The following is a 144,179-nucleotide window of genomic DNA, read 5'->3' on the forward strand; positions in this document are numbered from 1 at the left end:
ATTTACTAAGAGCTTACTTTGTGCCAGTGACTGTGTTGGTCAAGAATGCTGCAAAAGGGGAGGAGGTGCAAAAGAAGGCATGAAGATGGAAGATACAATTGTTACTCATCTTTCATTTTCAAAGAGCACCAATGACATCATGAGTGATGTCTTGACTCATGTGTGAAGTGACTAAAGTGAGACAAAGTTGCTCAAAGTCAACAGTCTTAGTCTCTCTTCCTGAGTTATAAAAGTCAGAATGACTGTTGGTAGCCCAGGATGTAGTAGATGACCTTAGGGTCTTCAATATTTGACCAACTCTAAGCACTCCACGGCTTCATGGTCATAGGAACAAACAGTTTTCATCTCCTTATTCTACCAGGGGAAGTCTTCATGTGCTTGGGGTAGATATCCCCCTGCTTCAGAAATGGGTTTGAGATCTGTTGGTTATCTTCAACCTGGTTTAGTCCACCTGCTGACATACTATACCAGAGTATGGCTGCTGGGCATACGGTAGCTTCTTGGAGCACAGGTGAGAGTTAGGGGAAGGTGGACTCCAAAGGTGAATGAGCAGCCCTGAAAACAGCTCAGAGTTCTCTCTGAATACTCATAAATCCTGGAAGATGGGAAACAGATATAAAAAACAAAAAGTAGACCACCTTAGCTGGATTATAGAAAGGGGAGAGTAACATATAATGATAAACCTGCAAAGATAGGCTGGCTGGAGCCAGACCTTGAAGGGCTTTGTTAGCCAAACAAAGATCTTCATATTTTATCCCAGATGTGGGAAATCCAATTAGAAGGCTACTGAAATAGTCTAGGGGAGGGGTAAAGAGAGTCTGGCCCAGCTGAGATGTTGTAGAAGTAGAAATCTTTGAGCTATGGATAATCTGGAGGGAGGGAGGTACCCTCAACCTTTTCCTTTAATTGTTACTATGATTAATGAAAACTTAATTGGATCTGTATGACTTTGGGCAAATCATTGAACTTCTCTAAAGCCTATTTCCTCATCTACAAAATTAGAGTAATACCTGTATCTGCCTCACATGTTTGTCTAGAGGTTCAATTACTGATTATTATAAATTGTCAAAATCTTATCTCTATTAAAGAATCCTTTCATCATCATCAAGATCAGTAAGGACATTCAGAAATAACCAATTATTGAGTACTAAATGGGGAAAAGCTTTTAGGTTCCCTACTAGTTCTGAACTGGGCAGGCATCAGATTGATAAGGTCCTGAGTAACTGGGTGAGGCTGACAGACTGACTGGATATTAATGGAATTGCTCCCTGGGGCAGGCAGGGAAGGGCACTGATGGGGATCAGTTTAGCCTCCTAGTCCCACCCTCCGTGGAGGTTGGGAGCAGCCCCACCTAGCTATGTTCCCTCAGAAATCAGTTATGTCAAACCCCTGAGATTAAATTTCCCCTATAAATCTGTCCATGGCTCATGCCATCTTTGCTGAACCCTTTTGGGTCCAAAGGCAACATTCTTCTTGGTAGGAAGCAAAATAAAAAATACATCATAGAATATCTATCTTCAAGTATTTGAAGGTTTGTCAAGTGAAAAATCATTCTGCTGGGTTGCAGAGAGTGGAACTGGGAGCAATGCATGAGATTTACAGGGATTTAAGCTCAATGGAAGAAATAAGTCCTTCCTAACAAATAAGGCACAATCAAAGGGCAGCCCTTCTTCTTCACTGGAGGGGTTTCAAGCAAAATGACTTAATGGTGATGATTTATCAAGTATGGACATAGAGAAGATGCTTGTTCAGGTGGGGTTGTAGCAAGACAATCTACAGAATACCAATAAAATCCCCAAAGGATGAAAAATGAGGAACAAAAACAAATTAAGGATATTAAAATAAAATTAATCTAGGATGGAGATTATTCTTAACTTTTTTTGTGTGTGCTGATGGGATCTTCAGCAATATGGTGGTCTATGAACCCCTTCACAGAATAATGTTATTGCCTACATTAATTATTGAAGGAAATGTTACATTTCAGTTAAAGGTTAGAGAAAACTTTAAAAGTTGTTTATTTTTTCTAAGTTCACAGACTATCTCCTTTCCCCCCAAAAAAAAAATCTAATCAATGACCATAGGTTAAGAATCCCTGTTCAAGGAGAAAGAATGCTAATTGATGAACAACACAACTATAGTCAAGGATAGTAAGTTAGTAAAATGAATGTACTTTTTCCAAAGATAGAATTGAAAAAATGAACTGAAACTGCAGTTGTAGAGAATCAGCTACACACACACACACACACACACACACACACACACACACACACACACACACAATCAGCCAAGATCAATCTTTTTATCTATTCCAAATTCTCTTTCCTCAATTCAGATGTGAAAAAAAAAAAACCCTTTAGAAACATATATTCAATCAAAATTAATTTCTGTATTGCCATGTCCAAAAAGTATTTCTCTCTCATAGGACATTATGTTGATAAAGATCTCAGTACAATATTCCATCATCTTTATATACTATAACTTGTTCATCCATTCCCCAATTTATGAGCACTTTTCCACATTCCTATTCTTTGTCACCTCAAAAAGAGTTATATTTTTATTCAAGCTGAGAGTTTACTTAGGACAAATCCCTCCCTTAAGCTACTCAACCCCTTCTTTCCTATTGTCTTTCTGAGTGAAATGGATTTTTTACTTTACTCTGAGTCAAGGTTAAATTCATTTTGAAAGTAAGATTCTCTCCCTTGTGAAGTCAGTTAATTTTTATAAGATACCAATTAGCAACATAAACCTCTATTGAGCAAAATTGATTTTTGCATCTAATTCTGTATTTCTTTTCTAGAGACTAATCTTCCAGCACTTCTCCCTCCTCTCAGTGTCTCCTATTTTCATTCCTTACTTAAGATCAGAACAACTCAGATCTTGATTAGCTGGATTCCTACTATGAACCCTGATGATAGAGTACAGAAGGGACAATTATATCATGTCCCCATATTTTTATTTTAACTAGTTTATTATTTAGTCCTTTATCATTGTTCACTCATATTTACCTTTGGATGCTTCTCTTCTCTCCTGTCTTTAAGCTTTAAAATTCCCCACAAATCTGTTTTTCTCATCAGAAATGCATAGAAGTCTTCTATTTCATTACAGATCCATTTCCCTTCTGTAATGTAATATTCAACTTTGCTAGGTAAGTTATTCTTGGTTATAAGCCCATATCCTCTGTCTTCCAGAATATTGTGTTCCAACTGCTATGCTCCTTTATTCTGGTGGCTGCTACTTTGTGTGATCCAGATTGTGGTTCCTCAGTACTTGACTTTTTCTTCTTGGCTGCTTACATTATTTTTTCTTTGAAAAAACAAAGCTCTGAATTTTGACTAAGGTTCCTGGAAGTTTTCATTTTTTGTTTCTATCGGAAAGTGCCTAGTAGTTTCTATTTCTACCTTGTTCTTTGGTTCTAAGAGATTTGGACAGTTTTAGGATTTTTTGAAATACAATGGTATGGCTCTTTTTTGGTTACAATATTCAAATAGTCCAATAATTCTTTAAAAAAATTTTTATTGCATTTAAAGTTCTTAATAGTCCTTTATTCTGCATAAGGCTGCAATTACACACACACACACACACACTCATAAAACTATACTATGCATACCTCTATCAGTTCTTTCTCTAGAAGAGGAAAGCACCTTCTTTTACAGGTCCTTTGTAGTTGATTCGAGTAGTTTTATCTGGGAATAGTTTCAAATTGCTCTCCACCAATCTGATAGGTATGAGATCCCTCAAAGTTGTTTTAATTTACATTTCTCTAATTAATGACTTAGAATATTTTTTTTTCATATAACCATGTAAGTTCCAAAGGATTTAATCTGGTGGAGTTGTGGACAGGCACTCTGGTGTATAGCTTTCTTCCACTGTTATTTTGGCTCCCCAAACCCCCTCCCTTGGAGAATCATATTACATGAAAAGTCCTTTTCATTACCAGGAAGCTAATACTGAAATAGACTCATTTCTAGAAAGAAGATAGAAAATATTTGATGACAGTCTGTTGGAGAGGGTCCTGCACTAGATCCCTTAACATTCCTTCTAGCCCTTAGATTTTATGAAGTTTGCCCAGCTGTGTAAATCTCTATATAAGGCATAGACTGTTACCAAAAAAGGTGCTGTCTTTCATATAGGAAGATGACGCCATATTACATACTCCAGAAGGTCCTGCAATCTGTGTTGGCTTTCCAGGCCAAAACAGGCTTACTGGGGAAAAAAACTGCAATTCTAGAAATTTGGGCCTTTAATCTGCAATGAACCATGAAGGGCAAAACATTCTCAACAAATAGGTTAATTAGCTGGATCATTAAGAAATTCACTCTTGCAATGCAGGAGAAAAAGAATGAAGGTATTCCTATATTTATGTGATTAATTGGTATTTTATAAAAATTGTCTTCAAAGGAAGAGCATCTTACTTTCATCGCCTAGCCATTAGACCAGTCCTAGTAGAATAGATGAAAAAGGAAAATTTAAAAAAAACCAACTTAGTAAAGCTAAATTGTATCTCATCTACAAAGAGCTCAGATGGGGAGGGATGCAGTGGAGTGGGAGTAACACTAGCTCTGGAGTTAGTGGCTCTGACAGGACCTATTAGATATACACATGACCTTTGGCATCTTGAGCCAGTCCCATGATCTCACTGGGCTTCAATTCCTCCTCTGTAAATGGCTTTGGATTAGAAAGGTGAGAGATTCCATCCAGCTCTTAATATGAAATCTTAAATTATCCTGCTGTATTATACAGATTAAGTTTTCTTTTATTAGGGATTTTTAAGCTAAATAATTTAAAACAATTACAATTTAATGTTTTTAAAATAAAAAAAGATGATTTTTATTTCAAAAAGCACAAGAAACTATTTACAAATAAACTGCCAGAGCTTACATGAAGTGTACATTATTTCTCTTTAATTTAAAATTATCTAAAATCAGGTTCTTTGCAAAATAAACAGGTATATCAATCTACTTCAGGTAATTAGTAGATCTGTATCACGATGGTGGTGGGAAGGAGGTATATGGAATCTCTGACGAGCCTGTTGGGCATGCTTGTGGCGAAGGTTCCTTATTTCTGACATTAGTTCATGTTCTTTCTTTTCCAACTCTTCTCGTTTTCGATCTAAAAAAACTTGCAAAAAGAAGTTTAAAAAAAATAATGCTAATTTACACATATAAGAAACCTTCATTTTCACAGATCAATGTATTATAAAATCAATAAGATAAAGAACACTTTTTAAAAAGCACCTTTTACTAAAAAGTGATAAAAGAGCATTCTTGTCTTATACCTCTCCCTATGCCTGACCCCACTTGAAGATATCAGCCACCTAACCCGTTCCTTTGTAAAAATAAATATGATTGCTTCAATCTTCAGTTTGCACACCAGCTCTCCAGATGAACACTACAAAGTGCTTTGCTAGCTAGCTATGTCTGCTTTTGTGTTTGTGCTTTTTTTTTCCCCTGGGATAATTGGGGCTAATGACTTGCTTAGAGGTTATATAGCGAGGCTGGATTTGAACCAAGGGCCTGACTCCAGGGAAGGATGTTCTATTCACTGTACCATTTAGCTGCCCCATCTGTACTTCTTAAAAATTCCAAATAACTCAGTGGGAAGCAGGGCATGAATATGCAAAGTAGTGGGGGGCAGCACTCTAAGTTGAGAATTACTGAAATTCATCCCCTCATAGCCTCTTCTCCATGTAGTCAACCACGCCAGACTCATCAGAGCCTTGGGGTACCATGGGCCAATCTCTCCTTGCCTGTTTTCTGCTTCTGAGAAGACCCAATGGCTGCGTGATTCTACCTGGGAGGACAACTGTGACCTTGACTTAGGTCACTAAGGACTTAGCTCTAGCTCTGTCCCAAGCGCTGGGGTGAGTGCCTCCAATTCCTCCCAGCGTGGGCCCTCCTTTGAGCTATCACATCTCCTGTCTAACCTTGTGTCCAGGTTGCATTCTGGGGCAGTTGGAGCTACAATGGAAAGAGCTCTGGGCCTGGCATCGGGACCTGTGTTCAGATCCTGACAAATCACTTCACCCTCTTTACCTCTTCATCTGCAAAATGGAGACACAATGGAGAAGGAAAGAGCTGGAATCCAAGCTGAGTCCTGAAAGACAGGCAGGATTCTGAGAGGCCAGGAGAGAGTATTCGAGGCCTGGAGAATGGGGGCCGCCCCAGAGGCAACAGAGAGGGAGAGCACATTGTGTGGGCCACGTGTGCTCAGGAAGAGTGGTCTGTCACCAGACTGAAAATCAGGGGTCATGAGGAAAGAGCTTCCCTGGCACCCGAGGCATTAGGGAGCCACCGAGGGTGTAAGGGATGACACGGTCAGGTCTGAGCCTGGTAGCTGAGTGCAGGAGGCACTGGGGAGACAAAAGGCCCAGGGGATTCCTGGGAGAGGCTAAGAGTTTTCAGGAATCAGCTTGGATTCCAGCACTATTTGCCAAACTAATTGTTCCCTTGTCATCCAACCTCATCCATCCCCCAAATTACTCATGTCTTTCCCTCAGTTTCTACAACTCTGCTCTGTATGTGTCTGATCCTCGCCCATACATGCATCTCCCCATTCCAATATGGGTCCTTGAAGGCAAAGTCTGTTTTTGTTTTTTCTATTTCCAGCACTTAGTACAACTTCTGGCACATAATAAGCACTTAATATATGACATGCCCTCTCCCATTTGGACTCTTGCACAGGCTTTCTTCTCTACCTAGAATGTCTTCCTCTTCTTTCCCACTCTTTAAATCCTTTTTCTCTTCAAAATCCAGTTAAAATAACACACTCTTCTATGACTCCCCTCCTGATCTTCCCAGTTACTAGGGCTCCTCTCTCCAAAGAACCTTGTTATTCCATATGAACATGTCATCTCCAATAGGATGCAAGTTCCTCAAGGAAGTGATTATTAATTTTTGCCCTTGTCACAGTATACACAGTGGCATAATAAGACACACACTTTATTAAGTGGGTGTTTAATAAAAGCTCTAACATTATAATAGAGCAAAAAGTTAAAAATGTCTTTAAACATATCTCCCCCCATGTCTGACTCTGGCCAATGGCTTACTCATAAGATTATCCAGCTTCCTGGCAGTGAATCCCTAAGTAAAACTGAAATATTTCTACTTGATTGATCAATAACCAATTGTAAAGGCTGTAAAGGGGCTGATTCCATGCCTGAAATGTATTTCCTCCTCCCTTTGCCTAGCATTACCTTTGAAAAGAAACATTATATGTTAACCATATTAATATTGTTTTAGATATATGTATATATATGCGTATATTGAATGTGCACACACACACAGATATATCTGTGCTTAATTATAGACTGCTTGGAGGATGTGGCAGGGAGGAAACAGGAAAAAAAATAAAGTAAAAAATTCACAGGCAAGAATAAAAGAATACTTACAAGGAAGCAAAGATGCACAATTATGAACACAACATTTTCTGTTATTATATGCTTTCTTAACATGGAAATTATTGTTATATAGTCTGAATCCTCTCTGATGTTCTTCTGTGCACATGACAATGTTTTTTTCTTTTTCTATTTACATTTTTCCTATTTTGTTTTCAAATTTTACAGAAATAAATACATAATAAAAAAAAAAAAAAGAAGAAAGGAAGGTTGTCTTGATCCCTAAACATTTTGTTGTACATATATCTCATGGTTTCTCCCAACAGCAAATAAGATCCTTGCAAGGAGTACCCCCTTCCCTGCTTTAACCCTTCTGCCACGCACACATCCTGGCACAGGTAGGCCCCCCAAAATACTGCTCATTCATGTGTCACTTAGGTCCATGGAGTATATTAAGAGGAAACATCTCCAGAAAAATTTGAGGTGTTTTGCCTGCAAGAAGTATTTCAGTTAGAAAGCAGCGGGGCAGAAGACTGGCAGAAGACCAATCACCTCTTTCTTGGACTCCTACTTTTCCCCTCCACAACCACATAAAGCTGCTTCCTCCATTCAACAACAATAACAACCACAAAGAAACAAATAGAAATCCTTCTCCCCAGGGAATAAAGTCTGTGGTTCCAATGTTGACCAATCAGCAGGAAGCTGCTGTCCTCTCAGGTGGCCTTCCTCCTCTACTCTTTGCAGTCCCAGCAGTCCAGCAAAGAGCTCAGAGCAAATAAATGGATTGGAGAGTGCCCAGTGCAGACAGATCGAAAAAACAAAAGTAAAGAAAGAAGAAACCAATCATAGATCTGAAAAACAATGCTAATACTGTTTTCCACCAAGTGATCAAAACACTTTCATTAAAATCCAACAAAAACATTGATAAACTGCAAATTGTGATAAACTGACACTTGGCTGGTCAGAGGAACAGAAAGTGAGGCTGAGGAATAATGTAATTGCCATTTGGCAGTCTCCCTTTCAGCTTTTAAAACTCTAACAAGTTTCAGAACATTTCAGAGAATACCACTGTCTCCATCTTAAAGATTTCTGCCCTTCAGATCTGTAGCTGATATGAGAGAAATTCAAAGTAAAGTCTTGCTGAAACACCAATCCATTAATGATACTTACACTGAGTACTAAAAAATTAAAACTTATGATAAAAGGACTCGTCTCCATGTTTCAACTTACAGCGTGTTTCGAGTTCGATCCTAGGAATATAACTGAGATGGCCTTCAGACAGAATTGCTGAAGAAACAGGCTTCAGTGGACTTTTGGCCTTTATCTCCTGAAGTCTCTCTGTTAATAAAAAGGAGGGGGGGAAAAAGGGTGTGTGTCTGTGTGAGTACAAACCAAATATTAACACAAGAATCACAAAATACTGTCACGTGGATTTCAAGGAAAAGACTGACACTTTCCTGGAGACAAGAAAAGGATAGTTCAAGGACACTTAAGTTTTAATAACTGGAAAGATACAGACAGATTTCATTCCCTTTAAACTGATGGCCCACACAATCAAGCCATAAGCTTCAGAAGTTGTTTTATGGGTTCTATTGCTGTTTGCTTCTACTTTGAAGATGTGATCTGAGCTCCAATACTATCAATTGCAATTGATTGGCCTTCAATGCTCCATGTACCAGATGATGTAATACATTAAGTCCCAGTTCCTGGAGGAGGGGGGTTGGAAGGACTCAGAGTATACAGGCTTTGAAAAGGAGAATAAAAGGAAAACAATGTCTTAAAGTGAGGGGAAGACTTTTCTAGATACAGAGCTGGCTTAAGGTAAAATCTTAAAATAGATTTTTGGTTTGTAGAAGCATTTCAGCTCCCTTTCTTTATTTTCCACTATCTGATAACTCTTGCTCCAGGTCTTAGAGAGACTCCCTGCTGCCCACAAAGCATCCCTACTCTGAAAAATTAGACTATAGGACTGGGGAAAAAAAATGCTGAATTTATTATATACTTGAAAAGAAAATCATTTGCGTTAGAGCTTTGCTAGTTCTCATGACTCTTTTTCTGTTCCACTTTGCTCATTTTATTTGTTGATAAATGCAGAATAAAACTAAATTAGGAAAAAAAGAAGTCAGGCTTGTCTGATGCCTCAAAGGACAACATGAATTAATGAATTTCCTATTCACCCCAAACTCCCCTTGGGGTAGAGCAAGAGAGGGAAGGAAGTAGGAAAAGGGGCATTTGGAGAGAAGAAAAAAATCAGGCTGGGAATAAGGTCATACTTGGTCCATTTCCCCAGAAAAAATAGGACACCTTGGCAGATACAGTCAACAATTGGTGAATTTCAAAGGAATACACCAGATATATATATATATATATATATATATATATATATATATATATATATATATATATATAGGCTTACTTTCTTTTCTTCTTTTTTTTTTTTGCTGAGGCAATTGGGGTTAAATGATTTGCCCAGAGTCACACAGCTAGGAAGTGTTAAGTGGCTGAGGCCAGATTTGAATTCAGTTCCTTCTGACTCTAGCATTGGTGCTCTATGCACTGGCCCATCTAACTGTTCCTAATAGGTTACTCTTGAAAGATGCCCTAGGTTAGTTAGTGCAAGGGGTTTTCTTACCCTAGATTGGTACATGAGTAAAGGGCACCAGCTACTTATTTACATCTGACTATAAAAACAGCACAAGTTTCAGAGTTCAAAGGTCATTCAAGGTTGATGTGCAAGTCTTGACAGGACTGACCAACTCCAGACTGGACTCTGTATGGGCTGTTGCAAAAAAAAAAAAAAAAAAAAAAAAAAAAAAAAAAAAAAAAAAAAAAAGACTTTTCTTCACAGTCCCCACAAAACTATGACAGGTTGAGACAAGGGCCTCTCTGCAGACCGTGTTTTCATCCCATAAAATGGAAATAGGAAATCTGCCTAGAAGCGTGAGCAGCTTCTCTCTCCTGGGAAGCAGAACTGAATGGCCAGCCAGAAGTTCTGGCCCTGCTCACTCCCCAAAGTTGTTTCAGCGCTTTAGCTTCTCCCCTTCCTCCCCTGCTGAGCAGGGCAGTGCTGCTTGATAGGCAGAAAGGGCTTTTAATATTCAACTGATACAATCTATCATGGAGCCTGCACTGTTTTTGTTTCATTTATTATTGGAATGGTAGTATAAATAAGCATGGCCCATGCAGTTCAGATGCTGCTGGGAACCAGCCACCTCCTGAAAGAACACTGGGCCACCAGGACGCTATGAGGGGCTGCACAATCAAAAGCAAGCCCCTTAATCTAATAGGAGAGCAGCATGGATGGGCTTGGCAAGGGACACATAGGAAAGGGACTGCCCTCACCAAAGCAGTCATCCTGGTGTGGAGGGCAATCATCTATATCAATATCAATACGCTCCCTTCTCTTGCGATTACATGAAGCAGCGACTGAATATGATGTCTGCAAAGGATCTTCATCTTCTTTCCCCTGAAGACAAATGACAAGATCAAAGAGAACACAAGGTGAGTAGACGATATGATCGGTGCCCAACTGAGTATAAAACAAACTAATGATACTTGCTCCCATGGCCATCGTAAGTTCTCTACCCCTAATTTAAGATATGTTTCATAAAAAGCTTATACTTTGTTACCCAGGAACACTGTAGAAATGATAGGTAGTATTTTGGAACTGAAAGGGACCTTTGGGGCTATCTGTTTCAGCCTCTTCATTTTCTAAATAAGGAATCTGAAAACCTGAGCACTGAAGTGATGGAAAGGTCACATGACTGAGATTCAAATCCAGGTCCTATGATTCTGAAATCCAGTGTATTTTTAAGATAAACACATATTTTTAGAGTTAAGCAACAGTACCACCATCACCATAAAAAATAATATTCTCAAATATATGAAAAAACATGACACCACAGACTTGACTGATTGTTTTGTGAAGACAAATTATTTTTAAAAATGTATGCCTGGCTAAGGTAAAAACCTTTCTACAAATACTCAAGGATGGACCTCTGATTTTATTGACTTTTAAATAAATTCTAAGCAGAGGAAACTGTTTCTAGCAACAGCAGGTTAGCACTTTTTCAGCAATCTGCAGTCTGAAAGTTGGCTGGGGCCCCGAAAGGTTAAGGAACTTGCTTTAACTATTGCCAAAATCTGTCAAAGGTAGTCCTATCTCCATGGCTGATTCTACCCATAATCCCTCATTGCCCCTGGGCAAGCATTCTATGTAAAATTTGGATCAAGGCTTTTAAGAAGAAATTTCTCCATAATAAGCATTTTAAGTACTTAATAAATCTCTAGTATGGTATACTTTCAACATACTTTATTGTCATGTACAAAATGGAAATAATTTGTACTGGATTAAGAGTTGATATTTATTTTTTTGGATTACTATACATAGAGAAAATTAAAAAGATATTAAGAAAATGTCTTAGTTTAACCAATATGCCAAAGTAGTTATGAACTGGGGCTATATATAAACTATACTTTCCCCAAAGACCTCCCAAAATAATAATCAAAAAATATGAATCACATAGAAGAAAGTCAAATGTTAAAAAAAAAAAAAAGCATGTGTTGCATGTGAAATTTAACAAAAAGATAAACTGAGGCAATTCTTTGAGGAAGATATCATTTATTAACAGGGGCATGTGACCTGATATTAAAGGATGAGTGAAATGGCACTGCTTCTGGCCTGAAGATGCATGCCATTTTTATAATCACAGAAATGATATTATTGGTTACAGGACTGGCAACAACATGGGGCTAGAAATCATGACTAGCTACATACAAAGAAAGCAGATATAGACCCTATGCAAAATGAAGACCACCTCTTTCTAAGTCCTAAGAACTGTTTTTGGGAATTAATGGGTTTTGGCAGTATTCTGAGATAATTCATAGGGACTTAGGTACATATTGGCACCTGGGGAATCAGAGTTAGATAAGACCAACTTAACTGCTGAAAATGGGACAAGGCCAGTTAGTCCTAGCTCCTCAAAGATACAACAGAGAAATATTGAAATAATGTTTTACACAAGTACTGAGAACAGAGTTTTTCTTTAACATCAATTGTGGGAAAGCTTAACCTTGTTATCTAACTTTAGTGAGGGGAAGATTGAACTTAAACACACAAAAGCTTCTTCAATTGAGGTAGAGGAATATGATTACTAAATAAAACCACTTACAGAATAAAATCAATATAAAATATAAACAGACATTAAAAGATTCTTTAGCCACCACTTAAAGATATCTTACTCATTCTATTTTGGTTAAAGGCAGTTTTAATTGTCAGAAAATTTTTATTTGTTGCAAGCCAAGATCTTCTCCTACAAGTTGCACATTGCCCTTAATTGATCATGTACAATATATTCCACCGCATCCACACACCTGAATTTCCTCAGCCATTCTTGCCACTGATGGATATCCAATTTGCTTCTGGTTATCTGCTACAGATAATTTGGTATATATTGGTCCTTTGTGGTTTCTGACTTTCTTGGGCTACATGTCCTGGAGTGGAACTGCTAAATCAAAGGGTATGGCTAACTGAGTTACTTTTCTTATATAATTACAAAGAAAAAATCAGAAATCAGGCCATTTCACAGCTTTGCCAACAGAGCATCAAGGTACCTCCTCAAAGTTTCTCCATCATTGGTTGTTCTCATTTTCTATCATCTATGCCAAACTATATGATGTAAAGTATTAATGTGTGTCTCTTACTACTTATGATTTAGAGCACATTTTCATGCAAGTTTTTTTTTCTAGTTTTCAATTCTTTTAAACATTGTTCATATCCTTTGACCATTTATAAAAAGATTTAAAATATATATATATATATATATATATATATATATATATATATATATATATATATTAGGAGATAGAGGAGGATCAAAGAGAAGAGTGTCCTCCAAAGGGATAGTGGATAAAACATCTGAGAGAAAGTGGAACTGATTTCCTCTGGTTTTTTGTTGTTTGTTTGTTTGTTTTTTTGTGTTTTTTTTTTTTTTTATAAAGAGAATGGTTTTAGGATGGGAAAAGGCAGAACAAAAATGGCTAATTTAGAGTTGATACAGAAGACTAGTAAGTTAAAATATCACCTAGGTTCCCTGGATGAATCCAAGATGATAAACTGTATCCTCAAATACCTGAAGAATTGGCAGATGGAATTGCTGAGCCAATAACATCTGAAACACCATGACTAACAGTGAGGCTACCCCAAGGCTCTGTCCTGGGCCCTCTCCTCATGCCAGGTTCTTTTTTGATGACTTGACTGGCTCTCATGTTTCAAGGTCTGGCTCCTGAGCTCCAATCAAACACTTTAAATTACCCATTAGACATTGCATACTCAAAGTTCTTTCGGAATCTCAAAATTCAACAAGCCCCAAACAGAACTCATTATGCTTCCCCTAAGACCCACGCCCCTCCTCTAAATGTCCTTGCTTCAGTAGAGGGTATCTCCATCCTTATAGTCATTCAGGTTCATTCCTTTACTAACTCCCCTCCCCCCATATACCTAATCAATTGCCAAGTTTTTTTGTTTCTTCCATGTCTCTCATATCTGTTCCCTTCTATCCACTCATAGGAACCAGCCTAATTCAGGCCCTTTATAAGAGGTTATATCTCTAGCCTTATATGATCAAAGAGTATTGCAACAGCTTCTGAATTAGTTTCTCTACCTAAATCTTTACTTTTCGGTTTACCTCCCACACAGCTACTAAAATTGGATTCTTAAAGCCCAGAAATGACCAAGTCACCATCTATCCCCTTATCTCCAATTCTAGCTCCAATGGTTTCCTATTGCTTCTAAGATCAAATCGAAAACTCTGGCTAACATTTAAAGTCCTTTCTGACTTGGTTCTAACCTGCCCTTCCAATCTTATTACATTTTACTCTCTTTTATACTTTTTAGACCAATTCACAGTCATTCTTGCTCTTCCTCACAAAATTAACAATCCCCCTTGCATTGGCTGGGGGCAGCTAAGTGGGACAGTGGGTGCAGTACTGGGCCTCTAAATGAGAAGATTCATTTTTCTGACTTAAAAATCTGGCTTCAGACACTGATTAGGTATGTGATCCTGGGCAAGTCACCTACCTCTGTTTATCTCAATTTCTTCATTTGTAAAATGAGATGGAAGAGGAAATGGCAAACCACTCTAGTAGTTTTGTTGAGAAACCCCCAAATGGGATTGGGATCAGTTGGGCATGACTGAAAAATGAGTAAGCAACAAAACTACAAAGGCTGTCCCCTCTATCTTTTAGAATACCTAGTTTTTCCTCTATGTTTAGTTCAAGTGTCGCCCCTTATATAAAATACCAACTGCTATAAGCCTATAAAGAGCTAAAGCACTGCTTCTAAAGCAGCACATAAGTGGGAGGCAAGAATAATGTTTTTAAAAATACCTAGACAAGTTGATCAAATTGAAGAAATTGGAGAGAAAAGAACAAAAATATTACAGATTAAGAACTGGCAGGACTTAGCCACATTTTTCCCACAAGCCCACCCCCACAAGCTGCTAGGCGCTTCACTCCTGATATCTCCCCCAAACTAACTTGTATCTATTTCTTGTATATTAAGGATCACAGGACCAAAGATTTTGAGCTGGAAAATACCATATTGGTCTAAGTGGCCATATCTGGTCCAAGAACTTCATTTTACAAATTAAGACCTTAGGCCTAGAGAGGCAAAGTGATCTGACCAATGTCACATAGATTTAAAGCCCAGACCTCAGACTCCAAACTCCAATACTAAGTTGCCCATGTTGATTTTTCCCAAAGGAGTATAAACTACTTATGAGAAAGAAGCATATCATTTCTGTCTTTATATCCTCAGTTCAGCTAGGTGGGAAATGAGTAGGTCTTTAACAAATGCTTATTGATGGTCTCGGTATAAAAGTTTAGAAAGCAATTATAAGTTGTAAAGTATTGAGAATAAGCCAGTAAGAATGGTGAAGAGCCTTTACTCTATGTTATTTGAGGAATGGCTAAGGAGTTGAAAAGGTTTAGCTTGCAGAAAAGACCTGAGGAATGAGAAATAAATCTTATTACATCTGGAACTGTGGGTTGAACAAAAGATAGTAGTTGGGAGAGGGGGCATAAAGTTCAGGAAAGCTGCACAGTGTCAGGGAAGTTTCTTATTAATGAAAGCTTCTCCAAAAGTGGAATGGCTTACTACTGATGGCTGTGGTAGTCTTTAAGCAAAGACTTATATGACCACTTATTGAGTCAATTGTTTGGGGGAACAGACTGGACTACAGGGCCAATGGGGTACCTCCCAATGATAAGACCCTGTGATTCTCCAACATTACTGCCATACACAGAGTGGTCAGACAGTACTATAGATTTGGAGCTGGAAGAAAGCTCACAGACACTTAGCTCTACCTCCAGATTAGATAGGGAGGTATTGCCAAGTGGGATGTGCACTTCCTTCCCAGGGTTCCAAGGTGCATCTGCTCAATTTCATTCCCAGAATGACCCTTCATATGCCCACAAATCTACTAGGGAGCCTGAAGACACTAAAGCTAAGGAGAAAAAGTTTACATAATAAACAAGAAATACCATCTAACTTTTAAGCACCATTTCAAAAATTAAATAATTTTAGGAAAATATGTAACAACTTTCAACAAATCAAGTCCTTACCTTTTTTATTTCCAACCCCTTCAATGCACTTAATGTATCCAATTCTCTAGCTCTGTTGTTCCGAAGAAGTCTGGCCATCTCTTCATAATGTTCTTTGCGTTCTGCCTCATCAAATTTTCTTTTAAGTAAAACTTGGATTTGCCAGTCAGTATCAATGCATGCTTGTTCAGCATTTGCCAAAGTTTCTTCAACCAACTAAAAGTAGGAATTACAGAAACACAGTCAGTATTTTGAACTAAGTAGAAATCCCTAATATAAGTAGTGACAGCCAAGTTAAGCTTTTTCCAAAATATTTTATGAATAAATTATGATCAACATACAAAGAGAATTGTGAGGTGCTTTATAGAATTTAAAGCACCATATAAAAGTATTATGTAGTGTTTTATGGTTTAATTACTTGTAATTAATCACAAAGCTATTTCAGAAACACCCCAAAGTTGTCATCAATTTTGTAATTTTTCTCTTGCCATCCTGGACTAGCATTTGACCCACACACAATACGTGTACACACACATATATGTGTGTGTGTGTGTGTGTGTGTGTGTGTGTGTGTGTGTGTAAGATCACTAAACTATATGCATATTTTTATTTAGCACTTCTTTCTCTGGAGATGGATATTATATTCCTTCATAGTTTTTTTGGGTAGTTAATCTAAGTATTTATAATATGTAGAATAACTACATTGTTCATTTATTCTTTGAACAATATTGATGTTATGTATAAAATGTTATCTTTGTTATGCTCATTTCACTAGTCATTATTTTATATAAGCTTTTCCATGGTTTTATAAATTAACCTGCTTATCATTTTTTACAATTTTGTTTCAAAAAATAGAAATACATTTACACACACAACTCAGAAAATATACACACAGTGATGTCAGAGAATCATACAACAAAGATACAATACTTTTACTATGTTTGTATACACTCATGCATACCTCAGAAGCATATCTATGAAAAATAAAAGTTAATCTACTTAAGACTTCCCCTATATATTCCAAATGACATCACCTGAAAACTAAAGTCCATGCTAATTATAGATATGCTACAGACTATCTAACACAGAGCCATCTGGCTAAAAGATCTTACTTATTTAAAAAATTTCATTCCTAGATAGTCTCAAGTTAAAAATAAAATTAAAAAAAGATAAGTTTCCAAATCAAAAATGTTTTAAATTAAATGCATTTAAGCATAGCAAATGTTTTTGTTAATTAAAATACTATGGAAAGATCTGGTTGGTGTATTTATTAGTTTATGAAACAGCATAATCAGTCTTTCCAAAGTACATTTCTAAACTTGATTCTGAATATGCCAACCACAGCACAGAGGCATAAAAAATATAAAAGAAAAGAAAGTTTGGTTTCCTTTATGTTTAGAAATGCATTATAAAACTGTGTTCCAGATGTAGGCCCAAATAGACTACATACACTGTTGGGTACTAAGACAACTGGCAGATGTGACTGCTGAGCCACTGAGGGGGGATCCCTGAGAAACTGTAAAGAATGACAGAGGATTGAAGAAGGGCAAATAGTATTCTGGTCTTCAAAAAAAAAAGAAGAGTATGGAATTTGCAAACTATAGGCCCAAGTACTTGACTAAAACATAGTCATTAAAGGGATGGCTAATGGATAAGTAGAGAAGGAGTGCCCTGGTGTCATCTAGCACAAGCCATGTCAGATAAACCCATTTATTTTTGAACAGAGTTACCCAAGTTTTAGAGAGATCAGAAGAATGCTAAAGATAGTTTAGATCTTAGCAAAGCATTTTATCATGGCTTTCTTATTATTCTTATGAAGGAAAAAAAAAAAAAAAAAGATTATGAGCCAGACAACAGTATACCTAGATAGGTTCTAAGGTCGCTGAGTAGTTAACTCATAGAATAGTCATGAGCAGTTCCAGGTCTCCAGGAGTATCCTAGCACTTCTACTTGGTTTTCTGTTGTTAAATATATTTGTTTCATTAAATAAAGGAAAACAGGGCACAGATCAGATCTGCATGTAACACAAAACTAGATGAGATATATTGAGGACAATCCAGAACGTGGAGTCAAATAAGATAAAAATTTAACACAAATTCTTTTTATGGTGCCAAAGACAGAGCACAAAAACTGTCTTTCCTCCATTACGCTGTTCTTCTTCTTTTTTTCTTACTGTTATCCCCAGTGCAGTGCTTGGCAAATAATGAGTGGTTAAAAAATGTTTACTGTATTGTATTTTTTAAAAATGACAAATAATGGCCATTAAATTGGGAGGGAGCTCACAATGACTACTGGTTACACAGGGACAAGTGCCCCAAAGGGTCAAGAAATACTGTAATGGAGAACTGCAACTTTTTCTCTAAGGGCTAGAACTGTATCTCCATGATGCCATCATCTTGCCCTCAGTTTTTCCACTTATTCTATTCTTATTCCCCCTTATTCTACTTTCCACCTCTTAGCTTGGGCACAGTCATCACATCAACACAACTACTGCTGCTGGAAAAGGCACATCAACTATCATGGACCAACTTATCATCTCTGTGATTGATCTGATGAAAACTCTCTTCACTGGCCACCAAGACTTTCTCACTTGGGTGTTGCTACACCTGATGCTTACTTTAATTCTTAACACATCATTGATGCTGTTGAGTTGTTTCAATCATGTCTGATTCTCTGTGACTCCATTTGGGGTTTTCTTGGCAGAGATACTGCCATGGTTTGCCACTTCCTTCAGTGACTCATTTTACAAATGAGAAAACCAAGGCAGAGTGGGTAAAATGACTTGCCCAAAGTCACACGGCTAAAAAGTATCAAGAGGTTGAATTTGAACTCAAGTCTTCCTTCCCAATACTCTATCTACTATACCACCCAGCTGCCCCTAGTAAGCATTTAATAATTATTTAGCCATTCATTCAATTCCAAAATTCTGGGGCAAATGAAAGTAGTTACAAGTAATCTTGCTGTTCTACACTCAAGACGCTCCATTTGTCCTCTCTGCCTTTACAAAGGCCGTCCCCTCTGCCTGGCCCTTTCTCCTCACCTCCATCCCCTGTTCCTTTGAAAGCTTAGGCATTCCCTTCAGCATGAGGCCTTTCTCACTGCCTGCCCTGACCAATTACTTTGTATCTAAGGCAAGGGCTAGTTCTGTTTCTTTGTATGAGCAACAGCCAGCTTGGTGCCCAGCATGGAATTGTATGCAGTAAATGCTTTATAACTGAAAGGATGACACAGAATAGATGTGACAGCATTATTGCCCATTCTTACCTTATGCGTTTTCAGGCTATGACACTCATCCCGTTCTACAGCTTTATGAAATCTGCGTTCTTCCAGGTCAACCTTTCTTCTGTAGTTATTGAGACCTTCTTTAATTTCTTGTGAAGCAATTTTCTCATTTTTAGCAAGTTGCTGCAAATAATTTGAACAATCAATCTTTTAAAATATATTTGGTAATAAACTAATATACATGACTTTTGCTGTACTGATATGACTTCAATATAAAAAATGTGACCCAAGGTATCAACACTTATCCTTCAGTGGATCTGTGGGCTGAGTGATGCGGATAGTTTTTCCTACCTGGGATTCATATTGATTTCTCACCCTTTGTAGTTCTTGCTCATGTTCTCCCAGAGATCCTCTAATGAGGTTTTAGCCAATGTGATACAGACCTTCTATCTAGGTCTTTTTCCATTATGAGAGCCCTGGAGCACTGCTAAGCCTAACTATTGTCCTTGAAATAGCTACATGACTGGCCCGTCTCCTTATCCAATAATATATTTATTGCTGACACATTGTTAATGGGGGAAAACTCAAATGGAACTGGATCCTTGCAGGCCTCATATTGATTTAGAAATCAATATATTTTTTTTTAATTTTTGTTAAATATTTCCCAATTGCATTTTAATCTGGTTCAAGTGGCCTTCTGCAATTGGGAGTTCTGCCACTTCTTGAGAGTAGGTCATTGCTAGAAAAATGCTTCAGTGTACCTTTTCACTGCCCTTTAGGGCACCCACAAGTTCAATTACTTTGGAGTCTGTGGTATTCCAAGCATTATGGAAAGAACTTGATAAGATGATGAATTTTTCATCCCAGGGAGTTAGTGCTTAGATTAGAGCCTGGAACATGGCAGTCAATCTGTCAATAAGCATTTATTAAATGCTTCTTATGTTCCAGGCACTCAACAATGTTTACTGATTGACAAAGACTGTTGAAAAGCACTGTACAATTCTCCAAAAGCAACACAGCACCTGCAATTCCTTACTTCTATTCAATTACAAGCTCAATTTACTGTCCATGAGCAGTCGCTGTTCAAGATAAATATAAGGCTGTATTGCATAGAACCTCACACATAGTAAGTACCTAATAAATGCTTGTTTATTATTAATTCAATGGAAAGGTCATGCAATTGTATACATATCAAGTCATTTCATTCATAGGAATGAAATTTTATTCATTTAAGTTTTTTTCCCCCTTAAAATAACTGTTGGCCCAACCTCTTGAATATTCATGATCCCACTGAGAAAGCATCATTCTAAGATTCTGCAGTGAGCACAATGTTATCCATAAAAAGAATAACCTGGAGAATCATATCCTTGATAGGAAATAATTCCTGAAAGTAGTAAATATCTTCAGTGAGCATATACCTCCATCTTGTGTCTCATTTGAAGTTAATGATTAGAAAGCCACTAAAGCAGTTCTTTCTGTGATTTGTTCACCAAGTAGTACTGTGTGAACTTAATATATGCACAAGAAGCTCCTTGTTAGAAAATACTGCTTTGTAAGTAAAATGCAGCTTTGCAATAAACAAGAGTGTAAAACTCCAGGGACCTTCTATTTTTCACCTTTCAGTCAACTATCTCTCCAAAAATGTGGTTTATGGCATAAATGATGTGGGAAACTGCACTACTAACTCACCTTCATAGGATTTTGTTTACCATGACACAGAAACCACTATGGAAGCTCAGTTGGCCCTTGGACTACTTCTCACATTGTTAAGTACCCTCTGCCTTCTGATTCTTTCCAGAATGTCTAATTTAAGGAGGTATTCCCAGGGCAAATATATCTTCATTTCTCACCAGGTCACACTGTTGACTTTCTTCCTGAACTACTTCTATAACATCACTATGTCAGGTATGCTTTTCACTCTTCACCTTTCCCTTTTCAGCTTCCTTTATGTGCTATTTTCCCTCTTTAGAATATAAGCTCCCTGAGGGCAGGAGGTGATCTTTCTTTCTGGTTATATTTGTATTTTCAGCACTTAGCATACATAGTACTTGGTATATAGTATGTATCTAATGAAAACTTGTAGACTGCCTGTCCTCTTCTCTCGTCTCTCTTCACAATACCTTCAATACAAATGAGTGATTCTCAAAAGTTTTATAAAAATAAAAACATAGGCACCTCAGTGAGCAGTGGGATATTTTCAGCTACTTTTTTCTATTTTTTTAGTTTCTTTCCCTCCCTGAACTATTTTAGAAAATTATTCTTCAATTTTTTCAAGACCATATTTTCTCGAAAAAAAATAAAGCCATTTCTAGTCATGAAAAAAAAAAAATCACTACTGATTAAAGAAATGCAAATTAAGACTCATGAGATACTACAACACAACTTTCAGATTGGCTAAGATGACAGGAAAAGATAATGATAAATGTTGTAGGAAATTTGGGGAAACTGGGACATTAACGTATTTTTGGTAGAATTGTGAACTGATATAACCATTCTGGAGAGCAATCTGAAACTGTGCCCAAAGGGCTATCAAGCTGTGCACCCAACAGTGCCACTACTACATCTGCATTCCAAAGAGAAAGGGACTCATATGTGCAAAAATGTTTGTGGCAGCCCTTTTTGTAGTGGCAAGAAACCGGAAACTGAGTAGATGCCCATCAGTTGGAAAATGGTTGAATAAGTTATTGTATATGAATGTTATGGAATATTATTGTTCTATAAGAAATAATCAGCAGGATGATTTTAGAGGCCTGGAGAGACTTGCATGAATTAATGCTAAGTGAAATGAGCAGAACCAAATCATTGAACATGGCAACAAGAAGATTATGTGATGATCAGATGTGATAGACATATTTCTTTTCAGGCCTATTCCAACAGACTTGTGATGGAGAGAGCCATCTATCTGTATTCAGAAAGAGGACTATGGGGACTGAATGTAGACCACAGTATTTTTACCTTTTTTGTTGTTTGCTTGTATTTTTTTTTCTTTTTGATCTGATTTTTCTTGTGCAGCATGATAAATGTGGAAATATGTATAGAAGAATTGTACATGTTTAACATATATTGGCTTACTTGCTGTCTAAAGGAAGAGATTTGAGGGAAGGGAAGGAGAAAACTATATTTGCATATATTTTGAAAATAAAAGGCTATTATTTTAAAAAAAAAAAACATCATCATATTGTTTCCAGGACAATTTTCTCCAAGTGTACTTAGTCTGGTTTAGCCTCTTTTCCAGACTTCAGCACATCAGGGATAGACCCAGTGGTACAAATGTCATAAATAAAATAGATTTATTGTAGAAATGTTACCACATTTTTTTTCATTTTCTCTGTTTGTTGTCTTTCTGCCAGTTTTATCTTGGGAGGTTCTTGGGATGGCTCAGTTCAATCCAACAAGCATTAATAAAGACTCACTATAATACAAGGGACTGCACTAGACATCTGGTCTCATACCAAATTTTCTGTTCATAATCTTTTTGCCATCTTCCTTCACCAATCTTTATGGATGCAAAGGCAAACAAATTAGGATTGCCATATCTCTCTAACTGGCAAGGAGAACAAGTATGTAGTAGCTCTGACAGTTATAGATTCCTTTTGCCTCAGTGTCACAATTGTTTCATATTGTTTAAACTTTTGCAACAAACAGTAACAATTAAGACCTTTGTCTTGCTTTCATTTCCCATTTTCTCAGCATCTATGACTAACTGACTAAGTGAGGACTGAAACTGTTGCAATTGAATGAAGAGTTATCTTCTTATCTTACTTTCCTGTAACCTTATTTTGACTTTGGCTCTATGTAGTTATAGTTAGACTACATAGACAGTAAATGATGCATTGTGATGTTATTTGGTGTTTGCCATGTCCAGTACCTTCCTTCTCAGTCTCTTCAAAAAAAAGTTTTCGGGATATGCAGAGTGGAACCTGGATCAACCTGGATGAAACCTTTGGCCTCTTTTATTTTTTATATTTGAGTAATATCTTGAACATTTCACCATTCACCTCTTTATACACTTTCATATTACAGTCACTGAGCAATAATGTCTATATGAAATTGGTTTGAAGGATCTCTTCAAATATTTTTCAAAATTTCTTGATCCCTTTATTCTCTGTAGCAAAGTTAGTATATTAAACAGAAGCTATATTCACAAAAGGCTTTTCACTTATACAAGATTTAAAGACTAAATTTCTCATGAAATGATGGTCCAACAATAGCTCTACCAATTTTTTTGTCTTTCCAAGGAAAGCACGGAAAACATCTTTGTTTAGTTGTAATTTTCTTTGGTCTTCTAAGTGCATCTCAAAAATAAAATAATTATCATTCAGTTCTTCTAACAATTGTGCCAATTTATTGATCACAGGACAAAACTCTTATAATTAGAAAAGGACAGTTAAATAATATCTACAGACCAGTAAGAACATCTAAATTCTTCCATCCTTTGTCCCCTTTCTACCACTTTGCTGCCAATCATATAGAACTAAAAGCCAGTTTTTAGTTTTCTTTATTTTCTGGGTATTTATGAGCAAAAAATTCATTATCTTATTGTCAATTTACTGATGATAAGATTTTGTACTTAGTTCAATTGGTCCTCAAACAGAAGAAAAACTTCTATCTATCAGAAATGTACTTTAAAAACTTTTTTTCCAAAGGGAAAAATTCAGGTTAAAATTTATATCTATGAAGAAAAGAATACAATAGAATTTACAAAAGCATGCTAACTCATGTCATAGAGAAGATAAAAAGAGACATGAATAATTATGTAGACTTTTTTTTAGCTTGATTATGCTTATTTTGTTACATAAATACTCCCTTATACTTGGGGAAGGGCAAGGGTAACAAATGTTCATGATAGTGTCAAAAACAAAAGAGGAATATAAAGGGGTGACAAGCGTCTTTACAAATAGATAAAAGAGAACAAAAGAGAGTTCAGAAGAGAACAAGTTAGTACAGCTTTGAAAGTAATGTGTTAAATTTATAATATGCTTTAAAAAAGAATAAAGCAAGTTGACTGTGATGGAAATTCATGGTTTCATGTATAATCCTTTTCTTGAATTCTATATTGTATATAGAAAGTGTTATTAAAATCTTGATAAAAAAAATTTTTTTAATGAAAATACAAAAACAAAAAAGCAAACTACCCTCATCTTTCCTTCACTAATCTGAAGTAGAAAAGTTTTATGTACTAATGATTAATAGACTAGTTTGTCAACTTAATTTGCATTCATGTTAAACTCCTAAAAAACAAAGTTCTCTCAGGAATACTACTACTAATTTTCTTATAACATACTCATAAAGGTAAACTTCAGCCTTACTTCTATCACCCTTGAATTTCAAAATTTCAGCAGCCACATACACACCACTAAGCACCGATACAAATCAAAAATCTAACTTTGATCAGTGTGGATTCATCAATGGTGAACTGCTCTAGACTAATATAAGATTTCTCAAACCCAGACTTTTCTCATAGTTGCAAGAATTAATTTATACCTGTTCCAAGAATCTTCTTTGAGTTTCAATTTCTAACTTTTGTAATCCTACTTCTTTGGCTGTAGTCGCAACTTCTTCACCTCTCAAAGATACCTACAGAAGAACAATGCAGTGTTACATAACAAATTTGCTAAGTATTCTTAAAGTGATAAACACACTGTGAAAGTGGGTACAATAATAGTAAATAGGTGCCTGAATGAAATATTTAAAAAATAATGCTCCCTGATTTCAATGTAAATAATCTTTCATTTAAAGTTGTCTCTTAAATTAAGAGAAAAGACTATTACCATATGTTCATTTCTGAAACTCATAATAACAGATGGTAATTCTTAGCATTTTTGTACTCTAGTTATAAACTGGGGGAAGTGGAAAAATCTAAAATCCCAGCTGCTATAACCTAAGTTGATAATCTTACTAATTAAATGTAGTATTTAATGGTCTTGTCTGTGGAAACTTTTAAAATCAATACATTCTAATGTAGGGCAGCATATGATTCCAAGTTTGAATTCTTGTACCCATTGTGCTCATTTCACTAGTTTTTATAATATGTCTATCAAATTAACCTAAAGATCTCAGCATTGCTCATGTTACTTACACATGTCACTTGTCTCTTGAAAAGAATGTTTCAGAATTCTGAGTATAGTTTTAGGCTTCAATAACTTCAGAAGTACACGTGTCACAAACTTACCAACAACATTTGCAAATTTAATTATTTAGTTTTTGTTGTTATGCATTGTGTGTATGGCAGTTTCTGGATGACACTTTTTGAGATTGATGGGTCAGGAGAGGAGGTCTCTTATTTGGCCACCTTGGTCACCTGATTTCTTTCCACTCAATTATTTCTTGGGGGTTATTTCAAAACTCTATTCTTGGAATGATCATAAGGCTAAGATTACAAATACAATCTTTTTGGTGGGAAGTGTATGTAAGGAGTGAGAATTGGTTAGGTAGGAAGGGGCCAGGTTAGAGGAGTTTTAAAAGTCAGAGGATACTTTATTTGATCCTAAATACCCACAGAATTCACAGAAACAGGGGAAAACAAAGTTAAACTTGTTCTTTAAAAGAAAGACCAATTTGACAGATGAATGAGAATATATTGGAGAAAGACCAACCAGGTGTAACCAACCATTTGTCCAGGCATAAAGTGATGATGGCCTGCACTAGAGTGGTAGCAATGTTGTAGAAGAAAAGGGGGATTTACAGATATTATAAATGTGAAACTGACAAGATGTGGCAACACATTAGATGAAGGGGTTTAGGAGTGAGACTGAGGAGTTGAGGATGATTATCTAGATTGTGAGCTAGGATAACTGGAAGGATGGTGGAATATTAATTAATAAATAATAGGGAAGTTAGGAAGAGGAGAGGTTTTAGAAAGGGAAATAATATGTTCATTTGGACATGGGTGGGAAAAATCAAGACCCAAATTCTCAGTCTTCAGGTAATTAATATTAGAAAGAAGATACACAATATTGCACACTTCAAAGAAATGGGAAATAAGATTAATTTTAAGACTCACAAAATAATTTGAATAAATTAATAATTAATCTAATCATTTTATTGTTTATATTAAGGTAAATAACATCTGAGTGTAAGGAAAATATTCAAAGAAGTTAAAAGGTCAAAGAAAATAAGGGTTATTCTTTCACTACATAAGTTATCCTAGTAGAGAAGTATATTTTCCAAATTTGAAAAAATTATTGTCTTGTTCCAACTTTTTTGAATGTATCAGTAATATAATCCACATAATTTCTCAGGAAAAATACTTAAATAAGAATAACAAACCTTTCTTTCAATCTCATCATCTAGTCTTCTCAGTTCCATTTCACGCTGGTCCAGTTGATTCTGCAGAAAACGCTTTCTTGAAGCATTAAGAAGCTGTATTTCTTTTAATTTCAGATCTCTTTTCACTGCAACTAGTCTTTAAACCCAAAATGCAATAAGAACAAATAAAACCTTTCCTGATATAACGCTAAATCAAAAAATATTAAATTTTGCAACAACAGCTGGCCTTCACCTATTCTCATCTACTTTCTGTTTAATGGGTTCATTGTTCCACAGCTATGCTTATAACAGGGAAATGAAAGCTTCACAATGACAAAACAAGCCTGAATTCACTATGACTAGAAAAATTGCCTATGTACCATTGGCCATCTTTCTCATACTCAAGTTCCTCTGTTAAGTCTGTTACCCTAATTGTTTTAAAACAAATGAAAACCCATTTCTAACTTTTGTTCAAAAGAAGAATGTGACATTTTGTGCCAGGCTAGCTTCAGCAGCATTGGGTTGTTTTCAGTATTTATTAAAAGAAAGCCAATGGCTTGAAGGTTTTTTTTTTTTTTAAATTCATATTGCAAATAAACTTCTTAAGCCATTACTACAGAATACAAATCAAAGCATACTTCACAAGTCCAATTAACCCACTCTCAACAATTTTAATTAACAGATATTTTGAATTACAAATTTGTGAGTACAAAGACGCAGTTTACTAGAAGAAGGACTTTTTCAAAAGACAAGTTCTGAATAGTATAATAAAAGGGATTACATAGTCAGGAAAAAAATTTTAAGACACATATGTGCTATTATAAAGCAAAACTAACAAGATGGTGTTACACAGAATTTGAATGAAATAAACCAGCAAAAGCTGATTTATCTAGAATTCTATTAACCAGAACTTTTGTGATTTGTCAATAAAGCCACAGATGTTCATGATGATAGATAGTTCTGTGGCCACATAAAAAACTGCAGTGCTTTTCAAATAATCAAAGAAAAATTAATTTATATTCAGAGTAGCTCTAGTATCAAGTGTGTATTTTATTGCATCTTACTTATCTGACACTTCTCCAAATCTACATGGCATAACTGTATATGGAAATTAAATGCTTAACCAGAATGCTGTTAAGCTAAATGATACTGAATTTCTAAAGTTTAAGAGTAAAAAAAGGAAAAGATAATGAAACTGACTTCGTATAGACCAGAAGAAGCAATTTCCTATTATGTACCTATCTCTTTGTTCTACGAGCTTCTTCTCCTCTTCCAGAAGAATATCCCTCCTCTTGTCCTCAGCCTCACGCAACAACTTCTGTTTTTGGTACCAAACTTGGTCTTCATCTTTCTGTCGCATTATTTCAGCTTCCATTTCATGTACTGCCTGCCTGAGTTAAAACATTTCCAGGTATTGTTATGAAAAATAACATCAAAAGATCAATACCAATAAAAAGGTCTTTTGCTCTTTAAAGTTTTTTAAATGAATGCAAAAATTTACTAATCTGCCCAGACAGGTTTGATTTGTTTGGACACTAGAATTATGTTCAGAACAAAATAAAAATTTTAAATGCTTTCTCTAAGCATTAAGAAGCATTAAGAAGTATATTTTTTAAATTTCAAATCTTTTTTCATTACAAGTGGTCTAAAGTGAAACAAGAAACAAATGTGTTTAATATATATACTAGTGTGTGTGTGTGTGTGTGTGTGTGTGTGTGTGTATACACACACACACACATAAATACCTTTAGTGATATAGCTGTAAACTGAACAAATATTAAGATTTGCAACAGCAGAATGGCCTTTATTAGCTTTCTGATGAATGGCTGAAAAAGTGGTTAAAAAGAGTTTTAAAAAACCCACTTCTAAATATGTTCTTATGCATAACCCTTATTTACATTCATAAGATATTAAGTTTACACATGACAAATTACCATGATTTTTCACTTCAGAACAAATGAGATAACATATATAATAATGAACTTTGCAAATTTTAAAAGGGTAATCATAATGTTTCCATTATTATTATTATTATTATTTTATTATTATTACTGTTGCTATTATTATTCCATGATTACCTTTCCTTTAAGTATTCCAGTTCATCATTCCTTATCCTTTCTAGTTCTTGAGTTTGATAGTCCACGATGAATTTGGGATACTTATTAAAGACTGGATATTGGCTTTTTGTCAAAGGTATAAAGTCATCTAGCATGGTCTTTGGATGAATATCAGCTGGGGTACAAAGCATGAGGCGATAGGCTTCTCGAATTACAACAGTGATATCCATGTTATTACGATGGTGGAAAAAATACTGTAAGAAAAATTTCTTTTAAAAATAAGGATTTTTTTTTAAATTAATGCAGTTATAGAATACTACTGCTTTAAAAAAAAAATCAAACAACAAGTTTATTTTCAACAGGGAATTTTTCCAGGGAACATAATACTTTTCTTAAAATATACATGAGTCTTGGGTAGCTAGATGGTGCAGTGGATAGAAAACTGATCCTGGAATCAGGAGAACTTGAATTCAAATTTGAGCTCAGACATTTAACTCCAATTGCCTTAACAAACAAAAAACAAACACCCATAAACAAAAAAAAATATATATATATGTACATGTATTTGTGTGTATATATAGGTAAATATCTATATCTATACACACACAGCAATGATCATCCACAATTCTACATGACTGAAGAAGCAGCACATTCTCCACTTTTTGACAAAGAGGCAATAAATCTAGAATACTGAATGAGACAGATCTTTTTTGGAAATTACCAACATGGAAATCTGTTTTACTTGATTATGGGTATTTGTTACAAATGTTCTTTTTTCCCCAAGGAGGTAGGATAACAAGAAAATAAATGCTTGTTATGTGATAAAAAAAAAAAAAAAAAAAAAATTAAAGTGTTTGTAACCCAATTAAGCATAATACCGTAAAACTTTAAGACATATTAGAGAAACAGCCTCAAGAAATGTTGCTTTTTTCACTTTTAATATTCTTTTTTTTTTTAAACTTTTTTTTTCATGTAACAAGCACTTCTTTTCTTGTTCTTATACCTTTTCTCTGTTCAACCCTCATCCTAGAAAAAAAAGAAAAAGAAAAACGAACACTTGTAATAAATACCCATAATCAAGTAAAATAGATTTCCATGTTGGCCACTTCCAGAAAAGATCTATCTCATTCAATACTCTGGATCCCTAGCCTCTTTATCAAGAAGTGGAGAATGTACTTCCTCTTCAGTCTTGCAGAATTGTGGGAGATCACTGCATTGATTAGTTTTTTAGTCTTTCAGAACTGTTCATTTTTACAGTGCTGTTACATAAACTGTTCTCCTGGTACTGCTGATTTCACTCTGCATGAAGAAATGTCTTGAAACCAGTTGTGGTTGTTGTCTAAAGTTGAAGAAGTTCCTGGTTAGACTACCAATGAAATTTCCATGACAAAATGTGATCATCAGTTCTGAACATTTATGTCAGTCACATTTATGAAATTAAGCAGAAGGTTATCTGCTAGAAGAAAACCAGCAAAATGTAGAAAGAATTCTGAGACCTTTAAAGAACTATGTAAATATGTCTCATAGGCAATAAGTACTTTTACATGAGCAGGAAGTTATCAGTGCTGTTAGATTATTTATTCTCTGTGTGTACAAAAAAATTTTCATTCTAACAATTAAAATTGTTTTCTTCAAGCTCATGGTTAAAAAAAAAAAAAAGAATATTAAAAAGTGAAAAAAGAAACATTACTTGAGGCTATTTCTCTGATATGCCTTTAAGTTTTAAGATGGGTTACAAGTATTTTCTTTTTTTAAAAAATTAAATATTATATGCTTTATCTGTCAAGAAATAGGATGTTTCCCTTAGGATAACTGGTATAAATTATATTTAACAATGAAAAAGTAAAAAACATAAAATCCAATAATATTGTGGCTATTTTTTTTGGCAAGTGAAATATACATATGGAGAGTTTCAATTTACAAAATCACAGATTTGTACCTCAAAGTCATCTTTATGATTACAGTTAAGTAAAGGTGCCTTGCAGCAGATGTTGTAGGCCACAACAATCATGAGTAGGAACGAAGGATGGTTAGAAAAGACATTGTCGAAAACTTTAAGCCATTCTTCTCTTGTAAGAACCTCTGAGAATACCGTTTCTAGAAGGGGCCATGCATATAACTAAAATAAACAAGAAAGGACTTATTAGTTTGATAGGCACATTTCAAAATGAATGTCCTGATAATGCTGAGTAATTCTGGTTTGACAACAGGAGACTGTCCTGTCTTAAAAGAGGTATGTATGGAGGGAGCTAATGTATTAAGAAGATGAAAGGAAAGAGAAAGGCTGTGAAGAACAAGGAGTTTATATTTGATCCCAGAGTATTGTAATAGCACAGAAACAACAAAAACAACATTACACTAAAGTTATCAAAAATTTCTGTAATTTTTACCCTTTATTACTTATAGGTTTTGGAAACAGACAGGACTTATTTCTTAAGAGGACAAGTGTGGAAGATGCTGTGCTATTTGTGTAAGGTTTTACAAAGTTAGAGTGTGCCACAATTTGCACTAATTACTAAGCAAAGGTCAAAGGGCAGCTTTGGTGCCTAGAAGCAGAAAACATCTTACCTGGGCTGTAATTCCACAGTTCATATAGTGCTGCAGCAGTTCCTTGTCATGATGGGCCAAAAGATTTTCTATTATACTGAGGATGTTGATAGGTGGATTAGGAAAATATTCAAACCAATGTTGACACCAATTAACTGTGAAGGAAGAAGTGGATAATGATTATATTCATGTAGTGCCTTGTTTTCAGTAAGAGCACTCTGCAGTCATGCAGTCATAGTATGTGATAGTGGAGAGAGGATGGAGCCTTGAGTCAGGAAGCTATGGGTCCAAGACTAAACTATGGATTATGATCTGCTTGGTGAAAGTTGTTCCTCACACTAATGAAATCACAGGTTCTTCATGTACTACGTGATCCTTGTTGACTAAAATATGTCCATTTAAAGCACTACTATTCAAATGTACAAAAAGCAGAGGACACAGATTTCTGCATTAGAACAATGGACTAAATAAATAACCTCTCATTCTTCAGAAATTTTGCAAATTCACTAAATTTCTAAAAGGCAATGTGTAAGAAAGGAGTAAAAAATAGCATTCATAAACCTAGGCAAAACCCATAAATCTCCAAGTGCTATTTGGTTAAAAAAAAAAAAAAAAAAAAACACAAAAAACAAAAAACCCACAACCATTTTTGCTAATTTAAAAATGGAGGTGAAATTCTTATAAATTATAGCTAGAAGGTATACAAATCACCCCCTCATGCTGACACTGTTGGCCATACTTAGGCACTATTCTGAAGCCTCCTTCTGGTGGGAAAGGCGAGGAGAAGGGGATCTGGCTCCTAAAAACCTAAGCCATTGATCATATGCTCCCTTGATGGAAAGGCTCATGATGTGGACATATAATATTTTCCAAAGACCAATTTAGCAAAATCCCCAGAGGTTCATCACCAGTTTGGCTGCAAAGTAATGAACTTTTGTATTCAAATATTCTTAAGGACTACGTGCCAAGGGATAGGAGGGCTGGCAAAACAGTATCAGTGCAGAGAATATTCACAGTAAAAATAATAATAATAAAAATTAATTTTAAAAACCCAAAAGCATTAAATTAAATTAAGAAATAATCAAAATCAAAGAATCATAACATCAAAGCTGAAAGGCACTTGAGAGATTGTCTAGTCTAAGCTATACCTGAAACACAAATTTTCTCATCTATAAAATCCTTAGTTTAGTGGTTATTTAGCCTCTAATTCAAGCCTTTATGTGATGAGCAACTCTACTGGACAAAAAAAAAAAAAAAGACAAAATCTAATTATATGGAAAAATTCCCAAATATTGAACTTAAATCTAGTTCTCTGAAATTTCCACTCACTAGCCTAACTTACTGGCCTCTGGGCCCAAACAAGGTGAATCATATTTCTCTTGCACGTGACAATCCATCAAACCAATAAATTATTTGAGCAGCATCTGCTAATGCTTACTATTCATTAGGCGCTGTGCTAAACGCTGGGGACAAAAAGAGAAAAAAGGCATTATTTCCTGCCCTCAAGGAGCTTACATTCTAATGGAGATGAAAGCATGTACATAAATACAGACACATAAACAGAGTAGATACAAAGTAATCTTAGAGGAGAATTTACTAGAAAAGGCATTTTGCTTAAAGTGGCATTTAAATGGGAGTCTTAAAGAAAGCCAGGGATTCTGAAAGGGAAAGGTGAGGAGAGAGTTTATTTAAGGTAAAGGGGACAAAAGGTGAAAAGGCACAGAGACAGGAGACTGACTGTCTTATTAATTAAAAGAGCAATTATGGAGGGAGCTAATGTATTAAGAAGATGGAAGGAATATCTAGGTTACACTGTAACACGTTTAATATGTATAGGATTGCCTGTCATCTAGGGGAGGGAGGGGAAATTTTGGAAAAATGAATACAAGGGATAATGTTATGAAAAAAATTACTCATGCATATGTACTGTCAAAAAATTTTTTATAAATATAAAATTAATTAAAAAAAAAAAGATGATGATGATGATGGAAGGAAAGAGAAAGGCTGTGAAGAACAAGGAGTTTATATTTGATCCCAGAGGTAACAGCACAGAAACAACAAAAATGACCTTGGACAGATTTGAAGAGATAATAGAAGATAAAAAGTTTGCTTATGGTCCAGGGAGTCACAAAGTTGGACAGAATTGGATGACTGGAAAACAGACAGCACTAGAGTCTAATGAGTAGGACAGGTGATGTGTTTAGACCTAAATTTTAGGAAAATCACTTTGGCAACTCTGTGGAGGATGTATTAAGGGACAAGAGGGCAAAACTAGAGGCAGGGAGACCAATTAGGAGATGATTGAAATAGTCCAGCTGAGAAGTAAGAAGGCCTGAGCTAGTGTGGCTGTACAAGTGGAAAGTGTGAATCAGGAAGGATGCATCTGCATGTGTATGTGTGTTGGTGGGGCACAGAGGATTATGAGACAGAGAGGAGAAAGGGGAAGGAAGTGAGAGGGGGTAAGAGAGGGAGAGAGAGAGAGAGGGAGGGAAGGAGGGGAAAGGGAGAGAAGGGGAGAGAGCTCAGTGAGTGGGACATGGATGAAAATCAAGCAAAGAAATCTAAATAGTCAACTCAGGAAGAAAAAGTGAGATTTAGACAGGAGAAAATATTCAGGAGCAGGTAATCATGTTAAATAATGCAAGGAGGTCAAGATGAATGAGGATGAAGAAAATTTGACAATGAAGATATCCTTGTAAACTTTGGAGATAACAATTTACACTGGATAATGAGGTCTAAAGGCAAATTATAGAGAGCTTAAAAAAGAAAGGGGAGAAGCAGAGGTACTGTGTATAAGTGGATTTGTCAAGGAATTTGACTGAAAAGAGAGACATGATGACAGTTGAGAAAACAGAATCTTGTGAGGATTTTAAGGATGGGAGAGATCTGGGTATGTTTATAGGCAGCAGGGAAGGAAAAAAGACACCTATAGAAAGACTGAAGATGAGAGAAAGAGAAAGAGATAGAGGGAGAAAGGAAGGTGACAATAGTTTGGATATTCTGGTGGAGAAGATGGAATGGGATGAGATCAAAGATACATGTAAGAGCTGGCCTTAGGAAGAAGGGATACAACTTTATCAGAGGAAGTAGAGAAGAGAATGGAAAATGAATTAAAAAGAGATATGAGAGAAGGAGAAGCAGAGATGAAGGAATTGAAGTGAATAGTCTTAATATTTTCATGATACATGCATGAGAAGCCCTAAAGTAAAAGGATGGGAGAAAGTGATGTGGAGGGTTTGAGGAGAAAAGAGGAAGGAATAGGTGCTGTGGTAAGTGGGGAGGAGAGCCGATTAGAGACTAGTAGAAGGAATGACTTGCTGCAGTGAGGCCTCAAGTGAGATTAAAGAATATAGATTGTAATGGATCCTCTAAGCATGGTTGCATGGTGAGAATAAAACAGAGTTAAAGTTTGGCAAGGACTAGAAAGCTCAGGATTCAACAGGAGAGAATGGTGGAGGAGTTGAGTTAGGACTGGAGGTCACAGTAAGGTCAAAGAACATTTAAAATTAACTTTCACAACATTTCCCTCTAACACCTTAAACACCTTCTTTTACAATGTAAATATTCCCAGTTCTTCAAACAATTCTCATATGACATGATCTTGTGTCTTTCTACCATCTTGGAAGTCATTCCCCCCTCAACACACCATGTTACAGTGTCCTAATATCTAGGACACAATAATCTCAAAGCGGAAGTCTAAGATTTTAAATGAAAATAGGTTTTAAAAGCTATCTTTAGTTCTGTTATATTACTAATGATTAATAAAAAGCATCAAACATCTTCAATTAGATTTTCTTCTTTTGTTATATAAAGGGTGATACATTTAAAATAAATCCCTAATCAAAGCCTATATTAAATGGCCCTCAATTTGTCAATAAGCCTAGTAAATAACAAAATAGAAAATAATGGAACATAAAAAACCAACAACCAAACTAATAGACCCCAGGTTAAATACTCCTGATTAAATGAATGTCGTTTAATTAAAGGAGAACTCTGACACACAGAGTCAATTTCCTATGGCTTCAAATAAGCTGTATCTTATGGGGTGACCCTGAAAGTCTGGGCCAGGAGTCCCTTTCTCTATATTTATTGGAACATGTTTTTCTTTTGTTCTGATTATAATGGTTGTAATAGAAATCAGAACTCAACAGAGGGAAGACTTGTGGGCAGGTGCTGACAGGACGACAAGGGACCAGAAAACTCTGTGAAAGCCAACACCACTGCCCACCAACCCCCCGAGAAGGATGGATTTTTCCTCTTGGTAGTGATAGGTATTGTAGAGATGACTTAGGAAGGTGTCATTAAGCTGATAACCTATTTCACAGAGCCTTCTTTGTGCTTGGGTATGACTGCAAAGTAATGAGAAAAAATAAAGATCAGCACGGGGAAGAGGGCTACTGAAAGATATAAACTTAGATGGTCAAATGAGTGTTGCCCTCCAAAGCAGTCACTTTTGAGCATATATGTTAATCTCTAGGATACCAAATGTTCAAAATATCTGGGAAACTCCTTTTTGAGAACTTTCTTCTGTGTCAGTTTATGAACTACATATAAGACCATTTTACTGTGTAATAGTCAAGGGTAGCTAAGTGGTGCAGTGGAAAGAGCACCAGTTATGTTGTCAGGAAGACTTGAACTAAAATTCAGCTTCAGCCACTTACTAGCTGTGTGACCATGAAAAAAAAATCATGTAACCCTGTTTTGTTTCAGTTTCCTCTACTGTAAAATGAGTTGGAGAAGGAAATGGTAAATCAATCTAGTACCTCTGCCAAAACCCAAAAAAAGGATCACACAGAGTCAACATGACTGAATAAAATGTGACAGTAATGTCCTGCCTTTGTCTAAAAAGACTATCACATGACTTACTCATCAAACTTGGCTTTTTAAATAGCCAAAAATCAATTCCATCTTTAAAGGACAGATAATTTCCCATCAGTAAAGATTTTTCTAATTCAAAAAAGATAGGTGCCAATTTGCATGAGGGATAGTGTTTCTAATGAAGAAAATAAAATTGGCTCTTAAAGCAATTTAAAATAGGAGTTCCCAAAACATTCTGAGAAACTGTCCACATTAATGAACTAAAGGTCTAACATTCCAAAGTGAGAATGTATGACCAAACAAAAAACTCTTGTCTTAGAGAGATATATTCACAGAGGAGGTCTACTCCATGTGGAAATCACATTTTTCATTTCACCAAAAATACATTAAATCATAATCTCAAAAAAAAATTTTTTTTTTACTTCTGTAAGTAAAATCTACTATTTCCAGTGATGTGATCAGTAATATAGATGAGATTTAATTTAGCTGATGCTTTCTTACTTACTGGGAGACATATTAAATTACTTCAGGTCAAATTTGATTTCTTATTTGAAAAAGTAAGGAGCTAATGAAACTTCAAGAGGTAAGCAATAGAGGCCTATTCATTATACTCAGCTGTATGCATTCAACCAGACTATTAAGATTTGTTTTTCTCTGCAAACAGGCTTCAGTTGTCCACAGCTGAACTTTCAAAGTCATTAACTACAAACTCCTAACTACAACTAATCAGACTGAAAGTTTACAACTCTAACATCTAGAGTAGTTTTTTCCTTTTAACTTCATTATTAACTTCAATGCTGTGGGGAAAAGCACTTCAAAAAATTCATAAAAATTCACTCTTTAATTGTAATTACTTGATAAAATTTTACTTACTTATGAGAGTGGCAATAACTTCAAAACAGACGAGCTGGTTGTTCTGGAATAATTTTACGAATGGAAATGCTAACAGAGGAAGATATGGAGTGTCACCAAAGATAGCAGACCAGTGAGCTAAGGCAGACATGGTCCTGTGAATGAAATAATGCCCAAGAGGCTAGAAAATATTTACAGGAGTTTAAAAAAAAAAAAAAAAAAAAAAAAAAAAAAAAAAAAAGCATGCTCTATAGACATTGGTTAAGGGAGATTTTTGTTTTTTGGAAAAAATTTAGTCTGGAAGAATTCTCCTAAGTGATAATTATAATTTGAAGATAGATATGTATGACTTAGCACTTCCATAGGAGAAATTAAGCTTTTGCTATTTTTCCAACAGGCTGCTGAGTCCTGCATAAAGGTTAATACATTACAAAACTAACAAATTAGGAAGATGTGGATCTATCTTGCCATATTAGAATAATCTAATGATAAAACAAGTCTTAAGAAGAATAGCATTAGTCCCAAGATTCTAAGTTTTAATTCATTCACTGCTTCTTTAAAAAAATATGGCAGCACAGCAATTCAGTATTTAATCTTCCCACCAAAGTGTAAAAGTAGAGTCTAAGGGAAAACAATTTTTTAGGTTCCCTTTCAGCTCTAGAACCTCTGACACTGTATATTGGATAACACTTCTGAAAATGTAGCAATACTGCTCACTGACAAGCTTACAATTAGAGAGATTTAAAATAAATTTCAAAAAGTTTCATTAAGTTTCATAAAGTGTCAAAAAGCACAACCCAAAGAAAAGTAGAATAAGGTCTTTTGCTACAAATGTTGAACATCATTTTTTCCTGTGATTTTGTGCTTATTGCAATAGTGAGAGTGGTTACCCAACTGTAAAGTGGACCATTCTTCGTAAGAGCCCAAGGTTATGTACTGTCAAAGACTAACTGGACCTGGAACACTGTTAACAGAATGCTTCCCCAAAAGGCTGTGATTCAAGAGACCAGAAACAGAGGGTGGTGGTAAGTCTGTATACAATTAGATCGTTGTTAACTCTTGTCCCTTCCATTAAAATGGTTTCTGAGAAGTGAACAAATTTCAGTTCTATGCTGTTTGTTGGCTATATTACATTGTTCTGAAGATAGGGATAAGAATGGATCCTGAAGTTGTGATTTTCATTGATGAGGAAACACTTTCTACCAATGCAAGTTGACACCTTCTCTGCAATTTCTGGCCTTAGAGAGTAACCTAGAACACTGATAGGTTAAGTGACCTGGCTAGAGTAAAAACAGCCAAAATGTGTTAAAGGCGGGTCTTGAACTTAGGTCCATTTTAAAATAATTTTAAGCTATTAACAAAAGACAAGGAAACTAAGCAGTTTTAATAATATGTGGAGAAATAATACTCTATTTTTTCTTTTACTTCCCACATGTCCTGATATATAATTAGAACTTTTTCAAACCAAAACATTTTAATTCAAGGTATGAATAACAAATTCAGAGATAACACACAGAATAATACAAGCTGACATTCTTCCACATGGATAAAATGGGATACTTTCTCAAGTACAGAATAGAAGTAGGAAGTTTTAATCATAAGACATCATGGGGCACCTGAACAAGGTTCTAGCTCCTCCTGAATTATATCTTAAGTGTGGCCTTATTGGCTTGTTTGAAGTATCCTGGGCTCTGAGAACACTGGACATATCCACATTTTAAAATGATTATGAAAACCTTCCAATGTAAGATGCAAATTATTTCTAGAGTATTACACATACTATCCCACTGGTGTGGAGAATTGAGAACTAAGGGCATATTTTATCAATTAATCAATCAACATTTATCACAACAATGGATTTCTAAAAATACAGTATCTAAATATTGTACATACCTCTGTAAAATTCTCAGTAATTTCCTACTCTTGATGGGGTATTTTTCATGAATGTTGAGAAATGCACAGTGAGTACCCTTATCTAGTAGGCTATTAAATGCTGAATAATTTTCTGGCAATTGTAGTAGAGAACGCCAAATGAACATCCTGAAATTAAGACATAATTTTACCAAAAGTTTCTCTCCATAAACCAAGAATAATATTAAGGAATTTTTTACCTTCTTACCTGTATTTTGTTGGATATTCTCCATAGCCTCTCAATAAGGTTTGTAGGCTTTTTTTGGATAATCCTTCAGGAAGGTCATTCTACAAAGAGGATGATGGAAACTGAGTCATTTTCTATGCGATGTTACCTATTTCCTTACAACTTGACCTTCTCTTTTTTGCATAAACCTATAATCATCTTTGAAGTAACATTTGTTTCACTGGCCTTTTAACCTACTTCTAAGAATATCTTTAGAATTTTAAAAAATAATGTTTCTGTTAGGCCTTTTAATGATGTTGTTTACCATTCAAGTTTTGATTAAATCTCGGGCAAGGAAAAATTATTTGGGGAAATCATTTTCCACAGTCATCTCTTAGGAATATCTTTGGCAAAACTGAAGCAAGTCAACTAAAGGCCATTATCTTACCTCTTTATTTTCAAGGTCAGTGTCCATCATGTTTCTTAATATTCTAGTTGTAGTTTTGCAATCCTTTGCTTTCCGTGGTCGCTGTACCTTTCCTCCTATCACTCTTACTTTAAGCTGACCTGGTCCTGTCTTCTTGGACAAGTCTTCAATTACTTTCACTAAAGGAGGAGGTGGCTAAAAGATAAATAACATAGTGGTTACCTTGGAGCAAATGAGATTGCTACACTAATTCAATTTCTGGGGAAAAAAAAAACAATAAAAAATTTATTTTCCTTCCTTCTTTCTTTCCAACTTCATTCTTTTTTTCCGCCTAAGTCTTCCTATCTTTCCCAATCTCAATGGCATAAGAACTCCTATTTGCTCTCCTCCTGCCTCCCTAGGCAGTTTGGTGGACCCTTGCTTTCTGAAGGCTCACATTTTAATGTCACACACAGTATGGATACCTGACTGTTTTAGCCCACAGTAGCTCAGAACTATCAAGCACAAGAGATCTGCCAGCCTTAGCCTTCCTAGCAGCAGGGATTTCAGGCATGCTCTACCATATCCAGCCTTTTCTTTTTGAGAAACATTTCAAAATAATTCTTTGAAGAATCATCATTCAAACATATGAAATATATGAATCAGATGGCAGTTATAAATGCTGTGACAATTCATTGTCTCTTTAAAACAGGCCTTAAATCAGATAATGAGGCAAAGGTCAGTGGCATCAGTGGTAAAAATATTGGTGACTGGGCCACAGCTTGAGGTTTCCTGGACAAAGGTTTGATATGTGAGAGTCAGGTCACCTGGCTGGACAGTGATTACAAACAGCAATCAAGGTGAACAAAGCCAAGACTCCAAAGGGAAAACAAAGTTAAAGAGGATCATAAGCGTGAGAAAGAGTGTAGAGTCTTCATCTCTTAAATAGGAAATAAATTGGTCTGTGTCCTGATGACATGAGAAAGTTATCTAATTAAATAACTAAATGATAAATGTTCAAATGATAAACAAAAGATGCAAAACAGTAGAGATTTAGAACTGGAAGAGATTTTAAAGACCATAAAGTCCAATCCTTTATTTTAAAGATAATCTCTGAGGCCATCAGATTAAGTAACTGGCTCTGGATCACAATAGTTGGAGTCAAATTCAGGTTTTCTAGACTTGAAGCCTAGCACTTAACTCACTCTAATTAACAGAATAAAGTCTACTTAAATTAACCCCCAACAACTGTGTGCTGAGTGCCTGCTGTAGGTTTAGCACAAACTATTAAGTAATGTGGGATATTTAAAAGTGATAAAGAGTATATGGTCCATCTTCTAGTGTAATTGGAGAAAATGAAATCGGTATAGAACAGGGGTTCTCAAACTACAGCCCGTGGGCCAGATGCAGCCTGCTGAGGATGTTTATGTGGCCCGCCGGGTTATGTTTTTACTATACTCCGGCCCTCCAACAGTCTGAGGGACAGTTTAACTGGCCACTTAAAAGTTTGAGAACCACTGGTATAGAACAATTAACTAAATGGTGTGTTCAATAGTTCAGAGGAAGGAAGGGAAAATACATAACTTCTTAAAATCTTCAACTTCCCAGGAGTGGAAACATCCTAGGTTAAGATTCTGTATTAAATTATTAAAAGGATCATAGCAGTTCCTAAAGGTGTGTAATGCGCCTCCTTCACCTTCAACACTGTTAAAGACTGAGGTTTTTCAGTTAAAATGGAAATCGGTAAAATGGTTTCAGGTTAAAATGAAAACCAAGATGGCCCTGATTAGTGGAAACAAAACATCAGAGAAGCAATAATGTTGGAGAGGAAAAGAGGTTTCTAAGAGGCATGATGAGTACAAATAGCACGGAGTCCAGGGAGTAAATAAGACAGATAACAGTGAGAAACCTCATGGTAAAGATTGGGACACCTACTGTGGCACAGAAATCATGAAACTACTGAGGGCAGACTCATGGAATGAACGGAGCTGGAGTAAAGATGAGTAAGGTAGAGACTGTTCCCAAGGTGCTTGAAAAGTAGGAGTGAATTTCTAGCCATATGAAAAGATGCTCCAAGTCATTATTAATCAAAGAAGTGCAAATTAAGACAAGTCTGAGATACCACTACATACCTGTCAAATTGGCTAGAATGACAGGAAAAGATAATGATGAATGTTGGAGGGGATGTGGCAAAACTGGGACACTGATGCATTGTTGGTGGAGTTGGGAAAGAATCCAGCCATTCTGGAGAGCAATTTGGAACTATGCCCAAAATGTTATCAAACTGTGCATACCCTTTGATCCAGCAGTGTTACTACTGGGCTTATATCCCAAAGAGATTTTAAAGAAGGGAAAGGGACCTGTATGTGCAAGAATGTTTGTGGCAGCCCTCTTTGTAGTGGCCAGAAACTGAAAACTGAGTGGATGCTCAGTGGATGGAGAATAGCTGAATAAATTGGGGTATATGAATTTTATGGAATATTATTGTTCTATAAGTGTTAGGATTACAAGGTGAGAACTCAGGTTGTCTGAGCAATTCTCTAGCTCAGAATTCACATCTTTATTTCTGGCCTAATTTAGGGGGAGTTTACACCTTTGAACTTCTGAAAAGGAGTTTACACAACCTTTAAAAGGAGCAAGTTCATTGGTTGAAGTATTTTCTCACAAGCCCCATTGAGTTCTCACTACAATCTCTGCTAGGATAAAAGAGGAGAGCAGGAGGGCAAGGAGTAGTCTAGCCTGGGACAGAGTTGAGACGGCAGGCTGGAAGGATAACTTAGAGACAACTGGACCTTGGCATGTAAAAAATAACCAACACAATGATTTCAGAAAGGCCTGGAGAGACTTACATGAACTGATGCTGAGTGAAATGAGCAGGACAAAAAGATCATTATATACTTCAACAACAATATTATATGATGATCAATTCTGATGGACGTGGCCCTCTTCAACAATGAAATGAACCAAATCAGTTCCAACAGTGCAATAATGAACTGAACCAGCTACACCCAGCGAAAGATGACTATGAACCACTACACAGAATTCCCAACCCCTCTATTTTTGTCCGCCTGCATTTTTTATTTCCTTCACAGGCTGATAATTGTACACTATTTCAAACTCCGATTCTTTTTATACAGCAAAATAACTGTTTGGACATGTATACATAATTGTATTTAATTTATACTTTAACATATTTAACATGTATTGGTCAACCTGCCATCAGGAGGAAGGAGTGGCGAGGAGGGGAAAAGTTGGAACAAAAGGTTTTGCAATTGTCAATGCTGAAAAATTACCCATGCATATATCTTGCAAATACAAAGCTATTAAAAAAAAAAAAAAAAAAGTAGGAGTGAGAGTTAAAGACTCCTACCTAGAGATGAGGAAAAGAGAATTCCCTTTCCACAGAAGCAGCAAGTAGATAAGAGTGCTGGGCCTAAAGTCCAAGCAACCCAACTTCAAATCCAATCTCAGACATTTACTGTGTTACTCTGGGCAAAGCAATTAACCTCTGGCTGCCTGTTTCCAGCACCTACTTCTCAAAGTTGTTGTGAGATCAAATGAGATCATCTTTGTAAAGTGTTTAGTCCAGTGCCTTGCATAAAGTAAGGCATACCTGGTTTTTTTCCCTTATGCAGGGAAGAAATAGCATTGGGGAAAAGAGTGAATGAGAGTGAAGGCAGGAGATTCATAAGAACAGATCATCAGGGAGCTAACAGAAAAGAAAGAAGGATCCAAGCCCACACCCATGGTTTGGTCTAGAAATCTATTGGGATTATGTGATAATCAATTCTAATGTTCGTGGCTCTTTTCGACAATGAGGTGATTCAGGCCAATTCTAAGACTTGTGATCCAGAAACAGGACTACAAGAACTGCATATGGATTACAACGAAGTATTTTCACCTTTTTTGTTGTTTTTTGGTTTTCTCACTTTTCCCCCTTCTTTTTGACCTGATTTTTCTTGTGCTTCAGTATGATAAAGGTGGAAATATGTATAGAAAAACTACATGTTTAACATACATTGAATTATTTCCTATCTAGAGGAGGGGGTGGGAGGGAGGGAAAAAAAAATTGGAGCACAAGGTTTGCAAGGGTGAATGTTGAAAACTATCTTTGCATGTATTTTGAAAATGAAAAGCTATTATTTTAAAAAAATAAAAAGTCTATTGGGACAAAACACAAACAGTTTCAGGAATGTAGATGCCATTTAAAATTACACAATTACAGTAAGTATTAGAGACACAGATGTGGAATCAACAACCTAAAAATGAGAGGGGAAATTAGTCAAGTAGGTGAAAGAGGAAGTATAGAAAAGAGAGAAGAAGCCACAAGTACACAGAGAAATACACAAAGCTTACTTTGAATGATATAGTATTTAATAAGTCTTTGATGATTTAGTGTGCCTTCATGTCTTACCTTATTTATTTCTTGGGTTAAAACCTGAACAGAATATACATTTAGGCTCCCATTTTCCATTATTGATGTAATATATCGCCCATTTGGACTAATTACTGATGTGCTGATTCCTTCATCAAGAGTTCCAATATCAAAAAGAAGTTTACAGTTTTGTATATTGATAAATCTCATAATTCCATCTTGACCCAATACTCCAAGAATCTAAAACAAAGAGACAATGTCCAATTATAGAAATATTATTTTAAACACTTCTCTGTAAAATCTGTTAGGGTTCAAACATTTTACTGAGAATATCCTAAATATGAGCACTAATATAGGTTCTTTTTTTTTTTTTTTTAAATATAGGTTCTTAAAACAATAAATAAATAATCAAGACCAAGTTAGGGATAGGGATAGGACCTGTGATTTCATTAATCACATCTGTGAAATTCCCTCTTATCAATGCATGTTGGCACTGCTAGTCCTAAGAAAGTTACTTAGAAGCCTGAGAAATTAAATGACTTGACCAAGATCACACAGTCAGTATAAGTGAGATTCAAAACTCAGACTCAAGTATTCCTAGTTGTGAGGTTGATTCCCAATTTTTGCCTCCATGCTGCTATACAAATAAGAGTAACTATAAATTGGGCATTAACATATAGTATAAAATTTGATCTGAAAATTAGGTCAACCAATCAGTCTCTTTAGAAAATATTTTACAGCTCAGAAAACATATATATTTAAAAAACAACAACAATAACATATATTTGACTTTAAAGGGACAAAACTGACCTGATTAGAACCAGCATCAAAATTATCAGGAATAAATTCTATATAGCGAATGGATCGGATTTTTGTAGGCAACTGGATTATTCTAAATAATTGTTGAGTTTCCAAACACCACAAGTGAATATGGTTTGATTTACCTCCAGTAGCCAAGATTCGACCATCTCTACATAAGACAGAGGTGAGAAATTTTAATGATGTCATAAGTTACTATTTCTACTCAGAGAAAATAATCATGCTTATAAATATAAAACTATATGTTTACATTTATACAAATGTGATATACCTTTCTAAACATAACACACATATATAAACCTATATGATTATAAAGTAGAAAATAGCTGTCATGATACACAGAAGAAAATAGGAACAGGCTTTCAGCTCCAAGAATTCCCTCTCCTCCTACCCATTTTTGTCTTAAGGAATGGTTCACAAAAGATGATAATAAAATTTGTTAAAAAAAAAACAACAACCCACACACTCCCTTCCCACCTTCCCACTACATACCTGGTAACAGCAAAAACTTTGTACTTCAAATCTGACCCAGCTGGTGGTGGTGGAAATTGATATTTACAAACAAGTGTATCACATTCCCAGGCAAAGATGGAATTGTCTTTAAAACAGCTAAGGATGATATTGCTGAATGGAAGAAAGAACACCTGAATGGAAAGAACATATATATTTTTTTCCAGTAATAAACAAAATTCTTTAACCATATTTTGTAACAATAAACATTTTCAGTGAATGAGAATATAAGATTAACTTAATAATATTATTTCAATACACTTAACATCAGCCTTACTGGAGGGGTCTCAAACTATTTCCACCATTCTAATAATGGGCAAATGAGGGCACTAAAGGCTAAATGAACTGGTGGCAATATTAAAAATAAGATCTTAGTCACATAATTTGTTTTTTTCTACTATATAAACACTAATCAATGTTTTCACTGGAAAACACTACTAATGGTTTGAGATTATTGTAGTGAAAAAGTATATTAAGCACCCACTATATACCTGGCACTATCAATACTTGAGTACTGGATTTGAAGTCTGAGGCTGATGGGCATTTGATCCTGGCTCTTCCTCTTCTTACCTATAGAATCATGAACAGTGATATGACTCTCCTGGGGCTAAGGTTCCTTATTTATAAAATTAAGGCATTGAACCAGGTAATTAAATAGGTTCTCCTTGACTCTAAATTTATGATCTTATGATCACAATGTCATTAACAAACTCAACATATAATAAACATACACTAAAAATAAAACATGATATGTTGTACTAAGGCAGGGGTTCTCAAACTGCGGTCCCTCATTCCTAAAGATGGGCTCTGGTAAGGCTCTATATGAACTGCTCTGTTGTGTAAGAAATACTTTTAATATGAAGGTCTATAACAGGATCCCTCTGATAACACATGTTTTAAAACATATCATACTGGGGCTCATGTCAGAAAGAGAAAATCCTTGTTAAAAAGGAATTTTTTTTCCAGAAAAGTAATAAATGTTATTTCTTCTTTTTTTTTTTTTAATGTTATTTCTTCTGATGAAAGCAAAAGCTTATAAATAAATGAGCAGAAACTATTCTATAGGATTAGCTTTGATATATTAGGGACTAAGTGATTGTTCATTAGTAGGGGTAAGATTTTAATAGAGATCATTGTCAATAGCAACACCATTATCTCTTGCTTTCAAAGCTTAAGGAATCTTCAAACATGTTCACTTCCAAGTGATAACTTTTTTATAAACAGCAATGGAAAAGGGTCTGATGCTCTGTGGGAAGAGCATACAGGTCTTTAGGGGAAACTGGCCTTGCCTTAGCTACTTCAGGACTCTGGAGTTCCAGTTACTAAAAGTTAAGGGAAAATGTTCAAGAACAATTTACTGAACACCTGCTAAGGGCAGGTCAATGGCACTTCTTTCAGAATCCCTGTGGTGAAATATATTCTTTTGCATGCATCACAGTGACTTTTCAGAATACGAGAGCGATTTCCCAGGGATTCCAGTCATTAAAGGAATATAGATAGCAATGCCAAGATTGCTCCCTGAAGAGACTAGTAGGAGTTAACAATAACAATTCTACTAACATTTATCTGGTACTTGATGGATCTCTAAGTGCTTAACATATATTATCTCATTCAATTTCTACCAAATATCTGAGAGGCAAGTTCCAGAGGTGGTGTTCTCATTTTTAAGGAGGAAGAAAGCAAGGCTGAGAGAGGTTAAGTGACTTCCCCATGTTTTACTAATAGGTGAGCAGACAAGATTTAAACAAGCCTCCTCTAACTCTTGTTCTATATATTGATCTCTGCCCCATAGCTCACTGCCCTCTTCTCAATATCTCATGGAAATTGCCAGAATTATACTTCAGCAAAAGATGCCGAGTTAAAATGAAATCTTATCCTTTCCAGAAGTTAGTTGCTAGCCCTGCTGCTGCTGTTGGGCACGATGACCCCTGACTACTCATGGAGAAGGATTTGTGCTAGTGAGGCTATTTTGGAAATCATATTGTAATTCAAAGGAAATATGATTTAACTCACAATTTTTCAGAAAAGCATTAAGTTACATAAAGCAAACCTATTCAGTACATATGAGAATTAATGATAAAAGATCAGAGAACTGAACCAAAACCTCAAAGTAATCCCCTTTATTCTCTAAACTATGAGGACTCATTCTAACGCTTGTCTGTCTGTCTGTCTGTCTCTGTCTCTCTCTCTCTCTCTCTCTCTCTCTCTCTCTCTCTCTCTCTCCATACACAAGCTAGAGACAACTCCTTTATTTTCCCTTTCAATATCTTTCTTCTCTCCTCTGACACCATCCCTGCTAATGGTCCTGTCTGTCTCTAGTTTTTCCTTATTACAATCCATCCTCCATACTCTTGAATCCAGTGGTATGTGGCCTCCTGGCTATTCCACAAACAAGACACTTCATCTTTTGGCTCCAGGTACTATATCCCACTCTGCCCCATTCCTGGAATGTTCTCCCTTCACTGACTACTGATCTTCCTGGCTTCCTTTAAATCCTAACTAAAATTCCATCATTTACTGAAAGTTTTCCCCAATTCTTAATTCTAATACCTGCCTCTCTTTGTTACTGTCTACTTATCCTGTACATAGCTTGTTTGTATATATTTGTTTACATGTTGTCTCCCCATCAGATTTAAGCTCCTGGCATATAATAGGAAATTAATAAAATTATTAATTGATTGACTATAAAGAATTTAAAATGAAATGGGATTTTATTTTGTAATCTATGCAAAGAAACTCAGAAAAGGAGAAAACTGAATGAACTGATGCTAAGTGAAGTCAACAGAATTAGGAAAACAATATACAAGGACTACAACAATGCAAAAATGAGTAACTGTAATAATCATCAAAGGACAAAAAAGCACCTCCCATCCTTCTCTGCAAAGTTGACAAACCATGGGTGTACTAAACACAGATACTGTCAGATTCAGATGACATGTTGGTTAGTTTTGCTGAATTGCTAGTTTTCCCTATTCTTTCTTTAAAGGATCATAAAATCACAAGAGATGGCTCTCTGGAAAGAGGATGAAGGAAAAGATACATTTGGAAATAAAGGTGACATTCTAATTAATAAAATTTAATTTTTAAACTAGTTTAATTAATTAAAATTAATTTAATTAATTAAAAATAATACTAAGATTAATAAAAATGTTTTCAATAAAAACATCAGAGCTAGTAAGGCTGTAAAATTTATCTAATACGACCCATAAACTTTTTAGATAACAAACTGAACCCTGGAAAGATTAATTCATTAAAAGATCATCTTATATAAGGGACCCAGGACAAAAATCCCCAAGAATAGTGTCATCATAAGGGGCTCTAGTAAAATAAGTTCCCTACTAACCAAAATTACAAAGGTAATTAAAAAATAATCAATTAGAAGCCAAAATATTCACTGGGATAGTATCCTAAAATTTTAAAAGAACTAAACTTTTATTTTAAGATATGGTTACTGTAATTTCCTCTTCTGCATCCTAGAGTTATTCATTCATCTATTATAAAACTCTGCTCTCTTGATTCCAATTTACTAAAGTCACTAGAAATGTCTTTATCTAATTTTCATTCATATGCCACAGGGCCTTAGTGTATGGAATTCTCTAAGTTAGATACATCTTTTTATAATGTAAATGTCCACAAATGTTAGAACTGGCAGCTTTCCAGCACAGGCAGCACATTTTAAAATCTGGTACCTGTCCCATGGAATCTGAGTACAATCCCGTGGCAGAGAGAACAGCTGGTTTCTGTGACTTTGTTTTGTAATGTGGGATCTGTGGCAGAATTGAGTCCCAGTGGAGACAGAAACTGCTCTCTTCTCCAGGAATTAAAATTCAATTTTAAAGCTCAGGCAATTAGAGATGGAAAAGACTAGTAGGTATTTGGTTCAAATCACTAATGAATTAGCTTAGTATAATTTTTCTTTTTCTTTAATTATTTAAACTAAAGGACCCTTGGATGTCTGTTGAAATGAATTTTTATTAACATGATATAACAAAATATAAAATTAAATATAATAAAAAATATTTACTTTTAATTTAATTTAATAAAAAAAAATTACTACTATTCATGTAGATATGCAGTGATAATATGAATTTTGACTTTGCTAGGTAGATGTAAAAATAATACACAAGCTACTCTTTGAAGAATACTATTGATGGGGGGGAACCCTGAAACTGTCCTCTCTGACTCTGATAGGGGAAGCCATGGGGCAGGCCTCAGGGAATCAAGATAAAGTGACTTCATTCTGTGATCTTGGTGAGACTAGCTACACCCTCTTTTGAATAGCTGTACCCTCTATTGAGTTTAAAATTAGTTCAGGACCACTCCTACTTAGCTTGAACTTGAAGTGATCTCATTCAACTGGAAATCTAGGCTTGTGGGCAGTGACAACTCTCCCCTTACTCAGTATCATTCAATTCATCTCTTATAAAAAAGGCAATTTTAAACTCATAATTTGCAGAAACCCGAAGCAGGACCACACCTTGTCAAGGAACTTGTCCTTGGCATAGCTGCCTGCCAGGACTCCTGCCTGCTGTGAAGACATTCTCTTTTCAGCAATAACCCCTTTTTATTTCTCTGCCAGGATTTCTTTATCAGGACCTTGTCACTCAGAATTCTGTCTTTCTAGCAAAGCTAGACTTCTGCAGGGCCAACAATAAAACTTCCTTTTTTTATGCCACTAATATTTCAAGTTCATGAATTCTTTCACGTTGAACCTGTGCTGACTAGAAGGGGATTCTCACACCTCAACTCTCTGCACTGCTACTAATTGCATCATCATAGTCTCAAGGTTACAGTAAGAAAATGCACAATAAATGTAAATCTGTGGCCAGGGATGGCATCTGCAACTCCACTAATTATTTTACTTGGCTAAAGTTGGAACATCACAGATGATCCAATTCAATGGAATGATACATGCAAAGATTCATTTTTATAAACAATGGCAGACTAACATTGACCAGAAAATCTTTGAAAAATACAATAACATAAATGCCTTCATCAAGAGGATTGAAGCGAATTATTTCTTACAATGAATTCCTTTCTTTACTGACCTTTTGTATGCCCACAGACTGGCTAATATTCAGCTTTCTTTTTCTCTGAAAAGTATCCAGGTCCCAGAGCTGGGCAGTATCAGAAGATGTGGTGATGGCATACCTCCCCGATGCATGGACTGAGATGGAAAATATCGAAGATTCATGTCCACTCATCCAGCTAACCAGCTCTTTAGTGACTGTAAGACAAACTTTAAATCTTACAAGAAGAATACAGAAAGAGCTCTATTTGAAATCTACTGAATATTCAATGTATCAAGCTAGACTTTATAACAAAGAAATACCTTTACAGCAGGCCCAGAACTGTAAAGCATGAAGAGTACACTTAAGGCATAAAAACATTCTGAAACAACTCCTTCCCAGAGGAGAAATAGGAAAACTCTTTTGTTATACTTACAAAGGCAATCTGAGACTATCTAAAGCAGAATTATGTTTTTAAAAAGGTAAAAACCACAACTATGGGAAGAAGTTTTTGAGTCTGAGAAAAATATTTCATGTCATTTCTAAGTTCAGCATAAATGGGTATGTTGTAAAACTTGCTTCTTTTCTTCTTTGATAACTGAAGTTCGAAGTTTAAATAAATGTCTCCAAGTCAATCTCTCAAATCTATTGTTATGAACACAGTTACAAGGTATATTCAGTAATATTCAAATCACCAACATTCCTCAAATATCTGGCTTTGTTTATTACTAAAAGGCTTAATACCAGCAGTAGCTATGCATATGGAAATTTTTTTAAAAGTTAAAAGAAAAATAGGAAAACTTGCTTTTTGCATCTGAAGAGAATGATTATTTTTATCTCAAATGTTTGATTTAAACAGGTTACTGCTAATAACTGTTTGAATTGGCAGTGACCTGTGTTTATTTTTCCTACAACTTTTGAAAGGGTTGAGTTTTACCAGATAGGATCCATCAATTTAGAAACCAGATTCATAAGACTCATTGACCATATCTTGAAAGCAAATTGTGTCCATTAAAGTCTTAAAATAATGGCCCATAAAACCTTAAAAGCACTTAAGTGCCTCAGTGGATAGAGCATGGAACCTGTAGTCATGATGACCTCAATTCAAAGCCATCCTTAGATACACCTTAGCTGTGTGACCCAGATACTCACTTCACCCTGTTTGCCTCAGTTTCCTCAAATTTAAATTGAGGCTATTAGCCTCAGCACCAACTTTTCAGGATTATAGAAAGCATCAAATGAAATAAAGTACTTTGCAAAGCTTAGAGTATTTTATAAATATTATTATTATTCAGGTGGATAGATCTTTATTAAATAAATTTAAATAAAATGTCAAAACCTATGTATCTCAGTTAAAGGATCATAAGATTCATAACTGGAAGAGGCCATAAAGATCCTTAAGATTCCAAACTTCTCATTTTGTAATTGAGAAAACCAAGACCACACAAATAAAATGAACTGTCCTATCACATAGGGAATGAATAACAGAGTGACAAAGGAATTTGAACTCAAGTCCTCTGCATTTAAATTCATTGCTTTTCATGGTACTGTGCTGTCTCCTCCTTCCTGAAAAATAAATTACTTTCAAGGAAAAATAACCTATCTACACTCTCAAAAGTAAAACAATAAACGTTATACTGTATACTGGATAAAAATAATTTATTTGTTTACACTGGTCACTTTGCAATATGTATCAATATGTGACTATACTAAATGAGGTCTGAATTTCCCAAGACCATTTAACTCACCAAAGTCTGACGGGTGACCTTTCATCTTCTCTTTCCCAGAATCAGGTCACCACCTTACTCCTGAGCCAATTCCAATCCATGCCAACATGTACATAAGTCTTTTTCACATGTACATGCTTGGATGACCAGTAAAAAGTAAGCTTGGTTATATGTTCCTAATGACCAAAATAATATTCTGGGGTCACTAAATCAATGTCTAATTCATAGACATTTAGCTGAAAGAGGTAAAATTCTTCCAGATGAATTTTGTTATTTTTTTCCTAGATCATTAAAATAGTTTTTTGGGAGTCTGATTGGTATAGCACTAAATAGATTAGTTTATGTAGTACTGTCATCTTTATTGTATTCGCTCAACCTATCCAAGAGCACTTAATATTTTTTCAATTGTTTAGATCTCACTTTATTTGTGTGGAAAGTGTTTTATATTTTTGCTCATATAGTTCCTGACTTCCCCTTAGTAGATAGATTCCCAAATATTTTTTACTATCGGCAGTTACTTTAAATGGAATTCCTCATGTCTCTAACTGTTGGTTTGTGTTAGTGATATATAAGAATACTGATGATTTATGTGGGTTTATTTTGTATCCTGCAACTTTGCTAAAGTTGTGGATTATTTCTAATAGCTTTTTAATAGAATCTCAGGGGTTCTCTAATTATACCATCATATCATCTTCAAAGAGTAATAACTTGATTTCCTCATTACCTACTCTAATTCCTTTAATCTTTTTCTCAATTCTTATTGCTGAAGCTAGCATTTCTAATACAATATTGAATAGTAATGGTGATGGTGGGCAACCTTGTTTCACTCCTGATCTTATTGGGAATGGTTCCAGTTTATTCTCATTGCATATGATGTTTACTAATGGTTTTAAATAGATGCTACTGACTATTTTAAGGAAAAGTCCATTTATTCCTATTTTCTCAAGCGTTTTTAATAGGAATGGATGTTGGATTTTATCAAATGCTTTTTCTGCATCTATTGAGATGATCATATGGTTTTTGTTAATTTGGTTACTGATACAGTCAATTATGCTTATAGTTTGCCTAATATTGAACCAGCTCTGCATTCCTGGTATAAATCCTACTTGGTCGTGGTGTATTATCCTAGGGATGATTTTCAGTAATCTTTTTGCATCAATATTCATTAGGGAGATTGGTTTATAATTTTTTTTCTGTTTTCAACCTGCCTGGTTTAAGTATCAGGACCATGTCTGTGTCATAAAAGGAATTTGGTAGGAGTTCTTCAGTCCCTTCATTATATAGAGTAATGGAGTTAACTGTTCTTTAAATGTTTGGTAGCATTCATATGTAAATCCATCTGGTCCTGGAGATTTTTTCTTAGGGAATTGGTTAATAGCTTGCTCTATTTCTTTTTCTAAAATGGGATTAAGCAATTTACTTCCTCCCCTGTTAATCTAGGCATCCTATATTTTTGAAGGTAGTCATCCATTTCATTTAGGTTATCAAATTTATTGGCATAAAGTTGGGCAAAGTAACTCCTAATTATTGTTCTAATTTCTTCCTCATTGGTGAAAAGTTCTCCATTTTCATTTTTAAAACTAACAATTTGATTTTCCTCTTTCCTTTTTCTAATCAAATTTACCAAAGGTTTATTTATTTTGTTGTTTTTTTTCATAAGACCAGCTCTTAGTTTTATTTGTTAATTCAACAGTGTTTTTTTACTTTCAATTTTGTTAATTTATCTTTTTAATTTTAGAATTTCAAGTTTAATATTTGATTGGGGGTTTTAAATTTGCTCTTTTTTTCTATTAAGATGCAAGCCCAATTCACTGATCTTCTCTTTCTCTATTTTATTCAAATAAGACTCTAGAGATACAAAATTTCCCTTTATTACACTTTGGCTGCATCCCACAAATTTTGGTATGTCTCATTGTTGTCATTCTCTTGGGTGAAATTATTGTTGATGAGATTATTTCGTTTCCAATTACTTTTTGGTCTATTTAGCCCTAGCTTTTTGTTGAATGTAGTTTTTATTGCATCGCGATCTGAAAAGAATGCATTTACTATTTCTGCCTTTTTGCATTTAATTTTGAGGTCTTTAGGTCCTAATATATGGTCAATTTTTGTACAGTTTCCATGAACTGCTGAGAACAAAGTGTACTCCTTTCTGTCTCCATTCAGTTTTCTCCAAAGATCTACCATAAGAGGTAAAATTCTTTAACAAATATCTGTGCAGTCACCAACATAAGATTTTTATATTTGAAAATCAGCATATATCATGGCGCAGCGAGGTGGCACAGTTGACAAAGTACAAGGAAGATAGGAAGATTCACCTTCTTGAGTTCAAATCCAGCCTTGGAAATATACTAGCTGTGGGACCCTGGACCAGTCACTTAACTGTTTGCCTCAGGGTTTTTTTTTTTTTTTTTTTTTTTTTTTTTTGGGTAAAATGAGCTAAAGTAGGAAATGGCAAATCACCCCAGTATCTTTGTCAAGAAAACCCCAAAAGGAGTCATGAAGAGTCAGACATGACTGAAAAATAACTGAACAACAATGTATGTCATGGCAAAGATGAAGAGGGGAAATGACAAATTGCTACATATAGGTTTCAAACAAAACTCTTTTTCTTTTTTAAGGTCAGCATCTCTTTGTCATTACAAAAATCATGAAACATGCAGTGATCTCACAACTCTGATTTCATAAAGAATTGAATAATTACTCTTATAGTATTGCATAATTAATCTATCTAGTTATAGTCTTATATTGATTGTGGTGTGTGCTAAAGATAACATCATTGAGTCTGTCATGATGTTAAACAGCAGAGTTGAATGATATCAGAACAACAGTAAATACAAAGTTTGGTATGACTTGCTCAATTTGCTCAGCAAGATAGAAATCACAAGTGGAGAAGAATCTTATTATATAAGCCACAATCCTGGAATGAATGATAATAACATATCCACTTTATATATTATGAATTACTAAATGTTAATAGCATTTACAAAGTGCCTACCATGTATCAGATACTGTCTTCAGTGCTTGGAACACAAAGACAATTCCTACTCCACCTAAGGCTGGAGTGAAATAAGAACCAAAGAAAAGATGCACATGATGACTGCCATCACAGAAATAGAACAACAAAATGACACTAAATGCTTAAGAATTATGATGAGCAAGCTCAGCGTCAGAGAAGAGTGGAGAAAATGTGTCTGCCTCTCTTCTCTTGAAGAGGGAGGCAGATATGGGTGCATCGTACTATATTCGCCATCATTCACAGATAATATACTTGTTTGGTTTTGTTGAACTGCTACCTCCTCTCTCCCCTTTCTTTCTTGCTTTACTATTTTTGAATAATTGGGGGAGAATCAGTGAAGTAAGGGAATAAGTATTTATATATCAGCTATTATCTAACAGTCTCTCTAATAGATGCTTTCAAATAATTATTTCATTTGATCCTCATAATCACCCTGGGAGGAAGATGCATTACCCCCATTTTACAATTGAAGAAACTGAGGAAAACAGATTTGTCTAAATCAGCTAAGAAGTGTCAGGGGCTGGATTTAAAATCAGACCTTTCTGACTTCAGGTCTAGCACCCTGTCCACCTCAATGTTACCAGCTCTATCCACTGTGCCAGCAGGTGCTATGTTTGCCAGATGTAATAAGAAAAAAATATTAACAAAAATCAAAAGGGAAAAACCTCTCATGTTGTTGATCATATCTGAAGCTTCCCAATGAGTCAATTACAACTGCCTAATTCATCTTTATGACCACTTATTACCCATGGACCTGCAGTAGCCACCATGCCTCTTTTTCCATATGTGATTCTTTTGGTGGGGATAGTGAAGTAGAGACCATTCCAAAGGCAGCTGACCCAGCTCTTTCCTCATGGCCACTCAGGTTATGGGCCAAGTGATATTTGGTAGATATTTGTTTCTGTTTACACTATTCCTGGCATTCTCTCAGGAATCTTGTCAGTTAAAGAAAATAAAATTAGATGTCTCATAGAAAACACAGGGAAGCCTTCGTCTATGGCATACTATTTCTTTTGTTAGTATCCCTCATTTTTACAAAAGGTCAATTGCTGAAATGGCTTAGGGTTTTAAGAAATTTTAGTAAATTAAAATCCATTTAAATTTATTAGGAGAGCTTAATCATTAAAATATATATATACATTAAAGATATAAAGTTGAATCTTCTGCAAATAGAATAATTATGGCTGTTTATCTTTTGTATAAATCTGGATTTATAGATTTTATCACCTTAAAACAATTTCTACTACTAGGCTAAAAGGGATACAGGCCCCTGAAGAAACTCTAGAAACTCCTAGAAGTAATAGAATCTATAGTATGAAATTTATAGAGTAGAACAAAGGAGAGTATTTGCACATTTTTTTTTTAAGCTAGATTTTATTATGCTCATATGCTCAAATATATATGGTCAAGCATCAGGGAAAATCTGAATAACCATGAGGATTCTGATAAGGTTTCTAATAAGAAAAATAACAGAGTAATAGAAAAATAATTCTAAATCATTAGTTTTTGGGGTTTTTTTTTTTTGAGAAACAATCAGGGTTAAGTGACCTGGCCAGGGTCACACAGCTAAGAAGTATTAAGTATCTGAGGCCAAATTTGAACCAGGGTCCTCCTGACTACAGGGTCTGTGCTCTTTCCATTGCACTGTCTATCTATCAAAATATTTGCATGTGTTGCTTTTGAATTATCAATTAACTTTTTCTATATTACAAAAAGATGAGAAGGAAAGATTTTTACCTGTATCGAAACACTTAATGGAATAATCTGCCAAAGCCACAAGAAATTCAGACTTCCTGTGAAGATTAAAGGCCAGAGCTGTAGAAGCTTGATTTGTTCGTTGTACAAGGGTAAACCTATTTTTAAAAGAATTAATCAATTAATATAAGAGACTACTTAATTCACTTGGTTTGTACTAAGATAATCAACTTCAAACTTATATTTATCTTAACTTCCCAATTAGAATACAACAAAATCTACTTAATGTACATAAACTACACAGTGCCTGTACCATTTAATCTTTCAATCTTTCAATCAGGAGGTGCTAAGCTCTATTACCTCAGAGTCATCATTCTGCATATCAACTCTCATGACATTAGAAAGGACTAAAGGGCTGATCAAGAAGTTTTTCAGAAGATAAAGTGCCAGATAAACCAACTATATGTATTCTCCCACATCCCTTGGTAATGCATAAAAGAGTGCTCTGGTGATGCCAGGGAATACAGCTCTTAATAACTTTTTTAAAACTAATTTTAATTACCAGCCAGTAAGTGCAGTATTGGTAAAGAAGAGATGGAGCTCACAAATTTAAAAAAGAAAAAAAAATAAGTCATGGGTAGAAATCCTTTCAAAACAATTATTAACTTCTTTAGCACATGCAGGTGTCATGTCCTACTCATATTTGAATCCTCCAAAATATTAAACTCAAATAGAAACAGGGCCACCAAACTGTATATAAGTATCTCCTGTAGACCACATACTGACATAGAAAACCACACATTAACTTATTTATATTCTACAGCATATTAATTCACTTTGCTAAATATTTCTTAATTACATTTTGGTTTGTCCAAAGGCTATACATTTGACAATTTTCCTCCTGAGCATGAAGCTGCTCACCTACTTATCTCCTTATCTCACCCAGATAGTGACTACTCACAGGCCTGATACCACTACTGATCTCAAGGAAGCTTCTGCTTGCTCTGTTTCTGACTTGGACAGTAAGTCCTCTTTAGATAGCCTTAAATCAGGTGGCTCAGAAATCCTGAGCTCAGCAACCCACCCCTTAGCAAGAGTCACAGGTAGGTGTTGCCATGCCTTGTCTCTTTGAATTTGATGCTGCCAACTGGAGAATCTGCTTACCTGTTTCCATTTAGGTCAAAAACATATATATTTCCTTGGTGGTCTCCAGCAATGAAGGCATCTCCTGTAGAGTCAAAAGCCACATTCAAAAACCTCAGGGACTTCGGCTGGTACTCTGCAGCAGTGTGAACAATGTTCACTATGAGTCTATTTTGAAAGAAAAACAAAATTCATCCAAGTGTATATCGGGCTTTGAGGGACATCAAAAAAATATGACTTTGGTGTACTTTTTTAGTAATGAAGAAATGGTGTTTTCAAAATAAATTAAATGTTCCTCTACATCTCAAGAAACAATTTTAAAATGATTTCTGAGAGGATTCAGGGATTGTTTTCTTGAAGGAAGTGGGGCATTGGCCTGGACCGTAATTTTATCGATCTGGGAAATTCCCATTATCAGTGGAACTCAGCATCTCTTCTGAAACTTAAAATAATTAATTGCCTGAGGCCCTGAAAAAGGGCTCTGATCACACAGCCAAAGCATAGACATACTTGAACACAGATCTTCCTGGCTCCAAACTTGCTCTCTACCTATTCTATCATGCATTCAATCAGTCATTGTTAAAGTAATTAATGTAACAGACATATTGTAATGATATCTGATAAAAATAATTAACACAAAAAGAATAGAGTCTATTAATTGGAAACTATTAATGACTGAAAATTATCAATGAGAAATTTTTTTTTATCAATTGGCAGATGATACTCCATTAAGCTTTTGAATGTTACTGAATTTTTTAAGACTTTAAGATTTCTTTTAAATCTACCCTATCAAATATAAAACTAATATTCATAGGATAATACTAATACTCATAACATTTCATTTAAACTCAGTTACATTATTTTTTTAAATAGTTTTTATTTACCAGATATGTACATGGGTAATTTTACAACATTGACAATTGCCAAACCTTTTATTCTAATTTTTCCCCTCCTTCCCCCCCACAGATGGCAGGTTGACCAATACATGTTAAATAAGTTACATTATTTTTAATCTTTTTTAAATAGTCAAGCTGATTTTAAATATTTCATTCTCATTACAAATGGATTAGAAATATATAGGTGTAAACAATAACAGGTCAAAGATTGTTATACCTTTCAAATTCCAAATAGATATTTTTCTAGGGCTATTACTTTCTAGGATCACAAGAATAATAAATACTACCTGTCGACTAAACAAAACCGGCTGCTAAAGAATGTACAAAAACCTGCATGAGTGAATAATATAATTGCTGGCTTAGCATGGTCCACAGTTGTTTCCAACCTGTGGATTGAAGACCCCACAGAGAACAGGCCTGACTACAAGGGATCCCTAAATTCTACAGAGCAGAGTGTTGTTCTTTTTTGCTCCTTATTTAATCTTCTCTATCCTGAATTAATGGCTCATATGTATATTCTTTCTGTTTTTCACATAATTCTTTCAAAACCATTATTGATCTCTTGATAGTTTTCGCTTATCATTTACTGTCTCAGATATCAATAAAATTATTATTATCACATGATGATGTGAAAAGTTTTACGATAAATAAAAGGGGCCCTCATCCTTGAAAAAAGTTGCTTAAGTAAAGAAAAAAATTCCTGGTCTTAAAGCAGTACTATCAAAAGGCAGCAAGATACATTTGGAAGAATAGCTTTACAACCTAAGGATCTAAGTTCAAATTCTGCCTGTGTGACTTTGAACAGGTCACTTCTTTCTGACCCTGTTTCCTTAAAAGAAGTTAGACTAGATGGCCTCTACGATCCTTTCCAATTCTAAACCTATGATCCTATGAAATCACAGGGGGAAACTATAGTGTTCTCTTCTCTAAAATATAAAGTTCTCTGGGAACAAGTTTCCTTGGGTGTAGGAGCAGCCTTAGTTTCAGTTCAGAATAATCACTCCAAATGCAGCCAAGGATTACAGTTCACATCCTTTATTTTCTCCTTCAAAGTCTTGTCTCTTTTCCTGGGCCCAGTTAGCTTTCTTAGAGGCCTATCTCTCTCCTTGGTTCCAAGAGCTCTCTCTGAATGTCTCCAGACAGCACAAATGTGGAAGTTGGAATGAATCTTTACGTCTCCTCCCAGAAAGTGGGCTTGTGGGTTTGGTTTCTGTGGGCTTGTCGCTCTGGCCCTGAGAGCTTCTTGCTTATATTGCTGCCAGATTTGTGAATCTCCTCCTTATATATGCTCTCTAAAGGTGTGAAATCCTTTAAAGGTGTGAACTAAGTATATTAGCACCTTGTTTCAAGTTCTGGCCCATAACAGGAAACCTAATTATGATGAGTTCAGCGAACATTTCTCTACTTTTAAAGAATTCATTATCTCACTAAATCTGTACAACCACCTCTGGAGTTAGTATCAATCATAATTTAGATGAGGAAATGAAGAATCAACAAGATTAGTTCTGGGGCACACATATTAAATACAAGGAGCAGATTCAAGCCTAAGCTTCTCCTGACTCCACAAACAGTATTCTTCCCACTTAGAGATGTACCAAGCATGCCATAGAGGAAAGCAATCCAGACTTAGAATCAGAAAGCCTGAACATGAGTCCTGCTTTCCTGGGTATGACCAAAGACAAGGTCATTTAACTTCTCCAATCTTCAGTTTCCTTATCAGAAAAATGGGGGTATTTTTGCACTTTCAGACTTAAGAGTGAGTAAAGTGCTATGGAAACAGTTTAGAGAGTGTGTGTGTGTGTGTGTGTGTGTGTGTGTGTGTGTGTGTGTGTGTGTGTTTATACTTGTGGTTTCCTGAGCACAGGATACTCATAGGGAGGCTACTTTTACCTATGGAGACTAGAAACCATTCTATACCTTAAGAGTCCTAAGAGTTGCATGGGACACTAAGGGCCCAGGGCCACAGAGCCAATGTGCCAGAAACAGGGCTGGAATCCATACCTTCTTGACTAGAAGGCCAGCTCTTGGATATATTCCTTCACTAATTCTATTCTGACAACCATCATCTCGGGTTCTTTTTTAAAATCTTAATTTAATTGAATTTGTGTGACTTTCTAAATCATTTAACTAGAAACATGTTCTTTATTCTCACTAATAATACACATTAAATCCAGTTAGGGGACAACATTAGTTTTTTTTAGGATTATCCTGAGTAACAGTAAAATTCATATAACTATTAATTCCCAAGAGAAGAAAAACAACTTTAAACCAAAGGACTGTAAATACGCAGCTCAGAAATTCAAATAGTTAAATTAAGAATAAACACTTTGTATAACTACTGCTACTTAACTATTACTACTACTTACTACATAAGACAGTTAATTTCAAAGGGATTGTGGAAAACTCAGAGCAATTGTAGCCTGCATAATGTCAGGAACAAAGCCTGAATTGTATGAACAAGAAATCTGTCTTTTCATCTCCTGGACCATGTCTACTCTACTTTTTAATATCCTATATTGAAAAGAGAATGTGAATTTTTACATTCTGGGGGTAGTGAGGAGGAAGGTGACAACACCCAGATGCCTAATCATCTCACCAGAGGAAAATGTACTTTTCCCAATGATTGGGTAGTGAGCTGTTTGGGCTATAGTGCTGTGATGGGGCTGATGATAGTAGGTTACCAAATAGATGGCAACAGAAAATTTCCCATACAAGCCTATCACTTAAAAGTAGTAGATGCTCAGGAAACATGCAATGTTACTTCAGGTGAGTAATGAGCAAACTCAGAACTTATAAAAGCCTATTATGTGCCACTAATATCTCATTTCATCCTCACAAAAATCTTGGGAGGAAGTGCTATTATGACCACCATTTTATAGAATGAAGAAACTGAGGCAAATAGTGGTAACTAGACTTGATCACAACTAATAAGTGTCTGAGATTGGATTTGGAGTCAGTTTTTTCTGATTCCAGGCTACCATTACTCTACTTACTGTAACATTCAGCTGCCTATGATCGGCCTGGATCATGGTTAGAAAACAGTAGAACCTATACATGCTAAATGCTATAAAAACCATTAAAAGAAAAAAAAAATAGAGAAAACCCCCAATTTCTCTCAGTCATACTATTAGATAGTTTTGGATCATGGAATGCCATGAAAAAAAATGCATATGACCCAAAGGGCACTTCACTGTTAACTTTAAGGAGGTGGCAGCATGGTATTAATTATGATGGGAAATGTGGCAGAGAACTCGAGAGAGTATTACCTATTGAGTAAGAGCCATATTTGATGGGTTACATTGGTATTCACAAAATATTAAAAGAACTAGAGGAAAGTCTATAGTGCATCAGATAGAGCACTTACTTCCCCAAACCAATGAGATGCAATTGAGATGTCAATGGATTTGTGAAGAGAAATACCCAGAGGGGACATGATAGATGCTACAGTAACAGAACTTCAAGAAATATAGAAGACTGAAAAATGCTAGAGAAACAGTAGCAGACCCAAGAGGCTGCATTTTGAAGAAATGTATCATGCAACTTGGTGTGCAGCACTGCCCAGGTAGACAGACTGCCTTGCCTCTCTGCTCTTCTGCCATACATAAATTGAAAATTCTTATCAATAGAAAAAACTCAAAATCTATCTTTCTCTGTTCCTGCTTCCAGGATATAGCATGTCACTCAATTCAATCCAACAACTTATTGAAAACAAAAAGGATGAAGGTGAGGGCCGGGAATAAAATATATACAGGCAAGTAAATCTGACGTAAAAAGTAGATCCTGTAAAAAGTAGATCCTAAGCCAGATCACAGATTTAAGAGCTGGAAGGTTCTTTAAATAACATCTAGGTCAACATCTTCATTTTACAAGAAAACTTGGGCTCAGAGGGGTTATATGACTTGCCTAAGGTAATTAGATTGGTTAATGATGCAACTAGTTTTGAACTCAGGTCCTTTAAGTAAGAAAAGACACTGAGAAAGATAAAGATTCTAAAAAGAGAGAAGGAAAGACATTTCAGGCCCAGGAATAGTCTGAGAAATAGATATCCATTCCCCAAAAGATAAATGATCAAAGGATAAAGACAATTCTCAAAATAACTACAAGTTATTAACAACCATATGAAAACATGGTCCAAAAAAACTAACAAGATTGCAAATTAAAACAGCTTTATGGTTCCATGCTTATATAAATTAAGTTAGCAAAGACAAAAATAATTTAAAAAAAAGAAAATGACAATTGCTGGAAGGGTTGTAGAAGGACAGGCACATTTGTGATGAACTCTTGGGAGAGCTTTGTGGTGGTTCAACAATTCTGGAAAAGAATTTGGAAATGTACTCCAAAAATCACTAAACTGTCTTTGGCTTAGCAGTGGTACTATCAAGCTTCAACCCCAATGAAATCAAAGAATGGATGGATTTGAAAAAAAAAAAATGCATAGCAGTTTTTTGTCATAGCAAAGAAAGGGGTTATATTTATACATCAAGGAATGACTAAGCAAATGATGGTAAATAAATGTTAACAGAATACTATCCCACCATAAGAAATAGTGAAAGAGATGGATTCAGGAAAACATGGGAAGACTAATATAAACTTACAGAAAGGCTAAACAGAATCAGGAGAAACACATACAATAATAATAACACTGCAAAATAAAACAAGTTGGAAAGATGATGAATAATACTTTTTACCTCTTGAAAGAAAAGTGATATATGAGTTAAAGAAGGAAATAAACATTTTCTGACATGGCCAATGCACAATCTGTTTTACTTAATGATACTTGATACAAGTTTGGGGGAGGGGTTTGGGTAGGAAGAGTAGGTAAAAAGCATTAATGAAACTGATAAAATACACACAACAAAGGTTCGGAAAAAGACAAAACCAGAATGGTATTGGAATTACCATACTGAAATTATTACTTTTAAAACAAAATACCAAACTATACATAACTGAGATTCATGGTTTCATTTTTTGTTTTTATTTTTAATAGGAAAATCATTGTTGATGTGTGTCAATTTTTTTTTTACATACACAGACAAGAGGTGGGTTTCTAAATTCTATTTTTCCTCAATATTTTATTTTTCCAAATACATGCAAAGATGGTTTTCAACATTCCCCTCTACAAAACCTTACGTTCCAAATATTTCTCCTTCCCTCTTCTCTCCCCCAAGACAGCAAGCAATCTAAAATAGGTTAAACATGTGCAAATTCTTCTAAACATATTTCCATATTCCTCCTCCTGCACAGGGAAAAATGAGATCAAAAGAAAAAAAAAAAAAAACACAAGAAAAAGAAAAAAGCAAGCAAGCAAACAATAAAAAAAAATAAAAAAAAAAAAAGTGAAAATACGATGCTTAGATCCACATTCAGTCTCCATGATCTCTCTTTGGATGCAAATGACACTTTGCATCCCAAGTCTATTGGAATTGCCTTGAAACATCTCATTGTTGAAAAGAAACAAGGGATCGCTAAATTAAAAAAACAATCTTGTAGGCCAGTGTGAATATAAAGTAATGTTGAATCAGTCAACAATCATTTATCAATAAACAATTCTAGAATTCAAATTAAGACAACTCTGAGATACCACTGTACACCTCTCAGATTGGCTAAAATGACAGAAAAGATGGTGACAGATGTTGGAGGGGATGTGGGAGAGCTGGAATATTAGTGCATTATTGGTGGAGTTGTGGATAGATCCAGCCATTCTGGAGAGCAATTTGGAGCTGTGCTTAAAAAGTTATCAAATTGTGCATTCCCTTTGATCCAACAGTGTTTCTATTAAGCCTGTGTTGTCCCAAGAAGATCTTAAGGCAGGGAAGGGGATCCATATGTGCAAGGATGTTTGTGGCAGCCCTTTTTGTGGTAGCAGGAAACTGGAGACTGAGTGGATGTCCGTCCGTTGGAGAATGGCTGAATAAGTTATGGTATATGAATATTATGGAATATTATTATTCTATAAGAGGTGATCAGCAGGATGATTTCAGAGGCCTGGAGAGACCTACATCAACTGATGCTAAGTGAAATGAGCTGAACCAGGAGATCATTATACATGGCAACAAGATTATACAATGATCAATTTTGATGGATGTGGCTTTTCTCAACAATGAAATGATTCAGATGAGTTCCAATAATCTTGTGATGATGAAAACTGTCTAAACCCAGAGAGAAGACTGTGAGGACTGAATGTGGATCACAACATAGCATTCTCACTTTTTGTTATTGTTTGCTTGCATTTTATTTTCTTTCTCATATTCTTTCCTTTTTGATCTGATTTTTCTTATGCAGCAAGATAATTATATAAATATGTTTACATATATTGGATTTAACATATTTTAACATGTCTTATATTGGATTGCTTGTCATCTAGAAAGGGGGTAGGAAGGAGGGGAAAATTTGGAACACAAGGCTATGCAATGGTCAATCTCAAAAAATTATTCATCCACATGGTTTTTTGTTGTTTTTTGTTCTTGATGAGGCAACAGGGGTTAAGGATCTGCCCAGGGTCATATAGCTGGGAAGTGTAACCAATGGCAAACTTCAAATCTTGCAAAAAATAACTTTTTTTCCAAACATATTTTCATAGTATAAAAACAAATTCAACAATTTTTCAAAAAATTAAATTTGTTATACCTGCGTTACCTAGTATATTTTTTAACTTACTATTTTAAGTGTCTGAGACCAGATTTGAACTCAGGTCCTCCTGACTTCAGGACTGGTGCTCTATCCACTATGCCACCTTGCTGCCTCCTGTCCATAGGTTTTGAAAATAAAAAGCTTTTTAAAAAAAAAAGAAAGAAAGAAAGAAAGAAAGAAACAATTCTAGGCACTGTGCTAAAAGCTGGGAATTGAAAAAAAAAATCAAACATTTAAGTCTTGGTAGTTAAGGAACATTCTATTGGGGGAAACAAGATATACAATACATATATACAAAATATATACAAGGTAAATACAAGGTGTAAAGCATCTAAGGAAGCAGGACAGGAACTAATGCACTCAAAGAGTTAAGAATGTGGCATCAAGGAAAATCCTGAGGTTACCAACCTAGGTGACTAGAAAGCAGTAGTACCCTAACCAATAACACAGAAGTTTGGAAAATGGGGTGGGCTTGAGAAAGAAGATAATGAGTTCTATTTTGGACATGCTGTCATTTCCCTACTCTGTCTTCTCTTCTTGAAGCTAAAAAACACCTGATCCTTCACTATCCTAGTTACTCTTTTCTGAAAGACCTCCAATTTGTTAATGTGTTTACTAAAATATGATACCCTAAAATGGTACTGTTTAACTGGGGCAGGAGACAAGACATTCCTCAATTCCTCAATACTATGCTTTCTTGGCTATCTTGTCCATATTGTTAATGTCTATTGAGTTTGTGGTCCATTAAAACCCTCAGATCTTTTTCAGATCTAACATTGTCTAGACAAGGATTGCTAAATCTTCTAAAGTTGACTTTAAAAAATCCAAATATATTATTTGTAATTTGTTCACTTATGCCTTTTAAAAATTAATCTGCTTTCTTTATCCATATTTACATCTTTGTAAAATCCCTCAATACCACTTACCTGGCCTATTATAATATAACACTACTTTCATTCTCCCCTTTCTGGAACTTACCCATAATACTGTCAGAACAATTTTCCTTATGCATAGATCTAATCATGTCTCAGTTCAAAAATCTGTAGGACTGACTACCACATAATGACTATGTTCAAACTTCTTTGCCTAGTAGTTCAAAGGCTTCCACAATCTACTGCCACCTTATCTTTCTAGTCCTTTCTCATAGAGCCTAGACAAACTACTCTACTCTGTGTCTTGGCTTTTATGTGGTTTTCTATGGCTGAACTATCTTTCTACCATTCTTTGCATATTGAATTCCAACACAGCTTTTAGGGCACAGCTTAAATGTCACTCCTTTCATGATGCTTTTCTTGATCCTCTATTAGTAATGATCTGAAATTTTACTCCAATTTCACTTAAATTTTAGTGCAGTTATTAAATATTTCCTATAATTATCTATCTTTAAACATCATCTTTCTATTAGACTATAAGCACAATAAAGGCATGCAATTTATTTTCTCCAAAATTTCTCTCAAGCACTAATATAATTCTCAAAGTCCTTTAATGTTTGTTGAAGGAATAAATGACTGGACATTTCCCAGTTACCATTACGACTTTGGATTGCATGGCTAAATAGCCTTGAAGACTATGGAAAATTTTGATCTTAGAAGGAATGATACATATGAATTCTTTCAGAGAATGGCACAATTTCATATTCTGAATGAGAGTAAACTATTTAAAAGGCTAAGCAGTGGGCCTTTTTCAATTGAGTAGTTAGCTTACTTAAAAGTAAGGAATTGTGCATTTCTGAGAGGTCACAGATCAGTGACATAACATCAGAATCAACATTATGAAGTAAATGGATCAGAATTAGACTCACTAAATCAGATATTCTGAACTTAGGTCCGTGAACTTTTAGAAAAGTCTTTTGATAATGCTAACTCCACATAATTTTTTTTTTAATCTGTGCAATTTGTTTTATGCATTTAAAAGCTTATTCTGAGAAGTGGTTCATAAGTATATCCACATTGCAAAAGAAGTTCAGGATAAATGAGAAGGTTCTTAACTCCTGCTTTAAATCAAGGTGATATGTTCTTTTACTCACAAAATCTATAATGAAAACTCCATAACCAATAGTTCACTGCTTTGAACCAAGAGAATTATTATTTTGAACATCAGCAGCTCTTCCAAAAAAGAAAAGCCATCAATTTATGCCATTTATTCAAATACTTTATGCATATATTATCAATATTTTATACAAATCAAATTAGATACTATTCTACAAAATAAAGCTACTATTTGTAAAATTTTATGAACAGCATATTTCGATCCTCAGATAAATTCTAATCACAGACTATTTTTTAGGAAAGGAATAAGCCCATAAATTCTTCTCTTCTCAAACAAGTTTATTCTTTATTTACAGGAAGAATCTGTATTATACTATATACGTATACGTGTACTGTACTTTACTATTGATTTTCTTTATTTTTAAGTGCTATCAATGAGAGTACTTGGAAACCTTTTACAAATGATTCAGCACCCACTGCTGGTTCAAAATTATTTTAGATGGCCTACTGGACAGAATGGTTTCTTTAGTATATCTGTTTTCAGCTTGGTAACAAATTTCCTGAACTTCATCCTTTATTCTACTGATAAAACTCTTCTCAACAATATCAATGATAGACACACTGGGGATCTTGTACCCCAAGATGATAAACAAAAGAGCTCACAGACTATCATGGATAGAAGGAAAATTAAGAGTGCCTAAATAAAACTTCTTAGTTTACGTATAAAAAAATCTAAGGTCTAGAGTTCAGTGGCTTCTCTAAATACAAGTAGTTTTTAGTAGATCCAACCCTAGAAGCCAGGGACGTGTTAAGTGCTTGTGAGCAAATTTCTCTGATAAAGGCTTTATTTATCAAAAACATAAGGAACTGAGACAAACTTATAAAAATAAGAACCATTTCCCAACTGATAAATGGTTCAAAGAATACAAACATGATATTTTCAGATGACGCAATCAATACTTCCAATAGTCATATAAAGAGATGCCATTCCAAATCACTAATAATTGGAAAAATGCAAATTTAAATAACTCTTAAGACTCTAATGCATACATATTAGATGGGCTAACATAACAGAAAAGGAAAAGGACAATTGCTGGAAAAGATGTGAAAAATTAGGTCACTTCCATGACCTCAATCAAAATGAAATGTACTGTATACAAATAGCAATATTCTGGGATGATCAGCTGTGAATGACTTTATTATTCTCAGCAGTGCCCATGACTACTCAAAGGACTTAAGATGAAAAATCCTATCCATACCCAGAGAAGGAACTGATCGTTATCTGAATACAGATTTAAACATTCTCCTCTTTCTCTTTTTAACTTTATTTTTCTTGAGGGTTACTTTTTCATTAGGGTGAGAGTTCTATGTTGTTTGGTTTTTTTTTCACATGACTTATGGAAATGTCTTGCACTGCATAACTTCACATATGACTTCTTAATTGGGAGTGGGTATAATGGAGAGAATCTAGAACTCAAATAATATTTCAGCTCTTTTTGTGGTGGCAAAGAATTGGAAATTAAAGGGTGCTCATCAAGAGGGTAATAGCTGAACAAGTTGTAGTATGTGATCTTGATAGAATACTATTGTGATACAAGAAATGAAGAACAGGATGACTTCCAAAAAATCTAGGAAGACATATAAACTAATGCAAAATGAAGTGAGCAGAATCATGAGCACATTGTATACAGTAACAACAATATTAGCAGAATGATTAACTGTGAAAGACATAGCTATTGTAATCAATACAATGATTCAAGACAATTCCAAAGGACTTATATAGAAAATACCAACCACCTCCAAAGAGAGAACTAATGAACTCTGAATGCAAATCGAAGCATACAATTTTTCTCCTTTATTTTTATTTATTTTATGTTTTCTTTTGCAACATGGGTAATATGGAAAGGTTTTGCATGACTTTACATGTATGATCAATATTAAACTGCTTTCTTCTCAAGGAGTGGGAAGAATTTGGAACCCAAAATTTTAAAAAGAAACTGTTTAAACACATTTTATATATAATTGAAAAATATTTAACAAGATAAGAAAAAATAATTTTTAAAAAATGCCTGTGAGATGACAGACGCAATTTGAAGGATAAGACACAAATTTCTGAACAAGTATGGTCAACGTGGTAACATTTTTTGACTATGCAAAATTTTCTACAAGAGTTTTATTTTTCTCCTTTTTTTTCAACTGAGGAGGGAAGGTGGAAAGGACAGAAAATAACTGTTAAAATAAATTTTATTTTAAATTTTATATAGGCCATGCATACATGGCCTATATACATCACCAGGAAGAAATGATAACCCATGCATCTAGGAAAACCAAACGGGTACTTGGAAAAATATTTCCCTAAATAAAAAGAAAAAGATAACAGAATAATGCCAGTAGGCCTTGAATGTGAAGGACCTGGGTACAAATCCTGATTGTGACACATTAATTTCCCCATTTGTAAAATAAAACTAGGGTTCTAAATTTAGAGCTGGAAGGAACTGCAGGTGCCATTTAATCCTACAGAGAAGGAAATTGATGCCGGAGAAAACACAGAAGCCATCTAATCCAACAAAGAGGGAAACCGATGCCAAATGCCGGTTCTATTTTTACAAATTTTTTTACAAACTCTTTTTACAAAGAGTGAAACTGATGGCCAAATACCATTAAATAAAACCCTCCTTGTTTCTCACACAGGAGGAAAAAGATGCCCACATTTTTACAAACCAGGGCACTGATGCCAAGTAGAATGCAGAGGCCAGTTAATCCAAACCCATTCTGTTTCACTTTTTACAAAGGGGTAAACTGAGGTCCAATTAAAAAAACAAAACCTGATGTCGAAATGAGAACGCAGAGGCCTTCTAATCGAAATTCCTTGTCTTTTTCACAGAACTGACGCTCACATACCATCACGTCCAAACCTCCTAATTTTCACAACGAGAGTAAAGTGATATCCCTCTCAATTCCCTACTTAACTTGCCCAAGGTCACGTCGGGATTCGAACCCAGGTCCCAGAATTTCCTAAAGCTGGGCTCTCGCAAGTGCTCCAGCAGGCCGCTGATCGCGCAGCGTCTAGGATCCACAGAGAGATGAACAATCCTGGCTCGCCCTCCTCATCCCTTCCCCCAGAACCCCCGCCTTTACCCGTCCCGCGTCGCCGGGCAGGGCTTCCGGAGCCAGATCTTGCCGGACTCCTTGTTGCCCACGTCGGATTTCTGCATGGCGATGGCGGCGGCGGCGTCAGCGTCCAAAGCGGACCGACTCGGCCCGCAGGAGCTGCGGTTGGTTAACCGTTCCCAATACCTTTCCCGACTGCCACCACGCTCTGCCCGCCAGCGCCGCGGGAGGCTCAAGTCATTGCCGCAGGTCTAGGAAACTCAGCTGCCGCGGGCCGCACCAACATGCGCGGGGGTATCTGCTCAGTGTTGAACCAGATGGCAGCTAAGGCCTCTTCCAATTCTAATATCTAAGATTCCGTTCCATCTTTATATAAAATTGAAAAATGTTATTTTTCATTATTCACAACTGTTTTTTTCTTAAAACCGCATCCCAGCAGCCGAATGATCCATCCTCCCCCATCGATCTCAGGGATGGAATTGGCTAATCATGAACTCCTTGGGCTCCTCCCCTGCATCCAAGGATTGTCCTAGGACAACGCTAAGGCTTCTGGGAATGGTAGTTTGCTATTTAATTCTCAGGCTCTTAGTTCGTAGTTTGATAGATTTGGAGCTAGAAGAAGTCTATAGAGATCTTTGAGCCCAAAGTACTCATTGTAAAGAGGAGAAAATTGAGGCAAAGATTAAGGATCTGCCTGTGTAACTAACTGATTAAGAATCTCCGTCTGTGATGGGAGCTTCCCCTTCAAGACCCCAATATCTCCATCCTACTTTTGGAGTACTCTGCTTGTTAAGCAACCAAATCAGCCAATCAGCAGGCATTGTGCTAAGGCTCGGGGCTAAACATCAAATCAAGAATCATTTATTAAGCGCCTGCTGTATTCCAGGTTAAAAAAGGAAGGTTAAAAAAACAGTCTTCCCTCTTAAGGAGCTTCAGATACTATTTACTATTGAAAAAAAAAATAAAAGGAAAAAAAGAACTGACCTGGAAAACAAATCAAAGAGATCGATAATTAGTAATAATTAGTGGATTGAAAGCCATGATCAAAAAAAAAAAAAAAGCTAGACATCAAGAAATTCTGAAGGAAAAAAGTCCTGATCTCCTTCTCAGCAACATGTACAGCCAAGTACAAGCCAAGTACAAAGGACTCAGAAAGGAAAATATTATCTATATTCAGATAAAGAGCAGATGGATTCTGAATGCAGATCTAAATATGTGTTTTTCACTTACTTTATTCTTTCTAGTGGGTTTATTTTGATCTGTTTCTTTTCTCACAACTGTTACTAATATGGAAATAGACTTGATCTGATAGCACATGGATAAACTATATCAAATTACCTACCATCTTTGGAAGAGAGGAGAGGGAGAAAAACTTGGGACTCAAAATCTTTTAAAAGTGAATGCTATTTTTTTCCTTTTTGATTTGATTTTTCTTGGGCAGCATGATAATTGTGGGAATATGTATAGAAGAATTGCATATGTTTAACATATATTGGCTTACTTGCCATATAGGAAAGAAGATGGGAAGAAGGGAGGGAAAAATTTTTGAACACAAGGTTTTGCAAGGATGAATGTTGAAAACTCAGGTAGCATATGTTTTCAAAATAAAAAAGCTTTAATTAATTTTTTAAATTTAATTTAAAAGTTTAAAATGAATTTAAATTAAAAATTTTAAATTAAAAATGAATGCTAAAAAATTTCTTGACAAAATTGGGAAAAAAATAAAATACTATTTAAAGAAATTTGGAGTGGTTTGAGGAAGAGGTTGGACGAGTTGTGGCCTTTACTCCACTATCTTGGCTCCACCCTCAAAATGCTCTAAATAATTATTGATTAGATAGATGCAAATTAAAACAATTCTGAACTATTACTTCAGTTTATCAGATTTACTAACATAACAAAAAAGGAAAGTGATAAATGTTGGAGCGAATGTGGGAAAACTGGAACACTAATGCACTATTGGTTGAGTTATAAATTGATCCAACCATTCTGGAAAGTAGTTTAGAACTATACTCAAAGGACTCTAAAACTGAGCATACCTTTTGATTTAGCAATACTATTACTAGACCTCTATTGCTAATAGATTTTAAAAAGAGGAAGGGGGAAACCTATTTGTACTATTTATAGTACCTCTTTTTGTGATAACTAAAAATTAGAAATTGAGGAGATACCCATCAATCAGGAAATGAAATTATAGTATATGATTATATGATCATAATGGAATATTATTATGCTGTAAGAAATGAAAATCAGGATGATTTAAAAAAAAACAAACCTAAAAATCCAGCAGCAAGAGATACAAAGAAAAATTACATTGAAAATAACTGTAAATTGTATGAAATATTTGGGAATCTATCTGCCAAAAAAAACCAGGAAGTATATGAACACAAATACAAAACACTTTCCACACAAATAAAGTCAGATCTAAGCACTTGAAAAATATCAAGTGCTCATGGGTTGGTCGAGCAAATATAATAAAAATGACAATACTACCTAAATTAATCTGCTTTATTTAATACCATATCAATCAAACTACCAAGAAATTATTTTACAGATCTAGAAAAAATAATAAGAAAGTTCATCTAGAAAAACACAAGGTCAAGAATTTCAAGATAATTAATGAAAAAAATGCCAATATAATGAGGAAACCAAACTATCACTTTTTGCAGATGATATGATGGTATACTTAGAGAACCCCAGAGAGTCTAATAAAAAGGTATTAGAAATAATCCACAATTTTAGCAAAGTTGTAGGATACAAAATCCAACAGCAAGAGATACAAAGAGAAATACCATTCAAAACAACTGTCAAGAGTATAAAATATTTGGGAATCTATCTACCAAAGGAAAGTCAGGAATTATATGAGCAAAATTACAAAACACTTGCCACAATAATAAAGTCAGATTTAAATAAGTGGAAAGACATTAAGTGCTCTTGGATAGGCCTAGAGAATATAATAAAGATGACAATACTTCCTAAACTAATCTATTTAGTGTTATACCAATCAGACTCCCAAGAACCTATTTTAATGACCTAGAAAAAATAACAACAGAATTCATATGGAAGAACAAAAGGTCGAGAATTTCAAGGGAATTAATGAAAAAAAAAGTCAGATGAAGGTGGTCTAGCTGTACCTGATCTAAAGCTATATTATAAAGCAGCAGTCACCAAAACCATTTGGTATTGACTAAGAAATAGACTAGTCAATCAGTGGAACAGATTAGGTACACAGGACAAAATAGGGTACAACTATAGCAATCTAGTGTTTAACAAAACCAAAGATACCAACTTTGGGGATAAGAATTCATTATTTGAAAAAAACTATTGGGAAAACTGGAAATTAGTATGGTAGAAATTAGATATGGACCTACACTTAATACCATATACCAAAATAAGATCAAAATGGGTCCTTGATTTAGATATAAAGAATGAGATCATAAATAGATTAGAGGAACAGAAGATAGTGTACCTCTCAGACCTGTGGAGGAGGAAGGAATTTATGACCAAAGGACAACTAGAGATCATTATTGATCACAAAATAGAAGATTTTGATTACATCAAATTAAAAAGCTTTTGTACAAACAAAACTAATGCAAACAAGAAGGGAAATAACAAATTGGGAAAACATTTTTACAGTTAAAGGTTCTGATAAAGGCCTCATTTCCAAAATATACAGAGAATTGACTCTAATTTATAAGAAATCAAACCATTCTCCAATTGATAAATGGTCAAAGGATATGAACAGACAATTCTCAGATAATGAAATTGAAACTATCCACTCATATGAAAGAGTGTTGCACATCACTACTGATCAGAGAAATGCAAACTAAGACAACTCTGAGATACCACTACACACCTGTCAGATTGGCTAAGATGACAGGAAAAGATAATGATGAATGTTGGAGGGGATGTGGCAAAACTGGGACACTGATGCATTGTTGGTGGAGTTGGGAAAGAATCCAGCCATTCTGGAGAGCAATTTGGAACTATGCCCAAAAAGTTATAAAACTGTGCATACCTTTTGATCCAGCAGTGCTACTACTGGGCTTATATCCCAAAGATATACTAAAGAAGGGAAAGGGACCTGTATGTGCCAAAATGTTTGTGGCAGCCCTTTTCATAGTGGCTAGAAACTGGAAGATGAATGGATGCCCATCAATTGGAGAATGGTTGGGTAAATTGTGGTATATGAATGTTATGGAATATTATTGCTCTGTAAGAAATGACCAGCAGGATGAATACAGAGAGGCTTGGAGAGACTTACATGAACTGATGCTGAGTGAAATGAGCAGAACCAGGAGATCACTATACACTTCAACAATGATACTGTATGAAGATATATTCTGATTGAAGTGGATATCTTCAACATAAAGAAGATCTAATTCAGTTCCAGTTGATCAATGATGGACAGAAACAACTACACCCAGAGAAGGAACACTGGGAAAGGAGTATAAAATATTTGCACTATTGTCTCTCTACCCAGGTTACTTATACCTTTGGAATCCAATTCTTTCCGTGCAACAAGAAATTTGGTTTTACACACATATATTGTATCTAGGATATACTGTAACACATTTAATATATATGGGATTGCCTGTCATCTAGGGGATGGAGTAGAGGGAGGGAGGGGAAAATTTGGAAAAATGAATACAAGGGATAATAATGTAAAAAAAAATCACCCATGCATATGTACTGTCAAAAAATTATAATTATAAAATTAATTTTAAAAAAAGCAAAATAATGTCAATAAAAGTGGTTTAGCTGTGCCAGATCTAAAACTATGTTATAAAACAGTGGTCATCAAAATGATTTGGTACTGGCTAAGAAATAGAGTAGTCAATCAGTGGAATAGCTTAGGTTCACAGGACAAAATAATCAATGACTATAGCAATCTAGTGTTTGACAAATGCCAAGACCCCACCTTTTGGGATAAGAACTCGTTATTTAACAAAAACTGCTGGGAAAATTGGAAACTAGTATGGCAGAAACTAGACACTGACCCACACCTAACACTATATACCAAGATAAGGTTGAAATGGGTTCATGATTTAGACATAAAGAGTGATAGTATAAGCAAATTAGAAGAACATAGGATAGTTTACCTCTCAGATCTGTGGACAAGGAAGGAATCTGTGACCAAAGAAGAACTAGAACTCATTATTGAGCACCAAATAGATAATTTTGATTATATTAAGTTGAAACATTTTTGTACCAACAAAACTAATGCAAACAAGATTAGCAGGGAAATAATAAATTAGGAAAATATTTTTACATTTAAGGGTTCTGATAAAAGCCTCATTTCTAAAATATATAAAGAATTGACTCAAATTTATAAGAATTTAAGCCATTCTCCAATTGATAAATGGTCAGAAGATATGAACAGAAAATTTTCAGATGAAGAAATTAAATCATTTCTAGTCATATGAAAAGGTGCTCTCAATCACTATTGATCAGAGAAATGTAAATTAAGACAACTTTGAAATAACATTACACATCTCTCAGATTGGCTAAAATTACAGGAAAAGATAATGGCAAATGTTGGAGGGGATGTGGGAAAAGTGGATCAGTAATACATTGATAGAATTGTGAATGGATCCAACCATTCTGGAAAGCAATTTGGAACTATACTCAAAAGGTTATCAAATTGTGCATATCCTTTGATCCAACAGTGTCTCTACTGGGCTTATATCCCAAAAAGATCTTAAAGGAGGGAAAGGGATCCACGTGTGCAAAAATGTTTGTGGCAGCCCTTTTGTAGTGGCAAGGAATTAGAAACTGAGTGAGTGCTCATCAGTTGGGGAATGACAGAATAAGTTATGATGTATGAATGTTAGGGAATGTTTTTGTTCTATATGAAATGATCAGCAGGATAGTTTTAGAGAGATCTGGAGAGAGTTATATGAACTGATGCTAAGTGAAATGAGCAGAACCAGGATTTCATTGTACATAGCAACAAGAAAATTATACGATGATCAATTCTGATGGATATTGTTCTTCTCAACAAGAAGACTATTCAGGCCAGTTCCAATAATCTTGTGATGATGAGAACCCATAAAGAAGACTGTGGAAACTGAGTGTGGTTCACAACAAAGCATTTTCACTTCTTTTGTTGTGGTTTGCTTGCATTTTATTTTCTTTCTCATTTTTCCCCTTTTTGATCTGATTCTTCATGTGCATCAAGATAATTGTATAAATACATATGCCTATATTGGATTTACATATATTTTACCATGTTTAACATATATTAGGTTATTTGCCATCTAGGAGAGGGGATGGGAGTAAAGGAAGAAAATTGGAATACAAGGTTTTGCAAGTAAGTAGTGAAAAATTATCCTTGCATATGTTTTGAAAATAAAAAGCTTAAAATTTTTAAAAATTATTTTAAAAATTAAATTAAATTAAAAATAAAAAAACTAAGAAGACTTAACATGAACTGATACAAAGTAAAGTGAGCAGATCTAGGAGAACATGATATACAATAACAGTAATATAGTTTCATGATCAACTATGAATAGCTTAGTTTTTCTGAGCAATATAATAATCCAAGACAATCCCAAAGGACTCAAGATGAAAATGCTATATATTTCCAAAGAAAGAACTACTGTTGTCAGAGTACAGACTAAAGTATACTATTTTCACTTTTTTTTTCTTTTTTGTACCAGTTTTCTTGCACAAAATCAAAATGTTTTATGTGATTGAACATGTATGAAATATTTCAGATTGATTACTTTCCCGGAGAAGAGGGGGAATAGGGAGGAATAGAATTTGAAACTCAATATTTAAAAAAATGTTAATTTTTTTTTTACATGTAATTGGAGGGGGGAGAAATGAAAAAGAAAAACACAAAAGAGTAATCCTAAAGTCTTAATAATGTTAACTTATTTGCATTCCTAGATGGGGTGATTATACACATAACTCCTAAGAACTTTACCATTATTAGGGCAATCAAATGGAGTTTATAGATAGAGAGCATGGATGTGAGTCAATTATGTAGAATGATCTCCAAAAAAAAATGAAGGGGGAGGAAAAGGGATGTAATGGAAAAAAGGGAAACAGAGGTAGAATGAGGAAATTTTTCTCACATAAAAAAGGCATTCAAGTAAGAGTTATTATAGCAGAAAGGGGTAAGGTGGCAGGCAATGATTGAACGTAACTCTCATCAGAATTAGTACAAAGAGAGAAACATTCAAAGTAACAAATGCATCATACATGGGGGCAGCTTTTCTTTTATTTGACTTTAACAGAAGTTCATCCATCTATAACTTACTGGGTAAATCTTAGAAAGTTGCCTGAGATACTCTAAATTAAGTAACTTGTCCTTAATTACACAACTAGTAAGTAGAAAAGATAAGATTTGAATCCAAATCTTCCTTACTGACTCTAAGTCTATTCAGTATGCTATACTACCTTTTCTCAATCAGGAGAAAACTGATGTTAAAAAATGGGACTTTTAAATAGAGAAATTCTCTTATTACTATCCTTGTTTTCAAGTCCAATTCAAATATATATAACCTTTGACTCCAAACAAAGAGTCTTAGTTTGTATGAATGAGGTTCAATGTTGGGGGAAATCTGCTGGGCAAATGCTTGCTTTCCCTTTAATGTAGTACAACCTTGATACCACTTTTCTATCCCAAAACTCAATAATAATAATGACTAGTATTTATATAGTGCTTTACAAAAAATGATCTCATTTGACCTACAGAACCCTGATGGAACAAGTGCTATTATTATAACTCTGTTTCATGGATGAGGAGAGTAAGACAGACAAAAGTGCTTTTCCATTCATTCTCTTGTGCATTGTCTTTTTTGGGTTAACTTATAGCTTATAGCTTCTTCTATCACTATTGTCTTCAGCCTAACATAATAAAGGACATATTGGGATTTGTGCCTACTTTTAAAGATGGAACAGAATTGGGATAGCTAGAAAAAGAAGAAAAAAAAAAAAAAGAATCTTTGTCCCATCCCATCGAGGTGCTATACATCAAGAAGAGAAAAGTATTCTAATGGATATAGGAAAGGTGACCACATAAAGGAAACTGTCACATTTACTTAAATAAGAAGAAATTTTGTAATACTACTAATGAATCCAAAAGCAGGCAAAGTTCTCACATTTACCACAGAGCCCAGCTTTTCAAGCCTGAAAACACAAGTGAAGAAAGGAAAATTTGGCCGGTGAAAAGTGACAGAGTAGATTCCTTTTTTTTTTCTTAGTATGAATTAAGAAAGGGAGAAAGGAAATCAAAGAAATGTGCTGCTAGCCAGTTAAATAAATATTCATGGTTAGGTGTTCTCATAAAATATACATGAAAGTAACCAAGGGCAGCGGTTCATGTATCATCAAAAGGAATCAGTGCTTCCACTGGAAACAATACAGGGTTTGACTGAAGAAAAACCTTGAATGTTAAGCCTGACAGGAAAGCACAGAGACAATTCCCATATACAAGAAGATAAATGCTAACATGAATGTATATGCATAGACATCACTGGAGACTTCAGGTAGAAAGAGATCACAGAATTGGAGGCTCTACAACTGGGGCTAGGACTGAACAGGCTCCAAGTTCTCAGGGTTCCAATCAGCTGTAGTTCTCTGAGGGTTGGAGAGAGTAGCAGCAGGGACCCAGTTTTTAGCTCTTAGCACAGAAACCTATATAAAGCAGGTGGCCGCTTGGAAGAGTTCCTGATACTTTTGCTGAATGCATTTTTAATGTTCTGCTTCACGTACAGATCTGATCGTCTCTTCTTTCTCCTATAAGAGGGTTACCTAGTTGTAGTACTTGTGTAAGTCTAGTAATAACAAACACAAAAAATAAGGATTCCTGTAAGCTACATATTGACTTGGTTTTAAAAATGTAATTTTATCTATGTTTGTTGTATTTCAAATTTTATTTTATTTATTGTATTTCTTATTTATTCTGTTAATTTTGTTTGAATATTTTAATTTGGGTAGGCTCATTTGAGGATTATAGTGGGTTAGCACGCATGCAGCTATAAGCAAAAGTGTTTGACACCTCTAATGTAGTACAACAGACTTTTAGTAAGTACCTAATGTAGTCAAGGAGCAGTTTATCAATGGATAAAGCTTTGAGTCTAGAATCAAGAGGACTCATTTTCCTGAGTTCAAATCAGCCATCAGACATTTACTAAACTGTGAGACCTTGAGCAAGTCATTTAGCTCTGTTTCCCTCAGTTACCTCATTTCTAAAATAAGCTGCAAAAAGGGAAAAGGACAACCACTCCATTATTTTTGTCAAGAAAACCTCAAAGGGGTCACAAAGAGTTGGACAGGACTGAATAACCACAAAAATTGTAGCTTGAATACTCACAGTATTAGATGCTAAGGGAAACATGACTATGACATGGTTATTGCCTTTACAATAAAAATTGCTATTTATATAGCAATTCAATATTTACAAAGCACTATATATATGCATATATATATGTGTGTGTGTTATCTATATTTATATCTCAACTCATCTATATCTCTTCAAACAAATGTCTGGTAGATACTATAGATATTATAGTACCCCCACTTTGCAGAAAAGGAACCAGGCACAGAGAGATTAGGTAATTTGTGCATACAGTTAGTAAATAAATCTGAGAGATGGAGAAGATCTTACAACTTTTTGGAAATTCTTTCTCCCTTCCCTCAAATGGGACAAGTTGGTTCTATAGGGATTCTATATATCTAGGAAACTTTATACTAAATTAAGAGATGTGGCTTGTGACAGCTGTGCAAACTACCAACTCACTTCCACTGACACCTCAAAAATAACCTTCTAGCATTTCCCAACCTCTAAAGAATCCTTAGGCTTCCCATGTTCTATACTCCTGTCTAAGGGCAATGAGTTAGGAGAACCTGTGTGCAAATTCCATTTTCAATATTTATTAGGTGTACAATGCTAGGCAAGGGATTTAACTTTTGTTTGCCTCATATTAATAGCACCTACGTTATAGAGTTGTTGTGATGATTAAATGAGATAATAATTGTATAGCACTTAGCATAGTGCCTGCCACATGGTAAGTACTATATATGCTTATAGTACTACATATGGTATATATGTATATTATATAAACATATAATATATCTAAGCACTATATAGCACTAACTATAAGTGTTAAGCATTATTATTGTTTTGAGGAATATGGAATAATTCTAATATCATTCTTTTGGTGCATGTGTTCTCACTTGCTTGTATTCCTACATAGCCTTTTCAGAACAGCGCTCACATAATTTGCTCAATTGGCATATGGGTTAAAATGCATATTAATATTCATCATGGAAAATGGTAATGTAAACTCCAAAATGATAATCCATAACTCCTGGTAAAGTTGAATTTTTAACAATCATCCCCTCATTCTTTTCTCCATTGTGTCTCTTTGTTCCAACACAGAAGGAGAGAAACATATACCCAAAGGCCTTTATAGAAAAATTCTATCAAGCATTGTGAATTTCAAAATCACAGGGGAAAGAGAAAGGTATTGTACCATCTGGTAACTTGCATGGCTGGTAGACACTGTCAGTTGATAATGTAAGGATAATAGCCAAAAGAAACCTGCTACCTAATATGTTAGCCTTGGAAAATCTCCCTAGGCTATCCATTAAATAGAGCCACAACAAGAGTAGCCAAGAGAATGTGAACAGCCAAAAAAGTGTGAAGGTAAAAAAAAAAATGAGTTCCACAAGACAAACCAGTCTCTTTTTAAAAATCTCATCAGACTGAAAAACCTAATAACTCTAAGCTATATAATAATCAACAATTCTAGATAACCAATGATGAACATGCTACTCACCTTCTGACAAAGAGATGGACAAAGAGGAGACAGAATGTGACATCTGGAAAAAATTTATTTTGCTTGATTTACATATTTATTATGAAGTTTATTTGCTTTCTTTCTCCTACTACCTCCTTCCCCTTACTTTCTTACCTCACAGAAGTAGGAGAGAGATAGGAGGGAAAAGAAATATATGCTTGCTAATTTTTAAAAATTAATTTGTAAAAATCCCATCAGAAAATGAGACTAGCATGACCTCTGAGTAACTTTTATGGTAGCCTTCTATACTGCCCAGTGGCCAGAGCTATTTATCTCTATATTTCTGTCTCTCTTTACCTCGTAAACAGCAGAGAAAAGTTCAGATGAAGAAGAGATAGAGGTTGAAGCAGAAAGATACTTTGAACTGTGATTTTACCTTTTTAAAAGTTGTGAAGAGATGGCAGTGTTCCATGAGCAGATATCTCTGTTCTGTGAACTACTGAGAACAAGTAGCTTTGTGCAGAGTTTTGTTAGTGTCTTAGAACACAGATTCACTGTGCTAGTGGTCCAAAGTCCTATTCTGGTTAGGTCCACTCAGAATGGGACTGAGGTAGAAGAACATTTCCCCATGGTTGATCATCTTGAGTCTAGGATCATTTTTGGCAATAGCCTAGGAAAAGAATAACCTGGAGCCAAGATTTCTCCACAAGTCATAACTGTAGTAACCATATTTTCCAAATGAAAAAATTGGTGTATATTGTAATGTCTGGACTAGCTCTCTGGAGGATCTAGGGAACCAGCCTTGGTCTTTAGTGGAGGAGGGCAGGAGGCAGGAGAGCCACCAGGAGGATGGTCAAAAATGGACTCTCTCATTTCCAGTTCTCTCAGCCCTCAAATATCTTGGTATGATTACATTATTACAGCACACTATGTATGTGTGAACTAGAGAACCATTACATCACCATGCTAAGTACTAAGTATATATATACTAAAGAATCATCATCTCATCAATTGCACTGAGTTAACACCTTGTTGTAAGTACCCTCATTTCAAGTATACTTTTCCAGAGTTCCGGCCCTCTACAATATATGGTTATAAGATTTAGAGTTGGAAGAGATCATCTAGTCCAAAGTTTTAATTTTACAGCTAAGGAAACCAGGGTCCAGAGAGGTTAAATACCATGCCTAAGATCACACAAATAGAGGAAGTGATTTAAAAACAGTTGATCTGATTCCAGAGCCACTACATCATTCTGCTTTCCAAAATAAAAATTAGGACATATAGTTTATCAATTTTCCTTGTTACTGTAATTTCTTGAACTTTTTGTATTAATATGTTTAGCTCAGAGTTTGTAGGTTTTTACAAATCAAACTAATATAATAATAATTAAAGCCCTTAGAGATAATCATCTACCAAAATCAGAGTTCAGAAGCCCCCACTGATGTGTGAATCTTTAATAATCAGACAGAAGACAAAAATAGTTCAAGGCAAAGTCATTTTTCAAAAATGGCATAGTAATACAAGTAGAAACAAAGCATTTCCCCCTAAATCTGGGGCATGCTCTCCCACAAATACATTAATTAGCAGTTCTTAGACATATGTAGGGAACATTGCTAGGATACAGGCACAAAGGTGTATACTTGGTGATAGACATGTATGTAGTAAGAACACATACCTAGAGAGCTGAATCGTGCCTCCAACATTGTAGGGATGCTACAACTTTTAGTGATACCATTATGCTATTCCCTGATAGTCTTGTGTCCTATGCAAGGGAGCACAGATAAGAGTTTCCCAATTAGCTTTAAACAAAACAATTGTATGTAGGATATATTTTTAAGTTTAGTCAACATTATTAATACTTTCTTCAACATTATTAATACTTTATCATTTTCTTGAATCAACAAAGCAAGAAATCTAAGCTCTCATTTGTGGTGTTGACTAATTTCAGAGGTATAAAGCCATATGCCAAAAATTTTGAGCTAGCTTTCATATATCCCTGTAAATTTCCTCCGGGCATAGATTGCTACTCTGCAAGAAGCTGCAATTCATATTCTTTACTGGATGTTGCCAGCACAGCCCCACTGGATACAATGTTCCTGGGGAGCTTCTCTTCACTTAATAGAGGCAAAATAAAGAGGAGCCTTGTATTTCCTGTCTCTTCACATGAAAGACTGTTTTAGATCTAGTTCCATTTGGTGTAAACTGAGAAATCTCCTGTGTTTGAGTTTATACTCCTGTTTCCCTTTGTTCTGAAAGGCTATGCATGGAGAGACAACTGTGGAAGAAATACTGCTTCTCTGAAGGAGGCTGAATTTAGAGAAAATGATCCCTCTGCTCTGTCTGAAAGGACAGTTATGAACAGCTTTCAACAATAATTATTCCCTTTGAGTATAAAAGGTTTGCTATTTCCTTAGGATGTAAGACTTGTATCTGTGCAGAGACCATGCTGTAGATTCTGCATCATAGCTATTAAATCTTGGATTGGGAACTCAGGTGGGGAGGTAGGAAATACTTTGATTTAGCATCTTTTCTATAACTGTATGTCTTTGAATAAACCTTCTTAGGACTTAATACTCCAAGTCATTTTGTTGGACTGTTTGTTTTTACTAAAACAACTTCTGGCCTCAGCCAAAGTCCTTGGGTTTTGAAATGTGACCAACAAGAAAAATGGGCTCTGCCGTGTTCTTTTAATTCTAAAGTCAGGGTTTTTTTTGTTTTTGTTTTTGTTTTTTTTTTGGTTTATTAGTTCTCTTATGATTATTTATTTATTATTTTTCTTAGAAATGAAACTAGATATAGTGCTGGGCCTAGAGATCAGGGAGACTTATCTTACTGAGCTCAAATCTAACCTCAAACACTGATTAGCTGTGTGATTCTGGGCAAGTCACTTAACCCTGTTTGCCTCCATTTCCTAATCTTTAAAATAAGTTGGAGAAGGAAATGGCTAGCCACTCCAGTATCTTTGCCAGGAAAACCTCAAATGATGTCACAGTCTAACATGACTGAACAACAGCAACATCTTTATCTGAACTTGTAGTGAAAATAAGTTTTACTATCTTATTAAGTAGTAGAAATAAGTTTGTTAACTTAATATAATTGATTGCGTTTTGTTTTAAGCCTTCATTTTGTGATTGGACTATTTTAAATAAATTTTTCGACATTGAGATATACAATTGCATGGAATAATATAGCAAACAATGCATATTCTCAATTGATAAACATTTGTAAGCCCTTTGATAAAACAGACTACCAATGAAAAACCTTTTAACAACTTTATCAGTAAATTATACAGTAATGCCCCATTCAATTATGTAGCAAACAACTTAGGAATATCCATTCCACAAATGATAAAAGATCCACCTGAGGCCCTGTTATTATCATTAACCTATTTCCTAGGATGCAACTAGGACTGGCTCCTGGCATTCCTTCTACACACTCAGGTAATGTGTATTCGGTTTGGGACAGTGCTGATCAACAGAAACTTATCAGATGACCTCCTTGCAGGGAGAAACAGATGGCCTCTGGCTAAGTGGAGAGTGTTGTATGAAATAGGCTTAAGCATAGGCTATGGCCTGTCTTTTTGGAAGCTGTGCTTATTATTGTCAATTGTTTAAAAACACACACACATATATGTTGTTTACTATATCATACCACACAGATGCTTATCTTAGTATTGAAAAGCAACTTGTAATAAAATGCTTTCTCTAAACAACTTAATCATAAGATTTAGGTTTACAACAAAATGCAATTCATCATTAGAATCAATTTAACTTTCATTATAATATTCCCTCATTAATTGTTAACCAATCAGAGTTGATAACCAACTGTCAAGAATACCTAGTTTTCCAAGGGCATATAAGTATTGAGAGGCTTCCAGGACTGGTCTTTAGTTTATGAGAGAAGGTGAAGTGACCACCCTTTTACTAATTCTTCATTAATAATCAATTAATTTATTAATAATTAATAACATGATTAATTGCCCCCAAAGTAAGTCTCTCAAACTTTTCATTCATCACATACATGATGAAATCCTATATAATAATGGAGAGAAGGCAACAAGTGGAGATGATACCAAGGAGGTAAAATTGGCAGCCCCTACATATATTGGGAAAATCAATTATGCTTTCTCCTCCCATTGCTAATGATGACAAATGATGATTATCAAAAAGATCATCCTTTGAGTGAGAGAGGAGAAAATATAAACATATGATCACATACCAGTAGGTAGGTTATTATTACCTATTACTATATTATCCAAGCTGTATAGGGGACATACTTGTTCTTTATTAATTTCATCAATCTGCATTTGGCAAATAAGAAATAGACGTACTTGAATGGTTATTAAATTTTCTTTGAGATCACTAAATACTCATTCAGTCTACTTGGATTGGTTTTAAATGAACATGGCTGCCATAGTCCTTGAAGCTCAGAGTACTTTGCCCACCAAAAATATCTCCATGCATATATCAGTCTTATAGTAACAGAAATAAGAAGTGTCTCACTTTCCCTGAAAAATGTAGTTTTTCTTTTTCAGCATTCAAGCTCTCAGTTTCCACATATACTACTATTTAACTATTCTGCACATGCATTCTTTGTATAAAATAGTTTTTCTTAAGCTTTTTAGAAATTTCATATGCCCTAATATTGTCCTTTTCTTTACTGGAATGTACACAGTAACAGCCCTGAGTGCCTTCTCTTGCTTTTGATAGAAATTCTATTATTATTATAGATTTACAGTAATTTTGACATTATCATACTGTGCAATAATAATTTGAAATGCCACTTCCCTGGAAGGGGAGGGAGTGCTGGAGAAGTGTGGACTGAGCTATTTTAATTGAACTCAAGAATTGTCAATCAAATCTGCTCTGCAGATGAAGTGAGAATTAGATATGACCTTCAGATTATATCATCTCAATTGAGCCTGAGAATAGCAGTACATCAGACTGCCCATATTAAGGACTTCTGGCTCACTTTTGTGTCAATAATGGCAGAAGCACAGGAGCTCTTGTTCACTGTGGGAAGCCTGAGGACATTAAAATCCCATGACACTGGTGCGGGACTTGAGGATTGCATCAGGAGGCTCATGCTGGTTTGAAGAAAAGGAGGAAGGCTCAAGGAAAGAGGCATGATGTCAACAGAGAACTGGAGAAAGAAGCCTGAGGCCATGGGATACAATTGCTCAGCAAGGGATGATGATATTGTAATTTACACTTGCCATTCTCGGACTTCAGAAACTATGAAAGAAAATAATCCAGGGGATTGATTACCCGTAGAGAGAGTTGGTTTGGCAGCCTAGTGTCAGAGGTTAGGCAAATCCTTTCATCTGAGGGGTATCTATAGATTCCATACTGGCTAGCAAAAGACCATATTTCACTTCATTCCGTACTATCTGTCAGGCATTCTGCTAAGGAGGGAATGGGGAAGATAACAGGCAAGCAAATATGGCATATACATAAGCTATATACAGGGTAAATAGGAAATAATTAACAGACAGAAGGTATCTCTGCTACAAGCTCACCAAATGGCTGCATAGTCTTCCTCTTCTTGTCCTTTTTAATTTTGGGACCTTAATCAAATCAACTCATCATTCTTCTGGATGGCGTGTATCAACTCAAATATTATAGCATGCTATTCTCTTTGCAAACTATAGAGCACTATATAAACACTAGCTATTATTGTTATTGTGGTAATTATCCCAAGACCCTATTCACTACCCCAGTAACCCAAATACTCCTCTCCAATAAAGCTCATTGACTTTTCCTTAAGCATATAAGCTCCTTAAGGACAGGAACTAGCTTTGTTTTTCATTTTAAAGTCTAATTAAGTTTTGCCCATCTACCTAGATAGTTTTATCAGGGTGTGGCTGCTGCACATGCTATAACTTCTTGAAGCCATGGATGATAGCTGCATGAGTTGTGGACACCAAAGATGGATGAGCAATTCAGCAAAGGACTCAGTAGACTCTCACTTCAGAAGGTAACATGTGAGTTAGGGGGTGTGTTTAGCCCAAGCACTTGAAGAGTTCTCTGGGTGAAATGATGGGGGAACAGAACAAGAACAATTTGTTCCAATGACCATGAAGATGATTGAAATAGATACTGTGGAGCACTTTAGAGTTTGGTTAGACACTGAAGACACCAAAGTCAATCACTGTATCTTAGGCCATTTCCAGTCATTCTGACTTCTGTCTTACCACTGGACTTTACTGACTCAGGAAGAAAATGACTGTGTAACTGCCTCAACTTCAGTCAAATTCATAGACAAATAGTGATTGTCCTTTTCGAAAAACAAAGGATGAACAACTCAACTTATAGTAAGTCCTTATGAATACTTGGCAATATGAAGCATTTATACAGCAGACCACTATTTGTTAGGTACTTGCCCAATGTTTTTCAAATATCTCATTTGATCTTCACAAAAGCTCCAGGAGAGAGGTACTATGAAGATCTCTGTTTTGCAGTTGAATAAACAGACATAAATAGAAGTTAAATGGCTTGCCTGGGGTCACACAGTTACTCAATATCTGAAGCTGGATTTTAACAGACCTTCCTAACTCCTGGGCCAATATACTATATACTACTCAATCTAACTGCCTCTAGGCTTATAATAAGCCTTTATTAAATGTTTTTTCATTCATTCATATCAATAAGCATTTGTTAATAATTTCTATGTTCTAGGTACTATGTAAAGCTGAGAATACAAGTAAAAGGAAAATCTTTGACTTCAGTAAATTTACATTCTAATGGGGTAAGACAAAACATAAAAGGAAGCTATAAAAGGGGGAGAATGGGAAAGGGGTAAGAGGAAGGATGTGAGATAGCAGCATGGTACAGAAAGTCTGGAGAATCAGCAGTGCAGCCTAGAAGGGAATAAAGACATGACTGTCTTTATAAATGGCTTATGGAATGAATAGCTTATGGAATAACCAGCCAATCAAAGAAGAGTCTATAGAAGTAGAACATACTTCCCCTGCACCTTCATTGATTTATTTGTTTGTGTATCTTGTCCTACTTTGTGGGACAGTAGCAATCACAAAAACAATCAGAGACATTCATAAGAAATGGGGATCTCTTCAGAAAGGGCAATTCCCAACAGACAAGATGTCAGTAGAGGAATGGAAAGCACAAACTTCAAAACACAAGATTAAATAAATCAGAAGCCCCCACTTTTCCCTGAACACTCTAAATACCCAAGTCTATCCCAGAAACAAAATAACATTATTATATAACAAACTTGTAATTTAAATTTTCCTAGAAAACTGTTATATAAGTAGATATTCTTGGATGAGAGAATTGTTACTTGAATTCCCAAAGCCATCAATGCCTTTAAAAAAAGTACTTAAATGCTAATTAAGAGGTGGGGGGAAACAGGAGAAGAAATGTTCATCCAAGACGATTGACACTTGCAGCTTTTTTACTATAGCTCAACTTTAAAGTCTCAAGTCACAATTAGGGCATAGTTCAGAGTCACATTCCCATGAGACATCTTCACTCAGTTTATCCCAAACACTAGTGAGAGTAAAGTTCTCTCCATGACCTGAGCTTCAGTGATAACTGACCCTTTAGTTCCTGAAAGGTAGTGTTGCTATTTGAGATTTCTAGGTGAAACTGTTCTCATTGATGTTCATTCATCAATGTGTGATTCAATCCAAGTTCTCTGGAATCCAAATCCATATTACTGCTTGTAATAATTATTAATGTATCACTGATTAAGTTTTTGTGTGATGTAAATGATGTTGCATGGTCAGAGTTAAACAAATATTCTGCTTAATAAAAAATTATAAAAATACTGTGTGTGTGTGTGTGTGTGTGTGTGTGTGTGTGTGTGTGTGTGTGTGTGTGTGTATGTTATTAATTTCCAAGCTAGGTGGCACAGTGAATAGAGTAGCAAGTCTGGAGTCAGGAAGACCTGATTTCAAATGCAGCTTCAGATATTAACTAACTCTATGACCCTGGGAAAGTCATTTAAACCCTGTTTGCCCTCCATTTCCTCATTTGTAAAATGAACTAAAGAAGGAAATGGCAAACCATTCTAGTATCTTTTCCAAGAAAACCCTAAAAGGGGTCAGAATCAGATATGTCTGAAAAATGACCAAACAACAACAAATTTCCAAGCTTATTGATGAGTTTCAGTGCAGGGCAGGGAGTTGTGGAACTCCCTTCTGGTTGGCTCAGGTCCTTTGAAAATGAATTTATGAACCCGAAAAGTTAAATTGGCAAAAGAAGTTTATTATTAGAACTGAGAAGTCAGATGTTGCAGGATGACTTCTTTAGTGGCAGGTCTGACAGAGAAGTAAATATCTAGCAGAGAAATTCTGATAGAGAGGGAAAGAGAGGTAGGATCCTGTTAGGGAAATAGGTGAGGGAGATAAAGAGGAAGTAATGCTGAAAAGAGAATGTCTTCAGCGGGCAGAGGTCGCAGCTATGCCAAGGGGAGATGGAGGTTCCTTGGCATGATTCCTTCTTTTGGGTCCTCTTGCACAGGATTGAGCTGAAGGAAGCTCTTGGTGGGGACTGGTTGCAGTTTGAGTTGGAATCAGAATAAAGACTCTTAGAATTGAATGAGTGTCCATGGACTAATCTCCAACTCAATAGAGTTGGATATAAATCTCTATCTCCAGCTTTGGCTAAGTAGGAGTGGTCCTAGACTCAACTTGTCCCATCCAGATAACAGAATGAAACCACTTTATCTTGAGTCCCTGGAGAGGGTCTCTCAGGGAAGAGCTTCTCTGAAGGAGTTTCCCAAGTTTTCCACCCAAAGTCTGAGAGAGAGTTTTGGGGGCTCCCTTCACCATTATCATTACCCATGATTGTAGCAAAATCACCTTTTTAAGAAAAAATTAGTTTAAAAGGTAGAGAAAGCAATGTGGTAATTTTCTCTCCTCAAATTCTAAGAAATCAAATTGAATTATGTTGAGAAAATTCAGAAAAAGTCATGGTAAATCATTTGTTCAACTCAGTTTAGTATAAAGAGAAAGGGAGGCCTCCAACACTGGGGATTGAGTTGGTCCAGAATTATGCAAGAAAGAAAGAAAGAAAGAAAGAAAGAAAGAAAGAAAGAAAGAAAGAAAGAAAGAAAAGAAAGAAAGAAAGAAAGAAAGAAAGAAAGAAAGAAAGAAAGAAAGAAAGGAAAGAAAGAAAGAAAGGAAAGAAAGAAAGAAAGAAAGAAAGAAAGAAAGAAGAAAGAAAGAAAGAAAGAAAGAAAGAAAGAAGAAAGAAAAGGAAAAGAAAGAAATGAAAGAAAGAAAGAAAGAAAGAAAGAAAGAAAGAAAGAAAGAAAGAAAGAAAGAAAGAAAGAAAGAAAGAAAGGAAGGAAGGAAGGAAGGAAGGAAGGAAGGAAGGAAGGAAGGAAGGAAGGAAGGAAGGAAGGAAGGAAGGAAGGAAGGAAGGAAGGAAGGAAGGGAAGAGGAAGAGGAAGGAAGAAAGGAAGGAAGGAAGAGGAAGGAAGAAAGAAAGAGGAAGGAAGGAAGGAAGGAAGGAAGGAAGGAAAGGAAGGAAGGAAGGAAGGAAGGAAGGAAGGAAGGAAGGAAGGAAGGAAGAAGTGTAAAGGGCTAGAACTGAGCAATGCACTTGGATGATGAAGCACGTGAGACTAATTGCCAATTGGATGTTCCCTATTAACTTGTTTAAGGTTGACCCTCCCCAGCTGTTCTGTGCTGACTTGATTGGTGAGACAAAGAGAGGGAAGTGACTTGTGTGGGAGGAGTAAGAGAAACTTGGGTGGTGGAACTCACGCTCACTTGCACTTGTGACCTGGCGTTGGAGGCGACGGAAAAGATCGAGAATAAAGACATTTAGTGATCCTTGACTCCTGCTGATTTCTGGAAGACAGAGAGGAAGGAAGGAAGGAAGGAAGGAAGGAAGGAAGGAAGGAAGGAAAGGAAAGGAAGGAAGAAGGAAGGAAGGAAAGGAAGGAAGGAAAGGAAGGAAGGAAGGGAAGGAAGGAAGGGAAGGAAGGAAGGGAAGGAAGGAAGGGAAGGAAGGAGGGAAGGGAAGGAAGGGAAGGAAGGAAGGGAAGGAAGGAAGGGAAGGAAGGAAGGGAAGGAAGAAGGAAGGGAAGGAAGGAAAGGAAAGGGAAGGAAAGGAAGGAAGGAAAGGAAGGAAGGAAAGGAAGGAAGGAAAGGAAGGAAGGAAGAAAGGAAGGAAAGAAAGGAAAGGAAGGAAGAAAAGAAAAGAAAGACAAGGGAAGAGGGGGACTGGGAAGAGAAAGGAAAGTTTAGGGGAAATCACCTGATATAATTAAGATATACAAGTATACATCTACACAAATAATGAGGAAGGGTGGTGGAAGAATTTGACACTTGACCTCAATCTTATCTGAATTGATCAAAATAAGAAAGAAAGGACAAACATACAGAATTAGGTATAGAAATATATTTTATTCAAAAGGGAAATAAGAGAGAATGGGGAGGAGAGGAGAATTCAAAGGAGGGTAGATTAAAGGAAAGATTCATCCTAAGTAAAACAAATTCTAAGGATGTACAAAAAATTTCTATTTTTTAATTTCTTTTTGAAGTGGCAAAAAAATGCAAGTCTGAGGGGTTGCCCATAAATTGGGGAATGGTTATGGTATTATAAAAATGAATACTATTGTGCTTACATTCAAATCTGATAATATGATACATGCATTCCTTCTGGAACAGCATGTACTGAACTAGAATTTCAAGAGGATTAATGATGAAACATGCTACCCCCCTCCTGATAGAGAAGCAAAGGACTCAGAATAAAGAATGAACCAAATATTGTTTAGGACAGGGACCATGCAGACATTTTTTTGCTTCACTATATATTTTTATAATGGGGCATAGTTTATTTGGTAAACTTGTGTTTACTAGATAGTGTACTTATCTCAAGCAACAATACATCTTGAGGAAGAATATGGCCAGAAAGTTAAACTATTGTCACCACCTTGACTATCAGCTCCCTTATATCGCAGGCCTGGTCGAAATAGCCTAGCACATTCAGCCCAATAGCTGGGAGAGTTTCTGCTTTCAGCTCAGTCTGGAGTCTTCATAGAGAGCAGTAACCCCTATGGAGGAGGTCCCTTACTGCCCCACCATTAACTATCACTATCACTATCCATCAATCCACATATGTGGCTTCCCTCTTATTAGCTCTATAACTATTATCTACTTAAGCAACCCTTAAAGAATTTTTTTTTCCTTGATGAAGCAATTAGAGTTAAGTGATTTACCCAGGGTCACACAGCCAGGAAGTGTTAAGTGTCTGAGGACAGATTTGACCTCTGGTCCTCCTGACTTCTTGTCTGGTGCTCTATCCAGTGAGCCACCTAGCTGCCCCTATATACTATTTTTAATATAATATCCTTTTCATAATTTATTGCTCTGCCAAATCTCTTTCTATGTACCACTTCTGGTGTGATATTTATGATTAATTTGTAATATACCTTTTTTCTGTCAAGACCCCAATCTTTTAGATAAGCTCGAAATGGTTTCTAAAGTGCTGAGGAAAGTAACTACTCTCAGCCCCCAAGGCATCTGACTGGGTAAGGAGTTTGCTACTGATTATCCTAATAAACAAAAGCTATGGGGGAATCCTAACTAGTTCCACATCCTCCCAAAAAGATGAAGTAATAAGAAGGAGCTGAGAACTCTTGTTAGCCAAGCTTCTCATAAAAAATGTCCACCAATCAGAGTTGTCTTTCATCTGTCAGGGAAGAGCCAAATTATGTACTATTAGGTCAATCAGAAGAATGAAACTGTGGGAACTGAGTGTAGCATTTTCACTCTTTTTGTTGTTTGTTTGCATTTTATTTTCTATCTTTTTTTGTTTCTGGGTTGATTTGATTTTTTTTTTTTGTGCAGCTAGATAATCGTATAAATATGTACGCATATATTGGATTTAACATATATTTCCACCACTTTAATATATAGCAGTTTAACACTATCAGTCTTAGATCCAGGTCTTTTGATGCAAATGGAGTCTATCCAATAATTTTTCTTTGTTATCAGATTGTATACTCCTACTAATAAAAGATATCTTATTTGGAGTCTACTCTTTGTTAAATTCAAGGAGTTAAACAATACCTCTTAGACTTGAAGGTAGCCAGGGAAACTGGGGAATAGATAGATAAGGACAGCAAGCATTATAAAATTATATTGAAATTCATAGATCAGGAATAAGGAACGAGAAAGACCATAAAGTTCTAGGCTACAAGAAGCTTCTTTACCTATATAAAGTATATACTTACTTTATTTAGTTAGTTCGGGAAAGCATCATTCTTTCTCCCCCCTCCCCCCCAATCATTTTAACAAAAAGGAAATGACTTAGTACAGATATAAAAGTTTATCTGCAAAGACCAAAATTAGTCAGAAGAAAATCTAAAAAAATGAGAAAAAGATATGCTTTCCAAATAAAGTAACTACATTCTTCCTTATTTAAACATGTTATTAATGATGACAAATGAAATATAGGCTAAAGAAAGGACTCAGAGACTATAATAAACATACAGAAACTTAGTCAATATACTCAATTTTCCTAATGTGGGGACCAATACAGTATAAAAAATGTTTTGGTTAACACTAGACTTACTAGTTGAATAAAGAGATGTGGCAATACTTTATTAGAGTATAAACTTGTTTGTAAAAGTATGTGTGGGAGGATTAAGTAAGATTATTATTAGTACTGCCTCATAAAACATAATCAGGGAAGGCTAAAATCAGTTTAAAGAAAGTTGGTGAGGAATTCATTAAGCAAAGTCATCCATGCTTAAGGCTAAAAATGAAAAGGTTGCAAGAAAAAAGGAAAAGATTTGCAAAGTTTGGGGTGTGTGTGTGTGTGTGTGTGTGTGTGTGTGTGTGTGTGTGTGTTTTGGTAAAAAGAACAGTAGAGTCACTAAACTTGAACTCTGACATAGAAGTCCTTCATATACTGCATAAAAAACACAGGAAATGGAGCTGGATTACAGAGAGGATATGTACCAAAGGCAAAATATTAATGAGTACTCTGGAGGATTGGTTCACATAGTATAGCTGAAACAGAAAGAAACCAAAGATGTGGGGGGGGAAAAATTAATATTTGATTATTACAGAAAAAAAGGTGATTAAAGAACACAAATAATTACTAACCTAGTGGAGACAAACTTAGAGAAGTGGAAGCCATAGCATTTGCACAGTCTACTCCAGAGCCACAGAAAGGGATAGGGAAATATAGTAGTGCATTTCTAGTATGAATACAGTCTAGTTGACAAACAGCCTGGGTCAGAGACAGCTAGACACTGGATTGATGAAACCCTTGTTTGCAGGAAGCCTGCTCACCAGAGCAATCGGAAAGATCTGGTTGGGGCCCATCAGGCCACAGCAATGGATGGAGCCAACTTCTGCTAAAGTGCTATACAAGAAAAAGGAAACCAAAACTCTGCTGAAAGCACTAGGAGACTGTGTCCTCACCACGGTGTACAGCATGGCTGTGAAAATAATCATCCAGACCTACAGGGGATGGGACCAATCAAAGCATTACCACATTATCTCAGAGTGCAGGAAGGAACAGAGTGTGATCCAAATACAATTGAGAACCTGAGATCAAAGATATAAATTAATAGAAGAAATCACCCAACACAATTTGAAAAAATATTATTGGTTGAGAGATGTGCAAAAAGTAAACCCAGGAAAAAAAGAGTAATACACAGGAAGTTCAAGTAAAGCCTAAGAACAAAGAATGAGTTGGCCACAAGAACTCTAAGAATATATAGAGGTTATTAAAACAAGAGGTAAAAAATGAAATTAGAATTAGCATTAGAGCACTGGAGGGGAAAAAAAATTGTAAAGGAATAAATAGTTTAGAAAAGAAGGTGGAAAATGAAGCAAAAGACTTCCTGAAAAATAAAATGGATCAATTAGAATTCAATAATTGCATGGGAAAATAAGTATTAGCATTAAAAAAGTTTTTTAAAAAAGAAGAAAATATATGTTTCTACTGTCAAAAAACCCCCCAACAAACCTGAAAAACAGGAAAAATAACTTAAGAATCATCAATCTCCCTGAAAGCCAGGGTCAAATAAAAATCATAACCATGAATATAATTAACTCATCCAGTACACAAAGAAGAGAAATAGAATGGATTATAAAATAGTATCCAATTATATGCTGTTTATAAGAAACACACTTAAAATATAGAGATTCAAATAGAATTAAAATAAGTGACTAGGAAAGGATTTATTATGCCTCAAACAAATTATAAAAAAGCTGGTATGGCAAGACAATAATACATGAATAAAAGCAATAAGCAGGGAAAATAATACATTGTGCTGAAAGGTATGATAGATGATAAAATTCTCTTTCTCTTACACAGTATTTAAATATTTATAGAAAAAATTACAAAGAGAATAGTAAAATATAATAGTGAGAGATTTCAATTTTACCCTTTCAGACCTAGATAAATCTAACTAAAGGATAAATAATAAAGAAATTAAGGACCAGAATAAAATTTTGGAAAATAATGATAAATTTCTGCCAGTTATTGAATGACAATTTAAAGCTTCATATTTATTTCTCCATTGTACACTGAACAAATTACCAATTTTGGCCACATGCTAAGGCAAAAAATTCTTGATAAATATAGAAAAACAGAAAAAATTAAGTACTTCCTTTATTAACATAATTTAATAAAAATTATAATTAGTAAAAGGCCTTTGAAGAAAGAGTTTAAATTCTGATGGTGACAAAATAATTTAATTAAAAGAACTGGAGGCTCAAAAACAAATCATAGAAATCATAATTTCATCAAAGAAAATACCAACAATGAGAAAAAATGCCAAAACTCTTGGGATACAATCAGAGTAGTCACCAGGGTGAAATTTTTATCTTTAAATGTTTTCATCAACAAAAAATAGAATGAATATATCAATGAATTAGGATCATACCTATCTAAAAACCTTGAAGAACAACAAAAAAAATTTTAAATAAATTCCAAAATAGAAATTCTGAGAATGAAAGAAATAAAACTTATATCAAAATCACCTCTAAATGGATAAATAAAATTAGGAGTTGTTTCTTAAAAAGAACAAAACAAAAGGGGCAGCAAGATGCAATGGATGAAGCACCAACTCTGAAGTCAAGAGTATCTGAGTTCAAATTTGGCCTCAGACACCTAATACTTCCTAGCTCTGTGACCCTACGCAAGTCACTTAATCCTAATTGCCTCAGCAAAAAAAAAAAAAAAAAAAAAAAAAAAAAAAAATCCCACTTTCCTCTCCAAATAAAAAACAACTGACAAACCATTATTTAATTTAACCAACAAAATAGAATAAAATCAAATTGCCATAATAAAAAGGGAAAAAGAAGAATTCATAATAGATAAAATTAGAAGAAATTATTAGAAACCCACCATAAGTAATAACTTACATGAAAAGATGAATATTTACAAAAATGTAAATTACCTAGAGCAACAAAACAATAACAAAATAGAGAATTTAATAATTCCATCTCCAAAAAATAAATTGAACAAACCATAAAACAATTCCCAAAGGAAAAAAAATCTAGACTCAGAAAGATTTACAAGTAAATCCTGTCAAAAATTAAAGAACAATTAATTTCAATTTTTTATAAACTGTAAAAAGAGGGAAAAGAAGGCATTCTATAAAGCCAAATCTGTCTCATACAGTCTATGAGAAAAATATGGTCTTGATCATCAAACTAGAGAGAATGTCAGAAAAGAAACTGTCATCCTATGCCTTTAATAAATAGCAGTGTAAAGATATTGAATAAAATATTAGCAAAGGAGGTTCAGCAACATATTTAAAAGATTATATACTAAAACTAGGCTGTAATCATACTAGAAATGCAGAGTTGAGTCAAAAACTGGAAAACCATGAACACATTAGCATCTATAATAAAACAAAAGCAGATCATTATATCAAAATATTTTTGACAAAATATAATACCATTTTCTATTAAAAAGCATAGGAATAGAGGCAAGTAGAGGTGGTGCAGTGGATAGAGTACTAGCCCTAAAGTCAGGAAGACCTGAGTTCAAATCTGGCTTTATACACTTAACACTTCCTAGATGTGTGACCCTGGGCAAATCACTTAATCCCAATTGCCTCAGAGAAAAAAAAAGTATAGAATAAATGACTTTTCTTTAATGTTATTATAGCTATCTAAAATCAAGAACCAACATTATTTATAATGGAAAAATGCTAGAGGTACTTCCATTAAGATCAGGATAAAGCAACATTGCTACTACTATTATTTGGTATAATTCTTAACATTGTAGCTATGGGAAGGAAGCAAGAAAAAGAGGAATGAACATATTGGTTTTTACAAAAGAACTGATGGCTTACTTGGTGAAACCTAGAAATTAAACTAAAAATTAACTGAGATAATTAACTTCAGAAGAATACCAGAATATAAAATGAACTCACAAAAATCATTAACCTTTTTATATATTATGCATAAAATCCTACAGGAGGATATAAATAAATTTCATTCAAAATTATTATAGAATGATTAAATTATTTGAGAGTTCACTACAAAGACAAACAAGAGTAATATTAATCTTTCTTTCTTTCTTTCTTTCTTTCTTTCTTTCTTTCTTTCTTTCTTTCTTTCTTTCTTTCTTTCTTTCTTTCTTTCTTTTTTAAACTGTTCCCAGCTATAATGTTATCTTCCCTATAAATGACAGGGCAGTTTTGATATCATGCTGGCTCTTTATATAAGACTATATTAAAGTTTGTGCTCTGAAGGTCCAGGCCTTTGACCAATAGGCAAAACCATTGCATGTTTCCACATTTTGAAGTCACCCCACTGTGTGCTGTACAATGAAGACTACACACTGAGATTATTCTCTTGTGGCATCTTTTTTTTTTCCCTTTTCTTGGAAGAAGTAATAAAATTTTGTCAACTGCTAAACCTGTGTCACTCTTCTATACCATATTACCTAAGTTAAATTACTGATTCAGGATTGTTTTTATAAAACTAAAATGTTTGTCTTTTGTTTTTCTTTATATCTCCTTTTGCATCATTCTCTACCTCACTCCCTAATGCAGTGTTTAGCACAGTGTTTGGCACATAGTAGATACTTAATAATACTGAATGATCATCAGATTTGTCATATGCCCATAAAATCATAGGTCTAGATCACACGAAATATTTGTAGAGGGTTTAGCACAGCTTCTGGTACATACTAGGTGTTACATAAATGTCCTCAGAAAAACCTGGAAAGACTTCCATGAGCTGGTGCAAAGTAAAATGCACTGTGTATAAACAATATTATAAGATGATCAGCTGTGAATGATGACTTAGCTAAATGCACTGTGTATAAACAATATTATAAGATGATCAGCTGTGAATGATGACTTAGCTAATTGTTTTTTTAGCAATGCAAGGATCCAAGACAACTCTAAAGGACTTATGATGAAAAATGCTATCCATTCCCTCGAGAAAAAACTGATGGTATTTGAATATTGTCTGGCCATCATTCTTAAAGAGGAACAATAACATTTCAAGTATGATGTCTTGATGTGCAGGTGAGTTGGATTTGAGTGAAGATTGAATGCAGAGTACATATTTTTTTAAATTTCATGATTTTTCTTAAGGTTTTTTAGTTTATGTTTTTCTTTACAATATGGCTATAATGGAAGTGTTTTGTATGCTATCCATGTATAACCTGTATCAAATTGCTTGCCTTTTCAATGAAGCAGGTGAATATGGAGGAAGGAAAAGAATCTGAAATGCAAAGTTTAAAATAGCCCTACTATATGTCAAATGTATGTGGCTGCTGCTCTAACTCCAGTAAGAAAAGCATTTCCAAAAGTTATGTTGTACATTACATGGATAATATCTTGGGATGTGCACCTGAGGAACAAATGTTAGAAACATGTTTACAAAAGACCGTGGAAACACTAAAGAACTACAAATTGCATATTGCTCCAGAAAAAATTCTAAGACATGCTCCTTTTTAATATTTAGGATATGAAGTATATCCTAAGGTGCTTACAGTACAAAAACTTTCTTTAAGAACAGAGAAGTTGTAATGTGCAACAAGAAAATGCTATTTACACACATATATTGTATCTAGGTTATACTGTAACATATGTAAAATGTATGGGATTGCCTGTCATCAAGGGGAGGGAGTAAAGAGAGGGAGGGGATAATTTGGAAAAATGAATACAAGGGATAATGTTTTAAAAAATTATTCATGCATATATACTGTAAAAAAAATTATAAATAAATAAAAAGAATTTAAAAAAAAGAATTGTTAGCAGCATGAGATTTCTTGCAAATGACACATATTTTGAAACTGTCATACAGTTATTCAAATCTCTTGAAATAAATGGAAATCTAATCTAAGTTTATCTTATTACAATGAACTGCTTAAAAATAAATTTGTTTTTAAATTAAAAAAAAAAAGAACAGAGAAGTTGAACATCTTAAATGATTTTCAGAAATTGAGAGGAGATATCCAATGGATGTGTCCAGTGTTAGGCTTGACTACTTATTGATTGCAAGCATTATATGACATTTTAAGGGGAGACAGTGCTTACAAAAGAAGCTCAAGAGGCTTTGAGAGAAGGTGAACTTGCTTTATCCAATGTGGTTGCAAGAGTCACTCAAAAACCCTTGGAAAAATCAGTTTTTGCTACAAAATAGGCACCCACAACAGTCCTTCATCAAGGAGACAATGTGACAGAGCGGGTGAACCTTCTAGCACAACCAGAACAAAGTCTTATTCCTTCCCCAGTGCTTGTGGATAGAATTTTATTAAAGGCCATTAAATGAGCAGTACAATTATCTGGGATAAGACCTGACAAGATATACACCTTTTATACCAATGCACAAATTAATGTATGATGTGAAACTATCCCAGAATGGCAAATTCTATTGGCCACAGCTTCAAATTTTACAAACGGGTCTCCATTAAAGGTAACCTGGCTATTACATAATTGGAAATGGATTTTTAAAGAAAAGGTTTCTAAGATTCCTCTTAAAAGACCAACTATCTTTACAGATGCATCCAAACTTAACATTTTTGCTGTATACTCTCATGATTTAACCATAAAGAGAGTAGTCAGAACTCCTTTTCAGTCCACTCAGCAGAATGAATTGTATGAAGTCATTCTAGCTCTTACTTATTATCCAGGAGATATAAATATAATATCTGATTTGGCCTATTCAGTAGGTGTGGTTAAAAAGAATTGCCACAGCCCAAATAAAATTTGTAGCCTCCAATATATATCAGCTCTTTAAGGAACTTTAAGAGCAAGTGAGAAAGCATCCAGGTAAGATTTATATCTTGCATGTCCACTCTCATAGTGGACTTCCAGGTCCTATCATTGATGGTAATTCAAAGTTACATAGCCTTCTAACCATGTTGGCCAATACTCCTTTATTTCAGAAAGCCCAAGAATCTCATTCTAAATATCATCAGGCTGCTCAAGCTTTACATTTGCAATTTAGAATAACAAGAGAAGAACTAGGAACATAGTAAAAGCCTGTACAGCTTGCCTTCCCTTCCATGCTCTTACACTCCCTCCAGGGAGAAACCCTCGTGGTTTGAGACTTAATGAAATTTGGCAAATGGATGTGACCCATTATAAATCTTTTGGTTGTCTGTCTTTTATCCATGTTGTGGTAGACACCTTTTCAGGATTCACTTTTACAATATTAGCAGCAAAAGAGACAGCCCGAGTGGTCACTGAATTCCTTATACAAGCATTTGCAATTATGGGTGTGCCACAAGCAATAAAAACAGACAATGGACCTGCATATGCTTCTAAACATTTTGCACACTTTTGTGCACAGTATAAGATTTTACACACCACTGGCATACCTTTTAATCCTCAAGGACAGGCAATAGTAGAGAGGAAAAACAGAGACATTAAGGCACTCCTCCAAAAACAAAAGAAAGGGGAAGCCACGGGTAACCCTAGAGAACTTCTAAATCTAGCTCTTTATACTATTAACTTCTTAATCGCACTCGCTCCAGCACACGGGCTTTATAACCCACTGGAAGGGCAGTGTCCAGTGCAAGCAGCTCCACTGTCTTTAGATAATCGCCAGGTGATGTGGAGAGACCCAGAAAGTGGTGAATGGAAGGGACCAGATAGGTTAACTGCTTGGGGGAGAGGGTTTGCTTGTATCTCTACAGATGGGTAAGGAATCAAATGGGTGCCAACGAGCCATATTCGCCTTGTCCATCAGAGAGAGACGGAGCAGACCCTTGAAACGAAGGAGAAGACCTAAGAAACATCGGGTGGTTCCATCTCTGACTACACATACTACTGAAAAAGCATGGCTGTTAACCCAATGTGTATGACAATTGACTCATGAACAGTAAAAATTGTTAATAAGACTGTTGCAGGACTTCAAAACTTGCGGGGATCATTAGATTCCTTGACACATGAAGTAATGGACAATAGATTGGTTTTGGACTATCTCTTGGCTGCTGAGGGAGGCACATGTATGACTGTTGTTTATATATCCTCCTTCTAGGACTTATGGACATGTATAATTCCTCATGTTGATCCAGGTTGTTTGTTACATCACTACTAGCCTGTGCTATATTACTATATGTTTGTGTAATACCTCCCATGCCTGTTTCAAGTGAGACCCTTCAGCCCAGAGGAAACCTGCTAACAATACCTGGTTTGGGGTTCTCACCTGTGATCACCTGTGTTCTAAAACAAAAGAAAGTGGGAGATGAAAAGGGCAGGACTCGGAAGAAGTATATTTGAAACAAGATATTACCTCAGTAGAATTGATGAGATGTTGATTCTCTAGTTTACATATATACTTAGTCTTAGTATGGTGATGTAATGGTTCCCTAGTTCACACATACTCGGTATACTGTAATGATGTAATTGTAATAGGGTATTTAAATTGGGGACAAAATCAGACTGGGGGAGGGGACGACTAGCAGACTACTGGAGGAGACTGGGTCAGACTGAGGCTGTAACAGACAATAAAGATTTCGGACTCCATTCTTGTTCATTCTCCTGGTGACAATCCTGCTGAGACCAAGGCCCTTCCCGAGGACCTCCAGAGAGCTAGCCCCACCATTACATGTCAATATGTACATATGTCACAGATACAATTATACATAGCTACAGCTATAATTATATATTTGTGTGTATGCACAGTATCACTGGATCCTCACTGACGACCATTTACAGATGAGCAAAGAGAAGTGGAGAGTATGTGATTTGCCCAGTCACCCATTTTGCTAGTCCTTGGCGAAGTATCTGAATTCAAGCTTTCCAGAGTCCAAGAACATTTTATGTATTACTCCATTAGGACCAGGGCCCATTTAATCCAATTTCTGCTTTTTTTATAGACTAAGAAATTTTGAGGTAAAGGGCAGTTTTTTTTTTTTTTTCCAGGGCACAAACCAAGGCTATCTGGAGTCTTTATCCAAATCTCTTCCCCCTACATCACATTTTCATAACCAACTCTAGGTTGGGTTAACACTTTAACAAGTGGGTTCATCCTGGAGATTAGAAGGGGAGTGAGGGATTGGGGGGGAGGGAAAGGAGTAAAAAATCCGGCCCTGCCATTGGCTGACGCATCTGCCATTGTTGCTCGGGATAACCTCTGTTCCCCGCCCCTCTCCCCTCTCCGCCCTCCCCTCCAGTCTCCCTTCCAACCCTTAAGCCTGTGAGCTTCCCCTTTAAGAGGCTGGACTTCCTGTCGTGTTGCCCCGGGAGTTGAGACCGGAAGTTTCCTTTCCCGAATATTACTCCCGCCGCTCTCTACTGTCGAATTCGGCCCCGCCACGTCTTGGGGGCTGCACCTGCTGGTCTCCGCCTCCTGTTCCTGTCTCCGCCGCCTGCCGCGGTTTCCGCCTCCACAGCCTCGCGGAGCCGGAGCCGGAGCCGGAGCCGGGGCCGGCCGCGTATCGCGGGGGCGGGCGGGGGGGCGGGGAGTCGGCGACGCTGCTCGTCCCGCGAGCTGGAGCTGCGAAGATGTCGGATCTCGGGGACTGGTTTAGGAGCATCCCTATCATCACGCGGTATTGGTTCGCCGGCGCCATCGTGGTGCCCTTCGTTGGGAAACTCGGCCTTATCAATCCAAGCTACTTTTTACTTTGGCCGGACGCCTTTCTGTACCACTTCCAGGTATCGGCCCTGGACGGAGCTTGGGAAGGGAGAAGACGGAAGGGGGGGGGGTGGGGAAGGGCGAACTACAAGTCCCAGGTGACTTTTCGGCAGTTGGAGCCCAGGAGGCCCTGGGTCTTGGCGCATTTTGAATCACGGGTTTTGTAGTCCCTTATGTGCAAACGTAGGCTTCCGAGTGTAGGGTGGGGTCAAATCCTAGGGAACCAGGGTGGAGAGGTCAAAGGCTGGTTTGGTTTTCTGTTCTTTCAGGGTTTTCGCACTTTTAACTCATTTCATTTTTCTCTATTCAGTACTATCAGGCTTAATCAAAATGGTTAAGAGTCTAGAGAGGCAGAATGGGGTACAGTCCTGGGATTTAGGACTACAACACCTGGGTTTGAATCTGGGCGACCTTGGGCAGTTTTAATTAATCTGGGCCTCAGTTTCCTTATCAGTGAGATGTGGAGATTGGATTGCATGGACCCTTCCTGCCCTAAATACTGTCTACGTGATGACTAATCAGATCTTCCAGAGTAGTCTCTGACATTCCTAAATTGCATTATATTCACAAGATTCGGAGCAAGTTATTACTGAAGTCAGGTGATCTTTACGAACTATGTCTTCTCCCCTTCGCGCCTTCCTTTCCTCCCTCTTGGCTTCCGTCCCCTGAGACACAAACGAGGAAACGAGATATGATAATTCCCAAGGGACTGATTGGTTCCCAGATGCCTAAATTGTTAGTTACCAGATGGAAGGAGAGGGGGTGTAGGCTTTGGGCTTATTTGGGTTCCTGTGTCTTCCTTCACTTTGGTGAGTGGGCGGGTGACACTTTGTCATTTTATGGTGTGTGAAGTTCTGGTGTGTGAAGTTTCTTTAGATTCGACTTAAGGGTCTACTGGAAGAAGTCTTTGACTAAGTGCCCCTAATTTTCTAAGTGAATGTGATGACATCATGAGGGAAACACAAGACAAGTTAGAATTTGATGGGGACTTCAGCATTATTGAAGGAAATTCACCGATTCTAAAGTGTTAAGACATTTATGTATAATTTGGTAGTGTTGTTTAGTTGTGTTCTACTCTAAAGTGACTCCTGGGGTTTTCTTGGTAGACACTGGAGGGGTTTGCATTGTCCTTCTCTGGCTCATTTTACAGATGAGGAAACTGAATCAAACCGGATTAAGTGACTTGCTCAGGGTTACACTACTGGTAAGTGCCTGAGGCTGGATTTGAACTCTGGAAAAGGTGTCTTCCAGACTCCAGATCAGGCACACACTATCCCTTGTGGCACCTAGCTAACCAGTAATATGGTAGAATCTTTTTATTTTATGGATCCAAGTTTGCTGATGGTTAAATCACATTCTCTGAAATATAATTGTAACTCACATAATATGGCACATTGCTCATAATTCTGTTAGATTACATACTACAAATATCCCCATTTTATAAATGAGGAATGGGACTCGGGTTAAATAATTTGCCTGTTGTCACACAACTAGCTAGTAGTGGTATAACTAGGATTAAGTTCTCTTTCTTTAGTGGTGTTACATTAAAATTTTCTAAACCACAGTTAAATTATACATGTTGGATTGTATTTTTATTAAAAATTTACCAGTTACATTTTATTCTGGTTCAAGCTGCACTTGAAAGTTTTGCAGGCCTCCGAGGTATAAATTTGATATTCCTGAAAGTACAGCATGATATTTTTTCAGCAATTAATCTTATTTAACACAGCCTATTTCCTCACTGTTATAAAGGTATTTATCTATTTGCTTAGTGTTATCTTTGGGTTCGGGCAAGGAGAAGATAAAAGAATTACTATTACCCTTGATAAGGCTTTCCTTTATATAGTCCTTTAAAAATTACAAAGTAAAGGTAACAGTATAGTTTTGGTAAATCACTTCCCTTGTCAGTTAACCTGTTAATGCTCTAAGAGCTGTAAAGTTATGAATTTACATTGATGGAGTTTTCCATATTGGAATTTCTTTACCTGTGAAATCATAGACCAGAGACCCAATCACTGGACTTTCTTCCTAACAATCCTGGTCAGAGGATCATAGAATGGACCTGGATAGGATCTCAGAGTGCTCAGCTCCTATTTTATGTGCAAGGAAGTTGAGATCCTAATTGCATGCATTATTATGGTTAAGTCTGATCCATTTGAAATCAGAAGTACCTGGGTTGAAATCCTGCCTCTGACAACTACTAGCATTGTGGACATGGGCAAGTCACTTGAGCCTGGACTTTTCATCACAGATGAAGCTTAAATGAAATGTGTTTCAAATGCTTGGAACCTAAGTGCCATATGAATGTCAGTTGCTGTTAAGTGATAATATTGCCATTTTACAGATGAGGAAACAGACACAGAAAGGTTAAGTGACTCAGGGGTCACACTTAGGCAAGTTAGAACTGAAAAATTCATGTTGACTGGATCTAAATCAGTATTCTTTCTAAATATTATAAACATTAACATAATGTTAGTGATAAAAATATGTATGTAAATTTATCCCTAGATTGAACTAACAAATTTACCTATCATTTCCTAAAATATTCTGAAACTTTTTGCTTTCCACCTGTTTTCTCAACCTACAGAAATAGAAACTGAAATTATAGTTTTGACCTTAGCAGAAAAAATGATTTAGTTTCTAGGTTTGCTTGTGATAAAGAGGCAATTTCAGATTTTCATTTTCATCATTGCCTCTTAAATTCTGATTATTTTAACAAGAATTTTCTAATTGCTCTATTTTTCAAAATTAACTTAAATTTTTTTTGCATTCATAAGAATAAAATAACATTTCTCATGAAGTTCAGAATCTTGTTTGAGGGGAAGTTTTTCCTTCTAAGTTGATTCTAATTAAGATATTACAAACGATTTTATTTTAGTCTTTAATATTAAGCTTTCATATATTTTGCTCAATATTTCCCAATTACATGTAAAAGATTTTTAACATTCATTTTTTAAAATTTTGAGTTCCAAATTCTCTTCCTGTCCTGCCCCCTCATTAAGACAGCAAGCAATTTTAAATTAAGAGTACATGTGAAATCATGTAAAACATTTCCATATTAGGCATGGTTACAAATTAGTTTAACTTCATATTGTGAAGTTATTTGTAAAAAATTCTTTTTATTTTGTATGTAATCAAAATTAACATTTCCACATTTAAAATAGAGTAAATAGAAAAAGGGAATTGTGTGAAACTATGAATCCATTATGTACAACTTGCTTTAAAAAAGTAAATAATAAATTGAGCATATTACTTTCAAAGCAATCCTGTTTGCCTTTGTTTCCTTCTGAACTTTGTTCTGTTTTCTTTGTTGGCTTTCAAAAATACTTCAGTGAGCATGAAGTCATTTTCAAAGTGTATTGAGTCTGGTCTTGAATTACTTCTGACTCACATTGAAGATTTTATCAAGAAATCAGAAATATTCGTTTCTGAAACTTTAGGTTGATAACATAGGTATTTGAAAATTGGTGAATTCCATGATTTTAGTTTATATTGGTACTGTCTACTTAATTCCTTTATATGATACCTAGCAAAGAATATAGCTGATGTTTAATAAAGATATTTTGATGACAATCTACACAACACATTAATTTTCTCTTACACTTCTACCTACTATAGTCACATCATAATTAAATACATTTCTTTAGTGGTTATTTTTCTTTTTTCTTTCCTTTTTTTTAAAGAAAAAAAATACTTCACACTGAAATGGGAGAAAATTGACCTTCAAATTTTATAGACTTATTAAATCCAATCACTCAATGTCTGTTGGGAGGCCCAGTATTCTTGGTTGTTTTTCAGGTTTTAATTTTGATTTTCTTCTATCATGATATTCTCTCCCTTAGTGATAGAATTTATTTTCTTGGCTTCAGCTATCACTTCTCCATAGAAGAAATCATCCATAGATGATTGTCATGTCAGTCAGTCAGTAAACATTTATTAAGTAAGCACCTACTCTGTGTGAAGCTCTGGACTAAGTGCTTTAGATACAAAAGGAGGCAAAAGACAATGCTTTCCCCCAAGGAACTTACAATCTAATAAGGGAGATAACAAGCAGATAAATATATACAAACCAGTTATATATAAGGTAAATGAGAAAGAAGAGAGAGAAGACTCTGGAATTGAGTGATGTTGGGAAGAAGTTGTTATAGAATATAGATAATCATAATTTTGTGATCTTCATATTCGGTTATAAGACTCTATATGGGGTTGCAACCCACAGTTTTAAGAAGTTGGGTTGTAGAAGATGACATTATAGTTAAAATTTCAGGGAAGTCAGAGAAGCCAGTAAGCAGAGAGGAGAGGAGAGAGCATTCTAGATGTGGGGGAAAGCTGTAGAAAATTCCTGGATCTTAGAGATGGAATGTCTTGTTCCTGGCATATCCAGGAGCTCAGTGTCATTGTATCAGAAGGTATGTAGCAGAACTAAAAGTATAAGAACATTGGAAAGGTAGAAGGGATCTAGGTTATGGAGAATTTTGAATGCCATCAGTGTTTTGTATTTGATCCTTCGCTGTTTGGGAACCATGAGAGATTATGGAATATTTGGTCTCACCTGCACATTTGGAAAATCACTTTGTTCGCTAAATGGAGGATGAATGGATTGGAGTGGGGTGAGGCTCATAAATGCACTAGCAGACAGGGGTGTATTTCAAGAAATGTTGCCAAGATAAAACAGAGGGCATGGGGGACGAAAGTGAGATAATGAGTCAAAGATAACATTTGATTGTCCATCTGAGGGAATATAAGAATACGTATTGTCCTTTAAGAGTAATAGGGAGGGTAGAACATTAGAGGGAAAAATAATGAGTTCAGTTTTGGACTTATAACATTGGAGATGTCTATTGGACATCTTCAAGATGTCTGAGGTGTCTGACAGTTGGAAATGAGAGATCGGAGGTCAATAGATAGATTGGAGCAGTAAAGATGATTTGAGAATTGTCAGCATAGGGATGGTAATTAAATCCATGGGAACTGATGAGAACATAAGACTTCTGAAGGGAGAAAAAAGGAGGGCCAAGAGATAGTGACCATTAGAGAGTTTCTAAAACTAAACCTTTCAGTCATCCCTCTCCACCTCCCACAGTCCATTTTCTATACTGTATTCTTCCTATCATCTCTTAATATATCTTATATATTTATGAATATCTCTATCATTCTTGTAATTCAGGTTCAAAACTTTGGAATTGTCTTTGACTTCTCCCTTTGTTATACCTACATCCAGTTATCAAGGCATATTGAATCTTCATTTCTAATTTTCATTCATTTTCATCTATATACCTTTCTATAAACCTTCTTCAGATCCTCATTACTCTTTTTTGTTTGATTAAAATTATCTCCAGGTAATTCTCAACTCTCCATTCAATGATGCAATCTTCTTCCCATGCTTTCCAAAAACAAGTTTTGATCATGTTTGTCGCTGTTTCATTCAAAAACCTTCAATTGTTCTGTGTTTCCTATCATTGTTCCAAGCTCTGTTTGGACTTTTCTTGGCAAAAATACTAAAGTAGTTTGTCAATTTCCTTCTCCAGCTATTTTACAGATGAAAAAACTGAGGCAAGCAGGGTAAGTGACTTGTCCAGAGTCACATATACTAACGTGTGTGACTTTTGTATACTAGTATGCTACAATCTAAGGCCAAATTTGATCTCAGAAAGTTGTCTTCCTGACAATGCTGTCTAGTTCAGCATTCTATCTTAAGCACCACCTAGTAGTTCCCATTTCCCCAGTGGAAAATGTTCAGATTATTCTTGCTAATCAAAGTTCTCTACAAGCTGGCTCTAATATATCTTTCCAGCCTTAATTCCTACTATTCCCCTTCCAAAACTTTGTAGTTCTGTATCCCTTTCTCATTTTCAATATCTGTTTCTACTTTTCGGCCTCTTTATGTCTCATTGTCATCCTTCAAGACTTGGCTCAAATGTCAATTTTATCATGAAATCATACTTGATCCTTCTAACAAGTTGCAATCACAGCCTCTTTCGCAATGCCACAGCACAGTGCTTGGCACATAGGAAGCATTTAATAAATATTGACCGACGCTTTGTATTTTTTATGAAACTATATTTACTTATGTAGATTGGTAGTATTGCATGGATTTGGAATCATCAGAGCTGACTTTGAACTCTTGCTTTGTGTGTATTGCTTTATCTTATGGCAGTAAGCAAGTAACAGTTTTGTAGATTTTAGATTGGAAGGGGATCTGGTCATCTGAGTTACAGGTTCTTAACCTGAGGGCTCTATGGACAGATTTCAGAGCAGTTTGTAAAGTTGGATGGGGGGAAAATTATGTTGTAATTTTCATCAGCTTTGGTTTCCTTTGAAAGTTGGTATATTTTATTTTATTTTTGAAATGTAAACTTTAAACATAACATTAACTAAATGTAGTGCTCAGACAGGCTCTGAGTTAAGTGCTTTGCAGACATTATCTATTTTTATCCTCCAAATCACTCTGGGAGGTAGGTGCTATTATCTTTATTTTGAGAGTTTTTTTGAGGTTTGAGACAAATAAAGATTAAATTATTTGCAAAGGATCACACAGCTAGTAAGTGTCTTAGGCTGAATTTGAACTCAGGCTTCCTGACTCCAATCTGTCATGGCATCCAGCTGTTTCCTTTTTTGAAAATGTTATCTTGAGGAGATCATGGACTTCCTCAGATTGCTAAAGAGGTCCAGGATATGAACTTGGGCCAACCCTGCTCTAGTCCAGCCAGTTTTCTCATGTGTAAGTGAAAAGATTAGTGGTCCTCAAACTTTTAAAATAGGGGGCCAGTTCACTGGACCCTCAGACTGTTGGAGGACAGGACTATAGTAAAAACAAAAACTCATACTCTGTCTCCGCCCCTCAGCCGATTTGCCATAACCCACTGGCCGCATAAACAACCTCAGCCGCATCTGGCCCTCGGGCTATAGTTTGAGAACCCCTGGATTTGATGATCTTTAAGGCCTTTAGTTTAGGAAATTGTTAGTCTTACCTTGGATAAATGACATCTACAAAATGGGGATAATACTTTACCTCCCTCACAGGTTTGTAATGAAAGAACTTTTCAAATTGAAGCTGTGTAACAATGCATTCTAAATGAATATGACCTTAATATTTAAAGGTCATACTATAAAAAAATTGAAGAGAAGCAGATCACATTAGTCTTGATTATGATAGAATCTACATGAATGTTGTCTGTAATTACTTTGATTAGGACAATTAAAAAATAGAGGCAATGGTTAATCATTTGTCTCAGTTTCTTCAACTGTAAAATGGGGTTAATAATAGCACCTACCTCTCAGGATTGTTGAGAGGAACAAATGAGATCTTTGTAAAGCAGTACTTGGCACATAGTAGATGTTATATAATTTTTTTTTTTTAAGTTTGCACTTTTTTTTCTTAAAGCTTTTTATTTACAAAACATGCATGGGTAATTTTTCAACATTGACTCTTGCAAAACTTTCTGTTCCAAATTTTTCCTTCCTTTCCTCTACCCTCTGCCCTATATGTGACAGGTAGGGCAATGCATGTTAAATATGTTAATCCAATATATGTATACATATTTATACAGTTATCTTACTGCACAAGAAAAATTGGATCTAGAAAGAAAGAAAAAAGTTGAAGGAAAACAAAATGTAAACAAACATCAACAGAAAGTTTGAAAATGCTATATTATATATGCTATATATATACTCAGTTCCCACAGACCTCTCTCTGGCTTTTTTCATCACTGAACAATTTGACCTGGTTTGAATCATCTCATTTGTTGAAGAGAGTCATGTTCATAATGATGTTTTTATTAGCATTATTAAATATCATGATTTTGATGTTATAGTGCTAATTGTTATCTGTGAGCTGCATATCCTGATTATCAACTGTAAGATTGGCATTTGGTGAGAAAACTGGTGATCTTTCCTAACTTTTTGTGAATTGTGACACTTCCTGTTCTTGATTTTCAAATAATTCCTCTGCTCCCTTTCCCTTGCAAAACCCCATCATGGTGCCTAACAGTTAGGAATTATTTCTGTTATTGGCCAAACTCTCTTACTTGAGAATGGGAAGTGTTTAGCTAATATTGCCTTGTTTTTCTTCTACAGAACCTTAGCTTCTAAAATATTTCAAGAAGTCCTGAATGGAAAAAAAAAAAGGTGGAGGTTTTGTTAGCTACCCGAAAAGTCTTTCTCTCAATAAATAAGATACTGTTGAGATTTGTTTTTAAAGGTTAAATTGATGTTCGTTATTTTAAAATATTGTTGTCACTTCCTTACCCCTAGAACCTCTTTTAGTGACAATAAATGTACTTTTAAGCAAAGCAGATCGACACATCGAACACCTTATTGCACACCTCTAGTTTTTTGTCCTTCTGCTGAGTGGAGGGAAATTTACTTTTCTGAAGTCATGATTTGATCATTGTAATGATCAGATTTCTGGGTTTTTTCTTATTATATATGTTTTCTTATTATGAACTTAACAAACATGAACCTTAAACTATAAAGAACAGAAGAAAGGATATACATGAAAGTGAACTTCTCTTTTGTGTAGCTAGATTAAAAAAAGTTTTTAAAACTTGACATAGTAACAAAACTAGCCTGCTTGTCTGTGTGACCTTCTGAATGAACATCCTTCTGCTCTTTGTTGGGTCGTTTAAAAAATATTTCATTAATGAGCTCCCCTCTTGCCCTTTCCTAATGATTTTAGGAAATTATTTTCCTTTATATTATTGTAGTCATTATGTAAATTGTTCTTCAGGTTCTGCTTGTTTTGTTCTGTATCAGTTCATAAAAGTTTTCTCAAGTTTCTCCCCAATTTTCATATTCATTTTTTTCTTGTCATGATTTTGTGTGTGTGTGTGTGTGTGTGTGTGTGTGTGTGTGTGTGTATGGATCAGATGAGATAATTATCATAAAGTGCTTAACATAGTAAGAACTAAATATAAACTTTAGTATTGCCATCAGATCTGGCTCCTAGCTAGGTGTTAAATGTTTGAGATTAGATTTGAACTCAGGTCCTCCTGACTTCAGGGGCTGGTGCTCTATCCACTGCGCCACCTAGCTGCTCCTCATGGTTATATTCATAGTTGACAATTTATTCAACTTTTCCTCAATCAGTGAGGAATTTTTTCCTATTCTTTTTTGTTGCAAAAAGTTATATTTTGAAGATTTTTGGATTGCTATCTGACTTCCTTAGGATATATGCCAAGGGAATGGTATAGATGAGTCAAAGGGCATGCACATGTAGATCTTTTCTAGAGTAGTTGAATTCATTAATAATTCCTTTACAGAGTTCATTCAAGTATTTCTCCTCCTCCGCTCCCCCAACAATAGTCTTGCTCTTTCTGCTTGGTGTGAGGTGAAATGTTGAGGGATTCTCAATTGGGTGCATAGAATGCCCCTAAGGGCTCTTTGAATCCCTTGATTTTGTGATTTCCCCAATCTTAATTTGTAATTGCTTCCATTTAAAACAAAATTCCACATGGTCCACACAGAAGATGAATAATTATATTTTGTGTTTGCATAAGCTTTCATTTTACACTATATTTTCATTATAGCTTTACAATGATGTAGTAATGAATTATTATTCCCAGTTGATAAATAAGAAAATTAAAGCATAAATTATGTGTCTAAGATTATTAGGTATCACATAGTAATGGCATATTTTCAGGGCAGGGTTGGTGATACAGTGGATACTGGATTGCAATCAGGAAGACCTTCCCCAAATTCAAATCTGGCCTTACATAACTAGCTGTGTGACTTTAGACAAGTCACTTTACCCTGTTTGTCTCAATTTCTTTATCTGTAAAATGAGCTGGGGAAGGAAATGGCAGATCCCTATCATACCACTGTAATGGGAATTACAAAGAGTTGAAAATGACTGGAAAAATTATTTTAAGACTAGCATTTTGTCCACTGTATCATATAGCTTCCTTGAAGTTACTTAAATGCCAATAAAGGCCAACTTCTTGGATAAATTTAATTAAGGAGAAAGGAGTTTTGCTTTGTTTTCTTTAATGTCAACAGCTATGAATTCTAAACAGCAGGTGTGCACTGTGTTGCTAAAAATAGTGTTTTGATATTTATTAGCATTTATAAATCTGGAGTCAGAAGGAATAATCGTTGTTTCTTGAATGAATAAAAGATTTATTAAATGTTTACTATGTGCAAAGCACTGGAGATCCAAATAAAAAACAAGACAAGGAGTTTGTCTCAAGGACTTCCTATTCTAATAATAGCACATAAGGAGGGTTTGGAGTTAAAGGGCAAGGGTGGTAATGTTTCCTCGTAATGTTATTTCCACTTATTTCTTTTCCAGTTTCTTAGGATATAATGATATATAAGTGGTAGTCAATATAAGGGAAAGGCAGTTAAACTTTGGATGTCAAGTATTGAGCCTTAGATCCCTTATCTGTTAAGTGACTGAGTTTGACTAGAAAGCTACTTTTAGCTTTAAAATAATGTTTGTGATCAGTTAAGCAAAGGAAATATTGTAGATATTTTAAGGATTGCGTTAGCAGCCAGTATGTCATAATCTAGTTTTGGGAGATTCCCCAAGGAGGTGCAACCTGAGGTCAGACCTCTACCTGTTGACTTGTTTTCTAATATGAGCAATAACCCAGGAGCTGACATTGAAGAGAAACAAGACTCCTGTTTGACATTATTGTCCATGGATTATTTTGAATGGTTAAAAACAAAACAAAAAATGAAACAACTGGGAATGTAAAACAAATTATCCTTCTAGTTTCTTTCTCAATAAACTCCAGTGGATCCCTGTTACCTCTAGGATCAAATATAAAATGTAATAGTTGACTTTTAAAACCTTTAATTATTTGCCTCTTGAGGCCTCTTATTTCTTATTATTCTTAGTTGTTATTCTCTTAGCTTTCCTTACCAATGCCTGGAAAATATTGGTTTTGGGAGAGTCACTCTCCAAACTAAATAATGATGGATTGATATAGCACACTGAAAGAAGTACTAACAGTGACTCTCCTATTTAGATATCGTTGGTTGTCTGTCACTGTGCAGCTGTGCTTGGAGTGCCCTCCTTCCTCACCTTTAACCTCTTAGTTTTTTCTGGGCTCTTCTCTAACCCCTCTGAATGTGTTGAAACACATGTATCTATATGTGTGGATGAGGTCTGAAAGTCTAGAAACTCCTTGAGATTTCATTTTCTCCTTTGCATTTCTAGCACCTCACACAGTAACAAGTAGTTTGTAGTAGGTTCTTAATAAATACTTGGAGCCTCAAATTACATTACAGCATCAGAGAGGCAGGTGTAGGCTTGACTATTAGGATTTCATTTATTTATTTATAGTTAGAGCTCTAACACCATAGAATGGACTACCCCAAGAGATAATGAATTCCTTCATATTGGAGGATCTTCAGACAAAGACTTTTGTTGAGGGTAGGGGAAAGATGAATTCTGTTTTTGACATTAAGTTTAATATATCTATTAGACATTTTTTAAGATGTCTGAAAGGCAGTTGGAGATAAGATATTTGGAGATCAGTAGAAAGATTGAAGTAGGATATATATATATATACATATATGTATATATATACATATATATACATATATGTATATATATAAGACTCATCAGCATAGAGATTGTAATTTAAGGGAATTTAAGACCATGTGAAGTAGAACAGAGAGATGAGAAGAGGACTCAGGACAGAAGAACCCTGAGGTACATTGACAGAGAGATGATCTGGAGGAGGATCCAGCCAGTGAGACAGAAAGGAGTAGTCAGATAGGTAGGAGGAGAGTTGGGAGAGAATGGTGTTCTCAAAACCTCAAAGAAAAAAGAGTGATCAGTAGACTGCAGAGAAGTCAATGAGAATGAGGATTGAGAAAGGGCCATTAGATGTGTATAATAAATCATTAGTCACTTTTGAGAGAGCAATGTCTTTGGAATGATTAAGTTGGAAACCAGATTGTAAGGAATTGAGAGTGAGAAAAGTAGAGACCACTATTCTAGATGGCCTTTTCCAAAATAGCTTCTATCTCACATGGTGGTTGAGAGAATAAAGAAAAAGTACTTTATGAACCTTAAAGCCTTATATAATAAATATGAATTCTGGATAGCCTACGTCTTGTCATTGATTCTCAATGATGTGTCTTACCTTTGAGTGTTTTCCCCTTTTTTGCTCTGAGTGTGTTCTGAGCTGATAAGTGGAGCAGCAGGGGCAGTTAGGTGCTGTAGTAGACAGACTGCTAGTTTTGGAGTCCAGAATATTCAAATTAGCAGGATGCTTATTGCCAGTAAGGGGTTTGCTCAGTTCAAATTTTGACTTTATTTTGTCTCAGAAAAAGCTAAACTTATTAATGTTTATGATCTTTATTTTGATTTGGACAGATATGGAGGCCAATCACTGCAACCTTTTTTTTCCCAGTTGGCCCAGGAACTGGATTTCTCTACTTGGTGAATTTATATTTCTTATATCAGTATTCTACACGACTAGAAACAGGTATGTTTTTCTTTAGAATAATTTCCATATGGGTGTGGGCTTTTAATGTGACCTTTGCATATAATACATCTGTCCAAATGCTTTCTTATTTAATGGGATATTGATGACAATTAGGAGAAAAAGCCTAACGGATGCCTTATATCAGAGAATAGCCACTTGTTTAAATTTTGACCTTTCATTTGTAATTGTATATGTTTATATTTTTTTTATACTTTTTTGGTTGGGGTGAGGTGCAGCATCTTGGATAATAAAGACCAGATATGGTCATAAGTGGGAGGAAATCTATTAAAGAGAAACTTAGAAAGCTCAGTTTAGCTATATCCTTGGGCTATAATCCTATGATAGAGTTCCAGATTTATGGTTTGGATTAAAGGTATACTGGAAGAATCTTCAGTTAAAATTTTCTGTTCATTAAATTGTAATTCATTCCCTAAAATAATCTTGTGTGCTCTTGTGAATTGCTGCTTATATAAAGAGATGGTAAATCAATACTACTGTGATAAAAATGTAAAAATAATTTGGTTGTTACATCTAAATGGTTTTGAAAAGGTTGACTGATTTCATAGTCTTTATGTTCTTAAAATAAATATACTGGCTATTAGTCCAGATTATAGATTAAGGGTCCTGAACTGCCCGTGATTCTAATAAAGAACTTGAACCACTGAAAAATGGGAGTTATATCTTTGTTGTTAGGGAAATATGAAGCTTGCTTAACATTTTAAACATGAAAAAACCGCTATTGCACTTTTCTTTAGCTGATATTCTCAATAAAAAGCTATTACAAAAAATATATTTAGAGACTACAAGCATCTTATTGTACATAAATATATCTTCTTAAATTTTACCTTTGGAAAAGAGCCTTTAACTCATCCAAATTACATATGAGGAAACTTCAGAGAGGTTAGTGCCCAGAATTGCATAGCTTTTTGATGGCAAAAGGCCTACTGAATGTCAACATTAAACTAGAGACTGCAGTCATATGGCATCCTGTCCTTTTGACATATATTTCTGAGAGTATTGTTGCTCTTCATGAAATAGTCTTTGGATAATTTCTAAGTGCTGTTTCCATTCTCAAGTCTGTACTCTGAATATCAGTACTTAATGTCATCTAAGTATATTATTAAGGACCAATTTTTAATTCCAGGTTGATTTTCCTTAGTGTATGTGACCTGTTTGAGCCCATCTTTGCTTAGCCAGCCAATATTACTCAGGAAATGCAAAATGATTTTTAATATTAATAGATCTATGGAAAAAATAATGTGCCTTTCAAGGCCAAATTTTGTTTTGATTGTCTGTTTTTTGCAGTTGTATCCCACCTATTTGCATGGATAATCGAAAGCTGACTATCCACAAATGTCATTGAGCAAACACAAATCTCCAGCAAACCACATAAGAAGTTTGAGGTAGTTCTTTGAACCCTGGAGATCATCTTATGCATTATCTTTATTTTTGGAATCTGGAAAATTTAAGTGGCTTATTGAAAGTCACACAGCTTTTTTACGATAGTCAGGACTAGAACTCAGGCTTTCTGTCTTCCAGCTCAGTGCTCAATTCATGATTATTTAGACTCAATAAATTGAATTTAATTCAGTTACCATCAGCCCCAGGTGTTGCTGCCTGAATATTTACCAGCCTTACCAAATTTTAAGGTGCTCGGTATGTGTGGGTGTTTGCTTATTTATGAGGCTTCTTATTTGAATGGGAAATTGCAATTTGAGGCCTGTTAATTTGCAAGTTTTAATTCACTCAGGTAACTAAAATGTCAGTTTATTCAGTTTGTGTGATTACAATGTCTTAAGTACTCTGAATCTGAATTTTTTTTTTTGAAAAAATTATAAGGCTGAAATCCATTTTGAGGGTGTGAGCCTTCATTCAGAAATCATGTTGGAGGTTCACTCAAAATTTATCACTGTTAGACCTTAACATGAAGGTCTTCTCAGTATTGTGGTCAGAACACCCCACACTGCCACATTCGAGGGAAACAAAAGAACTTGGAGACAGATGTTTGTGGTTTATGTGCCATCTCCTAAACTGAACTATGGTCTGCTGGAAGTATGGATTTCACTTTCTTTTCAGCTTCCTTAAAGACTCCTTATAATAAAAAATATTCTAGTTTGATTCCTGTCAGACATTCACTAGCTGTGTGACTTGGAGATTTCACTTAACTACTGAACTTCAGTTTCCTCACCTATAAAATAGTTATTAATAACAGCACCTACCCTTACAGGACTATTATAAAAATCAAATGTGATAACATATAGAGAGCTTTACAAATCTTAAAGTGCCATATAAATACTGTTATTACTAAGGTAACTAGTAACTTTACTTCAACTCACATATCTTAAAGTGTTTGTAATATGTCAAGCCTTGTGCTAGCCATTGTTCCTTTTTAAATAATTGGCTGATGGGGACTAGCTTTTCAAGTAACCATACCTTCCCATGGAAAGAAATGCAAGTACTATCTTTATTTGTTCTGTTGGGCCTTGACCATCATCTTTGATGTCTGTATGTAGTGGAGTTGTATACCTGAGCATTGCTGCTCTCTTTGTGAGATGACAAAGTACAAACCTGGGTATGTGCTCCAGTGACATTAAGTAAAACTAGGTCTAGAAATTAGAGACATTAATCTGCTGTATGATTTAAAGCAAGTCTCTTCTTTTCTACGGTTCTTGATTCTTCTTTAAAATGGAAATGATGCCTTTTCTTCCTACATTAGAAAGATTTTCTAAAGCTCTGTATACTTTCAAAATGTGAAGTATCATGAATATGATTGTAAATATTTAAAAAGATGATTGACATCTGGAACATAGTAATTCCTTATTATATGTTCTCACTAGGATGTTTCTTTTTAATAAGGAATACTATATAAATGGCTTTTGAACGGTCCAAGATTTTAAACTTAATACATTTTAAAGAAATTTTTTGCTGATTATTAACGCTGCTTGATGTTATCCACCCTTTTCCTGTAGTATTTTCATGAATACAATCCTGTTGTAAAGGGAGGATCAACTTGAGTTTAGGATATTATGTTGTCCCAGTTACAATGGAATGACTGTGGGCTGTGCCATGTGACTTTAATATGTGACTTTTAGTTTGCTTGCTGTAGGCAGAGGGCCTGGGGTCCAACCCTAACTGCATGACTGGTTTTGTGATTGTGGCCAAGGCATTGAACTTCTTTGATTCTCAGTTGTCTGATCTATAAAATGTACACAATGCTTTTTACTACTAAGGATTGTCATGAGGAGCAAATGAGACGGTGTACATGAAAATGCTTTGTAAACGACAAGTATTTTCTAAGTGCAATTATTGCATATTATCATATGTTAGAGAATTTTGAAGAAACCTGAGACCATATAATCATAAATCCAGTTCCTTAAAGTAACAGTTTTTAAAGGTGCAAAGTAGTCAAGTGGCTTTCCTGAGGTCACATACTAATTAGTGGTAAAGCTTTGACAAGAACCCAGAACTCTCCTGGGCTTTGTCCAGGGCATCTTCTCTGATACTTGCTTTTGACGGCTGCTTTCCCTTCTTACCTCTCATCCCTCCAGTCCCCCTTGGAGACATTTAGAGTGGGATTATCCTTAGAGATCTTTGGATTTTATCACAGAGCAGTGCATCAAAAGCATATTTAAATTCAGATGGGAAACTGAAGCTGACTTTACTTGAGTGCTTTAGTTTAGGGTCTTACATATCTGCATCATTTAAAATGTCAGAAAAAGTGTGTTTTAAAATAACCTTTTATTATTTTATTCAGCAGGCTCTCCCCTGTGCCTTTCCTTGTCCCCTCCCTCCATAAAATTGAGTTTAGTTTTTCAGTATGATTTTTTTTTGTTGTTGTTCCCTCATTTATTCTAGAAATATGCTATTTATTTAAGTTTTCACCACAGGGCACATTTTGATCAGAAAATCTGAATTTGTTTATTTTTGTTTTCAGGGGCTTTTGATGGAAGGCCAGCAGACTATATGTTCATGCTTCTTTTTAACTGGGTTTGCATCGTTGTATCCTTCTCCTCATCGTCGTTACTTTCTATGTGAATGAGCCCCTCCTTTTTATGTTTGAAAATCCAAACAGGAATTTATCAAACTCTGCACATTGTTGGTATCTTTGCTTGCTAGCTAATCCAGTCTCTCCTTCAAAGCTTCCCCAGGATTAAGAAGATGTGTGATATTTTTTCTCACTGTTTCCTTTATGAGACTTTTCATATTTTTGTGTGGGTTTCATTCCTCTTCTTGCTTCCTGTTCTTTGTGTTTTATATATGACAGCTCGTTGACTACTGAAAGAATAGATGCAGTATCTTAAGGGAGTTTTGAAAACTGTGGTTATCCTGGAAATCAGCCCCCTTTTGTCACTGCATTGTTTTCCTCGGTTTCAGACACTCAGTGGTAATTAAGTCCACTCTTCTAATAAAAAGTCTCTGGAAAAGGACAGCATGGAGTCCATTTTACTTTTTGCATCAACAAAATTGTCAGCAGACTGGGCCCTGCATCTTCTGAGTCCTACTGACAGATGGTGAGAGCAACAGAAGGAAGGGACTCGGTGGTTCAAATCCTGTGCAGAGTTGATGAGGCTGGTGGCATAAAAAATTGCCTTGGGCTTTTAAACTTCCATTTTTAGCTTTGAAGAGAACCAGTTATTTAGATCCTTTTCTCCCTTTTTGGGAAGTTTTCTGATTGTAACTACACTTTGAAGTCCAATAATGAGCACCACCCCAAGGAGCGATTGACTGAGAAAAAATGCTGAAATTCTTAAAAGAGAGGGCAGAGGATAGGTAGATTTGAGTTTTGTACATAAAAGCAATTAATTTCTACTGTTGCTTTGTTTCTTGATGGCATCTGTTTCAAAATGTGAAGAATTACCACAGACTGTGGTAGCATACAGTATGTGCTTGAACATTTTAAGCAAACTGAACTGTGGAAAATGTTTTTCACTTCTTAATTTTACTCTCATGCTTCACAAGAATGTCTTGGACTAGATGAATCCCTAACACAACCCCTCCAACCCAGATTCTGTAAAGGAAAACCCTTATATTGAAAAAATACTGTCTAGAAATACCGCTAGAAATCAATAGACCAAATCAGATTTGATTGTGCAAAGTATTTCCTGTTGAATTTTCCTTAACTATCTAAACTAAGATTACTGGTTTAATAATGGACATGCAGGTAAGTATCTCCATTAAAAATACATATTTCTAAAAATGTTAAATATATTAACTGTTTTTTATCAGAACTATTTTATCATATATATGTTATGATGTTTTAAAATACTAATAGTTTATTCAGAACTTTTTTTTGCATGACAAAATTGGTGATATTTAAACCAGTGCTTTGGGTACTTATTTGCCTGTCTTTTGCATTGTATTGTCTTTAGTTCTCTCTTAAGATAATGGGCACAATGTTTCTTAAATGCCTTTCTATAGGAGGAAAAAAAAAAGAATTTTGGAAAAAGCATTTGTTCTGCTTGCTAGCAAAATCATCAGTATGCATTATCTTAACACATTACCTGTGTATTTGTCTGAATTTCCTAGCTGTGAGTTGCAGCCCTTTTCCCCTCTTCCCTTTTTGCTACCAATTCCACATGAGTTCTTGTCTGATAAAATATGCATTGGACTGATTTATGGACATTGCCTAAATGCATTTGAAAATGGGTAGGTTGCGTTGCACCTGATTTCTTTTTGCCTGATGGAATTGACCCATTCATTTCAATATTTCAATTTTTTTCCTCACTGTAGTGGTAGTTACACTATGCTTTTAGTTATTAATCCTTTTATTTTTTCCTTTTGATCAGGCATGTGGTGTTTGATTATCTCCAACTTATCCTGTGTACATCTTGCTTGTACATAGTTTTTGTGTGTCTCATTAGATTGGGAACTTCTTAAGAACAAGGACTGTTTTTCTTCCTTTTCTTTGTATTCCCAGCACTTAGCTCAGTGCCTGGCACATAATAGGTGTATAATACTTACTTGACTAATGACCAGATGTTTGTTTATAAATTTAAAAAAGCAGATTATGACTTTTAATAACCTAAATATGAAAACCACTAGATTTGGAGTATGTTCCTTTTTTTCCCTCCCTTTCCAAGTTGGTGGTATATGTTTATTCCTTTTTTATATCCACCAAAAATAGCACCACATTTCAGGTTAAGGTCTAGCATGATAGACAAGAGGAAAAAGCCAAGAACTAATTGGATTTCTTTGTGAGTCTCTGTTCACTTAGCCTTATATGTCTGATTTCTTTTGCAGTTGCTGATGATTCCTTTGATAATGTCAGTACTCTATGTCTGGGCGCAGCTGAACAGAGAAATGATTGTATCATTTTGGTTTGGAACGCGATTTAAGGTACAATCCCAAAGTAGCAATTCATTTTCTTTCACCTCTCAGGCCCCATCAGCTTTTTTTTCAGCTCTGAGATAGTTTCTGGCTCCCCCAGAAGAGGTCACTGCAGAGCAATATACTACAGGCAGTTTCGGGGACTGAGTTTTTATTTATTTGGTCTGCTTAAAAAGATTAACCTTGTTTGAACTCCTGTGCTATTTTTATGGGTAACACCTGTTGGAGCAAAAGGTGGTGGGGTGCCTACCTCACAAAAAGGTCAATTTGTCTGAAGGCAGGCGAGTTTTCTCATTGAAATCAAGTAGGAGGTAATGCTTTATTTAAAATCTTGTTTTTGAGCTTTTTCCATCTTCTTATTTCATCTGAGTACATTTATGTGAATTTGAGGCCTAACCATGGAATGAGTGATTAGAATGGGTACACTTTCATTTCTCCTCAGCTATGTAATAGAACCATTCAAGCCTCTTTTGTTTTCAATAGTTGAAGAAACTGGGGACCAGAACTGCTAGATGACTTGCTTGAATTTGTACAATTAGTTCATGATAGAAATGGTTTGTTTTAGGCTAGTAAACAATGTCTCCATTTAAAAAGTACAAATCGTACTGTAAACAATACCTTCAAGCCAAGAGATGAAGGGGGCCTTCCAAGAGGGAGATAGTATGGGCCAGTAAAGTGTCAGAAACAGGGATGCTGGTCCCATCTCTTCTGGGTTCTGATATTCTGGGACAGGATGAGTCATTTCACCATTCTGATGGACAGGTGTCACTAATCCCTGCTCCTGGCCACTGTCTCACAAAGGCGCTTATGTAATGAACAAATAAAAGTTACTTTTTGGACTTTTCTTTCATTTCCTTTCTTCCCAATGCAGAACAACAACAGATTACAACCATGAAGTTTACAAGTCATGCACATGTACATGGTCTATGTCAATAAATGTTGCACATTATTTATGGTCTTGCCTATATATGGTGTAAGTTGTTGTATTCACAAAGGGCTTTGTGTAGAATTCCCTTCCTTTTTACCGTGACCTCATGAGGTGTTAGCTTCATATTAACTGTTTGAAGGGCAGCCAGGTGGCGCAGTGGATAGAGTACCAGGCCTGAAGTCAGGAGGACCTGAGGTCAAATCTTCCCTCAGACACTTAACACTTCCCAGCTGTGTGACCTTGGGCAAGTCACTTAACCCCAGTTGCTTCAGCAAAAAACAAAACAAAACAAACAACTTAACTGCATATATTTTTTCCTAGGCCTGTTACTTGCCTTGGGTCATTCTTGTATTCAACTACATTATTGGAGGATCGTAAGTATTAGTAGTTTGTTTTTTTTTTTTTTTTTGGAAACTTGATGATCTTTTTTCTCCTTTATTCCTCTCCTTTTTAGCATTTATAATATTAAAATTGAGAACACTATCTTGGAATGTACTGCCATTTCCATGAACAAATAACTACATTGCACTAATGTAACATTACTTCTGTTCCTTAAATTGTTGCAGTTTATTGAATGTCAGAGTGCTAAGTACTTAGGTTATGAAATGGTTACTATTTTGACAATTCAATGTTGTTGGATGGCGCCTTTTAGTGGGGTAGAAAGTGTCTGACTTTTTCTTTATACAATGTATCTATATACTCATTTTTCAAATTGACTTTGTAAATATATAAAATCCCTCCTCAGGGATTTAATCTTTAAATATTTAACTAAAATTTTCACTTTATCCTCAGTAATCTTAAAATGCTTAGGAAACTCTTTCCTAATTTTGAGATCATTCCAGCAGTCACAGAGGTGTAAGTTTTTTTTTCCCTAGGTGGAAGTGTAAATGATTTTCAAAGTACTTGTAATTGATGCCCCATCTTACTCTCTCTCCCTACCTATTCTCTCTCTCTCTCTGCTTTCAAACTCTTTCTCCTCCAGTTCATCCTCTACATAGTGGCTAAGTTGATAGGCTTAAAGTTCAAATATGAACATGCTGTTCTTTTCCTCCACAAACTTAAGTGGCTCCCTTTTACTTTTAGATTAAGATGCAATCTTTTGTATTTATAAACTTTCACGGTTGAACTCCAATTTATTTTTTTAGACTGATTTCACATTACTTTCCCTTCCCTCTTTTCTTCCTACCCTGCTCTGCCATTTTCTACTTAAGTGATATTTCCTTTATTCAACATTCCAACTCATCTTTGTGCCCTGGTTCTGTGCCTGTCAGTCCTTTTCAAGGATTTACTCAGGTGCCATCTTCACAAAGTCATATCTACTTGCCTCCCTACTCCAAGTTGTCAGGACCCTCTCCCCTAAAGTTGCCTTGAATATTTTTTACTTTCTCATCTATGTACATTCTGTTCCTCTTAGAGTGTAAGCTTCGTGAAGTCAAGATCTCTTTTCCCTTTGTCCAGCAAAGAATTTGGCCAAGCATATGAACTGAAATGAGTAGTTGGGACTAAAAGCCTTGGAAAAGTTTCAAATAATGGGCTGTGTCAGGGTTAAATTTTCTCTGCCTGTCACTGAAGTTCTTCATAAGAATATAGACTTGTGAAATTATTATGTGATTCCTGGGACTTGATCATTTCATGAGCCACCGTGTAGGACATTATTCCTGATGTCCCATAGGAGCACAGTTGATAAGGTTCTGGCCTTGGAGTCAGAAAGACCTGCATTCAGATACAGTCTCAGACATTTAACTAACCCTCTGATTCTGGGCAGATCACAACCTCTCCCACCTTCAATTTTCTTTTCTATAGAATGGTGATAATAAATATTTAATTTAACAGGGTTGTGGTGAGAATCAAATAAGATAAATGTATATAAAACATTTTTAAAATTGTAAAGCATTATATAAATATTAGCTGTCTTATCATTGTACTCCTTGCCTTCATTGTAAAGACTCAAAACTTTTCATTGTTTTCAAAATTCAAAACAGAATTATATGACTTTTATTTTTCAGGGTTATCAATGAACTGATAGGAAATCTTGTTGGACATCTATACTACTTCTTAATGTTCAAATATCCAATGGATTTGGGAGGAAGAACTTTTCTTTCTACACCTCAATGTCTGTGAGTGTTTCTCTTTTTTTATTTTAATTGTCACTAACTTTCACCAATCCTGCCAGTTTTTCTCTATGAACTAAATAGGATAGGAATTAACTTCACATTGGGAGAGAAAGTCTCACATTGGGAGAGATGCAGACAGTAAATGACTTGAGAAAAGAATGATAAGGTTTGTGGGAAGCCAAGTATAATTAAGGACAGGTCTACGAATTTCCTAAGCTACTCCTTTGATCCTTCCATAGGTTTGTAAATGTTAGATCATTGGCCCATAAAACATCATTCCTACTACCCGCTGTCTGACAAAGTGCGTGAATTTAGGGGCAGCTTTCCTAGACAGAGGGTTGGCATTATTTATGTTTTATTCTGACTTCCACAACTAGAAAATAGTCATCTAGTTCTCTCCCCTCAGTTCACAGATAAGGAAATTACAGTTAAAAGAATAATACAGTTAAAAGAATAAGAGCAATTTGCCCAAGATCATAGAGTTAATAGGTTATCCAACACTGTGTCCACCTTAAAGAATGCTTGGCATTTGGAGTAACACTATTTGGAAATCAGGATGGGTTGGTATAAACATAAATTTCTTCAGGCCACCAACTTCTGACTTGATTCTTTATTCCTATTTCTGAACACCTACGGAAGTGATGGGCCCAGTAAGGTGAATTACATTTAAGCATAGAAAATGCATTTTTAAAAAGTAGATATAGATGTAGAGAGTATATCATGTCCCTAACACTTTTCCCCATGATACCATATCTGACTTTTACAGTCGAAATCATATTAGAGGCAGGGATGAGGGTGTTATTGAGATAGTTCTTTACTGAACTTTAGGTTTATTATGACTTCCATAGGTTGTTGTTACCTCAAAGAAGATCATGACATCAGGAATGTGGTGCCATGACATGCAAGTGAATTGGATTTAAGAGAGGGAGGGCTGTACAAGTGAGGGCGAGGGTCTTGCCTCACATCCTCCACAGATCAGGATGATTGGAAGTAGGCCCTGGATGCAGTGGGAGACATTGGCCTTTTGAAGCTAAGTTCTTAAACAGGTCTCAGTTTAGCTGAAGCTGTGTCCATTATAGTGATTAAAGCTAGGGGCGAAGCACACAGGTGCTCATCAACACACATACATATACACATACACACACAAAATGCATATATAGATATAATTGGAAAACTATTATTTTCTGAACATTTTAGAATAGATCTGATGCACTAAAGGAAAAGAATCTTTATCACTTCAGTAGTGAAGTTTAATCTTTATATTCTTACTAATATGTCTTAGACTGAATACCTTTCTGATAATTTTCTCAGTGACCAAGTAATTATTAACATTTTCAAAGGTACCAATGCCTTGCCTTACAAAATTCCAAAGAAAATACTGATTTTGAAATTATTACCCAGAATAAATTATTGTTTAATGTTGATTGTGTTGTTTTTTAATGTAATGTCTGATCTTGAAGAATAGCATTTGAAAAGGGGCATTTTTAACATGAAGATTGAAATTTCATTTTACAGACAAAGGAAACTTCAGCTAGAGAGAAGAAATGATTCCTGCAAAGTAACATAACTTATTAGTAACATAGCTAGGATACTAGTTCTTTGAGTCAGTTTTATTTTTCAGCTACATCATAATTAACCAGAAAATGGATCTACTTTTTAAGCTTAAGTTAAGCTGAAGAAAGAAACTAGAAGCTGAACAATATTTATACTATAGAAGAGGGGAAAAAGCATTATGTATCTATGATTGAATGAAGGTAAAAGATAAATTGGGATTATAAAGTAAAATAAAAACTTAGGTAATGAAAGGATGATATATTGGAGTTAAATATTAAAAAACATTTTTTTTCTTTAGAGCTTATTACCAAATTTACTCTGTGAAGGTTAAATGTTTGATGCATAGGAAGCACATGGAATCTGTTTGAATTGAAACTTAGACTGTTTTCCTAACCTCATTTCTGTTAAAATGTATTTCATTTTCTAAATGCCATCTAATGGATGAACTTTTAATATTCAACTTGTTTGTAAGGGATGCCTCTTTTCTGAATGTGAATGAGAATATTGTCAGATAATTCTGGTAATCAGTCCAGGGCAGAGGACAGACAGTACTAACCTGGTTCAGTCTGGATCTAGGAACAGGCTTTTTCTTTTCCAGAGACTTAAAAAGGGAATCTAAATACAATTAACAGAGCTCTCTCTTTAGATATGGAAGGGAACACTAGAGAGTTCAAAACCCCAAGGTAAAAATCCAGATTAAAGTAGAGATTACATGGAAGGAATTATTTAATGCAAAAAAGTTACTAACTTAAGCTCCTTAGCTATATGTTATTTATATACCCAATTCATTCATTTTTAACCATCACAAATAACAGTACCAAAATCGGTTAGCACAAGATTTCTTAAAGGTTCAGCTAGGCTGGTGGAATATTGAGGTCTTCAGAGGGATGGAAATGTTCTGATGGCATCATTGTGCCCATCTCCTTCCTGCTTAAAAATCCTGACAGATTCACAAGCATTTTATTAAGGTTATGCGTTCCAGGAACCATGATAAAACCTGAGAATTAATTATTTGTGGTCTGTCATTGTGTAACCATCTTCCTAAGAGTTTTGGGAAAACCCTAACTCAAGCTCAAGAGAAGAGCATGGTTGCATTTGGGGTTGGGAGACCTTGGTTTATTTCATGATGCTGTTACTTAATCTACTTATATAACTTTGGGGAAATCAATTTCAAGTTTTCCTCATTTGTAAAATGAAGGGTATGGATTGAATGATATCCTTAAGCTCTGTTCTCGCTCTTAATCTTTTTCTTGACTAGAAAGGAGACAAAAAGAAAATACCCTCATAATTTCAGACATAAGAATGGAAAAGGAGTTATAAGATTTTAATTTTCATCTTGACTCTGCTCTTCTATTGAGCAAGTCCATTAACCTCTCTGTGCCCAAATTCCCTGGTTTGTAAAAAAAAAAAGTTGGGCTCAGTGATTCACCAGTTCTAATCCAATGATCTCCTATTAGCCTCCAATAAAAGAAATTAAAAAGCCATTAAGAATGGGTCAGCCACAGAACCATATGGATGCTCAAGCCTGGCTGGTAGTCATGTCTGATCTCACATCTAAAACATGAAAATGTTTTGAAATCCTAAGGACTTCTATTTAGATTATGCTTTTTATTTATTTATTTTTTTGTGTGCTTTTTATTTTTTAAGCCATTTTCTTATCCTGTCAGTTTGGCTGACAGGAGAGAGAAAGCCTTGATGATTTAGGCAAAGCCTTATGTTGTTTGTGAGCGGGAGGCTCTGGTGAGGAGAAGGGAATAGAGTTTGGAGAATAGAGGCACTTAGTTCTCTTTTGGACTCTGTTGCTTCTAGTCTCTGAATACAATGACAAACCTGCTTTTTGAATGATCATAGAACACACAACTGAATAACAGATTTTCATCTCTGGTTCACATCTTCCTGGTTGTGCGAGATAATTATATTAACAAAATCAGCTACACTTTGGTTTGCCTCTTTTGGAGGAAGCAGGTAACTCCTTTTCCTTCTCTTATTCCAGGTGTCATAAATCCTGGGGCACTAAGTGAAACAGTATACATTAGATCTGTGATTTATAGTGCACAGGAGTAGACGGTTCTGTGATTTGATTTCTAATGGCACCACAGCCCCTGCTTCCTACTGGAGCTTCTCCACTGCTGGAAGCCTTTCTGCTAAATTTTGTAAGACATCAGATTACAAAATGTAACTTAAAATACATTCCTTGCAAAAGCAATAACTGCTTCAGAATTACCATAAATTTTTGTTGATTATGTATAATTGGGTGTCTTTTTATACTAATTACTTGCATTTAATTTCTCTGTAATATGTTTGAGCTGTGGAAACAGCTTTAGTATTGTCTTACAGTAGCAAAGCAAAATTGTCTTTAGTGTGGTGTCTTGTTTTTGGAAGGGGGGGTTATGAATATTGTTATTTTAGAACCAGTCATCATAATTTTGAATAACAGGCATTGAAAATGTACTTTAATATTCAACATTAATTTGTTTGAAGAGAGAAATGTCAGTGTTAGAATGCTAAGATGTAGCATTTTTGGCACATTCCATTTTAAAATGGAATCCCAAAAGAGGGTAATGTTAGATATACTCCTTTACTTTTTTTTGTGATGAAGAGTGATTATAGAAGTGAAGAGTGATTTATATAAGATCCCGCCCCAGGTCTTACCTTTTCCAGACTGAATATCCCTCAGTTGGTATTCTTTAGCCTATCAATATATTTCTTAAATGTGGTGGCCAGAACTGACTAAGGTATTCTAGAAGTGGGCTGACCAGTACATCAGTTAGTAGTATCTCTGTCCTTATAATCTCCCCCATTATGGATACCGTGCTTCTTTCTCAGTACTTTCTGAGATCACATTAGCTTTTTTGACTGGCATATTTATTGCCATATTGACTTATTTTGAATGTGCAATTCACTAAAACTGTTAGTATTCAGAGAAACTAATATTTTCGTGACATCTTTCTGTGAAGCTGGTTTTTTTGAACCTAAGTGTTGTATTTATCACTATTGACTTTTTTCATCTTAGATTGGACCCAATAGTCTTGATTTGTGGAGATCTCTGCTTTTGACAGTCATGCATGATGTTAGATGTCCTCCATGCTTTTGTGTCATCTGCAGGTTTGATAAGGGTACCATCTGAGTGATAAAAATGTTGAATAGCATGGGTTCCAGGATAGATCCTGTGATGGGCATTCTGCTTGAGATTTCTCAGTAAGTCAGAGTCATTTTAATGACTACTCTTTGTGTTCAGTTATGCAACCTGAATCTATCATGTAGTAATTTAACTCTCCCATTTCTCCAAACTTTTCACAAGAAGAACGTCATTTGTCAACCAATTCATATATGTACTATTTTGGTACTTTTCAACTATTATGCTGTGTTTAAATAAGGAATTATTGAGTTCTGATTAATGGCTAAGCTGGATAAAGAAGAGTAGGGGTCACAGTCTTCAAGGAACCTATCTTTTTTTTTCCTCTTTTTTTTGGGGTAGGCAAAAAACATAAGAACCCACAAGAGAACAACATAAGTTCAGTAGGTAATAAAAGAGCCAGATTGTGTAGTACCAGAGAACAAGAACCAGAATAAGAGTTTAAAGAGAAGGGAATGCTCAATGTGGGCTGGAGTAATTGTGATATATGGAAATATGTTTATAAGTATTGTACACGTATAACTTATGTCTTATGCTTGGCATCTTAGGGAAAAAAAAATTTGAACATAAAATCTTCCAAAAATGAATGTTGGAAACTCTTTACATGCATTTGGAAAAAAATAAAATACTGTTGAAGGGGGAGGGGGGAGCCTTTTGTCATGAAGGGATTGATTTTGGAACTAGGCCCCAAAGGATTTGGCAATATACAAAGGAGAGGGTTCCTGGGGATTGTACCCTTTGCTATATAGCACAGTTGAGTAAGATTCCATTCAACATTTGGATCTATACGTTTAATAGCTTTTTTATTAAGTAATATTCTTATAGCTTGAAGCTTCTTTAGTTCTCTCTGATTTTTTTTCCCCTCCCAACTTTCGAAATATGTTTTGAACATAATAGGTCAAATCTAAGCACACTTATACAGCTGTTTTCTCACAATCATAGACTGGAAAAGGTAAGAAATGACTTTCTAGTACAGTGACTTCTCATCTGAGAGATTTAAACATTATTTAATGTCTTGGTTTCTATTTTATTTTGTATTCACAGTAAACATTTAATTAGTGCCTAAAAATACAGAGTCCTGTATTAAGTAGAAAGGTCCAGTGAGGTCTTCCCACTTTGTGGAGGGATCTGGATGTCAGGCAGATGCATTCGAATTCTATTCAGTAGGCATTAGAAAGCACTGGCATATTTTTGTGTATCTCTAAAATAGAAGATCTAAAGGCTACAATTTGAAAACAGATTAAAAATTAGGATTCTTTTTGTGTGGATGGAACAGTTGCAGTAATGTAATTGAAGTTTATAAAAAAATCTTTCCCTAAATCCCAACAATAGTATACTTCCTAATATTTAATTGGGAAAAAGGCTGCTATGGAAATATTTGTGAGGAAAATGCTACAGAAATATGAGTTGTTAATTTTATATTTTGAAACTGAGGAATGTTCACTCAGTAAGAATTTTTCTTGTAGGGGTGTGATTTTAAAGCTTCAGTTATGTAGAAATTCATTTATTTTTTTTCCCTTCCTTTCTTCTTCCTCTCCTCCTCCTTCCTTTACCGTTCCAGGTACCGCTGGCTTCCCAGTAGGAGAGGAAACGTCTCTGGATTTGGTGTTCCGCCTGCGAGCATGAGACGAGCTGCAGAACATCAACTAGGTGGAGGTGGTCGACACAACTGGGGCCAGGGCTTCCGACTAGGAGATCAGTGAAAAACTCAGTGGTATTCAACAAACAGTGATACTGTGCAGTTAAGGATTCTTCCTGGTGTGGGTTATACTTAAGACCTGTGTTTTGTCTAATGCTGGTGGACCTGGCCCATGCAGAATGTCATTTTTTTCGATACAAGACAAATTGTTAAAAGTCCTGAAGAGAAATGTTAAATTTCCCTCCAAATTAGTGATCACGCTCCACTCTTTACTACTCTGAAGAAAGAAACATCAACTCTGCATCTTTCAAAATGAGCTGTTGTTTTTGTGTCTTCTCTTCCCCTTCCCCCTTTTCTGAACAGTGGGTACTCTGGTCCAAGTTTGACTAGCTCTGTAGATTTTTTGTTTCTGTGGCAATGTAACCAAAACTTTATCAAAAGACTGATTCTAAGGACCCCTCCCCCCAACTCTTCTCTTGCACTCCACCAAAAATGCCATAATCCTTTGAAATTTAGAGAAGGTTGTTCATTTTGTGATGCTGCCTTTATGGTAAGCTCTTACTTTTTATAGATACTGACTCTTGGGGTCAGCTTGGGTGCCAGGAGCTATTGTAGAAGAACAGTTTTCTTTGCCTATGGTGGCAGAAAGGAGGAGAGGGCCTTCAGACAGAGCTTGAGAAAGAAGACGGGGAGAAGATTGGCAGAGAGCGGAAGAAGAGATAAGGACAGAAGCTGGCTTTGGCCTGACTTTTAGCATGTTGGGTGTTGGAAGAGGCCCAGCACTCACCCTTCTGCAGGTGTTCCTGCAGAGCTGCAGCCAGACCTCACCTGTGACCATTTGCCACACTTCTCCAGATATTTTTGTTTCATTTGACATTTTATTGAGTCATTGAGTCTTGCAGATTTGTATTAGGATCAGCAACCTTATCCATTATGGATTATGAATGGGAGAGTGTTGCTTGCCAGATTTTCCCTTTTTTAAAAAACAAAACAAAAGATGTGAATTGATCCCAAACTGCATTATATATTAAAAGTTAACTATTTTAAAAGTGAACAAACACAAGGAGGTCCAAATGGGTTGCAAACACATTTTGGGTTATCAGGTGTATTTAGAATTGTTTCTGTTTTTGTCATTTTGAAATATGAGTGTATAACTTCTGTGAATCAAAACAATATGGAAATCTTTTTCCTAAGTAGGTTATTTTTCCCCCCATCAGAGCAAGTTTTGTCACCAAATAAAGCTTTTGAAGCCTACAGTGTTTCACACAGCTAAATGTTTCTTTTTTCAGCATATGCTTTTAGAATCATCAGCTGATTTTTGCCGTCATGTACTTAGTAGTTCCACAAATTTGAGTCAGAATGAACTAGCTTTGAAACCTTTCTGATCCTCAAATCTCATTGAAAGAAGCATCATTCTGGGTCTTAGGGATGCTTTGTTTCTCCTTACATAGGCATATACAAGGAATTCTGGGATGGGTATGTGAATAACACACTTTTTTTTTTTTTTTTTTTTTTTTTTTTGGTTTTGTTGGTGGAAAAATAATCCCTTATTTTCGATACTAAATTTACATCTACTTTCTTAACATCTCCCTCTCCCTTCTAATTTTATTTATATTTTTTAAAAAGTTAGGCAGAAAGCACCTGAAATTTATTGTCATACATATTCTGCTGTTGGCCATAAATAAAGTTTACCTCTATGATTTTAGAATACATCATTTCTATTATGTTTTATCTGTACTACCACTGGTCTTGGGCATTCCAGGAGTAGTCTTTGATACTGATTTGTTCTTCCTTTTTAAAATGGAGCTTGATAGTGAGCTAAGCTTCAGCTGTTTAAAGATCAACTGCAATGGTTTCCAAAACTTTACAGATGATCCTACACTGTGCTCATAATAACATTCTCTCTCTTAGACACTTCTAAGAAGATACAGTTTGATTGATCTTGTCAGGATCCCTTGTTATGCTTGAAACTGGAGTGATGTTAACTTAAAAGTGCTCCTTACATGTGCAACTCACTAAAGCCTATGATGACAGTGGAATATCTTTTTGTATAGACAATATCTTTTTATGTAATCAAACATTTTGTTTGATATTTGGCATAAAGATGATAAATTAAAATTTTACAACTTGAAGATTGTCTATATGTCATAAGTTTCCTTATGTCTTTTTTTTTTTTTCTGAGGCAATTGGGATTAAGTGACTTACCCAGGGTCCCACAGCTAGGAAGTGTTAAGTGTCTGACTTAGGGCCAGTGCTCTATCTGCTGTACCACCTAGCTGCTCCCCTTCCATCTTTTGTATTGTTTCATTGTATCATTTCCTAGGATAGTGCTGGTAAGAGTGAAGTCATGAAGTTGTGTGACGACCGCGTTAGCACCCTGGTACCTTAGAATCTGCCGAAGTCAGGATAAGCAAACGTCTTTATTCCTCACCTCTTTGTCTCCCACCCAGAGTCAGTCTGGCTAGTCTCACTGCACCTCCTAGTTCCTCCCACAATTCTTTGTATACACCAAACGATTTAGCCAGCACAGGATAGTGGGAAGGGCCATTTTCCAAGCATATTATTATAGAGTATTGTCCAATTGGTAATTAGCCTCAAGTGCTCCATTGTCCGACCTCAGTGCATTGACTGAAGAGTTTCAGTCCTTTACAAGGTTGAGTCCTTTCAGCTTAGTACCCTCACACTCTGTATGCTCTATTGCTGTGGACTGTACTCTTAGCCCCAGCCATTTGCAAAGGAGTCCAGCAAGACCTTATAGGTAACTTAATGCTGCATAATTGGTTACCAGCTGCAAGCACTTCTACTGACAGGGACCGACAATAGCCTCACTTTTGTTGACGAATGACTGCCAAAACAATTAAGTGGCAATGGCTAAAGCAACAATAAATGTCTTCAGTTTAATAAATATTGACTGACTGACTAAAGCAGCTATCTTTCTATGTCTTGATTTTTGAGGACAGGGAAGACTTGCACTTAAAATATAGTGGCTTTATTATGAGGCATTGCTTACTGTCATCAGTTTATGTACTTTATATAGTAATGGTTTTGGGGCATACTTAGCAGACTAATGGCAAAGCAGTCCACCGTTCCCTCATCCCTCCCTGCCAACCCCCTTCCAATTTTTTCCCTTGGCAAAATCTACCAGAATTCATGGGGAAATGAAGTTCTTTTCAGAGTGAACCTGGAAGCATGTTTACTTCGTAAGTGTTGTACAAGGTATGCTTCCTTTCAATGAAGTCCTTAAAGTCATTATAGCCAGAAGATTTAAGGTAAGCACACAACCATAAGATATAAGATATATGACATAGTAATGGATGCATTGTATTTCAGAAGAGAGCTAACATCACTTGTAACTCAGGGAATTGGAAAGTATCAGGGAGGAGAGGGGCTCTTAGAACTAGATATTCAAAGATAAGTAGTTTTTTGATAGGCAGAGATTGAGAGCAAGTGTGTGTGGGGGGTGTTTGTTGCACGTGAGACTTAAATACATGCATTTCAGAAATGCAAGCATAGACATGTCAACCTACGTTCCTACTATACATTCCAGTATTTGAGTATATTGTCTAAATCCTGTGTACTTTTATATGCTTATGGCATCAGTGGGAAGTGGAGTGTTAATGTAAGCAGAGCTGGAATTCTAATTCTCTCTTCTCAAAATTTGTCGTTGACCTAATGGCAGCCAGACTCTTGGTGTTAATGAAAAACCATGCATGTTATTAACAGGTTATGGTTTGGAATGTGCCATTTGAGAATAAAATAAATTCCCACCTCCCTCTAGGTTTGGTCCCTTTCTGTCCCCCAATGAGAAGCTCTTGGAAAATTGGTTTTCATATAGGGTGCCAGACCTAGACTGTTGAATTACTGAAAGAAGTTGCTCAGGAGGATTGGAGGGATGCTTGTTGGATCTACCAGTTGAGCATAGTACAAGAGTACTTGACTTTTTGCTTCAGTTAGCTTCAGTTCCCATCTTTGATAATATTTGTGTGCAATGTCTCCGGGCCTCATAATAATTAATGCTCCTATTTTCATGGACTTGTAAGGAAAGTGCTTTGGCAATTTATAATGTTCCCTGTAAATGTAATATCAGAGACTCCTGAGAGAGTCTGTATTAGGAAGATAAGTTGAAGCAGCACAGTACTAATAATTAAAAACTCATTAAGTATGAGACATAAAATCACTTGAGCAGTGGGAGGCTCTGCAGAGATAGTTCTGTGTCAGGAAAAAAAATGCTGGATTTGGAGCCAGAGGAACTGGGTTCAAATTCTAGCTGTCAGGAAGACCCCAGGAAAATCACAACCTCTCGTTAATTTTGCTTCATCTAATGAGAAAGTTGGATCAGCTGAACCACTAAGATTCCTCCCAACTTTCAGTCATGGTGATGCATATCCCATAAAGTTGGATTGAATGATTTCTTTGGCCCTTTTTTTAACCTCACATTCTGTGATTACTGTCCTCCTTCCATTATTATATTCTAATGATTAAAAATATTTTGAATCTCTGACACTTGTTATTTAGATTGCTCTAACTACTTGTAGTTTGCTACTCCCTGTAGGTAAGGCCATGCTGTGTTTTAATCAGAACAGCAGAAATAATGTCAGCTGCTATTTTGGGGGCAGTCAGAATAAATAGTAATGGAAAATAGCTGTTTAGCAAATAGGTGCTTAGCAAGTTTTACACAAAAGTTTAGCAGGAGTTGAAAAGTTCTGTGATTTTGCCAGAATAAAACCAAAGGCCAATAGGAACTTGACAATTTAAGCCTCTTGTTAACCCTCACAAGGCAGTTAATTTCTATCATGGTATCAGATCTACAAGGGACCTCAGAAATTAGGCCAACCTCCTTCCCCCCTGTGGGTACCCACTTAAGAGTTTTTAGTTACTAATTATTACTATTCTCCTTCAACTTATCTTCCCAATACTAGACTTTTAAGAGTCTAATACTTGAAAATGAGCTCACATTTACAGGTAACATCTTTTTATCTATGTACTCTTGTCTATATTCTCCCATACAATAGTTCATGTGAGTCATTTGGGGGTCTTTTGTCAAGTTGGTATAGGACTACATGGGTTGACCATCAGTGGTCTCATTCATACTACAGGATTAGCTTGCCTTCCTTTCTGGTCATACATCTTATTTGAGCATATACACTGTTAGGCAGCAGACATTTTGAAATTACCATCAAAGCAGAGAGATGTTTGCTGAGAAGTTAAGTTTTTAGCATCAGAGACAGACTATAACTTTTTGGTTTGGGGTTCTTTAGCACCAGTGGTTCAGGTGGAAAAGTATATTGGACATGGAGTTGAAGTATGAGTTCTAGTTCCATCAGCATCTGTATGATTATGGGGTAGATTACTTAACCTCACTGGAACTCTGGTATAAAATGAAGGGATTGGATTTATATGATCTGGGGATAGTAGAGGCAGTACTGGACTTGGAATCTTTCTTAATCTCACCTCACCTTTACACCAAGTTGTGTGCCCATTGACAAGACACATTCTGGGCCTGAATAAATGTGAAATGAAATAGGACTCACTGGCCTCTAAAATTCCTTTTGCCTCTCTGATCCTCTGATCCAAGTTTCCTTCCTGCTGTCACATGTGATTCCACGCATGCTTTGTATTTCTAAAGATAAAACAAGTCTGTACCTCTCAAGAATTTATCCTAAAAAAATGTAATATAAGAACAGAAGCTCTGTGTGTGTGTGTGTGTGTGGTATGAGCAACTGATCCCTCAGGTGAATTGCTGAAATCACTTATATCAACAAGAATTTTTTTCTCTTTTTTTCTGAGGCTGGGGTTAAGTGACTTGCCCAGGGTCACACAGCTAGGAAGTTTTAAGTGTCTGAGATCAGATTTGAACTCGGGTCCTCCTGAATTCAAGGCTGGTGCTCTATCCACTGCGCCACCTAGCTGCCCCTATCAACAAGAATTTGAAATAAATATCTCCATATTTTACAATGAACCAAGTATTTTTTCAGCACTTACTGTGTGTCAGGTACTGAAAGAGTCCTGCTTTCAAAGAACCTACATTGTAGGGGCAGGTACCATGCTTTTGCCTTTTTTTTTTTATTTGCAACCCTAATGTTAGCGAAATACCCCTGACACACAGTAAGTGCTTAATGTATGCTTGTTTACTGACTTAGCTCACTGATATATTCAAAGCAGATATTGGGTATTTCAAGGAGGTCATAATTAGTAGCTGAGTAGACTAGAAAATGCACAAAGTGATACTTGAACTGAGTCTTGAAGGAGCCAAAGAATTTTAAAGCCACAGAAATGAAATGTTCCGTGTGAAGAACATTAAGAAGGCTATTCTGTCTGGGTTATAGGAGGATATGGTGTGTCAGGTAAGATTGGTTGTAAAGAGCTTTTTTCTTTAAAAATTAAATTTTTATAAAAATTTAAAAATAATTTTGATTTTTTCCCCCTCTCAATTACACATACAATTTTAAGTATTTGTTTCAAAAAAAATTTAATTCCAAATTCTTTTTTTGTCTTCCCCTGCTACACCAGCAAGCAATTTGATGTGGTCCTACATCTGCAGTTATGTGAAACATTTTCATAATCAGGTTGTAGAAGAAGGTACAGATCAAAACAACAACAAAAAACCAAAAAAAAAGTTTTATGTTTAAAATGATTGTACATGTATAACCTATACCAGATGGTTTTCTGTTTGGGGGAGAGGGGAGTTAAGGGAGAAAAAATTTGGATCTCAAAATCCCCCAAAAATGAAAGCTGAAAACTTTCAATACATATAATTGAAAAGAAAATACTATTGAGAAAAAATATTAAGTAAAAACAAGTATGCTTTGATCTGCAATCAAACTCCAGATCTTTCTCTGAAAGTGTGAATTGTGATAGAGCATCATGTGGCTGAGAATAATAGCAAAATCATTTGTAGTTGATCATTATACAGTGTTGCTGTTACTTTATCATCCAGTATTGTGATTCTGCTCACTTCATTTTGCATCCATTCATATAAATCTGTCTAGATTTTTCTGAGAGCATCTTGTTTGTAATTTCTTAGTATTCAAACACAATCATATACTACAACTTGTTTGGACATTCCCCAGTTGATGGGAATCTCCTTGCTTTTCAATTCTTTGCCACCACAAGAAGACTTGCTCTAAATATTTTTGTACATATAAATCTTATTATTTTTTAGCTCTGAGATGCAGACCTAGTAGTGATATTTCTGGGTCAGAGGGTTTTATAGCCGTTTGATCCTCATTCCAGATTGCTCTTAAGAATGGTTGGATCAATTCACAATTACACCAGCAGTGAATTAGTGTCCCAATTTTTCCACATCATTTCCATCATTTATCATTTTCCTTTTTTGTCTTTAGAAGACAATCTGATGGATCGAGGTGGTACCTCAGAGGTGAAGAGCTGTTAAGTGTGTTAAAGAAAAGTTAATTTTATCCTAGAGATACTGAGAAACTAGTGTAATTTATTGAGTAGCAGGGAATGTATGTGGTCAGATCTGTATTTTAGGAAAATCATTGGCAGCTTTCTGGAAAGTGGATTGGATGGGAGAGACTTAGGCAGGAAGCTTAATTAAGAGTACTTTGCAATAGTTCAGTTGATAGAGAATGAGTCAATTGGGGGTGGTGATGGATTGAGAGAATAGAATAGTTGTGAGAGTAGTGGGGAAAAATATTTGGCAACTGATTGGAGGGTGAGGAGTTAAGCTTACAAATTTGAGTGACTGGAAGGATAGTGGTGCTTGGGACAAAAATGGGAAAGTTTAAAGGAAGTATGAGTTTTGGGGAAAAGATAAGGAATTATATTGGAGGAAATGGAAACTCCAGTTCTGTTTATGATCTTATGAGAAATAGGGAGTATAAGGGATTTGGCCATCTTTATTTAGTATGAATGAGACTAAAATCAAAAGATTTAGAATTAAAAGGGAATTTAGGTAGTTCAACTCTTTCAGAGGAGGAAACTGAGAAGGCAAGTGACTAATCCAAGGTAATAATAACTAACATGTGGCACCTTACCATGTAAAGCACTGTACTGGTGCTTTACAAATATCTCATTGTATCCTCACAGCAATCTTCAAGGCAGAATTATCTCCATTTTTCAATTGATAAAACTGAGATTAAATGACAAACACATAGATGGTAATAGCTGATGCTAGATTTGAATGCAAGTCTTTTGGTTTTTCTCAATGCAATATTTTTATTAAAAAATTTTGCGTTCCATATTTTCCTCCTCTCCTCACTTTAGAAGGCAAGCAATTTGAGGCAGCTTATACATGTTCATTCATGCAAACATTTACATATCAGCCATGTTGCAAAAGAAAACTGACCAAAAAACTCCAAGAATACTTTTTCAAAAGTATACTTCAGTTTGTATTTAGAATCCATTGGTTCTTTCTCTGGAGGTGGTTAGAATTTTTCATCATAAGTTCTTCAGAATAGTCTTGAATCATTGTGGAGAATATGTCATCATATAATATTGCTGTTACGGTGTACAATGTTCTGGTTTTGATCATGTCACTTTGCATCAGCTTTCCCTTCTTGTCATTTCCTATGGTACAACAATATTCCATCTCTACCATATATACCACAACTTGTTCAGCCATTCCCCAACTGATGAGCATCCCCTCAATTTCCAGTTTTTTGTCATCATAAAAAAAGTTGTTGTAATTAGTTTTAAAGTAGTAAACATAACTATTTGGTGTACTGGTATTTTGAAAATAAAAAGCTATTGAAAACTATACACAAAAAGGCTATAAAATTATACATATCCTTTGAAACAGCAATGGCACTACTGGGTCTGCATCTGAAAGAGGTTTTAAAAAGGGAGCAGTGGGGATTTGGAAGGGAAGGACAAAAATGTACATGTATAAAATATATACATGTATAAAAATATAACTTTTTTGTGGTAACAAAGAATTGGAATTTGAGGGGGATGTCTTATCAGTTGGGGAATGGCTGATCAAGTTGTTATCATGTAATTTGATGGAATACTATTTTGCTGTAATAAATGGCAAGCAGGATGCCCTCAGAAAAAACCTGGAAAGACTTAAATGAACTGATGCAAAGTGAAATGAACAGAACTTGAGGAACTTTGTACACTATAGCATCAATATTGTATGATGATTGATTGTGAATGACTTGGCTATTCTCAGCAATATGATGATTCCCATCACAACTCCCAAAGGATTAAAAAAATCCACATCCAAAGAAAGAACTGATGGAATATGAATGCTGGTTGGAGAATACTATTTTTTCATTTTTTCCATTTTTTTTTTTCATTTTTTTTCTTTTGGTTTGTATCTTTTTTCACAACATGACTACTATGGGAATGTTTGGTATATCACACATGTATTATAATTCATTGCAAATTGCTTATCATCTCAGGGATGGGGGAGGTGAAGGAAGGAGAAAATTTAAAATTAAAAAAATTAAAATTGTGTGTGTGTTGGGGAAAAAAATAAAAATATATGAAATATATTTTCAAAAATAATGAAAATAACTATAGCATATGTAAATACATCTGCTTAACTGTAGCCTGCTTGGAGGAAGTGGGGAGCAGTAAAAGGGGAGAAGATAAAAATGCACAGCAGAGAACAAAATAACCTATAAGGAAGCAAAGAAAAGATGGAGTCATGAATATAATGCCTTTATTCTGTTTGCTTTCTTGAAATGGAAACTTGTTACATATTTTGAATCCTTTCTAATGTTCTGTTGGACACATGACAATGGATTTTTTTTAGTTTTTTTTCTATTTTTTTCTTATATTTAATTAAAAATAACTATATAAGAATATATTAAAGTCTAATTAGATTTTTCTGAAACCACTCTTCATTAATTCTTACAGCACAATAGTATTCCACTACATTCATATACCATAACTTGTTCAGCCATTCCACAATTGATAGGCATTTTCTCAGTTTGCAAATTTTTGCCACACCAAAAAGCTGTTTTCAATATTTTTGAATATTTAGATCACAATATTTTTGTGTACATAGATTCTCTTTTTATTTGCTGTTCTTGGGAGTGTTACCTAGTAGTGGGGTGTAGTGTTCGTGTTTTGTTTTCTGGAGGTCTTGGAGCAGGTTTTCATGAGAATACCCAGGTGTTAAAAGTCCAAATTCTTTATTTTCTCCTTCCCTGGGGCTGGGCAGCTTTCTGGAGAGCCTTTCAGAACAGCCACGGTTTCAGTGGGGGAAGTGCAGGAGGCCAGCCACCACAGTGGTGTGACATGAAGTGAATGAATCTGACTCGAAGTCTGAGGGCTTGTGCTTCAGCCTCCAGCCACCAGGTGGATGATGGAATGAATCTGTCTCTGAATCCGCCCTGGATGAGTTTGTCCCAGATTATATGTTCTATTATAATTAGATCATTTACAGTATACTGAGTATAAGCCAACATCACTAGGGAACCATTATTTGTTGTAAGATTAAATCAATCATACTGAACTATAGAACTATTAATCACCATGCTAAACTAGATAATCATTATCTCATCAATTCTACTGACTTAGCACCTTGTAAGAATCCTTGTTCAAATACAGTTCTGGCCCATAACAGGGTTTTTTGTTTTTTTTTCCCCTGGTTATACATTTATATTAACTTTTAAAATACATTTATTTATGAATCATGTTAGGAAAGAAAAATCAGAACAAAAGGGAAAAATGAGAGGAAAAAAACCAAAAAAGTGAACACAGCACATGTTGATTTACATTCATTCTCTATAGTTATCTCTCTGGATATAAATAGATGGTGTTTCCTAACCAAATTTTATAGGGATTGCATTGGATCACTAAACTGCTGAGATGAACCAAGTCTTTCATAATTGATTACTGCACAATCTTTTTGTTACTGTATACAGTGTGTTCCTGTTGCTAACTGTTTTGCTCAGCAACAATTCTTGTAAATTCTGCAGGCCTTTTCTAAAATCACCCTGTTTATTTTTTGATAGAACAACATTCCATCACTTTCATATACCATAACTCATTCAGCCATTCTCCAGCTGATGGGCATCCACTCAGTTTCCAATTCCTTGTCACCACAAAAAGTTGCTACTAACATTTTTGCATTTGTGGGTCCTCTTTCTTCATTTATGATTTCCTTGGAATATAGGCCCAATAGTGGCACAGCTAGGTGTATAAAACAGTTTTTTAGTCCTTGCCATAGTTCCAAATGCTCTCTTAAATTTTATCAGTTTACAACTCCAGTAACAAAGCTTTAGTGTCCCCAGTTTTCCCACATCCTCTCTACCATCATCTTTTCCTATCATTTTAGCCAGTCTGAGAAATGTAAGGTGATACCTCAGAGTTGTTTTAATTTACATTTCTCTAATCGGTGTTCTCCTGTTTCTACTTAGTTCATGTAAATTCTCCAGACCTTTCTATAATCAGCTTGTTCATCATTTTTTATAGAACAATAATATACCATTACCTTCATGTACCACAGCTTGTTCAGCCATTCTCCAACCCATGTATATCCACTCCTTTTCCAATTCTTTACTACCACAAAAAGAACTACTACAAACATTTTTCCACATGTGGGTCCTGTTCCTTTTTTTGTGATTTCTTTGGAATACAGACCCAGTAGAGACACTGCTGGATCAGAGGGTATGCACAGTTTGGTAGGCCTTTGGGCATAGTTCCAAATTGCTTTCCAGAATGGTTGGATCAATTCACAACTTCACCAATAATTTATCAATGTTCCAGTTTTCCCACATCCCTTCCAATATTTATCATCTTTTCCTGCCATCGTAGCCAATCTGACAGGTATCTCAGAGTTGTCTTGATTAATGCAAAAATTTTAAATAAAATATTAGCAAAATGATTACAACAACTTATTAACAGGATAATACACTATGACTGACTAGGATTTATACCAGAAATACAGGGCTGGTTCAATATCAGGAAAACTATTGCCACAGTCTACCATATCAATAATAAAACCAATAGAAATCATATGGTAATCTCAATAGATGCAGAAAAAGCTTTTGACAATATACAGCATCTATTCCTATTAAAAACACTAGCAAGAATAGGGATGAAAGGAATTTTCCTTAAAATAAGCATCTATAGAAGCTAGATACGTTCCCAATAAGATCGGGGTGAACCAAGGATGTCCATTATCACCACTACTGCTCAATATTATACTAGAAATATTGACTTAAGCAATAAGAAAAGAAAAAGAAAGGAATTAGAATAGGTAATGAGGAGATAAAATTATCACTCTTTGCAGAAAATATGATATAAAGAATCCTAGAAAATCACCCAAATACCTACCTGAAACAATAGCTTTAGCAAAGTTGCAGGATAGAAAATAAACAAACTAATGCAAACCATCAGCATTTCTATATATTACTGACAAAGCCCAAAAGCAAGAGATGGAAAGGGAAATCTCATTTAAAATAACTAGACAAAATAAAATATTTGGGTATCTACCTCCCAAGATAAACCTAGGAACCATATGAACACAATTACAAAATACTTCTCACACAAAATGAGATCTAAACAACTGGAAGAATATATCAATTGATCATGGATAGGCCAAGTTAATATAATAAAAATGACTATTCTAAATTGGTCTACTTAATTAGTGCCATAACGATCAAACTGCCAAAAATTTATTTTATAGAGATAAAAAAGTAATAAAATTCATTCTGGAAGTATAAAAGATAAAGAATATCAAACGAATTAATTTTAAAAAAAAGAACCAACAAAAGATGGTGGCCTAGCAGTACCAGACCTAAAACTGTATTATAAAGCAGTAGTCATCAAAATAATTTGTTACTGGCTAAGAAATAGTAGATCAGAGGACTAGTTTGGATATACAAGACACAATAATCAATGACTATAGTAATCTAATATTTGACAAGTTCCCAAATCCAGCTTCTGGGATAAGAACTCATTATTTCACAAAAATTACTGGGAAAACTAGAAAATAATACGTCAGAAACTCAGCATATCTCACATCCTATTTCAAAATAAGATCAAAATGGTTACATGATTGGGGTATAAAGAGTGATACCATATGTAAATTAGGAGAGCAAGGAATAGTTTTCAGATCTTTGGAGAAACAAGGAATTTATGGCCAAAGAAATACTAGAGGACATTATGAAATTCAAAATTAACAACTTTGATTAAATTAAAATGTTTTTGTTCAAACAAAATCAACACAAGCTTAAAA

General features: G+C 35.4%; 2 protein-coding genes across 2 annotated transcripts; one reads left to right on the top strand and one right to left on the bottom strand.

The window, feature by feature from the left end:
- Positions 1–4,802: 4,802 nt before the first annotated feature.
- Positions 4,803–70,324, bottom strand: TBC1D31 (TBC1 domain family member 31). Its single transcript, XM_074266234.1, has 22 exons — positions 70,108–70,324; positions 57,477–57,623; positions 56,355–56,470; positions 49,914–50,092; positions 44,848–44,999; positions 44,347–44,506; positions 43,576–43,776; positions 39,204–39,377; positions 38,798–38,877; positions 38,572–38,718; positions 36,700–36,833; positions 31,030–31,163; positions 30,401–30,580; positions 28,483–28,715; positions 27,643–27,795; positions 26,426–26,561; positions 24,641–24,733; positions 19,199–19,339; positions 15,956–16,150; positions 10,676–10,799; positions 8,564–8,671; positions 4,803–5,118 (listed from the first exon to the last, which is right to left on the bottom strand). The coding sequence occupies exons 1-22, from the start codon at positions 70,182–70,184 to the stop codon at positions 4,961–4,963; spliced, it is 3,222 nt and encodes a 1,073-aa protein (XP_074122335.1). The 5' UTR covers positions 70,185–70,324; the 3' UTR covers positions 4,803–4,960.
- A 32,197-nt stretch (positions 70,325–102,521) lies between these two features.
- Positions 102,522–132,277, top strand: DERL1 (derlin 1). Its single transcript, XM_074266247.1, has 8 exons — positions 102,522–102,905; positions 115,214–115,325; positions 119,260–119,324; positions 120,460–120,486; positions 121,566–121,661; positions 122,902–122,954; positions 124,587–124,697; positions 130,946–132,277. The coding sequence occupies exons 1-8, from the start codon at positions 102,753–102,755 to the stop codon at positions 131,085–131,087; spliced, it is 759 nt and encodes a 252-aa protein (XP_074122348.1). The 5' UTR covers positions 102,522–102,752; the 3' UTR covers positions 131,088–132,277.
- Positions 132,278–144,179: the final 11,902 nt, after the last annotated feature.

Source organism: Sminthopsis crassicaudata, chromosome 1 (assembly GCF_048593235.1).
Source record: "Sminthopsis crassicaudata isolate SCR6 chromosome 1, ASM4859323v1, whole genome shotgun sequence".
In the NCBI taxonomy this organism is placed as follows: domain Eukaryota; kingdom Metazoa; phylum Chordata; class Mammalia; order Dasyuromorphia; family Dasyuridae; genus Sminthopsis; species Sminthopsis crassicaudata.

Excerpts from the sequence above, each read along its gene's own strand:
- TBC1D31 (XM_074266234.1), bottom strand. The coding sequence starts at position 70,184 with ATGCAGAAATCCGACGTGGGCAACAAGGAGTCCGGCAAGATCTGGCTC. Across the intron at positions 57,624-70,107 it reads TGCCCGGCGACGCGGGACGG|ACTCATAGTGAACATTGTTC; the intron begins GTAAAGGCGGGG and ends CTTTCAAAATAG. Across the intron at positions 24,734-26,425 it reads ATGATGAGATTGAAAGAAAG|GTATCTTTGAGAGGTGAAGA; the intron begins GTTTGTTATTCT and ends GTTCTTCTGTAG.
- DERL1 (XM_074266247.1), top strand. The coding sequence starts at position 102,753 with ATGTCGGATCTCGGGGACTGGTTTAGGAGCATCCCTATCATCACGCGG. Across the intron at positions 120,487-121,565 it reads GTTTAATAATGGACATGCAG|TTGCTGATGATTCCTTTGAT; the intron begins GTAAGTATCTCC and ends TTTCTTTTGCAG. Across the intron at positions 124,698-130,945 it reads CTTTCTACACCTCAATGTCT|GTACCGCTGGCTTCCCAGTA; the intron begins GTGAGTGTTTCT and ends TTACCGTTCCAG.